Here is a 125,662-nt window from a genome sequence, read left to right on the forward strand (position 1 = left end):
TGCTAAGACCGACAAGGCACGCGAAGGGGAGATAGTGCGACGGCGCCACATTTCTCTTCCTCGTGGCGATATTTACACACACCACCAGCTGCTCATTTGAAGGCTGAGTCGATATGGGAGGCTCAGCACCGGTTCAGGTATTCGTCACTGGTGTAGGTCGCGAGAGGGCAATCGAACTCTGGTGGCCAGGTTCGTAGCGCAAGGCGCTAACCACTGCGCCACCGCTTCCCATGAACACAGAGGACCCCGTGGTGCCAAACCCCGCGCACGCACGAACGCACACGCGGAGTGCGGTGAATCCATTCAATTTGGCTGAATTGACAAGGACGGGAGAGATAACATCGTGCCACGAGGATTTCCTCTCGACATATTCGCACGCAAACACACGCACGCAAACACACGCACACACGCGCGCGCGCGCGTCCGCTCATGATGCCAACTCCAAGGAGCAACATTTATCCCGATCTTGTCATCTTTATTTCCTGAGCTTAAACAAGACCGCACAGCGCGCGTGCAATGCATTCATTGGCATCGGCGGGCCTTGCTATTGCCCATTTGCTCTTCTACCGCTCTGATTATTTTTGTGCGTGTAATTTGTTCCCCGTTTTTAATCCCGATCGTGCTATCAGCGCCGTGCCATCTCTCGTAGAGTAATGATGGCAACCTCCCGCCCTCACTCCCCCCCCTGCCCCCCACACCCCGTCGCGGTGACGTGGCCCATGCAGGGGTAGCGCGTTCGCCTCTTGTTGCCGAGGCTCACGGTCTGCACCCAGCGGCCCGCCCTGGTTAATACGGTGGGTGTATTCAACTGTAAAAAAAATAAAACAATGCTACGCGCCATCTGCTTCAGGAGGGGCCGTAAAAGTAGAATCCCGTGTTGTCATTTGCAAGGGTAGTCCACTGTGTGCACGGCGTCATTGTCCAAATTTGCCGTAAAAAAATGTAACCGCAAATAGGTCAAATGGGAGTATAAGTAAGAATCATCAACGCCCTGCTGCGAAATCATGAGCAGAACCCTCCACAAAAAGGAACGTGAAACTCGGCGAGGTCTTCCTGGGTAAACAAGCACAATACTAATCAGAATGTCCCACGGAAGTGGATATCATAGAGCTACCTTTAAGTTCCCTTCACGTGACTTCTGGCTCACATCGTAGTGAGTTAGAACTTTCCGATTTGAGTATTATCTGAGAAATACGACTCTCGCATGCTCTTCATCACTCTACTTGCGAGAGCCACAATCAATGAATGACAATCAAACTGACATTTTAATCCTCAGAGCTGAAATTGTATCCAAATGAAGCGCACAAACCAAATGTAACGTGATGCGTGGGGGGAGGGGGGGTTCTGATTGATGTCATTGGTGACCAGACTGATTCCACCGTTGTCATTGCATGTAAATGTTTATCGAATTGAACTAAGGAAGGAGGGGTGACGCAGCGATTAGCGGATTGCATTACGAACCCGGTTACCCGAGTGAAAGTCATTCCGTGCCACAGTTAACACCCGTATTGGGGTCATAGCTGGCGCGTTGATAACGATCGTAATTTATATTCAATCAAGTCACGACAACCCGCCTCTCGTGAAAGTCATTAGCCTACTTAGACATGGTGCGGTGAATCCCGACATTATTAGGCATCGCGTTCGGTAGCGGAGAAGCGAACGTACACACTGAACAAAATGCATCACTCAATTCTGGTCAAACATCCTCACCGTGTGATAACGCAAAGAGAAACCAATCAATCAATGATGTTTTCTCTACAAAATATATATTTTTAAATTCGTGTTTAGTCCACCGGCTTTCCAGATCAATTTAACCCAGCAGCATTTGTTCTAAGCGGTTTCGATCTTCTGGGTCTCATCAGCAGAGCAAGGTTTCATAAACAAATGTTCCAGGATTACCAAACGGGTTTGGCAAGGCCACTCCGTTTCAATTACAGGGCCAATGTTAAAAGCACAATGCCCCCATAGTTTTATATGGAGCGCTCTTGCCAATAACATCTGGTTACCCAGAAGCATTCGTTTAAGACTGCGAACAAAATAATGCCGAGGCTAACGCGGATTCAAGGAGAAAGCGTTACGTAATCCACCAGTGTGCATGATCTGTATTCCTTATTCAACGTGCCGCTGTGTTCGTTCACGGGGCGCTTCGGACAAATGTGCCCGCAGTAGTAGTCAATGTTCTGCATCGGCTGTGCGGAACAAAGGAGCCCGCATCAAAGAGAGAGGGAGAGACAGACGGACGCAGATGTGGACGTGTAAGCACTGACACGCGGAGCGGTAGTGTAGTGGTCAGCGCACTGCACTGTACTGCGAATCCCGGCGTCTCGAGTTTGATTCTCGCTCACGGCCAACACAAGATGATGATTATAGCTGAGTCGACCTGGGCATCTCCTAGGTCGACTCAGCCTTAAATGAGTACACGGTGTAATGTGTAAAACGTCGGCTCTGGGGAGACAAAGACGGCCGGGCGTGGTGTTGGCCACCAACCCTTTCGTGTGCCGTTCGGGGGATCTTTGTCTTTGCTACGTACATGCACTGCGAGGAGTGACGACGAGTTTCTTTACGCACTGCGCTTTGATTCGGGACCACATCTAAGGAGCCGTCCATAAATGACGTCACGCACCTGGGGGGGGGGGTCAGACATTTGTGACGATGTGTGACGAGGAGGGGGGGGTTGAGAAATGTGACGTCACACAAAAAATGCGCAACTTTATATAAATATGGACGACACGTTCTACTTAATTAAATAGACTTTTAAATAAAATTTTCTACAACATTAGAGTGCAGCGCCACATTAAATACGCACTACAATGACAATAGTTTAAAGCGATTTGAAGCATGTTTTATTTTTTCGGGGAGGGGGGGCAGAGCTTTGTGACGTCATATTTGAGGGGGGGTCTGACTATTTGTGACGCCGTGTGACGAGGAGGAGGGGGGGGGGGTCAAAAATCGTCCAAAATATCGTGACGTCATTTATGGACGGCCCCCTAACGTCAGTGGCCAAGGATGTCCGTCCGAAGCGGTCACGGACAACCCTGGCCCCTACCCACGTCACCATCCCGCAGTGATCGACGTTGGGAGGCGTCGTCACGAATGCAAATTGCCAATCCACTGCTCTTCGATCGTTGGCTTTTTTCTCCCCACGCCGTGCGGTGAGTGCGAGGTTTATTTCACCATTATTTTAAACACGCAGGTCAGTGCGGGTTGGTGAAGTCATGAGAGCAGAGATGTTGGGCGCACAGAAGTAGAGTACAACGATGGCAACCGAAGCCTGCCGCGGCCAACGCAGGACAAGAGGTAAACAGTCTAAAGGCGCAGCCCTGCAACGTCTTAGTCGCGTCACTCTCGCGGGTACTTGGCCTACTCTTCCACGCTGGACAGGCGTTTCACACTTTACCCCACTACCCGGCAAGTGACTTCCCGATCGACTACTTGCGGGGAACCCACGGCTCAATGTCTTACTCGATATATTTCAAGAATGCTGCTAGACTAATATTGTACAATATACGGTACACCTATCCATAATACAATTTTTATTTTTAAGTCAGAGTGATTTCCTTCTCAAATGAGCGTTGAGCTGTTTACAGCCCGGAGCTTGTGGTGGAAATTCCACATTCATATCGTGCGGGCGACAACCACTGTTGACCTCACTTCAACCCGGTACTTAATTTATCGATTCCTGGATGGACGATGGGCTGAGTCAACCCCACCAAGAAGGTTCTGAACTTGCAGCCTTCAGATTGCGAGCCCCTATAATATGTTATACAGCACGACATTCCTTTAACCGTATGAATCCATATATGTTTGTGCAGCCGTACCCCGATTTACGCCGTGGGCGGGGGCAGGGGTGCGTTCCTGAAATGTGCGACGACGAATATCGAAACGATGTTGATCAAAGCAATTTATTGGGTAGTAGGTGGAGGCCACGGCTGGATACGGGGCGGTTTATTCTGTCAGGACGGTTGATTCTGTCAGCGATGTAAGTGCGGGGGTCGAGGCGACGCAAATCGGCTCGCGGTGGCTAATAATAAAGTGACAAACGTAATTGCGAAACTACGTAAAACGGGTGAGACGTGAATCGGGGTATCGCCGTACTCAGGAGGGATGGATACATACTGTACAGGGCGAGCTGGATGTGACGTTCCGCAATCATACCCGGCACAGCGTGCTGGACTGTTCAGACTCAAATTAAGCACGGATGTAACCATTATTTATACCGCTGCGTAGAGAGAGAGACGGGGGAGGTGACAGGGGGAGAGGGGTTGGGGCGGGGGTTAAGAAACTTGCCCTTTGCTTATGAAAATATTTCAACCGGAAAAAAAAAATCTACTTGAGATGCAGCATCTCGTTTGCAAGAGTGTTCTGGGTGTCGATGGTCTCACAATCAGAATATGTATTAATGCTGGAGGAATCCGGCGAGCTGTTAAGATAGCTCTTGTTTACAGACGTCCGTGCATAGCAAACACGTAATGACACGCGCATACAAACATTTGAAATCTGTAACTCGTACAAGAAGAAAGAAAAAACAGCTAATCGCATTCGTAAATAACCGCTGCCTTCGAAGGACACGTTTATAATAGGCGAAGTTTCGGGCGAGGTGCCTTCTTCATAGCCATCGGGCCACTTCCCAAAACGTCGCCTATCGCATGCGTCTTTCTTTTAAGGCCACAGTTATTGACGGATATGTTGCTTTCTTTGTGTTAATTGTGCTTGCGAACCACTGGAAACGAATCAGCAGCAGCAGCCTCATCGCCAGAGAATGTGCCCAAGTAAGCATCGATATCGTGAATATCAAACACTAGCGCGCCGGGTGACAGAATTGCCCCAGCGACCTCTGAATTCATTGCGCTCACCATTACCCATTACACCACGAAAGCATCGGAGATAAAAAAGAGAACCCTTTAACCCCCCCCCTCCCCATCGAACCCCCACCTTGCACTCCTCCACCCAGCCCCGCGCTCCCGTGTAGCCACCCTCCCACGGATTCCCTGTCTCTTCATGCGCAGCAGCAGCAGTGGCAGCAGCAGCAGCAATCGCTGACCATATCGCGTGCGCATAGCCCCCTGTACAGACACCAGCACACGCACACAGACACACACACACACTGGGAGTTGCGCGATTAAACTGTGAATCAACATGATCCTTTAAACAGCTTCGAGTCCTCGTTAGGACAGCGGGTGTTTGGTTCGAGGTAAGAGCGTATCTGCGTACACACACACATACACTCGCGCGTGTATTGCCCGTGTGACATTTCTATAATTGCATTTCACTCAATGTATGTGCATTCGTAAAAGTGTAAGCCCAGTCCTGTCCAGCACGTGTGATGATTTGCTTTGTTAAATGGTATCGAATGGGTCGGAATATTGCGTGCGACGTCTACGGGCAAACAGTAGGTATCCTCATACAGGGATGGGCGGGAAGTCCCTATACCGGTCTATCTTAGAAGTGTTCGCCGTGCGCAATGTTAAAGGGGTATAGGTATTTCTCGCCCATTCACTCCGTACACCATCGAGCGTTTTGGTTTCGAGTGTAAATCTAAGTGGTATAGATTGCGGCGTGTAGTTTGATGTTGTACATTGTGATGTTGTGTACGTGCTGATGATGATGATTCACATTCATTATACAAGCAGTGTTCAGAGCAGATGAGTATAGGGAGTGGTGGTGCATTGGTTAGCGCGCTGCACTCCAAATCCAGCCGTCTCAGCTCCATCTCGGCAACAGCGATTACTATCGGTAGGCGAGCAATAACATGGACCGGTTCTGGACCTCCTCTAGCGCCACTCAGCCCTAACGCATTATTCCGATGTGGTGTGCGAACATCAGCACCAGGAACAAAAGGTGCGCCGTGTCGATCGTCATTAAAAGATGCTCGCTAACATCACTTTTACTCCAAATAGTATGTGCGATTACACGTCGGGAATATTTACGCGTGCGTGAGCGTTGACTCATCTCGGCCTTTCAAAGAGTACCCGATGCTGCGTATAAAAAAAAATTGTTGGGGAAACAAAGGTGGCCGGACGTGGTGCTCTCTCCACCACCTCTCTCGTGCCCCGTGCCGACTTTCAATGGTGCTTTGCTAATAGTATCTGCCCCAACAGCCCTGTGTAGGCTATGCAGGAGTGTGTGTGTGTGTGGGGGGATTGTTTGTCTTGTGTATGGTAGGGAGAAAGTGCGTGTGTGTACATTAGCGCTGGGTAGGCAAAGCCGGGGTTGCTCCTTCTTCTTTGTGTGTCTGCCGTGTTATTGAATCCGCCGTGACGTGAAGGGCGGCCCGTGTGACTTAACCAGCGATGAATGGGTCTGGTCCGTAACGCTGATACAGATTGGCTTTCAATTAACAGTTCATCTATAGAGGTCGAATGCAACTTCACGCGCGAAGGTCACTGCTGCTCAGGCGATCGAGCAAATACAATTGATTCGTTACTGAGAGCAGGCGACGGTTGAGCCGAGGCAATACAATGGTGGGCATTCCAATACTCTTCGCCCTGGTTACCATTTCATAATCGCGATGCCGTATGGCGGGTGACGAGCCAATGTTGCCGAAGAACAATTTGTGCTCATTACCGCGTGCGACCGACCTGCTGCCGTGCCACGTGGTTGAGCATCATCACAGGGCCGGCCGTGAACGAAAAATACGGAACAACATCTGGGAAATGCGAGCGTTACCCGTTGTTCAAACGCACAATCCCCAATGACAATGCCTTAAAAATAAAAATATATTTAATAGGTGACGTTTCGGTGCTATGGCCCAACCCAACACGAATATTTAGAGTTTATTATGCTTTGTTATTTGTGTGCTGTGCACCATTGCCAACGCACAAGTATCAACGCGTGCATTGTTTTAAAATGTCGCGCCGGGTAATCGAATCTAAGCGGCGACCTCTGGGTTGTAAGTCCAGTGAGGTGACCGCTACACCGCGACAACCACCCATCCCTCGCTGCATAAGTCACTCGCGTTGTTGAACTACTTACTGGATTAATACATCGTTGTACTGAACAAAGATTTTCCCTCCCACCTCGCCTTGCGTATAACCTACGCGGCATATTGCAAATCTCATTTTCGGAAAGCGGTAATGAATCGCAATGGGTCTCTCTCGCCTGCCAGAACACGGCAATGATTGATCAATTATTCCAAGGCAGTTCCTTAACAATGCTATGCGGATATTGAATGCAATGCCAGTGTACCCACGCTCGCAGTCGCCCTCGGCCAAAAACATATCATTTACTTTATGTACCCCGCCCCGCCCACACCAACCCATACCCGTAATTTAAATGAAACCATTTGCGTAGTTATGGCTATCGAGTGTGCAGGTGGTGCAACTGCACCAGGGCCCATAGCCGTCGGTCCACAAAGAGAAGGGGGCGAGTGGGGGATATAAATTGGACGGGTGACCCCATATGTAAATACTTGTACCAGGGCCCATGTCAAGCACGCGACGCTATTGAACTTACACAGAGACCCATGGACTTACACAGAGACCCATGGCCTTACACAGGGACCCATGGACGTACACAAGAGACCCATGGAAAAACAGAGACCCATGTATTTACACGAAGACCCATGAACTTACATAGGGACCCATGGATTTGGACAGAGACCCATTGACTTACACAGGGACCCATGGAATTACACAGAGACCTATGGACTTACACAGAGACGCATGGACTTAAATAAAAACCCATATATTTGAACAGAGACCCATGGACTTACACAGACACCCATGAACTTACACAGAGATCCCTGGACTTACACAGAGACCCATGGACTTACACCGAGACCCATAGACTTACACAGAGACCGATAGATTTGCACAGATACCCATGGACTTACGTAGATACACGTATGATGTGTGTGCGTGATGAGTGGTGAGCGTTTCCATGGTCAATTACGCACACACTCGCCTTCACCACCACCCTCCTTCACAGCCGTACACACACTGCTCACCCTTTGATACGACTCTATCCAGATAAATCTCGAAAGACAAATATCCAGCCGTATAGCCTTTACAGACTGTTGGGGCAAGTGATGTTAGCGAGCACCACCTATGAAGGCCCGCACGGTACACGAGGGAGGTGGGGTGCTAGCAACACACCCGGCCACCTTTGTTTCTCCAATGCTGCTTATTACACGCTGCACCGGATACTCGTTTAAGGCTGTGGCTGAGTCAACACTCACGCACACGTACGCACACAAAATGCAAAGATTCGTCCGCGTAATCTTGTCGACTGTTTGGAAGCAAGTGATGTTAGCGAGTGTCTATGTTTGATGATCGAAACAGCGTTTGAAAGGGATATTTCGTCAGCACCGCATTACGCCCGGCCACCTTTGTCTCCCCAAGTGCTGATGCTCACGCACCGCATCAGGTATTGTCAAGGCTGAGCCTACTCAGCGAAGTCCAACGATCGGGTCCAGGATATCACTCGCCGTTGCTGATAGTCGTGGCCGCAAATGAAAACTCGACTCGTTTGATTCCGAGCGCAGTGCGTGGATAATTGCGTCACCACTCATCACGCTCGCTCGTGTTCCGAACTCCGCTCATCTTCAGCTCCGCACTGCATTGCCGTCTCCCAGTGTACACTCGCCCTCGCATTTCCCTTCCCGTGCACTCTCCGCCCCCTTATGTCCCCTCGCACGCACCCGTCCACATCTCCCTCCCCACGAACTCTGCTCCCCAAGCTCCCCTCCCACGTCAATCCCCCTCCATCACAACTCACCTATTCCAGATTATCTTTCGCAACATCACTCACAGTTCAGCTGCTCCTCCCTTACACCTCACCCATCTATATCCCCGTTCGCTGCTCTCTCCTCGCTCTTCTTCCAACCTGCTCACTCCACACCGTCTCTCCCTCTCTCTCTCTCTTCCTCTCCCCGCAACACACCTCACGTACCGCTCTCACCCGCCACCTTCGTTGGGACATTTTACATTGAACGCGTGGGGTCGAGGGAGTCGCAGTAATGAGAAGGAGCACGTGGCCCCCCTCCCTCACTCCCTCGCACACGGGGATGTCTTAACGTGTGACCCGTCAGGACTTCGTGGTGCGGCACACAGACCTGGTAGATTTACACAAACGAGAGTACAGGCGAAATAAATACAATGAGTAAAGATGAATTGCAAGCAGCCCAGCAATGCGATTTCTTACAAAATGGGGAGGTCTCTCATCCAGCAGTGGATCAACCACTAGGGCTGTACAGTATGTGTGCATGTATGTTGAACTTCTTTGGTGCCGTACGTAGCCAACCGTGCTAACCGAAGGTGCACGCATATAGGGCATGGTTACTGTTCTCGCGAACTTTCACTCGCGAATGCCTCCACCCGTGGTGAGGATTCGGTCTACCAACGGTAGCTCACGACAATTCACCCACCCACTCACGCACTCACCCCACTCACTCACCCCACTGCAGGTCACGACAATTCACCCACCCACTCACGCACTCACCCACTCACTCACCCCACTGCTTCTGACAGCATTTACCCACTCACTCACGCACTCACCCCACTCACTCATCCCACTGCAGGTCACAACATTTACCCACCCACTCAAGCACTCAGCCCTCTCACTCATCCCACTGCAGGTCACGACAATTCACCCACCCACTCACGCACTCACCCACTCACTCACCCCACTAAAGCTCACAACATTCACCCACCCACTCACGCACTCACCCCACTCACTCACCCCACTGCAGCTCACAGCATTTACCCACCCACTCACGCACTCACCCCACTCACTCATCCCACTGCAGGTCACAACATTCACCCACCCACTCACGCACTCACCCCACTCACTCATCCCAGTGCAGGTCACAACATTCACCCACCCACTCACACACTCACCCCACTCACTCATCCCACTGCAGGTCACAACATTCACCCACCCACTCACGCACTCACCCACTCACTCACCCCACTGCAGCTCACAACATTCACCCACCCACTCACGCACTCACCCCACTCACTCATCCCACTGCAGGTCATAACAATTCACCCACTCACTCACCACACTCACTCACCACACTGCAGCTCACAACAATTCACCCACTCACTCACCACACTCACTCATCCCACTGCAGCTCACAACAATTCACCCACTCACTCACCACACTCACTCACCACACTGCAGCTCACAACAATTCACCCACTCACTCACCACACTCACTCACCACACTGCAGCTCACAACAATTCACCCACTCACTCACCACACTCACTCACCACACTCACTCACCACACTCACTCACCACACTGCGAGTCACCTCGCATCTCATTCTGCGTCTCTTCTCGCATCGCTCTCACGTTGGAACGCCGTCCCCCCCCCCCAAGCTCGAACAACAACCTTGCGCAATTCAACAGCCCCATTAACCCTTATAGATGGTGGCATGTAAGCGCCCTGTTTCTTGCTCGTCGCTTGGCATATCGGGCCTTTGGACATGCGCTTCACAGCAACCGCAATTTAAGATACAAACACCCTTCCAGCGCCGGGGCTCGTGTTGGGCCGTATAATTCCCTACTCGGGCAGAAGACTCCCCAAGGTTCCGTTCCGTTCCCTGGTCTTGTTTACCCAACGGTTAGGAGCAGCAGGACTCTGCAGCCTATGTTGACCGTGGACGTCCTCGCATCTGGACTATGAACGCAGAGGGTTTTAGAAGGAATCTACGACGTAAAAATAGGAATCATACCCGCCCCACGCCCCCACCCCCCAACCGGCACACACTGCTTCGCCAACTCCCACTGACCGGCGTGGTGAAGTATGGTCTCAAACAAACTCTCTTTGTCGGGCTGTACGCTGTTATATGCCTTACGCACCGAACTGGAGCCTGATGCTTCATGATAACGTGAATAATAATTATATCTTGACTTAAAGCTTTCGTGACTGCAGGAATTCATAGTCTTCGGCCTTTACGTAAAGTCAAATGAGATAGGTTCAAAGAAAATAATCAAAATTATTTTTTATAAAAAACCCAAGAATATAATAATAATGATATCTTTTGATTTAGAGCTTGCGTGACTACAGGGATTCATATTATTGGTTCTTTCGGTAAAGTCACGTAGAAGGGAAACAATAATAAAAATATGAAACAATAAAATTCTCACGATGTTTCCACTGTAACACAAGCAATCATCATCAGGTGTGAAAACCACAGCAAGAAAATTTTCAGGTTTTCACACCTGATGATGATTGCTTGTGTTGCAGTCGAAACGTCGTGAGAATTTTATTGTTTTATATTTTTATTATTTTATTGTTTCCCTTCTACGTGACTTTACCGAAAGAACCAAGAATAATAATAATGATATCGTTTCGTAACGCGCCTCCACACTGTGTTCGCTTCTCGCTCTCGTAGAGAGAGACAGAGAGAGGACGACTCAGAGGCGCGAGGGGGAGGAACCGCAGACGAGTGGCAGCGGGGAGTCAGCAGCAGCCACGCGGTAAGCCGGCACTACCAACAATTTCCCGATCTCTGCGGTCCTCTATGTATTCGGGTGTCATCGGCCAAAAATTGGAGCGCGCAGAGAAAACCCACGCGTGCGAGGGGGAAACACTCTATCCCATACGGACCGAACAGGTGGAGTCCACATTTTTTGCTGTACCGCCGTCACCGGACTAGCCAGGGTACGGCTCCTCCTCGATCCCCGCGGGAATGGAGATTCACACCATCTGTGTGCGATCCACCAATCCTCGCTGCCTCCACAGTGCTGGATTACAGACCACCTGCAGAGCCGCCACCGTCAGGGTCGTTAAACTGATGGTCAATATTGCATCAAAGGAACACCGTGGAAGAGGTTGAGACCAAAGAGTTCGGAGGTCACTACCGACCGAGAGCCATGACAGGAAGGGGTTGAAAGTTATTGGGGAGGCATTCTGTTCCGCGGTGGCGAGCTACAGTACATGCTCACAACTGCCGAATAGAATCAATGTCGATTGCGTTTCAGGTAGCTGCACTGCCAAACTGTGACCGAGGAAATATCTGGCGAGCATCTCGACCCGTGAATCGTTCCTGCATCGCGAGCCTCACGGCGACTTCGAATCGAGGAGGAAAATTGCAACTCTAAGAGCGGAGCGTGGAGGGTAACGCGTCCCCTTGTCAACAACGGCATCGAGTAGCAGTGGTCAGGAAGCGATGATCGTGTATGTGGCATTGATTGTGCTCACCTCTTGACCTTGACCCTGATATATCAGAAGATGTGAATATCACCGTGTGTCTACGTGTGTATATATATATTACGAGCCAATGAGCGTTGTTACAGTTTTTTCACCGTTTCCCACAAAGGAAGGCTGATGTGGTGTGCAATCCCCACTCTCTCTCTCTCTTCCCCTTGTCCAGACACGACCTGTTTCCCAATCTGTGGTATTCGCTCATATTCCATCACTCTAGGATGTGCAGATGGCTGAGAGGCAGGACGCAGTTTCGTCGGTGTTTCAGGTCAAGTGACAACCTCTCAAAACGGGATGCATTCGAACGCATTTGGAGTGGGGAGCGTCTCTTTGTTGCGGACTGATGTTGCGTCACTCATTCATGTTTCCACGTTCGGTTCTGGAGTTCTAGGCGGAATGACGGAGGTCCACTGTTCAATAATTCGATAGGGAGGTGGCCCGGTGGCACAGAGGTCACAGAAACTAGCCTGTACCTTTTGGAGACATAGGTTCGAATCCAGGCAACCGCCTGTGACTAAACCCTAGTCTAATTTCTCGTGAGTTTATGGTCTCAACCCTGATTAACAATGACTGAACACACAACACACAATACACACACAACACACACAACACACACAACGCACACAACACACACAACACACACAACACACATGCACACACAAAACAAGCAGACAATTAGGTGGTGATATTTATTTGGCTAAATTCCGCTTAGGAGAATAAACATTACTCTTGGTGGCCGATCAGATGGAAACGTGGTGCCAACGCCACTGCCGTGCGGACCAGAGGTCAGTTAAATGAACGTTAGATGACGTTCATCAACTTTTGCATGTTCACTGAATCAGTGGTAGCGCTGTGATATCCACTTCATTTGGGCCGTTCTCTAACAAGCAGTGTGTTGTTATTCTTGGTTCTTTCGGTAAAGTCATCACGTAGAAGGGAAACAATAAAATAATAAAAATATAAAACAATACAATTCTAACGACGTATCGACTGCAACACAAGCAATCATCATCAGGTGTGAAAAGCACGGCAAGAAAATTTCAAATTTTCTTGCTGTGGTTTTCACACCTGGTGATGATTGCTAGTGTCGCAGTCGAAACATCGTGAGAATTGTATTGTTTTATATTTTTATTGTTTCCCTTCTACGTGGTGACTTTACCGAAAGAACCAAGAATATGAATCACAGCAGTCACGAAAGCTTTAAATAAAAATTCAGTGTGTTGTTGTTGTTGTTGCTCCGCGCTTGCGAGAGATCTGACCGGATTCCTCATCTCATGATGGGACGCGCATAGCGTCACGACGAAATATCGAGGGAGCTGGAACACAAACAAAGGGGGAGGGGGTGAGGGAGGGCATCAGCGCCGATAAATAAACAGCGGCGCGCTGTACAGTATTGTTTCCGCTCGGTAAATACAGATCACAGGCGGGAGACAAATGTTGATCTTACGGCTTCGGTATCGTGCGCGTGTCCGTGCGCGCGCGCGTGCGTGCGTTGCTTGTTTGGCATGCCGGGGTTCGGTGCTGGTCAACCCACCCGCTCGTGTGCCGCGTCCACTCAACATCAGTGCTACGGGGCCGTCCATAAATGACGTCACGCACCTAGGGGGGGGTCAGACATTTGTGACGATGTGTGACGAGAGAGGGGGGGTTGAGAAATGTGACGTCACATAAAAATGCGCAACTTTCAATAAATATAGACAGCACGTTATACTTAATTTAATATACTTTTTAATAAATGTTTTCTCCTACAACATCAGAGTGCAGCGGCACATTAAATACGCACTGCAATGACAATAGTTTAAAGCGATTTGAAGCGTGTTTTATTTTGGGGGGGGGAGCAGAGCTTTGTGACGTCATATTTGAGGGAGGGGTATCTGACTTTTTATGACGCCGTATGACGAGGTGGGGGGGGGGGATCAAAAATCGTCCAAAATCGCGTGGCGTCATTTATGGACGGCCCCTACTAGCCAACATCACTTGCCCCGTAAGTCTGTTGGGGGCTATACGCGGGACCCGTGTCTGTGTGCGTGTCCGTGCGTGGTGTGTCAATATGCCGAGAGGGGAAGCCTGTTGGCACGACCTTATCTTCCGCGTCCTTGTGGATTTAGCCCAACTGACCCCCCGATTGGACGCGTCCGCGGTTGCTGTGCTTCGTGCCGTGCGTGTGTGATGGGTTCGTTGGTGCAGGGAATCGCGGCGCCTAACGCGAACCCTGCCGTGTTCCGTGTTGACCCTCGCAGGTGCTCGCTGACAGCACTTTGCCGCAGCAGTCTCCTAAGGCTGCTATGGGCGGATCTTTGTCGATACAAGAACGCGTGCGGGTTTTGCGTATGTGTACATAACTGGGTGAAACTGACACAAAGCAATATTACGGTGATATGCATGGTAATGATGATGATGATTATTATTATTATTATTATCATCATCATCATCAGCAGTATCTTTATCGTCCGACTCCTTCAACCCCTTCCCAATCCCGGCAGGCAGCAGCCGCGATGGCCTCGGCGCTCGTCGAGACGGGCCCCGTGGACGCGGCGCTCCTCTCGTTCGCCTTCAACCTCACGCCCTGCAACTCGAGCGGCCGCGACCTCGGCTCGGCCGCGGCCGGCTTCGGCGTCGCGACGGCCGCCGGCGGTGCCCGCGGCGGCTCGGGCGAGCGCTGCGTCGCCGGGCGGGGTGACCGCCCGGCCTCGTGCGGGAACTCAGCCGCGGGCGTCGTCGGCGTCGGTGACGACGACTCGGCCGCCGCCGCCGCCGCTGCAGGCGGCAGCCGCCACGACCCCCTCCACGCCGCCAGCCTGGCCCTCTCGTGCCTCTACGCGGTGTTTCTATTCCCGGTGGGCGTCGTGGGCAACTCGCTCATCATGGCCGTGAACGTGCGCGCACGTGAGCGCGGCCGCCTGCGACGCAAGCTCAGCGTGCCCGATCTCTACTTCGTGAACCTGGCCGCCGCCGACCTCATCCTGGTGCTCGGCTCGCCCATCGAGGTGTTCAACGTGCACACGGGCTACTACGACGCGCCGCTGCTGTGCGCCGGCGTCGCGCTGTGCCTGCAGGTGAGCCTCTACAGCAGCGTCTTCTTCCTCACCTGGATGAGCGTCGACAGGTGCGTGGCGCTCTCGGCGTGCGGGGGCCGCGCGGGACGCGCCCCGATCCGCCGCTCGCAGACGGCGCGGGTGGCGTGCGCGCTGATTTGGGTCGCGTCGGCGCTCGCCACCTTCCTGCCGCTCGCCGCGTCGCAGCTGCGATGGCGTCAGGACCTGGACGCCAACGACGGCGGCGGCGGCGGCGGCGGCGGCGGCGGCAACGAGAGCGCCAGCAGCGAGCCGAGGTTCTGCTTCGCCGAGAGTTCCGCGTCGCGCTGGCTCGAGGTGACCCTCGGCTTCGCGGTGCCCTTCGCAATCATGGCCGCGTGCTACGCGCTCATTGCTCGCGCCCTGCGCGGTGCCCGCGACCCAATCCTGCAGGGCGGGCGCCCCTCGCTGCCGCGCAGGAGGCACCGAAAGGCGCTGCGCATGATCGTCGCCGTCGTGGTCGTCTTCTTCGTGTGCTGGCTGCCCGAGAACGCCGTCGTGTTCGTGTCGCTCCTGGACGAGACGGGAGTGACGGCCACGGGTCGCGACCCGCGTTACGCGCGCTACTACCCGCTGCTGCGGCACGCCGTCAACCTCATGGCCTTCTCCAACAGCTGTCTCAACCCCGTGGTGTACGGCTTCCTCGGGGAGACCTTCCGGCACAAGCTGCGCGAGAGGAAGAAGCTGCTCGTGGACACGTGCTCGTCCAAGAGGAGGAGGATGGGCGCAGGAGGAGGAAGAAGAAGAGGTGGTGGGGGACACCCCGTCGGACACATCTCGCGCTCGGAGCGGCAACTGTACACTGTGCAGGCGCGTCAAGACCATCTTGGTCACCAGCAGCAGCATCATCAGCAGCTGAAACTCCAGCAGCAGCAATGTCTCGTAGCTCCATCGGAGACCCTGGGAGCACCCGCCGTCATCGCGATCCCGTTGCGAATCGGTGTCATGGATGTTGATAAAGGATAAGCGTCCCTCGAGAGGAGATGGCCAATGTCAGCTGCGCTCGGATGCGCCGCTTGCAATCGGAGCGTCACCATCGTCTGCGGCAATGACAGCGATGACCGTCGTCTATCCGGGCTTGACAGATGCTGCTGCTGCTACAAGCTGCTGCTGTTGGGCTCTTCTCTAGAGACGAAAGTGAACTGGTCGCTTCAAAATAAAGAGGGCTTCTAATGCTGCCATTTCTTTCCAGAAGGAGGCCAGTCGGCCGAAACGTCGAGATCTTCATTGATGCCGAGTGACAGTATTAGACGCCAGCTATTATTTTTTTTATTTCGGCTGTTACCTAATTTACGAGTTCATTAGAGTGGCAATTTGATAATGTACTCAAAAGACACGCCGACACAATCGTTTGAAGCGTATGAAAAAAACTATTATCTCGCGGATTGAATTTGTTAATTTATTCATTAATTCATTGATTCGCACGCGCGTAATGTCATGCATTATCTTGCCATGTGGGATGTTGTGCTCGCCCTATATGGGGATTCAGAAATCCCTATACACAGTCATCACCGATTACCTACCACCACCCCCCTCGTCAATGCATCGTTCCTATATTACGATCTTTATACAGCATGAGCACAACTCCTGTTAGTGTCCGCACACATGAATAACGTCAACGTTTAGTATATCGCTCTCGTGGATTTCCAGACCAGTGTTTATATATATATGGCAGCATTTGCATAAGCAAACGAACGGTTTCGACATGTTGGGTTTCATCAGCAGTCAGTCGTGTTCATCAAGCACTGCTGTAACCAGGGCTGTAACAATTCAATGAATTGTCATGATTCGGGTGTTGATTCGACTTGAGAATCAATAATTGTGTTTTTTTAACAACACAGCATTGTGGTGGATTGTAGTAACGCCTCTAGTGGTCGCGGACTAACTGCATACAACATATACGAATATAAAATACTCTACTGTAATCAATTTGCACGTGTGGAATTTGATGGATTTATATTCAGCCTAAGAATATGGTTTCATCAATGCATGCTTACATCCTTATTCTTTCCCGCAAACAATAACAATGGCAATATTCTACGCAGAAGAGCATCCATCAGGCTAAACACCCTTTTTCTTTTTGCAAGGGTGTCGCTGCTACATTGGGCTGTTTGGCCCATTCCATTAGTAACGAGAGCGTGGCATCGTGTGGGAGGAAACTGGAGCACCGGGAGAAACCCCACTGCGCATATAGACCACGGGGTGACACGAAGCACAAACTATCGCCTGTCCACCTCCCCAGGCTAACGCCTACAACAGCTGGAAGGCGCTGGTGGTTCAACTCATGCGAGAACTATTACCAGGCTCACTAACCCCTGCTTAACCTGGTCGACAGCCGACGAGATCGTGTTGATTGTGGCTGAATTGATCACAGTCAATATCAATAAAACCATTGCTGGTCACTTAAATCCGACGTGTTATCTAAGTGAACCCGACGTCTCAAGCGACGAACACGTGCAAAGCTGATTTGAGTTTAAAATCCCAAAATAATTAAAACTTCCGTAGCTGTCAATAATGGTCGTTTTGGAGGGGTTACGCCATCGCATCGAATGCGGTGATGACGATGGTTGGTGTGAGTGTGTGCCTGTGTGTGTGGGCCTGTGTGTGTGTGTTCGTGTGTGTGTGTCGGTGTGTGTGTGGACCTGTGTGTGTTCGTGTGTGTGTGTCGGTGTGTGTGTGCCTGTGTGTGTGTTTGTGGGGAGCGGGAGTGTAGCGGTTAGCGCCCTGCGCTATGAACCCGTCAACACCAGTGACGATTATCTGAACCGGTCCTGGGCCTCCCCTAGGTCGACTCAACCTCAAACGGGTACCTGGTGCGGTGTGTAAACATCGCCACTGGGGAGACAAAGGCGGTCGGGCGTGGTGCTAGCCGCCCACCCCCTCTTGTACCGTTCCGGCCTTCATAGGTGCTCGCGAACAGCACTTGCCCTTACAGTCTGTTAAGGCTATACGGGGGATCTTTGTCTTTGTGGCGGCGCACGCCTGTTATCCAGTGGCCAGGCATTGGCAGTACGGAAAGTGCGTTCGTGAACCCGTTTGACCCTCAGCCATGAGTCAGTCACGGTGGCGAGATGTTAACTCCCTTGCCTGGTGTGCAGGAGGTCGTAGGTTCGACCCTGACGCCTGTATATTTGGATTTTGGATGTTTTCCCCGTGGTCGTGTGGATTTTTCACCGGGGTCCTCTGGGTTTCCCTCCACATTTAGAAACACGCGTTCGGAGTATTTGGCTGCCGCTATAAATGTCCACGTGACAAGCCACTTGGCTGAGCTATCATTTGTGGCCAGGTCGCTTCTGCAAACTATCTATAAAGCTCGGTGGGCCTGACCTGGTAAAATATTTTTTTAAAAATAGTTTGAAATAGTTTAGTTTGTGCGTGGTACCCTCGTATGTGTTATGGAATAATCTCCAGGTGCCCTGATTTCCCCAAAACGCGTGTATTAAACGCTCCGAGTTTAAAACAAACAAGTAAATAATGAATTGCCCATACTTCCCAATGCAGCAAAAGGTAAAGGTGCAGCCACTGCAATTGCTTCGTCACGCCACTGCTGGCGAAGTGGCCTCGACTGGAGGTAATTCTATGGAGGGTGTTTGGCCCACTCTTCCACACTGCAAGGACATCTCGGAATGAGGTAGGTGTACCCACACTCTACCCCACCGCACGCGACCTGCCAATTGACTAACCGCGTTGTACCCATTTGTACTGCGAATCAGACAGAGACGGTGGGGGGGGGGGGGGTTCAAGAAACTCGCTCCGTTGTTTCAACTGCCGTGCAGCGAGAGAGAATCAAAGTCCAGTTCGCTCACCATTGCAACCACGCCGGCATCCCCATACTGTACGCAGTACCCTCCGGCAGCAAATGAGCATCGATATTCAACGACACTCCTCTGCATAAAAAATGCATTGCACGATTTATATTATAATTGTTGTTATTATTATTATTAACTGTGAGTCGTCACCAAGACCGGAGGAATGGAAGCACTGCCCTTGATGTTGTAATTGCTGTTGTATTATGTAAAATAAATATAATGGACTGGCTTGGCAGTGATGCACAGGCGGAGATGATTTAAAAAAAAAACCTGCACATTTGTCATCAGCACTGCCTAATAACAGAGAGATGCATAACGATGGGGTGATGTTGTTGGCAGTGACCGTTATTCAGAGCGGAGAGATTGTGCAGACATTGGCTCACTCATGCCAATCAATCGCCCTGCTCTCTCTCTCTCTGCTCGACAGAAGGGAAATTGCTCAAACTCTAACCCAGGGTTTTCCAAACACAATTTCTCACGATTCTCCAACGTCCGCCTTTCAACGCTATACCAATCGTCTCTCTTCAAATCATAAATAAATAATTGTTTACATGCTATATGCACCCGATGATTGGTGAACAATAACTCCAAGTAATACACAGGGCTCTAATTAACATTAGGATAGAGATCGTGCGTGTGTGTGTGGACGATAGTGTAGCAGGTAGCGTGCTGCGCTACCAACCCGCCAACCCGAGTTCGATTCCCGCTTACGGCCACCAACACCGGTGATGATTATCTGAAATGATTCTGGGCCTCCCCTAGGTCGACTCAACCGTAAATTAGTAACTGGTGCGGTGTGAAAACATCAGCATTGGGGATACAAAGGTGTCCACGCATAGTTCTGGCTACAACACCCCTTCGTGCGCTGTTCCGATCTTAATAGGTGCTCGCTAACAGCACTTGCCCCAACAGCCTGTTCAAGGTGATAAGGGGGATCTCTGTCTGTCTACGCGTGCCAGCGGTCTGGGGGTTGAATCATTGCTCCCTACGTCACGCAGGGTGGACAGCAAACACCAAGCGTGTGTAGGGACCTCATTTGAATTTCATCATCAGCCAAATTTAATCCACTGCTGGATGAATGCCGCCCCCCCCATGCTGTTACGATTCTCTCACACACACGATTCTCTCAATCCACAATACGCGAGCTGATTTCATCGCTCCATCTTCCTCGGTGGCCGTCATCTCGGACGCGTTTCATTCCTTGCCCGCCGCTCCGTCATTATCCTTGACCATCAGCCATCGTCCCTTCTCGCCTTGAGCCTAGCCCTGCCCACAAGTCTGAATCGTCATTCTCCTGCGTGCGTTCTCTGATCTGCACGTGTTCACTTTGAAGCCACACTTCTCTGCGCAATTCTTCAGGTTTTTGTTCCATTTTTATTGTTTGTTTAGAGAGCATGCTCCTTCTGAACCATGTCTCAGCAGGCAGCATGACATGCCTTATAGTTTTATTGGACACTTTTGTCAAGGCGCATGGGAATTGTTACTTTTGTCGACGATCAAGTTCAGCTTTCAGAAAAGCACCCGCTGTGAGTTTGAAAGGAGGCATCTTTTTAGTGATGCCTCCTTTCATTCGCTGGAAGATGATTTATTTATTTTATTTAACAAAAAAGAAAATCTCCAAATTCGACTTCGTAAATCGCGGCTCCACTGACACGCGAGTGAATTAGTCATCGAGTGCGAGAAGGCACGAATCGGGCACAGGAGAAGCGGGAGGTCGGAAGGAAGGAAAGTTTGACAGATGAGTTAACATCACGCAACGTTCTACACAAATAGCGCAGCTACCCCCCCCCCTCCACACGCCGAATGTCTCACTCGCCAGTACCAACTCCAACATCAAGGCTCGTTATTTTTGTTTGTTTGTTTAAACCTCAACGCAAAAAACAACGCAACGTGAGATGCGTTCGCATTTAGCTTCAGATTATATATACACACAGCGTTGTGTTTATACGCGTGTGCAGGGCGTGCAACTGCACCAGGGCATGGGCCACATGGACCCATGCACCGCGCTGTGAAGAGGAGGGAATTTGACGGGGGGAGGGGGGGGTGGGTGGACCCCCAATTAATTCCTTGGACCAGGGCCCCCGTGCCAACCCTGCTAGACCACTGGCTGCGTAATTCCAAATTCCAATGTATTACTAGTCTTCTTTAGAAAAACAAAAAGGTGGTTTAAATAACGTATATTTTTATTGGAAATCTCAATCATTAGAAACAACTGAAATGTTTACATATCAGGTGGTAGCACATCATGGCACCTTTATGCCAGTATCAAAGTATGAAAAATGAAAATAGTTGATACCCTTTCTGGCAATAAAACAGGTGTTAAGATGTTCAAACGCCAAAGAGATACATTTTTCAAGGAATTCAGTATGCATTAAACACACGTATTTGTACAGTTTCAAAGACAATGCATATATTATCAGTGTGTTTGTTTGCATGTTCGCCACAAATACGTGTGATTAATGGAGACGTATGGTGTTTGAACACCTTAACACCTGCTTTATTGCCAGAAAGGATACAACCTATTCATATTTTTCAGGAGATCGCAATTTGTCCTCCAGCCTACAAAATAAAATGCACAATGGTCGCTGCTGCATTGGTGATGTCACCAGGTAAACTTGGTGTTACGTGTTGTTGTCATGTCATGATTTTTATTCAATCTCTGCTCTCCGTGTCGTGTCAATAACCATTCTGAATTCTCGCAGGTCATGGCCCAGTATGTGCGGGGATGGCTAGCGGAAGGAAACATCACAGAGCTACTTCTGAGATCATTTAAAAGTGGAGAAAATTGTTCGTCGCATGGCAGTCGACCCAATACTCTATTGTGTAATTCTCATAGCATGAATTTAGCCAATATCAGTCACACGCCAAATAATATGCTGGTGTTTTTTTTGTTCAGTCACCAAAGACCGAACTGTGCCCGTCAGCTCACTGCAACTTGAGAACCCGGTTTAATTGCTGGCAGCTGAAACCTAGACACAAACCAGACAATCTCAGCGGTGCAGTCTCAATACCCTAACCTACGGGTCACCTGAACGAACTCCTAATAAGAGCGCCTAAAAAAAAACATTCTGCGCGAGGTCACAGACCGTCGGGCACATGGCGTGACGATGATGATGTAGATTATGACGATGACGATGATGATGATGGAATGTTTCCTTACCTCTGTGTGCCCCTGCCTAATTATGGGCAGCGTGTGCTGTGTGTGCTGTGTGCGTGAGATGGGATCGAGTGTGGCCGTAGGCCGTCTCTCGCACTAAACTCGCAGGCGTATTTAATTAACGAAGCGTGGCCATCACTTGAATGAAACTGCCTGCCATTCGCAGCGCCGCGTAAATGCGCGCACACTGGGAAGCGGGCAGTGTATACCCGCGTGTGTGTGTGTGTGCATACATATATAAACATTATAATGTGCGAAACCTGTGCCCGATTTCCCGATGGTCCAATTAAACGGGTGTTGCCGCTTGATGCCCGGTCTGCACGTGAGTGATGGACGGTTGATGTTTAACGAGACTTGGATCTCAAAGAGAGTGTCGTGCAGTGACTAGTGTGAGGAGAGGCGTGGGGAACTGCCCCCCTTGAGACCCCTGAAATGGATGCTTAAATGTACGTTCGCCAGAGAAAATAAATACGTTGCATATATTTTTTTATTAACGTAAGATGCCACCTTCTCCTCACTTGGAGTTTTGTTTTTTAGCTCGAGCCCTGGGGAGTGGTGGGGCTGCAGGGTCAGTTACATTTGAGGGGCGTTGATTTGAAGTGGGGGTGGATAGTAAAGCGGTGGTGTAGTGGTTAGCGCAACTGTGTAACGAACGAACCTGGCGTCCCGAGATTGATTCCCACTGCGTGGCCAACATCGGTAGCGAATATCTGAAACCGCTCCGGGAATTAATTCATTTGGCTGCGTCGTCAGGTGGAGGAGGGTGTACGACACAACATTGGCGTTGCACTCGCGTAGCGATCTGACCTAAAAGTCAATTGTGAATCCATAATAATAACAATAAAACATTACACGTACCCCCTCCTCCTCTTCACCCACCTCGCCGGATCCACCACTGTTTCAGAACAAGTGTAGTGACATTGAATGAGTCACTGGAGCGCTTGGCGCTGAGAGATTGGTAGGCAATGGGGTTAGGGGTAGCAGCCCGCTCTACCAGTTGGACCCGTGGGCCAAGACCGGAGCCTTCTGGGGAATCCAGAAGGGGGCGTGGCCGAGGGCGGAGCCTGGCCACGCTGGGGAGAATAAAAGGCGAGCTCCGACTCACCGTCGGGGCTGCTGCCATCGGGAATGGATCTCGTCATGCTGCTGTAGTCGTGGTCTTCGCCTCTTCAAGCTGTGGGTCTGGAAGCATGTTGGCTGTCCCGACCCAGTAGGGAGCTATCCCCTCTGGCTGTGAGAGCCGAAATAACCCAGAGGGATACCGCCTCCTACTATTGTCTCTGAATTAGTACACTGCACATGCACTGGGTTTAACAATTTAAATTGTTGTTTGCTTCTATTTTCTCCAGATATCCTAGCTGCATTGGAATATGAAATGCTGGAAGAAATCCTTATTCAGATTTGCATGTCAAAATATGCGTATCAGTATTGCACAGCTAGAAATATCATACTCAAACGATTGTATATATACTTATGAAAATGTTTTGCTGGCTTGGAGGGAAGGCGGGTTAACTAGCTTAAATGTTTGCTATTTATAAAATATCGTCATTACTATCACATTGTAATAATACTTTATATATGCAAGGCGCACTTTCATCTGCAGTATAGCGTTACACATGCACCACACTGAATTACTATAATCTATTACATTACACACGTTATCAATACATGACAATGTTTTGAATGTTAAAAGGCATGGCTGTCAACATATATATAAATATAAGATTCCTCCCACACAAAGGAACACAGCAAAACAATTGACGAGATTCGCCGGATAACAATTGGACTCGATAATCGATTATATAATTTTTATCATCATGATTAATGTAGCGGCCTCTAGTGGCTGCAGGGCTCACGACGCGTTGGGATTAAAAAAAAACATCGATATTAAGGCACCCCCATAAAAAACATCGATTAATACGCGCCCTATTTGAGTATAATTACATGCACAATTAATAAGTATAAATTACACATAAGGTAAAGGTGCAATTCTGCAATAATGTGTTCAAGCCACACAGTATAATTAAACCGTTCGTGAAATTGCACATCTATTCACCATCGGTGGGAATCGTTGCACTATGAAACGCACAGCGTGTTTTGGGATGATGCGAATGTGTGAATTGATGAAGCTATCGTGTGTGGTGGAGTATTTATTAGCCCTCGATGCCATTGGCCCAGATATGGCTTAATTGGTGAGCACTCAGTAGGGATGTGCTTCGGAGATCTCCTAAAAACAACGAAAACATCTGACCTGGTTATGACGTTTTAGACGATCTGAATGTTTTTGTCCACGTTTTGAATAGACGTCACTGATTAAGACTCAATGTTTCGAGGTAAGCTTGCGCTAGTAAAGTGTCGTATATACCATGCTCCACCCGACGCAGCCACCTATTTAAAGCCAAAGACTGGAGGACATTTTCATATTCTTTGGCAACTGCCCGATTGATGCTGGTTGCAACTATCAGCGAACGTCTGCACCCGTTGAATGTGCGTGGATTACTCTCAGACACACCTGTGTGCTGAGGCACGCTTGTTCACGGGACAGCTTTATTAGTTGGCTGCGTCGGGTGTAGGAGGGTTTTTTGACACGCATTTTACTCGTGCGATCTGACCCAAAGGTCAATCGTTAATCATAATATTTGGTCGCGAAAGATCGCTATGATGTCTCATGCGTGCCTTTTCCCGCCAAAAGTGGCGCCACGTGGCATGATCGGTTGACGTCACGATTGTTAGCACGGACTCATATTGGCATGAGTACGTCGTGGAAAACGATCCGGAAACCTGAAAAAAGATTCCAAATTGTCCTTTAAAAAAAAAAATCTGAAATCCCCCTTAAACGACCTCTTCGAAACTGATCTCTTTTATTCCAGGGCGCAAAATGCTAAATATATATTTGGAGCGTTTTTTTCTCTCGATCAAAAATACGTTTCGTAACAACCATCTCTGTGATGGCTACTTTCTGTGAGAAAAAGGTAACTCAAGAAGAGCACTCTAGTACGATTCACAGAATACCATTTGAGGAAAAAAAAAACCTGTGAAATTAAACAGCTACGGAATGTGAAAATGCATATTGAGTGTTTATGCAACATGCGGTACAAATACCAAGTGTTTTCTCCCCATGGTGGATAATGGTAGCATTTGCCATTCCGAGTGGAACTGACCAACCCCCTTGGCACCAGGCCTAATTGTGTGTAGCCATGCAATGGATCGTCGTCTCAGGCCGTCAGTATTTGCCCGTGGAGTTTAACTGCTCGTTCGTTCTTTGCGCTGGAGAGGTGGGACGGTGATTAACGCAACTGCGCCACGAACCTTGGCGACCTCGGTTTGAATCTCAATCAAAGCGTACGTCAGTGGCAGTGCGCTAAGCCACTTTCCCGCAGCTCCACCCCATGAAATGTACTTTAACAAAAAAATACCTTCAAATGACAAGGTCTATGATGAAGTACCCTTAAAGTAATGCTTGCCCCGAACAATCAAATGAATAAAGTAAATACGGAACGATCTGAAAGTGTGTGCCACTTCATTTCCGGTGCAGACCGGCTGTATTACCGTCCTTGACACGAGAAATGAGCCGCAGTGATTCACGACCGGTGCGCTCTTGGTGCGCGCAAGCCCCGAGTCGGAACAGCGCGAACAGCCTCAACCATCGGCGAAATGTCCTCGAGGGTTCGCATACACCGGGACCATTGCTTAGGGTTCCGCTGGAAGCACGAATGCCTGCGGGAGGCGATGAGGGATCGGTGCACACACGGCCTCAATGAGATATGACCTCTGCCCTCCTTATCCCGCCCTCCCCACCACCGAGCCTCCAGCGGGGGTTCTAAGACACAGTTCAAAAACAGGTGATCTGTACGTACGCATGGTGAACTACGGTACGCAGTCAACCGTGCTCATTGGAAGTGCGGGGTAATCTGAGAAGCTAAGCATGCTTTGAGCATGGCTCGTGTGCTTGGATAGATGACCATCTTGAACGCCAAGTTGTCGTGGGCAGCTATGGTGATCAGCAGAACATGGCACAGGAAACAATAAGTTACAACACGATACTTTTTTTCAAACAATCAGTTGTACTGGACGTCCATGCACCCACGGATACGCTCCCCACCTTCACCAGCGTGCACTGACAGTGCGATTGTCTGGTGAAATGAACCCACAACCTGCATAGCGTGGCGAGGCCTTCATTCAGCAGTGGACTCGCACGGACTGATACAAGGGCTATGAATGTTAGGGACCTAGCATTCATATGGAATTGGGAAGACTGCTGTGAATTATGGGGGGGGGGGACATGCCTGCTTGGCCCCCCCATAGAACCATCACACCCAACTCCCTGCCAACTCTGTCCCAACATAGACAAGATCCCCCTAGCAAGCTTACAGCGTTATCAGGTTAGCACCAACGGAGAACCGCAAATGAGAATAGGAGGCGCGTGTGACCACCACAACGCCTGACCACCTTTGTTTCCCCATAGGTATTCAGGACAGCAGAGAGAAGCGGGGGGGGGGGGGTTAAGGGTGGGTGGGGTGGGAGGCCTTTGGCTCCAAGGTCTCATCAGAGGAGGCCTCGAAGAGCCTCGTCTAGCATTTTGCCCCGGGTCTCCAAAACTACGTTTGAGAATCAAACTCAGGTCACTGGGTTCATATCGCAATGCGGAAACCACTGCACCACTTCTCTCCCCCATCCTCAAAAACCCACACACGCACACAAAGACAAAGCTTCCCCGGACAGGAATAACAGACTTTTGTGGTAAGTGCTGTAAAACGAGGCACGGCACACGAGAGAATGGGTGGCCAGCACCACGCCGGGCCACCTTTATCTTTCTCTAGTAGCGATATTTTCACACCACACCAGGGTACTCAATTGAGGCCGAGGCGAACCAAGGGTAGGCCAGGACCGGGTTCAGATAATCCTCACTGGTGTTGGTCGTGGACGGGAATCGAACTCGGGTGGTCCGGTTTCGTCGCACAATGCGCTAACCGCTGGGCCACCGCTCCCCCATGCACACACGCAAAAGGGTTGCCACCTGCCCTTGTTTTACCAGGACAGTCCGGGAATTGGCATCTGTTCTTTGGAGTGGCAGGAATTGATTTGTACCGAGGTCTGGTACCGGCGATGCGTTGAATTTCATTACACGATGCTGCCCCGTTTGGATAGATTTAAGCCGACTGAAAAATATGCCAGGGTTTAGTCTGCGCAAAATATGGAGACCCTCCACACTCAGGCGGGCATACGTGTGTGGGACAACCGCACAGGGAAGTACAGCCCTTATCTGACCCGGTCTTATCACGGGTAGCCAGTAGGCTGCAACGGCTCTGGCCAATTAAATTGTCCGCACAACCTACGGGAGCTGCCAATTGCGAATTCCTTCCACGAAACGACTCAGTTGATAGAGCACGGCGCCCACCCCTCCTCCTCCTCCTCCTCCCCGCCCTCCCAGACATGGGGAACTCCATGCACTGTGGCTCATGTGAAGCGCGCCTTCAATTCTCAGACAACAGCTCGTCTGACTCAGCAGCCGTGTTCACAGGGTGTGAAGTCAGGGGCCGTGTGAGCGGCCAGAATTATTACTCGAGGGATGGCAGCGAGGAAGACGGTTCAATACAGTACACAACATCCGTGACCTGATCCCTTCCGTGAAGGATGTCATTCCTGACTTACGGTACCCCCGGAGTTTACAGATTGATCTGCACCTGTGGTGACTGCTATGTCGGGGAGACGAAACGACATGTCTCTGACCGAATTCGCGAGCACAAATCAGATTTGAAACACGGCAGAACGAATTCTTCTGCCGTATCTTATCACTGTGACAACGCTGTGGGTGATCACGATATAATTTTCTCCGATACCAAGGTTCTTTGCAAACCCACGGGTTTTTATCAGAGATTTGCTCACGAGGCAATTCCGATTTACAAACACAGACACAATTTCAACCGAGAAGATGGTTTCAAATTAAGCACCCATTGGAAAGATGTTCTAAATCGAACCAAACATTAAACTAATTTTCAATGGTACAGTATATTTTTTCAACTAGTGGTACCCCAAACTTTCGCAGCTGCTTAAATTCCCTTTTCACACCATCAATATGTAAACTCCCCCTCCCCCCCTCGCCGGTCTGCACATGTTCACCCCCTCTACACCGTTCATCATGCTAAGTCCGCCAATTAAATGCTAATTTTTATGCTAATTCCTTTGTCAAGGCGCCTTGTTTCCTCTCACACAGCTTAAAGGTCACGGTCTGAGCTTGGCTGTGTTCACTCCAGCGCTGTCCTCGAGACAGTCTGGTCCCTTCACCTGATGAAGGCCACTTGTGTTGTGGCCGAAACGTCGTGAATTTTTTATTTTTATTTTTTGTTGTTTTATACTTTTACGTGACTTTACCGAATAGAACCAAAGAGTAAGACGGGATGAGTTATGTATTTTGTGGGGCGCGTGTGTTTGTTCTAGCTCTCTGGCACTCTGTGCGTCTCTCAGCTCGGCTTTCCGATTGTCTTTGTGTGTGTCTCTCTCTCTGTGTAGGTCTATGTGTATTTACACGTGTTTCTCGGTCTCTCTATCATTATCTCTCTACTTAGGTCAACATTTTTTCCGTATCTCTTTCTCTGGGTCTGTCTGTCTCTATATTTATGGATAGCTCTGAAAATCCTGAATTACAATCTCCTTGCATGTCTCTCTCTCTCCGTGTCTCTCTATCTGTGTGTCTCTGTCTTTAACAATCGCCCTGGATGTGTGCATATGCTTCTGCGGCTCTCCCTTTCTCTTTTTCTCTCTTTTTGGTGTCTGCCTCTCTCCATGATGTATCTATCTGTCTTTAGGACCTCACCGTGGAGATCTTTGCCCAGAATTTTAGAGGCATTTCAGGAGTTAAAGTTCACAATGTTCTGTGAATAGAACAATTTCCTGGTAAATGGAGTTGCTTAACATTGCACGTACAACGACACTGGGCATTTTGAGAAACAATTCGGATCCTAAATCATATAATCTCAGTGTGAATGCAATCAACAGCATTATTGATATTTTGTGTTTTTTCAAATCTGTAATTGTGAAATGCGTTGATGTTGTTTGCCGGCCAAGTCGCCCTTAACAAAGGGCTTTGTAGCTCAATGGGCTCTTACTTGTGAAATCAACTTCTGATTCTGCACGTGGAGCAAAACGTCGAACATTATTATTACTACTACTACGCTGTTTGTTTACCCAGGAAAGCCTCACTCAGTCTCACGACTCTATTTATACAGGAGGGTCCTGCCCAGCTATTGCAGGAGGCTACAACGATTGCCCAATCTATATTTGCAACGGAGTAACTTGCGGGTGAATTTTCAAAGTGCGGAAAATTCTGACCGTGACGTCGGCGCACAATGGATTTACTCTTTGCGAACGACGCCACGTGCTCTTTCGCGTCCACCGTGAAGCAGACAGCGCGTTGTACTGTTTGCGGTTAATTGATCAGGGCGGCCGCTTGGATTCAAACCGTGATCTTCTGCGACAAGCGGCAAACGGCGACCCACCAGGCCGCGTGTCGTCGTGCCGAACCGTGCGTGGTTCAACCGCAAAAGCTCATCGGAGAGTTGAACAGCAGCGTGCTTCAATCTTCTGAGCACCGCTGCTTGTAATTTCTCCCTGCCTACCTACCTACCTGCTTATAATTTCTCCCTTCCTCCCTGCCTACCTACTTGCTTATAATTTCTCCCTGCCTACCTACCTACCTACCTGCTTGTAATTTCTCCCTCCCTGCCTCCCTACCTACCTGCTTGTAATTTCTCCCTTCCTCCCTGCCTACCTACCTGCTTGTAATTTCTCCCTCCCTGCCTACCTACCTACCTACCTGCTTGTAATTTCTCCCTGCCTACCTACCTACCTACCTGCTTGAAATTTCTCCCTCCCTCCCTGCCTACCTACCTGCTTGTAATTTCTCCCTCCCTCCCTGCCTACCTACCTGCTTGTAATTTCTCCCTCCCTGCCTACCTACCTACCTGCTTGTAATTTCTCCCTCCCTCCCTGCCTACCTACCTACCTGTTTGTAATTTCTCCCTCCCTGCCTACCTACATAGCTGCTTGTAATTTCCCCCTCCCATCCCTCCCTCGTGTACGTGTGTACTCAACCGCGGATAAATGTCCTCGTAAATACCGTGAGAGTTTCGATTATGCGCGAGCGAGGCTATGAATGGGCGGCGCGCTCCAGCGATTTTGGCGCAGGGAGTTCACGGAGGAGGCGCGCGAGCCGTCACGTATCCATCACGCGGCATCGACTGTGGGCATGCCGCGCGGTCTCTCTGGCGCGGCTCGAAAAAAAAGCCTCGCGCCACCGAATCAATAGAACGCGCGTCGCGTGCGCTGGCGGAATCGAGTTCATTTTTGTTGTTAAGCCGGGATGAGTCTCATTGGCGAGAGTCTTCTCCTCCGCGCGGGCTGATGTTGATGGAGAGCAACGGCTGTAATGTGACATCGAGGTGGTTTGACCAGCCAGACGATTGCGTTAGGAGCGTTAGGGGGTGGTGCATCATCGCTACGATGACACCTCCTCCTCCTCCTTCGTGTGTGTGACTCGACCTCCCATAGTTTTGTTCTGGGTGGTGACCACAGTCGCCACACACTGCAGGAGAGTTCCATTTGTGCATCATATTCACCATAATCACGTATCCCCATCTGCTGCTGCCTTCTTTTTTGCGGACGTGGTTTATGGCTGTAGCCCATAAGCATCGCGAAAGATCTCTCTCTCTCTCTGCCTCTCTCTCTCTCTCTGCCTCTCTCTATCTCTCTCTGCCTCTCTCTCTCTGCCTCTCTCTATCTCTCTCTGCCCCTCTCTCTCTGCCTCTCTCTATCTCTCTCTCTCTGCCTCTCCCTCTCTCCAGTTCCCGATCTGCTTCTCTCTTTTCGTTGACTTCTCTCATTCATCGCTTCCCCCTTTACACGCATGGCGCTCTGAGATCCACGAATTAATTGCACCGCATAACATCTACATTATAATGTTTTGCATCAAAATGACAAAAGTTAAATAAATACAATAAAGTGCAGCATTGAAGTAAGGCAATCGGAACGAGAAGACGAGAAACAGGAGTATTACAAGAGGAATCTAAAATATTTGAAAAACATTTGATCAATGTTGCATTAAAGCTAAGTAGTACAATTAATTGCAGCTGCGTCCGATCTCGTCTCATCTCAGAAGCTACCCCTAGTAGAATTAAAATGATGTATTATTCGTGATAGGTTTTTTTTTTTTGGGGGGGGGGGGTCAGGGTCACGTAACGACGTGGCCAAATGTCCACTGTGAATATTTCCACCACCTGACAGAGGGAAACAAACTTGATTGTCACATCGCACCAAGCACTTAACGTGCTGTTATTTCAGATCGCCGGTAAATCTAATCATAATTCCCACGACCACATTGAGTAAACAGATACGACGTTGCACTTGAAACTGCAAAAAAGTTTCTGCGGATCGGAAGCCAGGGCAATGTAATATTTGGCTATCCAGAGTCGTGGTTGGTTTCGCTACAATCATTCGGCCAGTTTAGTACGTGATCGCATTACAAAAAAAATGAATCCATATGTACCAATTTCGCTATGCTCTTAATTAGAACCAAAATCTTTTTTTTATATATATACCAGATGAATCCGATGAGCTATAAAGCTCTGTCACAAATGTCCGGTAGATTGACATCCATATGGGTATCCAGTAGATGTAATTTGGCTTCTCGCCCACATCACATTTCATTTGATCCGGTGTGGTGGCAAGCATTGGAAGTTCATGTTGAGATTTGTAAAAAAATCCCACAAAGTCTCTGACTTGGCTAGGATACGCTTGGTGAACCCATCTGTGCGGCCCTTAGAGTGTCATCCCTACGTATGCCTGGCGAGTTTTCTCTCGGTGTTCGCGTTTTCATCCGCATGAGTAAACGTCTGCTTAAACACGAATTCAAATCAAGATTAAACACGATTTGCTGAAACATCCCACTGGAAAACTCAGCCTGACATAGGGCATTGAGACTCGGTGAGGTTTTCCCCGAACAAATACATTCAAGGCTGACTATAGACACCGTTTAATGAGCCATTTTATACAAACGGCACTGAGAACGTAATGACCGCCGCTTTAAAATATGACACTGATGTGTGTTCGTCAACGCGCGACGTGACTAGAATTTAAATCGTGGGGCCCAATTTCCACGTCTCGCTCAATGTTCACGTTTTCGCGCAATTTTGTTGAAAACTGCCGATGCCGTCATCGCCAACAATCAGGTGAAACGCTGCGGATCGCCAAGGCAATGTGTGTGTGTGATTTACGTCGCTTGTTTGCCCAGGAAAGCCTCGCCACACGTCTCTCGACATTCTCACGATTGTCCTGCTAAACTTTCGCAGCAGGGGAGGGGGACAAGGCGATGAATGCTGTGCGATTTGCCGATTGAGTAATTTGTGGAGGCGTTCGTCTAATTTCACACAAATGTGGACACTGACGGCGACACGCAATGGACTATTCTTCTTTGAACACTGTTTATTTTCCATCACACCCACTCCTTCACTCCAACTACTCACAACAACAACATCATCATCATCAGCCATGGTCAATCCACTGCTGGACGAAGGCCTCCCCTAGCCGCTGCCATCAATCACGGTCCAGCGACCTAACAATTGCATACAGGGTCAGATATAACCGGGACGTCGCGCGATGATCTTCTTTTACAGCTGGCCAACAGAGGAGTGTGTGTTGTTGTTAACAGCCCGCAAATAAGAATAGCTCCATCGATCGTCCTAACAATAGCCGAGCCACTTACAGCCATTACGACAGGTGGCTTTTAATCGTTAGTTCCCTTTTTCGGACATGCGGTTTTGGAAAAATGATTAAGGCGAACGCATCACGTTGCCATAAGCGAGACGGGCCTCTGGGCTCCCAAAACGGTAACGGTATAAGAGTCGACGAAACGAGGAAGCAGACCGGGGTGGTATCACCTACCCAACCTGCCGTGGGACCTCGTCTCACGGGGAGGGCTTTCAAAGACTTGGCACAGCCCACGACTTTATAATAATTTAGAAAGGGGCTTAGCCTTCAGCATGGGAATGGATGGGGGGGGGGGGGCTACAGCCGCCCCTCCCCCCACGCCATGCTTCGGGGCTATACCCCTTCACAGACAAGCGGAAAGAAAATCGGCGCAGGTGGGCGTGGAGGAGGAATCGGAAGAAGAGAGGGACCCCACATCGGAAGAAGAAGGTGATGAACATGAAAGCGCCATTGGTGAAGACCAAGAGGCAGAGCCTATGGAGCGGTGGTTCCACGTGGTGAACCAGGATGTGAAGGAATGTGGAGTGGCCGTGGAGGTGATGGCCCCAGACGGGAACGAGTGCAGAAAGATGAGAGCAGGAGGCCAGACCCCCACGCGGGTGGAGTAAATGCGTCGCTATAGGGTGCGGTCGTTGTCTCGAGCGCGACGCGGACCGGTGCCTCTGCAACTCGCGTGGAGCAGAGGCGTCGTGAGCCGGAGACGGAGAGGCGGAGACGGAGAGGCGGACACGGAGAGGCGGACACGCAAAGCGTGCCGACCTCATGCCCGGCTCTCGCACTCGGCAGCCACTTTACCAGCGAACGCGAAAACAAAAATACTTGGCGGTTACGATTGTTTGTGTGAATGCACGTGCTACTTACCAGCGTGTACACGCACGTGTACTATCTACTGCTGGATGGGGAACCTCGCCGCGCCATGCGAGTCGTGCGGGGGTGGGGGGGGGGGGGCTATTTAACCATACTTCACCACGCTGGTCAGTACGAGTTGGAGAAAGTGAGTGGCATAGACATTTGGCAATCGTACAGTACAGATGTTGGCAACCAACCCTCTCGTATGCCGTGCCGGCATTCATAGGTTGCTACTCGCTCAGAGCACTTGCCCCGACAGTCCGTTAAAGGCTTTACGGAGGATCTTTGTCTTTGTGCATCACGTTGAATGTGCGTGCATGTCTGCGAGATCGCATTATGGCCGCTGCTTGCCATAGCTTCTCCAAGGTGCCCGGTGACGGAGCGGCATTACAATTTATGTCAGCCCGTGTCGCTTTATTAACCACTTATCTGCCCGGCCCAGGAGGGCGATGGAAGAAAGTGGTCTCTGCGTGGATATCGAATCTTTGATTTGACGCTCTGCAGTGGCTTCAGGGTAAGATCCATAGAGATGACCCGAGGTTGTCAAGATACAGACGAAAGCATCGACGGATTTGGCGAACTGACGTCACAGGAGCGACTTGTGTTTCACGCTCGTGTTCTCGGTGTTTCCGATGCGGGTTTTTGGTGGACCGCGCATACACGTGCACATGCGTTGACGCGACAGAAGGGGTCGTGCCCGATTACTTGGGCAATCGATCACTCTACCGATTATAAACTTGTTCGATTGCTCGGCTAAACGGATAACACGAACGGAAGTGGTTGGGAATAAACCTCTCACCGATGTTCCCACGTGTGCCGCCGGACGGGAGGTGATGTGAGCCGAGGGTTTTGAAGGTGTTCATTTATTTAGCATTGCTACATTATTACCATGATCTTTTTTTTACGGAAGGTTTGAAAGGTTCGTTAGGGATTCCCATAACTCTCTCACCAGGATCTGACCTCGGCGTTCACGTAACTGCTCATTTGCTCGGTCAATTAGCCGGTCGTCTGGCCAGCCATCTGCATGGTCATTTGCGCGGTCATTTGCCCAGTACAATGGCGCTCGAGCTGCATGGCCAACTGAAGTCATCGCCCGGCTGAATGAAGTCGAATGGAATTGAGATGTCATTTGGGCTGAGTGTGCGGTGGCTGAGCTCCAGGATGGATTTCTGAGCAGGTGTGTTGTCGGCGTGCATTTACAAAGTAACCGTGACCTTCATCCACTGCCTCCCTTATGCAACCGAGTGCCTCATTGTCATTGCTGGGTCTGTCCCTTCTACGCCATTGGCTCTTTGCCACTGGATCCAACGGATGCATTTTAAGTTTCAGATGTTCAAGCATGATGCCGTGTCATCACCACCACCTTCAGAATATATCCACTGCTGGATGAAGGCCTCCGCAAGCTGTTACCGTCTCGTGATGCAAAACATCCCTCTAGCTACACCAGAGCAGATTGCACTGCTCCATCTCTGCAGTGGACATCCTCTAGGGCATGCCACCTCTCCTGGTTGCCATTCCATCGTTAATATCGACCACTGGCTATTGCGATAGAGTATCCTAAATGCATTGGTGTGTGTCTTTCCCTTTTTGGGTGGCCATCTACATGTGTTTGTATTTATTTAAAATTTTTTTTAACAAAAGCTGAAAAGTGGCCAAAGGGGGGTAGAGAGATGCCCGCTCAAAATTGCACCGAGAGACGGGAAGAGGAGGAAGTGAATCGGCGACAGTGCAAAAATTGGAGACATCACATTCATTGTTAAAACAAAGTAAGTGGGCTTGGGAAGAACACCTCATCGCGATAGTGGATGGCGGACAATGGGCAACACTAGTGAATGGAAGCCGTAAGAGGGAACACATCCTGGTGACGGAGCGATTAAATCAATTCATGCAACAGAAGCGAGATGGAGTGCAGTGGCGTTCCATGACCGTGACATGTGGTAATGGCGTGGGGAGGCCTTCATCAGTAGACAGATGACGACTGACGACGACGATGACGACGATGTTGTTGTTGGGAGTAGTAGGAGTGAAGGAGTGCGTGTGATGGAAAATAAACACGATGTTTTAAATAAAGACTGGCACCGTCACGGGTACAAATGGATATCGCATCTCGTGTTTTGTCGTCCTTCCCACGATGAGCACGGTTGGGTACGTGCGGTGTGAAAGAAGTCCAGCATACATGCATACGATGCACTGCGTATAAAGCGAGGCTCTCCATCGCATCACTGTCTCGACGTGGCCAAGGCATGCGAGAAGCCTGCAGGCAACGTGAATAAGCATGCTCGCTAGGATAGCAGCACCTACGCCAGTCTACTCAGTGTTTTCCCTTCTGTTTGCACTAAATCATAATTTCTGCATAGGGGCCTTGGTTTTATAAAGGTGCCCTTACATTAATCAAGTTTTGATGGATTGATTGACTCGTGATGGATTATTTGTGTCGTGTTCTTCACAGAGGCACACACTTGACTTGGAGGAAATACGTTTATTACACAGCCCTAACATGGCTAACCAAATCAAAGTACACACGCTAACTAGACCCCAACAGGGTAAGTACATAACCGGGTCAGTCACTAACTTCCTGACTGACCCACGATGCCGAGCGGAGACCGAAGATGGGAGAGATGTAGTGCCGAGGGTTAGTTCCAGAGAACATCCCCAATCGGGGCTCGGGACTCGGCCTGTATCGACCGCAGCGTAGCCGGGCTCCGACCTTGGCACCGCAACCTTCCACATCCTTCCCGAAGACTCTGGCTCCTACATCACGTGTCCCTCTCTCCATTTTTGGCCCCCATTGCCACCTCGTCCGGTCACGTGCCCTCTCGGGGTCACCCGGACTGTCATGTCCTCAACTCGACCTCTCTCTCACTGTCACCAGGACTATGCTCCCTAGGGCCCGCTTCCATGGCATGGCCACTCTGGTGCCCGAGAGAGGCCCAAGACGCACAGCTCCACTCTTGTGGCGGTAGCTGACGCTAAACGCCATCGTGACCCCATTGATGTCACTACATTTGTATCGTGAAAAGCTGCTGTTGATAGTGGTGGTTTGTCCCAGTGGTAATCATGATGCTGATGGTAGAAGTGGTTATAATTTAGTGGTATGATAACAATGATAGTGATGGTGATTGTGATGGAGAAAATCATGATGACGATAATTATGATGGTGGTGATGCGGTGGTGATGATGATGCTATAATTAAGATGATTATTATGGTGATCGTAATGATAATGATGATGGTGGCAGAAATGATCCCAGTTTGTAAAGTCATGATAATTGATGGTGGTGGTTAGGAAGTGGTAGCAAAGATGATGGTGGCATGTGTTGGCGGAAATTACGATGATATGGAGTGGTGGGGTCGTAATATTTATATTTTGATAATGGTGGTGGCGATGATGACGATCACAATTAATTATGGTGATATTAATAAGGACCATCACCACTGCAGAGAGACGAGGGGTAGGGAATGATAAGAGGGATGGAGTGGAGGCAAAAGAGAAGCAGGGATGGGATCTAAGGGAGAGGTGGGGTGGAGAGTTCGGATCGTGATGTGGGAGAGAAAGCAGTGAAGAGAGCCATTATCACGTGGAAGGGTAATTGCCCAATTACATTCATCATCTCAACAGCCACTACTACTACAACAGTACATGGTAAAGGATGCCAACGTGAATTTTATTCCACATGCACTCCATACGCTGCAGGGTCATTTGCCGCATTAACCATTTGCTCCCGTCGCACAAATCGCCAGCAGCGAGCTTGCAGATATGTGACGCAGTGGATGGCACACAATCCGCAAGCAGACTGATGGCCCGATTGAGCGACGATTGCCCGCTCTATGACCTTTCACCGACGTCAAAGGAAAGGCCGCCACTGCCATTTGCCGCGGATTAATCGTGTTAATCTTTGCCGGGTTTGTGGGATGACGAAAGGGCTGTGCATGCACAGGTGTACGTGTGCGAGTGTACCTGCACAGTCTACACATTGGGTCTTGTTCTAGAGACACAACTATTGATGGACAAAGCAAACAAACAAATAGTGGGTGTGTTAGCTGCTCCAAAATGGCTGTGGTTGACAGTCCAAAGTTTATTAAAACTTCTCCCATCACAGCACCGCCTCTTCAACGTATGCACTTATACACTTATAGCCCCTATTGTCATTCCACTCCTGGATGACAAAGACCTCCCCCCCCTGTGTACAGCCTTTAAAAGACTGTTGGGGCAAATGCTGTTAGCGAGCACCTATGAAGGCCGGCACGAGACACTCGGGTGGGTGGCCAACACCACGCCCGGCCTTAATTTTTCTCCCAAGTACTCATTTAAGGCGCAGCCGACCTAGGAGAGGCCCAGGAGCGATTTAAATATTTGCCCCCCCTGTTATTGGTCGTGAGCGGGAATCGAACTCGAGATGCCGGGTGCGTAGCGCAGTGCACTAACCACGGCACCACTACTGCCCACACTTCTGTATGAGGGCCTCGCAACACAGTGCAGGTCACGGGGCTTATTTCACTAAACTCCACCATGCTGATCACCGCGTGGTCGTTAAGGGGTGAGAGCATAGACGTGGACACATTGAAATACACACCAACATTGGATTTTGCTGCACTGTCCCTATACGGTTGACAACGTAGCACCACTACAACCAATGCCAATCCGTGTTATGCTTGAGCGTGGTGTTCGCCCATCAGAGGACTATCCCGGCTCCAACCTGCTTAGCATTCTGAGAGTTGACGAGATCGGGCGCATTCCAAGTGATTTGGTCACGTGCCCTCTTCAATGTGTACCAACATGAATAAAGGTTTAACACGTAGGCTTTCGCGACCAATATTATTCATAATAAAGGTTTGTTTTAGGTTAGATCGCGTAATTTATAAATGTGTCGCAACCCTCCACCACCCAACACGGCCAATGTTGTGGATTCACTCTTCAACACACCGGTGAGCTAAAGTGAATTATTTGTCTTTTGTCAACGTGACACATTTTTTACTGATTGGCCGTGTCGGGTGGTGGAGGGTTGCGACACATTTATAAATAACGCGATCAAACCCAAAAACATTTATTATGAATGAAGAAAGTTGCCGACCGCACGCCCTGTGGTTTTTTTATTGATTTATTTCCACAGGTTTCATAAGCTTGATCTCCCAGGATCGGCGCAAAGCTATCAATGTCACATATATAATGTATCAATGAAAACACTGTCATGTGAGCAAAGCAGGAAAACCGATTGATCAGCCCCACATAGGGTGGATTTTTTTTTTTTTTACCAGAATGTACCATTAGCAGAAACCTTAGCGTACATAACGTCTGCTTTATAGACACACTTCATATTTATAGACTGTAGTTGTCTCGTAATTATACAATTATATCCTCTGCTAAACATAGTATACAGTAAATATCTACCACCCTGAAATCGCTATCATACATATTTGAAGTGGAGAATTAAATGCTCCAAGAAACATAATCTTAATATTATTCACCATGGGTGGTACCAATATTGTTTTTTTAGGTCATTGGTTCAAGGATGGGAAGAAATACGGCCAAGCCTCAACCCTCATCTGGAAAAATTCACTCGTGTCAGCGCGAATTTCCTCTGCACTCAAACAAAAACACATCTTAAACTAAAATTATTCCAGCGGCAACAAAAAAAAATCGACAAAAGAAAGAAACGTGACTTGCCATGTGGAAATATATAGCAGCCGAAGCATCTAAATAATATAAATGCGAGTTTCTAAATGGTTACATTTGCGATTAAACGAAAAAAGAGAGAGAGAAAAAAACCCGCTTCACCGCAAAACATCCATGGCAACCGAAACTTTAGGCTTTTACGGCAAAGCAAGGCCACCCTTTGAATCAAAAATAGACCTCCTTGCTTAGGGTTCTTCACGTGTTCTGAATACACACTCCGGTTGAAGAGTTCCGAGGATGACAGCAAGCAGCCACATCAGCGCACTGGAGGCGATGGTCGATCAGAAGCCGCGACTGCAACCAAATGTGCCCGATCACGGAGCGATTTCACCGGTTTGTTGATACAATTATTCGTGATAACAGTATACGTTCTGTAGGATGTTCTTTCTCTCTCTCTCTCTCTCTTCAGGATGTTACTTGTCAGTGTTACATTCCTGCAGGCTACCTGGATGGGTACACGGCACGGCACGTTTTAGATGCGGAGGCATCTGCCAGCTGTTCTTCGAATCTAGAACACGGCTTGGCAGGGTCGCGCCGAAATTTGTTTTTGTCTGCAGCGTCTCAAGAAGCTTTCGCATTTGCACAACCCGTAAATCAAGATTGTATTTGAATGGTACTCGGGTGGGTGACCAACGCCGAGGCTTGCCAGATGTTGCCAGGAGTGCCTGGTGAGAGGTGTGGCGAGGAGATCGTGGTGCTGAGTGGTAACCACCTCCTGCTCGCGCTGTGCTGGATCTGTGGTTTTTATTTTCCCTCTGGTTCTGGGTTTTTTGTCCCAAACTAAGCCAACCTCTCATTTATTTGACAGTTACAGGCCAAACATCTGCATGAAGCAGGAACCCTCCTGAAACGACTTTCCCGAGTCATTTATTCGCGTTGACATTGATTACAAAATGCAGTTTTAGCAACGGCAAGACAAGTTGCTTCAAAATTAATGTTTTGTTGTGATCAGCCACACAAAAGGCTGTTGAAAACTCATGTCTTTTACAACAGTGTTTTTGTGTTTAGTTTGTTGTCCTTCCACAGCACCTCCGATTACGTTGAACTTTTTTTCTCTCCGTACGTAGCAAACCGCGCGAATCGCAGGTGGCGTTGGCTACGCACGGTGCGAACTAAGTTTAAAATACACACAAAGAGTCGCCGTGGTGTCATGATCAGCACTAAGGACATCACACTGCGCGGCAGCTGAATCAGTGGGCAGGTTTTGTTTTTGATTAAATTCCTCTGCCTATGTCCACCCATCGCAGAATAAATGGGTACATGTCAGTTAGCCGATCGGTCGGTCACGTGTGGTGCGGTCAAGTTGTGTTACAACCACCTCTTTCAAGACGCGTGGCTAGTGTGGAAGAGTAGGCCAAATAAATACCCCGCCTCTTGAGGGGCTCTAGAACTCCTTGTAGAGGAGGCCCTTTTCGCCAGCAGTGGCACGAGGCAGCAATTGGAGGGCTGTAACTTGCATGTCAAAGTCAAACTCTCTTCCTGCGCGAACGAGCGTTAAAACGATGTCCCACCTCCGATGGCGGCTTTGTTCCAGTGGTGGAAATTCCACATTCACGTGGCAAGAAGCAGTGAGTCAATTCGACAGGAAGATCATAATACATTTCCCACAGAACAGTCATTTTAAACTTACAAAAAAATACGCGTGCTTACAGTTGCTAAAGCAACATGGCGTCGTGTTGTTCTTTTCATTTCAAGTGTATTTGCGTTGGGTAGAATTACACATATGTATTTTTGTGTGCAGTGGGGGTCTGGGATAAGGGAACTGAGAGGAGGTTGCGGGGTCGTTGCATCCTTGTCTTGTACAAGCTTAATTCCCATCGCTTCCCATGGGGCTTGAGAGCAAACAAAATATTTACTTAAAGCTTCCGTGACTGCAGGAATTCATATTTGACTGGGTATCAAATGTTCAAAAAATGACACGCATGTCCCAGCGAATGCTGTTCTTGGCATGCAATCTCATCGGACCTCCTCTAGTCGTTCAGTGACGTGTGTTTGATTGTGCGTCACTCCACCGCGTATCGCCCGATAACTCAAAGCAGCACAAGGGTGAGCCATGCGCCAAACACAAGCCACAAAAACAACTTCTCCCCTCCAACTCCATCCGAAGGCAAGTTTGTTTTGACGAGAGGGCACAACATATTTTACTGAGACAACAAGCTTGTGACCACCGCCTCACTGCCGTCTGCGAATCGCGAAGCGAATGGACGTTTGGGAGAATTTCCATAGAGCACGCCACATCACGTGGTTGGACTAGGCGAAGACGGGGATAGTGAGGATGCCACGCATGATGCCACGCATTTCCAGTTTTTCAGTTTCATTTATTTGGTAAAGCCCTGTGAGCCATTCGGCTCTTGAATTGAGTGCAACCGCAACAAACAAAAAACAAAAACATGAACAAGTAAACATCTTAAAGTGACTTTGTGACTGTACAAACAGAAAATCCAGGAAAAAACAGCAAAATATTCCTGAAAAAGCACCGTACACCAACGCTGTGTGCAAAAATCTCAGCGGGATGAAAGTGCCACGCATCGTGCCACGCATCGTTCCACTCATCGTGCCACGCCAGGGCTTTAGGCTTTATGGGCTTCAGATTTTGAGGGGCTGCAATCCCCCCCTCCGCCCACCCCCAAAAAAGTTACTGTTTCATATCAGTTTAAAATATGCAACAGTAGCACTATGACACATCCTCTAGGTAATTTGGTAATTAAATCCATGCCTCCACTATGTGCAACACTATCAGTTGGGTGCCGACAACATTCGTTTTGTTTATTTCATCTTTGAATCGGATTTCCAAGTCGGATATCACGTTAAAAACAACAGAACTGCAATCTCGAAGGCAAATAGCAATGAAGTGTTTGGCATCGGGCGTGGATGTTCGTAATCCAGTCAATGGAAGGGGTCCAAAGAAGCCTCCCCCCCTCACCCAAAACTCTATAATAGCCTCGGGCCCCCCATTAAACCTAATCCGGCCTAGATGTTAATTGTGAGCTGCAGCTGCATACACGCAATGAAAGACAATCCATCAATTTGCTCAATGGAGCGCCCCTCAACCCGTGCGGGATTTGCAAGGCAATTACGCGCGCACACGCCCATTTGAAACCTGCAGCTGTGCAGGAAATTCCATGCGGTGAGAAATTAAGCACAATAGTTCATCAGGCTCATGTGCGATTGCAATTGCCGCCTGGTGCGTCAATTACAGATTGGTTTCTTATTCCACGTAGCGTCTAATTCGGCAGGGAAGCGACATCGGGGAAAGTGATTAATCTAAATAATTATAATACTATAATCTTCTTCGTGTGTCTGATGTTGCTTGTATAGCAACAACTATCGGTTTACATTAAGGGGGTTGAGCTAGATGGTTGCGTCAGGAGTGTCAAGATGTGGCGCCACGGTGGCTTGGAGATGTTAACTACCTCGCGTGGTATACAGGAGGTCGTGGGTTCGATCCCGACCCTGACGCCTGCTGCTGCTATATATTTGGAGTTTGAGGTGTCTCTCTCTCATCATCACCACCACGGTGGCTAGGAGATGTTAACTACCTCGCCTGGTATACAGGAGGTCGTGGGTTCGATCCCGACCCTGACGCCTGCTGCTGCTATATATTTGGGGTTTGAGGTGTCTCTCTCTCATCATCACCATCACGGTGGCTAGGAGATGTAAACTACCTCGCCTGGTATACAGGAGGTCGTGGGTTCGATCCCGACCCTGACGCCTGCTGCTGCTAAATATTTGGAGTTTGAGGTGTCTCTCTCTCATCATCACCATCACGGTGGCTAGGAGATGTTAACTACCTCGCCTAGTTACAGGAGGTCGTGGGTTCGATCCCGACCCTGGCGCCTGCTGCGGCTATATATTTGGAGTTTGAGGTGTCTCTCTCTCATCATCACCATCACGGTGGCTAGGAGATGTTAACTACCTCGCCTGGTATACAGGAGGTCGTGGGTTCGATTCTGACCCCGACACCTGCTGTATATTTGGAGTTTGCGTGTATGTCTCCCCGTGGTCGCGTGGAATTTTTCTCCGGGTCCTCTGAGTTTACCCTCCACATTTATAAACATGTCTTAAGAGTATTTAGCTCCTATAAATGTCCACGTGATAAGGAACTTCATTGTGCTATCATTTGTGGCCAGGTCGCTTCTGGAAAAAAGAGCTATATAGCTCAGTGGGCCTTACCTTGTGAAATAAAAATGGTTTAGTCCGTTATTGATCATGAGTGTTTTGTTTAGATCCATTGCCGGGTGAAGATCTTTCCCCATCTCTGTAAGTCATTGCGGTTGTTTGACCAGAGTGCATCGTGGCGATTAGGGCGGGTTTGTGACACGGCTCGCTGCTGCTGTTAGCTGTGGCTGGGCGTTAAATTTCAGGTCGCCGAGTTAGATAATAATAGTAATAATAATGAATCCGGTTTTATATCACGAAATTCGCCCAAGAATATCTCAGGGTTTTTACCAAAATCCTAAGTTATGGAGAACGCATGTTGTAAAAGCAGGTGAGTTGTAAGACGAGATTAAAAAAAAGTGTTACAGACTCAGACTCCACAATGGACCGAGAACGAGAAATTCCGTAAACGCGGAGCCAGGCTGCAAAAAAAGCTCCGCCTCCCATAGAACACAGGCTGGCCTTTGGAATAATGCACAGGCATATCATAATGCATCGGTATTATTCCAAAGAACAGCTCCCATACTGTGAGCTGCAACACCTTGCAAGCCCTCGTGGTCACCCACCCAAATGATATCGAGAACAAACTCAAAACATTCGTCAAGAACACTGCTTTAATATAAAATGTCATATACAATGCGCATGTCCTATGAAGGAGGGTCATTGCCAGAAACGTCGCCTATTATATTTGTTTCTTTTAAGGCCACAGTGTTATTCATGTATGTGTTGAGTTTTGATTTTTGTTAGTTCTGCTTGTACACCACTGTCAACGCAACAGCAGCATCAAATAAAAGTGATAACCAGGCTCGATTTTCTTTACTTGCCCAGCTCCAACGAGGTGGGGCCGATTGGTGGAGATTTAATCGGAGCTGACCCAAGTGGACATCCCTGGGGGTACGTAGAGGCTGCAATCGAGACAATGTACAGGGACGCAATCCACAGATTCCATCGTACAGGTCTGTGCACGTTTTGTGTTGGGGTGGAGTTGACGCACAGACAGACAGACTCTCTCCTCTCGCCTATCCCACACTCTCCTCCCCACACACTCTCCTCCCCACACACCCCTCTCCACACACACCCAGGAGAGCCACAAGGAGAGTCATCGCTCCCACCGCCACACGGCCAAGAAAGTCTGGGAAAAAGAACGCTGTCGCAAGGAGGAACAAACTGCGCTCCGAACATCTGCGTGAGCGCGCGTGATATCCACCAAGTCTGTTTGTTTTCTCTTTCTAGCCTCCTCCCCTGGTGTTTGCGTTGGACGCACTTGCGAGCGGGCCTCACGATATCCGTTCAACACGCGCGCCGAGAGTGGAAACGTTGCGGATGGGGGGGGGGGGTGAACATATTTCGTGTGCGAGTTGTGCTCGTTGGGTCGCGTCGCTTGTTGTTTTATTTTGCCTTCGGGGGCGAGCAGTTTCCTGAGGAGGAATGTCGCTCTGCAGCCTGCAACTGGAGCCCATCACGTGCTATGCATGGAACGGAGACCGCTCACGTACGTACACACACACACAAAGACAAAGGTCCCCCGTGTAGAATCATAATATTTATTCATACTGGAAGAATCCGATGAGCTATGAGGCTCTTTTTCACAGACGTCTAGTAGGGGGCGGATCAGAACGATGCAACAACAAACAATACAAACACACGATTTGAGTGGAAAGTATATGAAAGGTAAACAAATAACTTTTAAAAAATATATACAAATCAAACTAAACAATGTTGTTTTATCTTACCAGGTACAGTCCACTGAGCTATTAGCTTCTTTTTCAGAAGCGACCTGGCCACGAATGATAGCCCAGCGAAGTGGCTTATCACGTGCAAATATAAAGCAGTAAAATAATATAAACGCACGTTTCTAAATGTGGATGGAAAACCCTGAGGACCAGGACCACAGAGACACACATCCCAAATATACAGCAGGCGTCAGGGTTGGGTGGGCTAAAGTAGTGAACTATTTGTCTTTTGTCAACGTGACACTTTTTTGCTGATTGGCCGTGTCGGGTGGTGGAGGGTTACGACACATATATAAATAACGCGATCTAACCCAAAAGCCTTTATTATGAATAAAATTGGTCGCGAAAGCCTACGTGTTAAAATAACATCGCAATGTTGTGGCAAGTGCTGTCAGCGAGCATCTATGAAGGCCAACACGGCACACGAGGAAGTGGGGATGGTCAGAACCACGCCCGAACGCCTGTGTCTCTCTCGTATGTTTCACCCATCGCACCAGATATGCGTGTTCAGGTTGAATCGATCTAGGGGAGGCCGAGGAGCGGTTCAAATTTTCGCCACTTTAACTGTGAGCGGAGTGGTCGAACTCGGTTCGCCAGATGCGCAGCGCAGTGCACTAAGCACTGCGCCACTGCCCCACAAACGTACACACACACACGCGCGCGAGCACGTGAGCAGGCGTGTAACATCGAGCCATGCAGAGTGTCGAGACGTAAGGTGGTGATTGTTTGCTTGCGAGCAGCCTTACGGGAGGCGCAGGACCTGTTCAAATGTCCGTCGCTGTTATTGACCGTGAACGGCACTCAAACTCCCGTCACCGCGTTCGAAACGCAGTGCGCCAACGTCGACACGAACTACTCTCGCAAGTCAAATATCCCCCGTATAGTATGACCAGACTGTTGGGGCAAGTGCTTTTGGCGAGCACCGAAGGAAGGACAACCACCACTACCACCTCCATCATCATCATCATAATCATCGTTTCTTCTCACATCATCATCGTGCATCTTGATACTGGCGAAAGGGTTCCACATCCATCATCATTGCACTGCTGCTGTTGTCATCATTGCTGCCGTCCCCGATTAACCCCCCCCCCCACCCAACTGCCCCCCACCCCGCCACCACTCACACAGAGGTGGCGTTGAGTCCCAACAACGAGAGTGTGCACATCTACCAGCGCAGCAGCGGCTCGGGCTGGATCAAGGTGGACGAGCTCGCAGAGCACAGCGGCCGCGTCACGGGTACCGCTCGCATGATGCACCCCGCGGCGGGGGGGGGGGGGGGAGGACAGCTTCGCTGAGCCTCAACAAAGTCGGCTCTGACCAATCTTCGTCTTAGAATAAATGAGTTAAAGTTTTATATTTCTCTCTCTAAAAACCTCTTGCCACGGCAGCTCTCCCGCCGACATCAGCATTTTCTTGCTGTGGTTGTCCCACCCGATGAAGATCGCTTGTGTTGCGATCGAAACAGTCGTGATCTGTTTCATTTTATTTCTACCTACGTGACTTTATCGAGAGAACCAAAGAGTAAAGTGATAACGTCCAGCAATAGATGGCGCTAGCACTTCATGGTCACAGGATATTAGCGGGTTAAATCCGGCTAATTGCTGCGGTGGATCGCGGAAACCCCTTTGAGGCTTTCGGAATGCGTCGCGGTTCTCGGCGTAATTGGCCAGACGCTGCTTCGGGAAGACAACAACACGACACGGCACAACCGCCAATAGCACTGGCCGCAAAGGAAACGTGTCGCTTTGACTCTGCGACTGCAGAAATTCATATGCTTTGGTTCTTTCGGTAAAGTCGCGTAGATTAAAATAAAATAATAATAATAAAAATTCACGACGTTTCGATCGCAACCCAAGCGGTCACCTGATAACGACTGCTTGTGTTGCGATCGAAACGTCGTGAGTTTTTTAAATATATTTTTTATTTGTTTTTTTTTCATTTTCTATCTACGTGACTTTACCCAAAGAACCAAAGAATTTTTTTAAAAACGTGTAGTAGTAGCTGAGCGACTGCGTCGAGCAAGCGGACCCTTCTGCATTCCACATCGTTCAGATGAGGCCAATTCCGTTGGTAACGCTTCGGGAACGGAGCTTAAAAACACGAATTGCAATCAACTCGGCCTCGTCCGTCCCTTCGTCGGTCTCAAACAAGGGGGGGGGGGCGGGCCCAAAGGCGACCGCCCATAAAGGTGATCAAACGTGAACGAAAGATTGCCATGAATTTAAAGACTTGCCACATACAACACCAGCAGGAGAGTCACGCAAAAGCTTGGACGCACCAACCAGTGCTAAAAGAACGACACGCCAATCATCGCTAAAAGGGGGTCAACCGAGGCGTCCTGACCCTGCCGGACGAGGCGCGCCCTCCCAGGCAGAGCCGCTCTCCAATGCCCCCACGGTCGTTACGCTTCCTGCGATTATTACCGATTGCGCACTTTTCAAGATGCTGCTGCTGCTGTTGTGATGTAAAATGGTCAGCACACTTGACTTGCAATCCCAGAAGTCACCTGGTTCAATCTCCGGTCGCAGCAGTTGAAACAAGGGCGCAAGTTTCTCAAGTGTCTCTGTGCATCTGTCCACGCAGCAGTATAAGTGGGTGCAACCACAGTGGACGGGGCAGGTTGCATGCGGTGAGATAAAGTGTGTGGGGTTACCCATAATTCTTCCCAAAACGTCGGGCCAGCGTGAATTAGTTGGCAATTTTATTTTAATAATAGGGTTTTTCCTCTTTTTTTTCTGGCAACAAAACTGAAACCTTTTTACGAGGATTCATGTCTGAATTAACCACAATACCTGCAGTCAAAATGCAAACAAAAAACATACTATGATTAAAAAAAGGGGAAAAACCCTATTATTACAATTTGGTACTGGCAAAGGAGGTCTAATGATGATGAATTTTATTTTATTTTAATAGGAGGGGCTCTCCCTAGAGGAGGAGAACTCCCTTTTGTGGAGCCCGCGTCCCTAACAAGAGTTCCCACGACGGAATCCTCCGCAGGAATCGACTGGGCACCGGGCACGGACCGCATTGTGACCTGCGGCTCCGACCGCAACGCGTACGTGTGGACGCGGCGCGGGGCACAGCAGCAGCAGCAGCAACAGGGCTCTGCACCCGCAGCAGGGGTCACCAGTGGCTGGGGACCGACGCTCGTGCTGCTGCGTTTTAACCGCGCCGCTACGTGCGTGCGCTGGTCGCCCCGAGAGGACAAGTTTGCCGTGGGAAGCGGAGCTCGGCTCGTGTCCGTGTGCTACTTCGAGAAGGACAACAATTGGTGCGGATTAAATCTCCTTCCCCCCGTATTCTCTTGTCCCCCCCCGCCACACCTGCCAACATCATCGGACATCAACTTCTGTGTTCAATTCCAGTCTCGGGTGCCTGTGTGGAGTCTGCACTGTTTGTTCTCACCCTGTTCTTAATTGGTTTTATCGGTTCCCTCCTATCGATAACAGAAAAAAAAGATGATTTAACTGGTATTGGCCAAACATCACATTGCTGAAAAATTTTCTGAAAATTGCTCATTTAAGATTACACATGGCAGCATCGCCCCACTATTGGGAAAGAGTTGAGACTCACTGAGGCTTTCCTGAGTAAACAAGCATCATTATTAATAAACAGCAGCCATGGTCAATCCACTGTTGGATGAAGGCCTCCCTAAGTCACCGCCACCGGTTATGATCCTGCAATGCTATAATCCACCCAAGCACCCGCACACGATCTGATTTAATCGCTCCATCTCCTCAGTAGACGTCCCTCTCGGACACGTTCAATTCCTTGGCCTACACTCCATCATCCCTTACATGTACAGATGTGTCCTACGCAAACACACTTACTGACGATCGCAATAACGTACGTGTGTTCTCTAATCCGTGTTTTCCTCTCTGTCTCTCATTGAAATGCCATGCAATGCAGTGAGGCACTTCCCTAGGTTTAAACATGCCGTTTAATTGAAGAGACCTCTATGTAGCTATCACAAAGTAAGCCTTGGACTAAACCACCTGGGATGTACCCGATTTCATCAGATCTCGGAAGTTAAGCAGGCAGAGCCTGGATAGTGTTTGGAAAGACGACCACAATGAACAATCCACAGACATTGCAGACCACGGTGAGGTTACATTGTCTGCATTTAGTATGTTGAACTTCTTTCGCACCGTACATAGTGCACGACTCGCATGGCGCGCGGCGAGGTTCCCCATCCAGCAGTAGATAGTACACGTGCGTGTACACGCTGTTAAGTAGCACGTGCATTCACACGAACAATCGTAGCCGCCAAGTATTGTTTTTTTTTCGCGTCCGCTGGTAAAGTGGCTGCCGAGTGCGAGAGCCGGGCATGAGGTCGGCACGCTTTGCGTGTCCGCCTCTCCGTCTCCGCCTCTCCGTCTCCGGCTCACGACGCCTCTGCTCCACGCGAGCTGCAGAGGCACCGATCCGCGTCGCGCTCGAGACAACGACCGCACCCTATAGCGACGCACATGTAACGTGATCTTTTTCTTCTTATTATTATTATTATCCTTCCTGGCATTTGCCCCACGCGCGCGGGGTCTGGCACCCTGCTCTCATGCTTCTCCGCTCGTTCCTATCCGGAGCCACCCATCTCCACGTCCACGCCAGAGTGTTTCGCATCCCGCTTCACCACGTGGAACCACCAAACTCTCGATTTCCACCCCTGGTGTTTTCCATGTTCGTTCCATTTCTAGTCCATCACTTTGCTCGCATTCATAAGTGCTCGTTAGCACCACTTTCCCCAACAGTCTATGGAGGCTATGCGGGCGATTTATGTCTGTGCGCGCGTGTGTGTGTGTCCCACTCACACACAACGAGCGGAGCACCGGGTGGCGATAGCAACAAGTTGGCACAGTAGAGGGCACAGGTGGTGCATCGGCCAGTCATTTCAGTAATTCGACCTTGCCAGCGGGCATTCGACACTGCGCGTGGCCTCAACGTGCACCTAGCCTGGCACTAGCGCCGCGGTGACGTCACCGCCACTTAGTAGCGAATGGCGGTTGTTGTTGTCCCAGGTGGGTAAGCAAGCACATCAAGAAGCCCATCAGCTCCACCGTGCTGAGCCTGGACTGGCATCCCAACAACGTCCTCCTTGCCGCCGGATCCTGCGACTTCAAGTGCAGGTGGGCCGAGTGTGACAGCAGCCCATCAGCGGCGATTTTCTCTCCCTCCCTCTCTCGACTCTCTCTCTCATATGGCACACCACGTCCAGTATACTTCTCGTGTTTTGGGGTTGTGGCTATTAGTCACGTGCCACGTCCCAGCCTGCTAGTATATTATTAATCACAGTTGCTGGAGCGCAGACCCAAAAAACATGCTAAGCGCCCATCAACTTACAGCACTATTTAAATGTAAACAGGCAGAGAGTTAATATGGGTTATGACAGCTTGGGAAATTGAAACGATGGGAGGGAATTCGAAAGTTGAGCAGTGCGAGGGAAGAACAGATGGTGAGTCTGTTGTTGTTGTTGTGACCTTGAGTGTGGTTAGTTGAACACAGTGTGGAATTGTAGATTAGATAAAACGGTCAGTCTGGTAGATCATTGCCTTTCTAGGACACATTACTCAAGGTGTCATCATTGTTCGGCACAGCCATTGGCTTAGCTATCAAGTGGTGTGTGTGGGTGGTTGGTTTGCGCGCTGTGCTCCGAACCTCTCGACCTGGGTTCGATTCCCGCTCACAGCCATCACCAGTGACGATTATCTGAACCGGTCCTGGGCCTCCTCTAGGTCGACTCAGCCTCTAATGAGTACCTGGTGCGATGTGGAAACATCGCCACTAGGGAGACAAAGGCGGCCGGGCGTGGTGTTGGCCACCCACCCCCTCGTGTGCCGTGCCGTTCGTTATAGGTGATCGCTAACAGCACTTGCCCCTACAGTCTGTTAAGGCTATACGGTGGATCTTGTTTTAACTGCACCGAGGTCAACGGACCAGGCGGGCCCAGCAGCGATATTGGAGATGCCACTTCTTGTACGGGGCCCATGCCAACTACATTAAGCCACTGGGCTATGCTCTTTGCACTCTGACATTAGAACATGCTCTCTCCTTCATTAGCCAAAAGCCGAGAAACCAGATGACCTGGATATCACCCGATCTCATGAGATTTTGGAAGCTAAGCAGGTTTTATCCTGCATCGTGCTGGGATGGGCCTCCACCGTATGTGTAACAGGTTAGTGTGGTCTATTGCTGGGCCACGTGGTGGGCAGCAGAGGGCAATGCAGCTAAAGACCACGGTTGCTCTGCGCTTCTATGCTCCTCGTTTGACCAACCCGCACTGACCAGCGCGGTGAAGCATGGTCAAATAACCCACCCACGACTCACAATGCACACTGCTAATTACATACTCTCCGAAGACAAAGGAATATTGGAACACATTACGCAACCAATAAAGAAGTTGACTATGCGTTTGCCGTGAAGCAATATGGGTTAAAGCAAATATAACCCAAAGTTCAGTGTCTCTACATATAAAAAAATACATTGTTTGTACCGTAGTCCATGGGCCACTTGGAATTCCAGACCAGCATTAGCAGAATTTGCCTAAGAAAACAAACTCTGGACAGGCTTCGACTCTCCGGTTCTCAACAGAAGTCAGGCGTAATTAAATAAAAAGCAAATGCTGCTGGTTTGCCATATGATATTGGCAAAAAAGCACTCCATTTAAACACTAAATGACAAGAGCAGATTTTTTTTTCTTTCCGAATCACGTAATAAACTCAGTATTTCAAGAGCCCGCAATGCACGTGCTGAACACGAGACGGTCGTGCTTTGTAAACGACGTCACGAAGCGGGGCCTTCGAGAGCGGTGCACGCGGCTCCAGAGCTGCAGGTTTCTGACGCCCCCCCCCCACCTGATCTTAACGATGTGGAATGTAGAAGGACCCCACTCGCTCGACGCGGTCGCTCAGCTACAACTACGCGGTTTTTTTATATTCTTAGGTTACTTTCGGTAAAGTCACGTAGATAGAAAAAAAGAAATTTAAAAACCTCACGACGTTTCTGGTTAAAAAATCATGATTTTTGTTATTTGTATTTTATTTTCTGTCTACGTGACTTTACCGAAAGAACCAAAGCATATGAATTCCTGCAGTCGCGAAAGTTTTAAGTCAAAACGACACGTTTCCTTTGCGGCCAGTGCTACTGGCGGTTGTGCCGTGTCGTGTTGTTGTCAAACTGAAGCAGCGTCTGGCCAATTACGCCGAGCACCGCGACGCATTCCGAAAGCCTCAAAGGGGTTTCCGCGATCCACCGCCACGATTAGCCGGATTTAACCCGCTAATATTCTGTGACCATGAAGTGCTAGCGCCATCTATTGCTCGAAATTATTACTTTAATTAATACATTCTTAGACGAGGATTGTAAGCTCATGGTCCATCCAAAATCGCATCCGCACAAACCACGACATGCACGGATACACAAATGGAAAGTTTAAAAACTCTCCAGTGTGCGACTGTGGTTATCCAGAACAGACCGTACAACGTGGAACGACGCCGTGCCGGACCCGCAAATATGAAGGAGACATCACGGCGATACTCTGCGCTGCTTCCTGCACGATTGTCTGGCTCGACCACTTCATTGTGAATTTCTACTTGCTAATTTCTTTACCCCCCCCCCTCTCTCTGCCCCCCTCTCTCTCTATTTAAGGCCTCGACACAGAGGCGCTGTTTCTCTGTGTGCCTATGTGTGTGTGTGTCTCTCTCTCTGTGTGTCTCTGTGTTATCTCTCTCTGCTTGTGTGTCTGTCTGTGTGACTCCGTGTCTGTGTTTTGTCTCTCTCTCAAATTTAGCAATCTTTGGAAGAACGTTAATCAACCAGGTAGGGTGTTGACTGTTGTGTTAGCCGACTCTCTGTGTTGTATTGCATTATATTGCTAAGTTTACTAGGTTTGTTTTCTCATTCATTAGAGCCTGATGATGATTGCTTGTGTTGAAATCGAAACGTCGTATGCTATTATTTAATTTATTTTTCTTTCTACGTGACTTTACCGAAAGAACCAAAGAGAAATTACACTTGTTGATCTGCGTCTACATCGGCCATACGAGAGAACAATATTTACCATCGGCCATACGAGAGAACACTATTTACCATCGGCCATACGAGAGAACAATATTTACCATCGGCCGTAACGAAAATGCTTTTACGTGCCAATGTCGCCGGCGTGTCTTCTGCTTTGTCCTGAGATGCACGACCAACATCTTTTGCTACCCACCCGTGGGTTGCGATTCACGTATTGGGCACCGCTGGTCTAAAAACAACGGTGTCTCTCTCTCTCTGTGTTTGTGTGGTCGTCCTTCAACTGAGCTCCCACTCGACGCTGTGCCGTGCGTGCGCGCGCCCACAGGGTGTTCTCGGCGTACGTGAAGGAGGTGGACGAGAAGCCCGCTCCCACTCCGTGGGGGTCCCGAATGCCGTTCGGGGAGCTCATGGCAGAGCTCACGGGCTCGCACTCGGCGGGGGGCTGGGTCCACGGCCTGTGCTTCTCCCAGGACGGCAACCGTCTCGCCTGGGTGGCTCACGACAGCACCGTGTGCCTGGCGGACCCGCGCCTCGACAAGGACGCGCCGTGAGGACACGGGGGGGGGGGGGGACTCATAGAAAAATTGGTGCTACTTGACTGGCCTCTGCTGACCACCACGTTAGCGCGCAGCCTACAACGCCTGCTGTATATCCAAGCAACATCCAGGCTCAACCCAGCTTTTCTTCCGAGAATCTGACGCATACCTGGTGCGATACGATCAATGGCAATTGATATATGAACCTATCCTGGACCTCACCAAGGTCAATTTATCCTGAACTTTGTATCCAGTGAAATACGTCTTCAGCACAAGGCGCACAGAGGAAATCGGACATGGTGTTGTCCATACCACTCTGTGGTGTGCCATGGTGACTGGAATAGGTGCTCGCTAACATAAGAGCCTTCGTGGCTAAACGGGGGTTCTTTTGTCTTGGCAGGGTGGGCGTGCTGAAGACGGACTTCCTTCCACTCCTCACCATCACTTTTATCTCGGACAACAGTCTGGTGGCTGCGGTGAGTCACATGCCAACACCGGACACATTTATCAGATATTACTCGGTCTAATATCAAAACTGTGCAGTAATTGCTGCCATAGAGTTCAACACAATATCAGCAGATGTCGGCACAAATTAATTCCTGCCATCCGAACACAGATGCCAATTCCCAGACTGCTGGAGTCAGACATTTTTGATTTTTACCCCCAACTAAGATTGACAGCGTCTATGCATCACCTCCGTTCATCGGTCTGTAAACGAGGTCACGATAACCCGAGTAAAGATGATCCAATATGAACGAAACTTCAGTATAACGTCGTGATGCTATTCGCGACTTACCACGAAGAAAACGGACCACATTGAATTATATCTCGATTTTATTGTAAAGAGTTTTTTTTCTACAACACGTAGTACTGTAAATGTCAATATCGTAGCGGAATATTAATTGGCATCTGCGCTCCATCAACGCCGGAGGAATAGCTGAAATACGCGAGCCCTCTTGAAGCCCTCTCGCCGTGGCTGGCAGACCTCGGCGTTGAGCTCCTGACCATAATTTTGCCACAGCTCAAGGATAGAGTAGACTCAGGCACAGACTGTTCGCAGTGGTGCACCACTCGAAGCGTTACGCGATCCACGCGTGTGCGCGACTTTTCTCCCTTTTCGGCGCGATTTGACCCCTGCCTCCCGAAGGGTCACGACTGCTACCCGGTGCTGCTCACGAGCGAGGCGAGCGGCGCTCTGCGCGTGGCTGGCAAGCTGGACCGCGGCCGCCAGGGGGCGACGAAGAATCTCTCAGCCAGGGACATGTTCCGTAACATGGACAAGAAGGCGAGCGCAGAGGAGGGCGACAGCGCTTTGGACTCCCTGCACCAGAACAGCATCACGTACGTGTGTGTGTGGCGTGTGTGTGTGTGGCGTATGCGTGTGTGCGCCTCAGTGTGCACCTAGTCTGGTACACACTCGGGAGCGGTGGTGCAGCGGTTGGCGCGCTGCGCTACGAACCCGGCGAACCGAGTTCGATTCTCGCTCGCGGCAAACACCCGTGACGATTATCTGAACCGGTCCGGGGCCTCCCCTAGGTTGACTTAGCCTCAAATGAGTACCTAGTTGCGGTGTGCAAACTTCGCCGCTAGGGAAACAAAGGGGGCCAGGGGTGGTATTGGCCACTTGACCAATCCGTGTGCCGCCGGTATAAAGTTATTATTTTTGTTGCGTGTGTGTCAATGCCTAGGTCAGGGCGTGTTTGTGTCTGTATGCATGTGTCATTTGCGGGAGGGGGGGGGGAGTGGTGGCGCAGTGGTTAGCGTAGTGTGTTACGAGCCCAGCATCTCCAGTCTGATTCCCAGTCATGGTCAACATCAGTAACGACTCAGCCTTAAATGAGTACTGTATCTGGGTTCAGTGTGTAGCATCAGTACTGAGGAAACAAAGGCGGCCGAGGATTCGTGCGCCGTGCCTGTTATTAATAGGTGTGTGCGCTAACACCACTTGGGGAGATACGTGTTTTCGTCAATGTGTCTGACTTTGCATTCGTTTGCTTTCAAATAATCAAGTACAACCTTGAGACTCGGAAAATATTTCCTCGATAAATAAATACATTATTATTCATATGGCATTGGGCATAATGTCCCTATGTAGGAACCATCCTGTTGTTCAAAATTTCTGACGCGCCCCTGCTCGGCATCTGTGAACAAAAAGAGCTTCACAGCTCGTGGGATTACTCCAGGATGAAGAGATTCCGATTCAGAGGAATTTTGTAGATAAATGTAATTATGAATGAAAACCATAAGTGATGGAAAACACGTGTTTATTTCACATATAATAAGTGTCAGGGGAGGGTACGTATGACCTCCTTGCTTGCATTTTACAATATGCGCCACCGCCGCCCAAACTATTCACATGTCACAATTAATTTACTCTGTGACATTTCGATAGCTCAGGAACATGACGCACATCATTGGCGATAATTTAGTTTCACATTTGACTCATCGTGCACGCGCCCATTCTTTGCCCTCTCGCGTCATGGGTCAGGGTTGGTTCTTTGAGCTTTTGGGATTTTATGGTTCAGATAATTTGCATCACTTCTCTTGCCATTTATATTTCACCATGACTTACCGCGGGCGGATAGGTTACGTGTCTTGTTTGATCAATCAATTATGAGGTTCCTCCTGTCTGAACCCTACATCGGATCGTCTCTGTAAGGACACTGAACGTGTTTACTGAAGTTGCAGTTGAAGAGCACCGTTGTTTAGCTCGGGTTACATCTACATGCTCATGCTGCTGAGCGTCACAACCGTGATTGGCTATAGTCTGTCGTGTAAGATGATAACACCGCAAACACGTCATGATTGCCATCATCACCATCATCCATGACCCAAATAATCATCCGAGATCATGTCATCAAAACACAACATTAATACGTTTGGTATTCATGCCATTCTTATATTGCAATGCCATCCTTTTTTATTTGTTATTCTTAAAATGTGGACCATGGTGCCAGCGCACAATGGCCTACTCTGCTCCGAATAACATCACGGGATCATTCACGTCCACCGTGAAGCAAACTGCACTTTTATTTACGGTTAATAAACCCGCACTATTAATCAGTGCAGCCACTAGGCCTCAAACCACGAACTTTGTAGCAATCAAGCACAATCATACCATTGGGTCGTCCAGGTCACTGACAAATTGAAGTAATCATTTGTCATAATCTTAATCATCATCTTGGATAATAATCGTCCTTTTTAAAAAGTATCATCATTTAGAAACATACATTAAGAGTATTGGGCTGATATAAATTTCCACGTGATTTTCCACTTTGTTGAGCTATCATTTATTGCCAGATCGCTTCTGAAAAAGACCTATTCATAGGTCAATATCACTTTTCGCGAAATTTTCCATTCGTATATGTATGTTGGACTTCTTTCGCACCGTACATAGCCAACCGTGCTAATCGGAGGTGCGAGGGAATGATAACAAACTGAACACAAAAAGCAGTTCTAAAGAAATGAGTTTTCAATCTAGACAATTCACGAGCATCTCCGGAAAGTCTCCTTCGCAAATAAGGAGGAAATACTCTAGTTTTATGTTCATGTACAGCGCTTTGAAATATTTCAATATGAAAGACGCTTGAAAAAGAGAGGTTATTATGAATCTCCGTGCCCTCCTCCACCCTGTTCTACCATCTCGTTCCCCCGTCTTCTCCCTCGCTCCTGCTGTCTCCTCTGCTCGCAGCTTCGGGGTCATCTTCAACTCCTCCCTCTTCAACCACTTCTCTGCCACGACCCACACTCGCCGCTTTCACCGATTCAACATTCGCAAAATTCGTCCCCCTCATCTCACTCTTTGCCGCTCAACTCCCGGTTCACCTCCCTCGTGTTTCAGCTCAGCTCGACGACTGGCAATTCTCTTCTCCGAGACCTTCCTGCCCACGCCCTCTCTGCAACGTCAGATGCAAGATGCCTCGGTCCCAGATGAATTTAACCTGCGCCACAATTCGCACACTTCTTCTCCACTTCCCCAACTCCGTTTAACACGTCGTCGGCTTTCGCGATCTATATCATTCATAATAACGACATATCTACGCGACCAAACCCAAAAGAACCTGTATAACTAGTTGTGTATTTATGCACACTGAACCCGTAACAAATGCTCCACAGCTCATAGTAAATAAACCTTTTTTTATTTACATTTCGGGGGATAGCGCGAACGCAGTCCCCAGTACCACAAATTATACAGTCGAGTTTCCCGCATTTGGGGAAATCGCGTTGTACGCCTGTTGGCGTCTTCTGGTCCAACACCAATGGAGACTAGGCTCTAAGAAAAGCCGTCTCTGGTGTGGACCAATCAAATTCAAGGATAGTGCATATTATTATCAGAGTTGTCTTTTTTGTTTGCATTTTGACTGCTTGTGTTGTGGTTATTGCAAACATGATGCTTTGAATAAAAGTGTCAGTTTTTGTGCCAGTTAAAAGGGTAAAACCTATTCCTATATGATCTGATCATTATAGATGCATTGTCTTTGAAACTGATTGGCGTACACCAGAGACTGCCAAAACGCATTTTGGCCCGAAAGAAGGCTGTCTCTGGTGTAAACCAATCAGTTTGTTTGGATGTTCACCACAAGTACCGTGTGTGGTTAATGCACACTTGATTCCTTGCGAAATGTTTATATTGAATGTTCGATCATCTTAACACCTGTTTTATTGCCAGAAAGATTAAAACCTATTCTTATTTTTTCATACTTTTATACTGGCAAAAAAAGTCCCATTTTGTGGGAGGTAAACTAAAAACTATTTCACCAGGTAAGGCCCACTCAATTATATCGCACTTTTTTAAGACGCTACCTGTCCACAAATGCTAACCCAACGAAGTGGCTTATCATGTGGAAATTGATAGCAGCCAAAGTACTCTAAACGAACGTTTCTAAATGTGTCGAGAAAAACCGGAGGACCCGGAGAAAAATCCAAAGCGACCACAGGGAGAGAGACACACAAACTGCAAATATACAGCAGCAGGCGTCAGGGTCGGGATCGAAGCCACGGCCCTCCTGTACACCAGGCGAGGTAGTTAACATATCGCCACCGCGGAACCCAGCCTCACGCTGTCACGTGTATTCTGGCTTGGTCGGGGGGGGTTTTCTCCACCTTCAACGAGGCACAATGTGGGTTCGGCCGTAAAAAAAAATTAAAAGGGGGGGGGAGCAAAGTAAATGGCAACATTACAAAAAAACAATTTTTTTCATCAATTAATCCACTCAAAACGACTATATTCTTCCTAGTTCCGCGAATTCATCATCCTCATCACCTGCGGTCATAATCATCGGGCCGAGATCAAAATCGGCGTCGCATCCATCCAGCAACGGTGCGCTGTCAATCCACCCGTGGGCACGGCCCTGTGGCGAGTCCGTGTGGCGCGTCGCGTGCTTCGCAGCAGCAGCACATGACCAAAAGAATGGAAGAGGCAATGACGCGTGCCTGGGGTCAGTTCTCTCAACCAGATTCCTGAGATTAAAACGACAATAAACAACCCCAACGATATAATTAAAGAAATAAGCCAAACCAAGACCCAAAGCTCCCCTGTTCACTGAAATCAGTTTTTATCGCCGGTGTTACACTCGGCAGGGGTTTTTCTTTGTTTACGCAAAGATTTGTTTTGGAATTTTTTTTTATGCTGTAAAGAATGCACCCTATCTCTGGAGTTGGCGTGACACGTTGGGGGAGGGGTTGGTGGCATGCGTGGCTTTGTTTGCCCTTCTTCCAATGCAAACTTTATTGACCAATATCATCCATAAGAGGGTTTTTTGGGTTAGATCGCGTAAATATATAAATGTGTCGTAAAAACCCGCCACCACCCGACACAGCCAACTAGTAGGGGTTGTCACGTAAACAGAACGTGGCCAATTCGTCACCAGTACAGCACACCGGTGTGTTGGAGAGCCGAGCGACAACATTTACAATCTGAGTACGACGTTTCGCCAGTAATTACAACTAGCTTCATCAGGCGACAGCCAGATTTGTAGAAGAAGTCCACCTGTTTCTTGAAGAGAGCTTAAAGTAGGAAAGTGGGAAAGACAAAAACGGGAAGAAATACCAGGGGCGTAGAGGGTGTGGTTAACGTGGCAGGCAGTGGAGGTTGCTCCACCCGCACCCTTCCATGACACAGGAGGCAAGACCTAGGGGTGGGCTGAACCGCAGCCACCCTCTCCACGTTTCTAAACAAAAGCCCCAACGTAACTTAATTTTCATCGTCATTATAATTTGATTCCCAGCACTTTCGCGACTTGCTCTCTCCAATGTTGGTTCGGGTCTTTACGCGCGCAATGCATTACCAGCGGTGTGCTGAACTACGCTTGGTATTTTTTTTTGTACACTGGTATATGCGTGTCTACCGATTGCATAGATTCATCTATTTACATCGGTACGAGTGTCGAATAAACTGCGTGACATCACTGCTGCCACGTAGAGGCACTGCTTAAACAAGACATTTGTTAAATTTTTACTGTATGTGATATCTTGAATTGCCCTTCCTAAACCATGATGGCTTTGGTTGTCCTTGGGGGGGGGGAGGCAAGTCTTTACAGGTCTAACGCACGGTCACTTGTATACTTGACACCACATACCTATATATAGCTGCTGTTCGCCAAAAAAATATACTTACCAAATATGCTCTACATAAATGACATGTTCTTTGATGTCACTGCTGGAAATGCCATTCGTCACAATGAATTTGCTTTGAGGTGCAAGACTGGGCAGTTGCTACGGAACAAACATTAACACCCCTTCGCGAGTGCCACAATTGTAAATCTGCTTGTCGTGTTGGTAACCCACGTCCGTGTGTGAGTGGTGCTGGCCACCCACTCCCTCGTGCGGTGTGTAAACGTCGCTACTATGGGGAGACGAAGGCGGCCGGGCGTGATGCCGGCCACCCACCCCCTCGTTCCTCGTGTGGAACTTCATAGATGCGACTCGCTAACAGCACTTGCCCCAACAGTCTGGTAAAGCCTATACGGGGGACATTTGTCTTTGTGTACCCAGGACTTAGTTCCAGCAGGTTCTTTTCAGGCTCGCGAGACAGAAATGATTCCCATGCCAGACACACCGCCACATCCAGTATGCTTGTAACTATTGCTGTGGCTACCAGTAAGGTGTCACGTTTGCACAGCACAGGCCCAAAAAGCCCCAAAATCGCCAAGTGCCCAACAGCACTCGGAACGGTTGAAGGTGCAGTGGAGCAGATTTAAAGGGTTTCTGGAATTAAATAACAAAGACGAAATGTAAGTTGGGTAAAATATATGATGGGGAGGGAAATTCAATGGTTGAGCAAGTGCAAGAGAATATGGTCGTTGATCGAGTATGGAACCAGAATTATGCCGGCTATGACCGTGCGTTGCTAGTCACGTAGCAGATCCCAGCCGACTAGCCCGGTCTCTTTTATTTACGATGAGTTTCCGCGCACAGGCCCCTAAACGCTAAGCAAAGAGCAACAAGTAGCGCTAGATATGGGTTACTAAGAGTTACTACGGTTCTTTAATTAAGCAAGGTTCAAAGAACGTGGGGGGGGGGTGGAGAATTGGACGATGAGAGGGAATTCCAAACGTGAGCAGTGTGCTGGAAGACACAGCAAGAGTCGTGTTTTTGAACTGCAGCGTGGTGGTCAAACCCCGTACGGATGACACGACAGTCAGTCTAGTAGACGGGAATGTCATTTCCAGACCTGCGAGTGAATAACGCATCCTTGTGTGTGTGTGTGTGTCACCCCTGCGTCTTCTGTGGGGAGTGGCAGCGTTGTGGGTAGGGCACTGCTCAACAAACCCCGCGATTTACTCTCGCAGCCAACATTGGTGACAAATATCGACAATCAAAGGCATTTCCCTGTCCCCAGACGACCTGCTTGTCAGTTTTGATGTGGTGTCCTTGTTCACCAAAGTCCCGGTACGTGACACCATCGCTATCATTGAAGACCTGGTTCATCAAGGAGTGCATACTGATGTACCCCCCCTGGTGAGACATTGCTTAACCAACACATACTTCACCTGGAATGGAACTTTCTACAAACAAACTGAGGGCACCCCAATGGGCTCCCCCCTATCTCCGGTTGTAGCCAACGTATTCATGGAAAATTTGAAACTGACGCCATCCAGACTGCCACTCTACGCCCGACCTTATGGAAGAGGTACGTGGATGACACCTTTGTCATCTGGCCACATGGCCAGCCTGCTCTAGACCAATTCCGCGACCACATCAATTCCATACACCCAGCCATCAGATTTACCATGGAGGTCGAAAAAGATGGCAAACTACCCTTTTTGGATGTCTTAATTAAAAGGAGACATGATGGTTCAATGAGCCACTCTGTCTACAGGAAAGCTACCCATACAGATGCTTACTTGAAACCGGATTCCCACCACCATCCATCCCAGAAGAACTCCCTCATCAAGACTCTATACCATAGAGCCCAATGCATTTCCGACCAGGAACACATTACCAGTGAACTCAAGCACGTACACCAGGCTCTCAGGACTAATGGTTACTCCGACTACACAATCCGCAAAGCCATCACTCCAGTCATGAAGAAGGATCCTCTTATTCTTAGTTTTTTCGGTAAAGTCACGTTGAAGAAAAACAACAGAATAACAAAATATATATAAAACAATAAAAAATTCTCACGACGTTTCGACCATAACTCAAACGGTCATCATCAGGTGTGTCGGTTTGCATAAATTTATTTTTAAAACGGCATATTTATTTATTTATAAAAAAAAACGTTTGCGTCACGCGCAGCGATTGGCAGTTTGCCCAGGACTAGTCCATCTATTTTTTGAAAAGAGGAGGGGGGAGACGAAATTTTGTTTTATGTATGCTGTCTGAAAGCCACTGTAAGCGTGAACAATCAATCAAGAACTGAAATGATTTATCAAATCTTTCCAATGATTGCTAAGATAAAATCCATCTTCTCGGTTGAAATTGTCTCTGTGCTTGTATATGTGGATAGCCTCATGAACGAATCTCTCATGGAAGCCAGATGGCTTACAAAGAACCTCCGTCTTGGAAAAGTCAATGGCATGTGAGCCTACTGAATTAGAACAATGATCTGCTACGGCCGAGGTGTTGGTCCTACCGTGTTTAAGGTATGCTTTATGTTCACGAATGCGGTCCGAGATATGGCGTTTGGTTTCTCCAATGTAACTACTACCACAGAGGCAACTTAGTTTGTAGACACCAGGGTATTGTATGTCCGGAATCACATCTTTTACAGACGGAACCAGATCACGGATTTTATGTAATGTGTTGAAACGGACCTGGATGTTGTGTTTATTCAAGATTTTGGAGATCTTTTTTGTGATCCCAGCAATGTAGGGTAAAGTGATGGTTTTGAAAGGCTCCTCAAGAGGGTTCTTCTTCATGGTTTGAGTTATAGCTTTGCGGATTGTATAGTCGGAGTAACCATTAGCCCTAAGAGCTTGGTGTACGTGCTTGAGTTCACTGCTTATGTGTTCCTGGTCGGATATGCATTGGGCTCTATGATACAGAGTCTTGATGAGAGAATTCTTCTGTGATGGATGGTGGTGGGAATCCGGTTTCAGATAAGCATCCGTATGGGTAGCTTTCCTGTAGACAGAGTGGCTCATTGAACCATCAGGTCTCTTTTTAATTAGGACATCCAAAAAAAGGTATCTTGCCATCTATTTCGACTTCCATGGTAAATCTGATGGCTGGGTGTATGGAATTGATGTGGTCGAAGAATTGGTCTAGAGCAGGCCGGCCATGTGGCCAGATGACAAAAGTGTCATCCACGTACCTCTTCCATAAGGTTGGGCGCAGAGTGGCAGTCTGGATGGCGTCAGTCTCAAATTTCTCCATGAAAATGTTAGCTATAACTGGAGAAAGGGGGGAGCCCATTGGGGTGCCCTCAGTTTGTTTGTAGAAAGTTCCATTCCAAGTGAAGTATGTATTGGTTAAACAGTGTCTCACCAGGGGGGGTACCTCAGTGTTTAGTCCTTGATGAACCAAGTCTTCAATGATTGCAATGGTGTCAGGTACAGGAACCTTGGTGAATAAGGAAACTACATCAAAACTGACAAGCAGGTCGTCTGGGGACAGGGAAATACCCTTGATTGTTGATACCAGGTGAGTAGAATTTTGTACCGCAGAGGTGGTCTTTCCAGTGAAAGGACGCAGGATTTCAGACAAAAAACGAGCTAGTTTGTAGGTGGGGGAGCTGATAGTAGAGACTATGGGACGAAGAGGTGTATCAACTTTATGTATTTTTGATAAGCCGTATAATCTTGGTGGCCTGGCAGCAGAAGGTTTCAACGAAAACTGTTTAGATTGATCAATTAATGCGGTTGAATCAGAAATTATTTTGTTGGTTTGTGTGACGAGGCTGTTGGTGGGATCTCTTTTTATTTTTGTATAACTACCATCGTCGAGTAATTCTTTAATTTTGTTGTTGTATTCTATTTTATCCATGATGACAGTAGCATTGCCTTTGTCAGCTGAGAGAACTACAATATCATTCCTCTTTTTTAATTTATATAATTCAAAACGCTCATCTTTGCTGAGGTTGCTAGCTGGCATCTTAGCGTTTTTGAGGGTTGCAGCGATTTCAGATCTTGCTACGTCTGCAGCGATGTGACCCAGGCCCCTGAGAGCAACGTCTACTTGGGCAATTATATCATTAACTGGTATGTGTTTAGGTGTGACTGCAAAGTTTAGACCTTTAGCTAAAACGGATTTCAGACCATCGGAAAGAGAACTGTTACTGCGATTAATTACGACTTTATTAACGTCTAACTTTTTGGTGTGTGGGTCCGGTCTTTTGTTGAAGAGGAGGTTAAATTTGGAAATCAGGTTTTCCTTACATTTGGTCGACATAGTAGCAGCTGAAGAGGCAGTCATATTGTCTACATGTTCCCAATCCGATGTGGACATTATTGCCGTCAATGATAAGTGTGATTTGTAGAGTGTCTTGTCTAACTGATCTAGTTGTGTGCGTATAAGTCTGATATATATTTTGTTGTTCTGTTGTTTCTCTTCAACGTGACTTTACCGAAAAAACTAAGAACATGAATTACTGCAGTCACGAAAGCTTTAAATCAAAATTTAAGGATCCTCTTGTGGAGCCACTCAAAACCATCACCTTACCCTACATTGCAGGGGTCACTAAAAAGATCTCCAAAATCCTGAATAAACACAAGATCCAGGTCCAATTCAACACAGTACATAAAATCCGTGATTTAGTTCCATCTGTAAAAGATGCTGTTCCAGACATACAGTACCCGGGCGTTTACAAACTAAAGTGCCTCTGTGGTAGTAGCTACATTGGAGAAACCAAACGACATATCTCGGACCGCATCCGCAAACATAAAGCAGACTTGAAACACGGTAGAACGAACTCCTCTGCCGTGGCAGATCACTGTTATAATTCAGTGGGCTCACATGACATTGACTTCTCCAAGACGGAGGTTCTTTGCAAACCAACCGGCTACCATGAGAGATTCGTTCATGAGGCCATTCACATATACAAGCACAGAGACAATTTCAACCGAGAAGATGGATTCTGGCTTAGTAACCATTGGAAAGATGTTTTAAACCATTTATGTTCTTAATTTATTGTATTTTACGATGACCTTCAGACCGCAGCTTTTTCGCCAGCATTGACTCTTAATACCTCTCACATCACGGTTAATGGTATGGTTTACAACATGGAGTATAACAGCGCCTCGCAGCTGTCTCTCTCCCCCTCCTCTGTTCCGACCATGGATTAATTCGTCCGTCTGAAAGCGGCCCGTAGCTATCCGTGTTGCTAAAGTTGAGGGTAAGAATCCACCCATTTTTTCGCCATATAGCATTGTGATATATAACGACTTATTGTTGGTAGCTTAGCTGATTGGAGAATATAGAGTTTATTGATAACATTAAGGTAATTTATATTTTAGTTTTTTATTGGTTCACTATATAGTATTCATTATATATTGTATTGTATACCCAGTTACTGTGAATAGCTCAGATGTGTAGGCCTTGACTTCAACATAGCCATTTCTGTGACCAGTCACTAGCTAATCACTCAGTTATTTCAATGCTAAATTCGCCTAGTTATTTCAATGCTACATTCTCCTGTTTGATTTGTACTACGTGCCTCGGTGAATGTGTATGCTCTGACTTTAACATAGCTATTTCTGTGACCAGTTACAAGCTAATCACTCAGCTATTTCAATGCTAAATTCTATGCTAATTCCTTTGTCAAGGGGTGCCTCTGCGGATGTGTATGCTTTAACTTAGCTATTTCAATGCTAAATTCTATGCTAATTCTTTTGTCAAGGGGTGCCTCTGCGGATGTGTATGCTTTAACTTTAACATAGCCATTTCTGTGACCAGTCACAAGCTAATCACTCAGCCATTTCAATGCTAAAATTATATGCTAATTCCTTTGTCAAGGCGCTTTGTTTCTTCTCACACAGCTTAAAGGTTGTGATCTGAGCGTGGCTTTTTCACTCCAGCGCTGTCCTACCAGACAGTCTCGTCCCTTCACCTGATGAAGGCCGCTTGTGTTGTGGCCGAAACGTCGTGAGAATATTATTGTGTTATTTTATTTTATCAATGTATTATTTTATTCTCATTCTACGTGACTTTACCGAAAGAACCAAAGAAGATGAATCTGTGTGTGTCTCGGTGTCCTCTCGCTACAGGCAGCTGTCCGTGTTGGAGGGAGACAAGGCAAAATGCAGGGTCCTGTGCAGCTCAGGCATGGACGGCTCCTTTGTCATCTGGAACCTGGAGGTGATGACCTTGTGCCAAAAATCACGGGCAGCATCAACTGCCAAAGTGCCCTCTCCTCCCACGCTGCTCGCATTAGAGAGAGGTTTCTTTCTTTACTTTTGAATATGGTGCTTGTGTCACGACGTAAAGGAATTTGCATTGCAAACCTCTTGCAGTTAGAGGATGTTACATACCTACTTTTGAAGCCACATTTTAGCGTTAGATATGCGGAAAGAGGGTATTTTTTTAAGCATTACAAGAAAATGTCAAGAAAAAATAGCAGGCTATCACTTACATTGGTAGAACAACCTCACATTTTCATTTGTTTTCTTTGTGCTGTGAATAAGAGCCACAGTGTTGTTGGCAAGTGTGTTAAAAATGTGCTAATTGTGCATTCACCGCCAAAGTAGCAGCTTCACCACATCATTTGTTGTTTTCACGTACAGTTGACAAGAAACAAGCTATAAACGTGCAAGTAACACGCCGCTTTGTTGAGCTATTATTTGTCTCCAGGTCGCTTTTGAAAAAGAACTGCAGTGCCGGGAAAAAAGTTTGTGAACCCTTTTAGGATTTTAACATGATATACATATTTCAAACCTACAATGTTATTAGATCTTAAGCTGAGTCATAATAATAGATAAAGATAACCGGATTTAAAAAAATACACCAAAAACATGATACTCTTTCAACATTTATTCATCCTCAAATGATTCTACATTCAATAACCACGTGTGACGAAGTATATGAACCTTGAGATTCAGTAACTAGTAACCATTGGTCAGTCTCTCATCGGATTTGTGTATTCTTGACCCATTCCTCATTGCAGAACTCCTTCAACTGGGTGACATTTGAGGGTTGCCTTGCATGGATAGCTCGCTTCAGGTCCTGCGACAACATTTTGATGGGTTTTAGTTCCAGACTTTGACTCGGCCATTGTAAGACGTCGAATTTCTTCTTCTGCAGGCATTCTTTTGTAGGTCTACTTGTATGTTTAGCATCATTGTCTTGCTGCAAGACCCACCTTCGGTTCAACATCAGCTCAGCTCACAAACGGATGGCCTGACATTCTCCTCAAGCATCTTCTGACACAATGCAGAATTCATGGTTGTGTCAGTGATGCCAATCCGTCTAGGTCCTGAGACAGCAAAGCAGCCCCAAACTATCACATTCACACCACCACGCTTGACTGTAGGGATGAGGTTCTTCTGTTCGAAAGCCGTGTTTGGTTTCGCCAAACATAACGTTTATCGACGAGGCCAATAACTTCTACCTTTGACTTGTCTGTCCATAGATCATTGTCCCAGAATTCATGTGGATCATCTATGTGCTCTTTGGCGAATTTCAGACAGGCAGCGATGTTTTTTTTGGAAAGCAGTTGTTTTCACCTTGATATCCTTCCATGAACACCATTCTTGTTCAGTTCTTCTCTGATAGTTGGGTCATGAATACTCACATAAGTCAAGGTGAGTGGCCTGCAGATCTTTCTACGTTTCTCTGGGGTTCTTTGTAGCTTCATTGATAATTTTCCAGTTTGTTCTTGGAGAGATTTTGGTAAGACGACTGCTCCTGGGTAGAGTGACTGTGGTTTTTAACTTTCTGCACTTGTAGACTATCTGTCTGACAGTGGATTGGTGGAGCTCCAGATCCTTATAAGTGGTTTTGTAATCCTTTCCATGCTGATGAGCATCAATAACTCTTGTTCCGAGGTCCTCAGAGATTTATTTTGATCGGGGCATGACTTGTTTCCACACAGATTTATGGTGAAGACGAAACTCACAAAGTGTCTTATCTTCATATAGGGTGGCGCCTCTCAAACTCACCCATGAAGAGCTATCTAATTATTTAATTATTCCCTTAATGAGCTCATTAAACCAGGGATTCACTGACTTGTTCACATACCCTGACCCTTAATTCCTAATTCTTTGTTTAATCCATGCTTCATGTTGTTCAAAAACACATGGAATTGGTTAGTATGAATCCTATTGGATATTTAAGAAAATACCGGCTTTGATTCCAGAAGGCTATCATGGTTAAACTATGGAATATCCATCATTATCATTGGGGTTCACACACTTTTTTCTCGGCACTGTATAGAGCTCAGTGTGCCTTATCTGGTAAAATAAAATAAAAATTCAATACGATCCCGATTTCGCTTGGAAAGTATACCCCCCCCCTCAGCGGGCCCTCAATCCAACATAAAGTAATAAAAAAAATGTGCGGCTTTTGCCAAAAATAAAAGCGCGGTTAACGCACCACGCCACGTACTCGGCAATTTGAACGAAATTCGTGGCGGCGATAGCAAAAAAAAAATCCACCATGGGGCGGCAGACGACACCTCTGAACCAGCCTCGGGCACCGTCACCGATCCCGCATTGACCAGCGTGGACAACGACAGTCAACTCCCACAAGGGCTTCTACAGCGTGGCCCAGATAATCTTGTGACCCCCCCCCCTTCAATTAATTGACCCCTAACATTGTTTTCCTTTGCGTATTCATTTCTCTTTTAAATAAACCTCACTGAAACACATGTTAAGTTTTAGAGAATTAAATCGGGCCCACAAAGCCCACTGGACCGTACACTGTTAACAGTATGCCACAATGTTGGTGTGTATTACACAGGAACACGCACACCTCATACCAGAGGGTATTTCGCGCGCACACACAATCGGGCCTTTATTAGCACACTCGTGTGAGACGGAACCCAATATGTGTCCGTGTGAAATGCCAGCAGACAGGTTTGGAGCCAAGCCCTCTTTACGCTTTCATAACAAAGCTATGCAAAGCTGTGCAGGGCGAGAATAGCTCGGATTCTTGGCCCAAGTAGTCACTCAACAAGGACCAAAAACAAAAATCTTTAGCCTCACCTGTGTCTTGAAACTTCCGTGCCTCAACACCTGGACTCACAAAGCTGCCTTTCTCGCTGCTTGTGAGGACACCACTCGCTCGCTCTCTCTCTGTCGTTTCTCTTCATTTTCCAGCCTGCATGCATTGGCCTGTTGCGTCTGGTGTTTGGCTTTCACATAAATTGGCAGAAAGTGTTGGATTTGAACTTGTTCTCTCCGGTCTCTGCTGCTGTTTGCAGCTGCCTCTCTTGCTGCTTATATAACATCACCAAAGACAAAAACAGATATTGCACGTATAGCCTTCACATGCTGTTGGGGCAAGTGCTGTTACCGAGCACCGATGAAGGCCGGCACGGCACGCGACAGGGTGGGTGGCCAACATCACGCCCGACCGCCTTTGTCTCCCCAGTGGCGATGTTTACACATCGCACCAGGTACACATTTTAAGCTGAGTAGACCTAGGGGAGGCCCAGGTCCGGTTCAGATAATCGTCACTGGTGTTGGCCGTGAGCGTAAATCGAACGGCTACGCCACCGCTCCCCACATAACATCAACACACACGCGTACAGACCTAGACCTTGGATGTGCCCTTAATCAGACGTATTTATGGTATTACTTGCGTCTTTTGTCACAAGGCATGCATACTCAAGCCAATAAAAAAAATCCATGCTCACACCGTTCCTTCTTTGTGGAAAAGCATGCTTATTCACCTTCAATTTCCCTTTGTTTACAGAACACTCCCAAAGTTTTCCGCAACTTTAAGCAGCACGAGGAAAGCAATCAATGCCCCTTCTCCATCCCATTCTGGTTGAACCAGTTTGTCCTTATTTCAGTGTTGAAAGGGATTGCGTTTTAAGTCTGGCATAAAATATCAGCGACAATTTACTTTATTCAGCGCATTCCCCGTAACTACATTTTCCCAGTTTATGTTTAAAATAGATTATGGTCACACCACCCCTGCTTTGGGGTCAAGATAAAGGAATAATAATGTTTAAAAATAACAAATTATCCCCAAGTTGGTGATTAAAAGATTATCCCCAACCCGCGAGGATTCGGCTCAGCTTTGAAGCCCATTTCCTGGTCTGGGCTCGCGTCGCCTCGCGGCAATGTACCACCGTGCATAGGACGCCACGGTGGCGAAATGTTAACTACCTCGCTTGGTATGCAGGAGGTCGTGGGATCTATCTCGACCCTGACGCCTGCTGCTGTGTATTTGGAGTTTGCGTGTTCTTCTCGTGATCGCGTGTATTTGTCTCCGGGTCCTCCGGTTTTTATCTCCACATTTAGAATCCTGCGTTTGGAGTATTTGACTGCTGTGCATGTCCACATCATAAGCCACTTTGTTGAGCTATTATTTGTGGCCAGGTCAGTGAGCCTTACCTGGTAAAATACCAAATAGTTTAGTTGAAAGTAAAGGCGTTCAAATGAGATAGAAATGCTGTGGCCTTTACATTCAGTAAATGTAGGGTGGCCACTTGTCTTGATTCTCTCGTGAAGAGAACTGCTATTCTGAGAAACCTGGAGTTCCCAGAACATTAAAAGTCAATTTTTTGCCAGCTGTGTAAGAATAAAACAAACATAATAGCAGGCCACTCATGGCAACGTGTTTCCATGTAGTTCTGCCCTCTTTCAGTAATGTGAGATACCATTCCTCTTATCGTGACGTCCCAGTTTACTGGTGGTAACCACGAGGTGCGACCATGTGTTCTTTTAAAATAAATGTAATAATCTTCGTGCCAGATTTTCTACTGATAACTTTCACCTCTTATTTCTTTTCAGACGATGGAGAACATGATGGAAGGCCTCGTCATAGCCTGAAGATGATATGCTCTCCGATTTTAAAATTCCACGCAACACCTTTAAAACAATTTTGTTTGCGTTCCCTTTTCCTGGGTCTTTTCCTTCTTTGCAATAAAGCTGCTCTTATCAGAGGTATTTTACGCTTAATAAAATGACATTGCGATGGGCATTCAGCAAGGGCGCGGTGTGTGCGTGTTAATGAACGCCTTGCGGGCGACACTGGATCAACGTGAGCCAAAGTCCATCCTATTCTCGCGAAAACCAAATTCCTGATCTGTTGCGTGAGGCTCTTTGAGGCACGGGTGGAGATACGATTACCTTTTCCGAGGGTCAGAGGACCTTTAAATACCTTTGGTGGCCCACACAAAGGCAAAGATCACCTGTATATCCTCAACGACTGTTGGGGAGAAGTACGGTTTGCGAGCACCTATGAAGGCCGGCAAGGCACACGAAGGGGTGTGTAATCAGCACCACTTCCAGCCGCCTCTGTCTCCCAAGTGGCGATGTTTATACATCGCGCCAGGTCTTCGTCTGAGGCACAGTCGACCTAGGGGAGGCCCAGGACCGCTTCACATAATCATCACTGGCGTTGGCCGTGAGCGCGAAATCGAACTTGGGTGGACTGGTTTTATTGCGCAGTGCGCTAACCGCTGCGCCACCGCTCCCCATAACACTGATGGGCTGAGTTCTCGCTGGGCACGCCTCTAGTTGGGTGACACCCGAAGGCGCGAACACACACACACACACCTTTGCGTTTCTCGATACCTCAGCAAATTATAAAGCATACATGCGGACCGAGTGTAAAGAGGCCCCTTGCAGCTGTGCTGGAAATGGGAGGTGCGACTTGAATATGATACAATTAGCAACGCAGGCTGCTTGCTCGGTTTACAATAGTACAGAACTATGAACTTGGTCGTTTAAGTTCGATTCCCGGCCATGGCTAACATCAGTGGCCGGTGTTATCCGAATCGGCACTGGACACACGCCGTTTTCCTTCAGGCAACTGCACTGATCAGTGTGGCGAAGTATGGCCAAATAACCTCCTCTAATTACTTCATGTAATGTGGAGGCCTTAATTCACGGGTGGATTGATAATAACCTGACAGTTCAGGGAAGTAGTCGTAGCAGCTGTTCGCACACTGCACTCGGAAACCGGCCACCCGAGTTCGACTCCCAACATCAGTGGCGGGCGATAGCAGAACAAGCCATTGGCCATCACAACCCGCACTGACAATAATGGTGAAGTATGGTCACGTTTACCTCAATGACTTACGTGGTGTTAAATGCCTTCATCCAAGCAGTCGATTAACAAAAGTCAGTTGTTAAATGATAATGTATTCATTCAAATTAGCATACTACACAGATTCACTCCACAGCGGGAGAAAAAAATGACTAAACAAACGCATATATTGATCGTGTAGAAATGTTTATTGCTTTTGTAAGGGTACCACAAGGGAAGAACTACTTAATTTATACTTCATCAATCATTTTAAATACTTATGTGAGAGAGAACAAGATGTGGTATATTAATTTAATAAGCAAAGAGACACCGAATAATTTCGCCATTTTTTGGACCTCCACGAAACACTCCAATTGCTCAAACGCCACCCACAAAGCCTTACACCAAGACTAGTTCACAGCGAACGAATCAAGACCTCAACATTCAACGTTGCTGGGATCTAAATCGTCCACCGTGCTTGTAATTCACAACACTGAATTCGCAACATGTGCAATCCATGTCGTTGACCGTGTTCTCCAGGTTATAAGATCATCCGGAAAGTAATACGCGCCCCACACATACTGCGCCCCAGTTGAAAGAGGAAGGGAGGGGGGGGGAACGAGATGAAACGTATAATCTGGAGAATGCGCAAAATGTTGCACACAAAGTGCTTAAGATTAAAAAAACGATTTGCTCACAACCAAAATAAACTATTATTCGTAGTCGCTCTTGTCGAGAGCATTAACGCACCGCATCGCGCGCTTTCAGATGCGCGCTTCTGCGGCCGTCTGGAACGCTCTTCCTTCCGATATTAGGAAGCCACTGGAGCTATACACTCTTTAATCTAGATTGAAAACTCGCTTCTTTAGAACTGCTGATTGCTTTTAGTTTGTTGTCCTTCCGCCGCACCTCCGGTGAGCACGGGTGGCTACGGACGGTACGAAAGAAGTTCAAACATTCATACATATAATCGGGGATTTGGCCACAAAACCTGATCACACATTATTGCAGTGTTTATTATTGCGGGTGTACCGATGCATCAATCGCTATGCTGCCGGATACAGGCAAAGTGTTTCATGAAGCGCAGCCGTCATAATTCTCGGTAAGGTCATTAACATAACACCCGGAGATGGGAGAACGTCTCACTCACCACACGATTTCATTTCCTAAGACGTAACTGCGAATTTACTCGGCTGCTCAAACCACCGCGCCTATCAAAGATCCAATTTGGTATAAACGGTTTAACGCATAATTTAGACACAAAACGCACGCATGTACATACATCCCCTCCCCCAATGGGAATTTGTCCATGGGCAAGTGCTGTTAGTAAGCACCAAGTAAGGATGGAGCACACTAAATGTTTTTTTTTTCTGGCCAGCGTGCTGCCAATCTCCCTTTGTCCCCCCAGTGTTTGCATCAACAAACTCACCTTGAGCCAATGACACAGATTAGCAAGAATTTTTTTTTTCACAGACTGAAAACAATAAGGTGTTTACACAGCACCAAAAACGTAACCAACGCATGCTTTGCTTTTCAACTTGAGATCGTGGCCTTTCGCGCGTATATTCTACACTCAGCCCATGATAACGTCCAACTCCTATTGGCTGAAATTGGGGGAGTGTCTTGGGCAAAGATAACCGAAGGGAGGTTCAGGCCAGGTTCACATACCAGTTGCTACTGGTAAAAAAAAAAGATGTGAACTGGGAGTTGAACCCCTGCATCGCTGGAATCGTAGTGCAGTTCCAGTAATAATGTATGCCCAGCAACAATAACAACCCCCATTCACTACCAAGTAAACAGAAAAAAAGGTTTTATTTTACAAGGTTATGTCACCACGGCTCTTGTGCCAGGCTAGGTGCATTTTGTGGCTACGTGAAGTGTCTAAGGCTCACTACTCAGCAGGAGGTTACGGGATAGACCCAGGTGTTATGAGTTAACTGCCTGAGATGATGGGCAGATGCACACTGACACACACGTGTGTTTACATGATCACACGCACTTAAGTTCACATCAAAATAAAAAAAAAATTAGGTGGAATAGTGATTCGTGATAATGATTTATTTGCAAACACGTGAATTTAATGTCATAAGTTTAAAATTACGAAAAAATATATGTACCATACCTCTATTTACATTTGATAAATTGCATGAGTTCCCAAAATACAATCAAAGTGGGTTTTTTAACAGCTATGATTTAATATTTTGAAGATGCAAATTTCCATTACTACTTTATAACCATTAGGGCGCTTATGTATGCAAGTTGTACTCTCGAAGCACAAATAATGACCGGACAGGGAGTACATCTCTCCAAGCAAAATTAAATAATATGTCCACCTGACTATTGGTCCTGGGCACCGAGTTTCTTTCTTTTGTTTGTTGAGAATTTGTTTTTTTTATTGAAGGCAGACTCTGGCCTGGCTTCCACGTCGAGGGTGCACATCTGCAGGCCTGTTGAACTGCTCCCGTTTTGCTCGATGTCACACGCGAGACGATGCGCGTAACATTCGAGCTCTTCCGTGCATTTTCGGGGTTGTGCACAAAACAACCTGTTGTGCTTTGAGAGCGAAACGTCGGTACAGCGCGGTGCAACCCAGAAACACGTTGGTGAGCTGTGGAGCAGCACAACCGTGAACAACCCATGGACTTGAAATTACTTAATTTACCTCTGTGGAAACACTTCCCGGCACACTTCATGCCCTTTCATTATTCATGAGCTATGATCCCCCACCGCAGTGCAAGGAGAGTTTTTTTTTTATACAAGGCACACGTATTAATGCGATACAGTGGGATACAATATTTTGCGAATGTTTAGGCCATGCACTGGCTCATGCGTACTCATGGGTATGTGTATCACAACAGAAACAGGCACAGAGTAAGACAACAAAAACATGGATGGATATTGCTGAGGGTTTTGGTGCTTTGAGAATATTGGGGTTGGTGTGCATGGGGGGGGAGGGGGGCACGGAATAGTGACCCAGTAAAAGTGGAACTATTGGGCCAACATTAACCCACGGTTGGCCCAACGTTGGACCCAAGGTTCCAACCACGAGCCAACGTTGGGCCAACGTTGCACGTTTACTGGCGAGGTTTTTTTAAGCCAACAGCAGACCGAGGGACGGCAACAGCAGCACAGCCACCAACGTCATCGCAGTCGCAGACAAACTCTGGGCTCCACCTGCACACGACAGCAAAGACAAAGATCCCCCGTATAGTCTTAACAGCCTGTTGGGGCAAGTGCTGTTGGCGAGCACTTAATAAGGCCGGCAAGACACACAAGGGGGTTGGTGGCCAGCAACATGGCAGGCCACCTTTGTCTCCCTCGTGGTGATGTTTACACACCGCACCAGGTACTCATTTGAGGCGGAGTCGACCTAGGGGGAGGCCCAGGACTGGTTCAGATAATCGTCACCGGTACAATCCCAATTGAGTTATCCGCAAGTAATGTTTCAACATCGGGATGTTAGGGCAAAACAAGTTAAATATATATATGTTTTTGCTGTGGTAGGGAACCGGGAGAACTCGGAGAAAAACCTTGCAGAAGGGCGGTACACATAGTAACTGCGCACAGAAAAGGCGTCCCGGGTCAGGAATTTTTGTTGTTGTTGCGAGGAATGAGCATTACCACTGCACCGCCACCCTACCAGCCTTCACCCTCCAAACACACGGCATCATTACGGATGGTGGTGATGCACTCCGTTTTGTGAACGCGGTGGGAAAAAAATACACTGGATTATCCCATTAAGCATCCAAATTTGCTCAGACTATTGAGATCGTTACATTCAGAATTCCACTGGAATGTCCAACAGTGTAGGGGCAATTTTGAACTACCAGTTTGCATAGTTTGCTGAACAGTCTTACACACAAGCACACCAAAAAAAAAACAATTCTTGAATTGTTAGCCCGAATTCTTTACGATGTTTTTCAAATCTCAGAGGTGAGCGGAGCAGTGGTGAACCGTCATGTGCCCACGAAGAGCCAAGTTTGCTTTTGTTGGACTACACCTTGAAGGTTTCTCACCTGCCGGGGGGGAAGGTACCTCCACGTACCCAGACCCAGGTGCGTTTGGCGCCGTGTATGCAACAAAGGACGCGAGCCTCTGCGCTAGAGCTGCCTGTGCAGCGATGGAGAGCTGGTTGTACTGACTGTTGCTTATGCTCAATGCGGAATCTCGCGAAAGCGAATTCACCGTCATCACATTCAAACCCTGAGTCGTCGCAGGAGAGATGCGAGGGAGAGAGAGAGAGAGAGAGGATACAATATTATATATATACGCAAATACAATATACAGGATGATACACTTATAGATACAAGTTAAACGTGCAGCCTTGCGATTAATCGGTCGAGCCACTGCTGACGGAAGGAAATTGACTAAAGATAGTTCTGGAGAATGTCCAGAGGGTATTTTGGTCTACTCGCCCACAAAACCACGCAAATATATCGACATGCAATGCTTCAGTCTTGGAAGAGGTTCGGCGTACCCACGTTTTACTCCACCACACACGACCTGTCGATCGACTAACTGTGGTGTAGCTGGGTGGACAGAGGTAGAGTGATTGGAGAAACTTCCCCATTGGTTCAACTGAAGATGGAATCGAACCAGCAATCTCTGGATTGCAAGTCCAGTGTGCTAACCATTACACTGCAGCAGCTTGAGTACTGTTTAGACGTCCATATTGAATACACTAACAATTTTCTGTAAAATGTATTGGCTAAGTGAATGACCTAACAACGTTCATCGTGCAATTAATTTAGGGAAATCATGGGTTGTTTGTAGAATATCCGCACGAAATGCGACAATTAAAAAAAATACACGTGAAACATAAACATTATTAATGTGATCATCGCACTGGCAAGTAAAGTCAGCGGTGAGCACTTAAATTCACTCACCGCCTTGCCAGCACGAAAGAATGTGTGAGAAATGGACTCACCTTGAACACGCTAAGGGGGATGAGAGGAATAGCCAATGGCTTAATCTCACCAATCTGTGATTCACCCAAATTATTAATATCAGCGGCTGAGGCTCCAGCTGTAAAATGTGAGAACAATTTCCGACAAAACCAGCGTTAGGTTGACGTGTTTTGCCACTTCCTTACCACAACTGCCACCAAGACCCTCATCCATGCCATCCTCACAACGAGTTGTCCACTGTATTTCTCTACGCTATGGCCTCCCAATAGAACTCGTCACCAATATCTCAAATGATTCAAAATTTCACTGCCAAATTGCTAACCCAAACTAGCAATCAAGACATCCCATCCCCCTATACACCGTGCCCTTCACTGGCTTCCAATCCAATCACCAGTCAATTCAACATCACGCTCGCCATCTTCAAGATCATCCACAAACTCACGCCTGTCATATGCTTGGTTCTTTCGGTAAAGTCACGTAAAAGGAAACAATAAAATAATAAAAATATAAAACAATAAAATTCTCACGACGTTTCGACTGCAACACAAGCAATCATCATCAGGTGTGAAAACCACACCTGTGAAAACCACACCTGATGATGATTGCTTGTGTTGCAGTCGAAACGTCGTGATAATTGTATTGTTTAATATTTTTATTATTTCCCTTCTACGTGACTTTACCGAAAGAACCAAGAATATTAATCCCTGCAGTCACGAAAGCTTTAAATCAAAATTCACTCCTGTCAGTTTAACACGTAGGCTTTCGCGACCAACATCATCCATAATAGAGGGTTTTTTTGGGGTTAAATCACTCCTGTATACCTCTCAGCCCTCTCATTTCACTCCGCTCCACTCCACGTGCTTGCCTACCTCTCATCTGGCTCTACTCTCATTTCACACCCTCCACACTCCAGCAACCAAGGCCTTCTTCCAAACCCCCCTCGTCAATCCTCACTCATTTGGTGGTCGCTTTTTCTCCTCTGCTGTCCCCTTTGTCTAGAACTCCCGTCGCCCGGCCACCAGAGTCCCTGGGCTCAAGATCTCTCTCTTATCCTCTGCCTGTGACGGACTAAATATTTCCACCCCTAACCCAAACCCCAACAACTCCATATAAACATTTGAACAGTCGCACACTGACATGCAAACTCGATAATCAACAATCACCAAGGTGTACATAACACAATTATAAAGTGACATTCGCGATACCAAAGTTTGGTAGTAGTAATAATAGTAAAACGGCATTCTTCAGGGTTACAAGCCAGCCACGTTCACATTACACTGGCATCAGTGATGCTTATGAACAAGCTGTGGAATCCGTGCTGCCCGCAATGTCCCCATAACTTACCAACAACCGATCCGATCTGTGTGATGCTACCGGCTGGAAATCCACTAAAAGATGAATTCGCTTTGCTCCAGAGCTTTGTGAGCTGGTCTGGACTGTATGTTGCCACGTTTCCGATAGACTCTGCCGCAGCCCTGTGTTACACGCACAGAAAATTAAAACTACAAATGGATCTCAGCTTCTCATCAGGCACGGTATACCTCAAGAAAGCAGTTTAATTGACCATTTGCATCTGCTGTGTCGTTATGTGTACTGTATATATATATAGCATAGTGTTAAGGATGTGTGTGTGTGTGTATGGGGAGCGGTAGTGTAGCGGTTAGCACTGTGCACTACGAACCCGGCGACCAGAGTTCGATTCCCGCTCAAGGGCAACACCAGTGACGATTATCTGAACCGGTCCTGCCCCCCCCCCCTAGGTAGACTCAGCCTCAAATGACTACCTGGTGTGGTGTGTAAAGATCGCTACTGGGGAGACAAAGCGGCCGGGCGTGGTGTTGGCCACCCATCCCCTCCCACCTCCTGTCTATGTATTTGTATATGCAGACAGTTACAAATGTGGACTCTGAGCTATAGTTATCATTCCTATTTAATGTGCGGTTATTAAAAGTGGCGGTGTAGTTATGGTGACAGGAGGACAGGTGGAAGTAGTTAACGAGGGGTAGTGATAGGAGTGGGAGTAGAACTGTTCATAACCAGGTGGCAGGGACAGGCAGTAGTAGTAGGGAGAAGGGATGGTGGTTGTTTAACATTGAGGAACAGAAGCAGGTTAGTGAAGGTAATTGCTTTATGGTCAAGACACTCGCAGTATTAACCAGGGCAGTCGCAGGGTTCGATACGCAACGAGGTTTCTCCTCTAGAGCCGCTCGCTTGTAAAGATCGTGTCGATCCCTCGTGTATCATGGTTCTGTATTCTTATGCCTGCGTTGTTGAAATTATATATATATATTTTAAATTACTGCTGGCTGCAGAGCATGGCTGGCATCTTACTTGTATGCATCGTTGTTAATCTGCCCCACATCTGAGAGCCCAGACACAAACACTCCCAGGGACTTGAGGTCAGAAGATGTGAGTTGGGGCACATTATTCGTGGTTTCGTAGTTTGATGCCACTGCCTTGATCTGCAAAACGGAAGTCAGGACGCCATTACGATTTTCAACAAAAGACAATAAAGATAACGGAAGATGAAACGGGTTTTTTTTTACCCAGCTCTACATTGACGTCAACTCTCAAAAAACCTGGATAATTAAGCTTTAACTTCATGCAGAAGTAGCAGTGCCAGGAGCCGCAGCAACAGCAGCAGGAGGGGCGGCAGCAGCAGCAGGGGCAGCACTAGCGGCAGCAGCAGCAGGGGCAGCACTAGCGGCAGCAGCAGCAGGGGCAGCACTAGCGGCAGCAGCAGCAGCAACAGCAGCACTAGCGGCAGCGGCAGCAGCAGGGGCAGCACTAGCGGCAGCAGCAATAGCAGGGGCAGCACTAGCGGCAGCAGCAGCAGGGGCAGCACTAGCGGCAGCAGCAGCAGCACTAGTGGCAGCAGCAGCAGCAGGGGCAGCACTAGCGGCAGCAGCAGCAGGGGCAGCACTAGCGGCAGCAGCAGCAGCACTAGCGGCAGCAGCAGCAGGGGCAGCACTAGCGGCAGCGGCAGCAGCAGGGGCAGCACTAGCGGCAGCAGCAGCAGGGGCAGCACTAGCGGCAGCAGCAGCAATAGCAGGGGCAGCACTAGCGGCAGCAGCAGCAACAGCAGCACTAGCGGCAGCGGCAGCAGCAGGGGCAGCACTAGCGGCAGCAGCAATAGCAGGGGCAGCACTAGCGGCAGCAGCAATAGCAGGGGCAGCACTAGCGGCAGCAGCAGCAGGGGCAGCACTAGCGGCAGCAGCAGCAGCGCTAGTGGCAGCAGCAGCAGCAGGGGCAGCACTAGCGGCAGCAGCAGCAGCACTAGCGGCAGCAGCAGCAGGGGCAGCACTAGCGGCAGCAGCAGCAGGGGCAACACTAGCGGCAGCAGCAGCAGGGGCAGCACTAACGGCAGCAGCAGCAGGGGCAGCACTAGTGGCAGCAGCAGCAGCAGGGGCAGCACTAGCGGCAGCAGCAGCAGCACTAGCGGCAGCAGCAGCAGGGGCAGCACTAGCGGCAGCAGCAATAGCAGGGGCAGCACTAGCGGCAGCAGCAGCAGGGGCAGCACTAGCGGCAGCGGCAGCAGCGGCAGCACTAGCGGCAGCAGCAATAGCAGGGGCAGCACTAGCGGCAGCAGCAGCAATAGCAGGGGCAGCACTAGCGGCAGCAGCAGCAGGGGCAGCACTAGCGGCAGCAGCAGTAGGGACAGCACTAGCGGCAGCAGCAGTAGGGACAGCACTAGCGGCAGCAGCAGCAATAGCAGGGGCAGCACTAGCGGCAGCAGCAGTAGGGACAGCACTAGCGGCAGCAGCAGTAGGGACAGCACTAGCGGCAGCAGCAGCAATAGCAGGGGCAGCACTAGCGGCAGCAACAGCAATAGCAGGGGCAGCACTAGCGGCAGCAGCAGCAGGGGCAGCACTAGCGGCAGCAGCAGCAGGGGCAGCACTAGCAGCAATAATAACAGGGGCAGCACTAGCGGCAGCGGCAGCAGCAGGGGCAGCACTAGCGGCAGCAGCAGCAGCAGGGGCAGCACTAGCAGCAATAATAACAGGGGCAGCACTAGCGGCAGCAGCAGCAGGGGCAGCACTAGCGGCAGCAGCAGGGGCAGAACTAGCAGCAATAATAACAGGGGCAGCACTAGCGGCAGCAGCAGCAATAGCAGGGACAGCAGCAGCACTGACACTGTCGCCAGCAGCACTGTGGTCGCTGTACCTGGTCTGTGCTCCATCCTGGCGTCTGGGCCAGCTTGGCAACTGTATCGATGCTGGATAGGTTGAGCTGCCTGAGTTCATCAGGAGTGAACCCCAGGGCCAAGGTGCCCAAAATTAATAGCACGTCCTGGGGAACTAGCGTCGGAAACTCCTGGAAACAGAGAAACGGAGACGTTCAATCAACAAGGGCTGTTTAAATAGTTTTGAGGCTGGGGATGATCTAGCCATAGCTAAGAAAACGTGATATTTTCAAGGATGTATGCTGTTGTTTAAATATACTCAGTTTAACACGTAGGTTTTCGCGACCAATATTATTCTTATTATTCTCATTATTATTCTCATAATAATTCTCATTATTATTATTTTGGGTTAGATCACGTAAGTATAAATGTGTCGAAACCCTCCACCACCCGACACGGCCAATCAGTAAGGGATTTGTCTATTCTGGCAAATCGCCCGATGATGCTGGATGTAATTACCAGCGGGACGTCGTACTCAGATTGTAAATGTTGTGGATTCACTCTTCAACACATCGGTGGGCGGAAGTAGTAACTATTTGGCGTTTTGTTTACGTGACAAATCCTTTACTGATTGGCCGTGTCTGGTGGTGGAGGTCTTCGACACATTTATACTTACACGATCTAACCCGAAAACCTTTATTATGTGTATATATATACTATTGTGTATATATTCGTATAACCACACTGTGTACCATGACATTAACAAAGGCCAAATTCTTACCGTATTGAGCTTTCCCTTCAAGACAGCCAGCTGATCGGGAAGGAACTTGACCTTTCCCAGATCCTCGATGCTCTGACTGAACACGTCGAGTGGCAGGCAGGCATTCAGATTGGCCGCCGACATCAGAACGAGCAATGGTCCCTGATCGACGATGCTGGTTCGTGTGAGCGGAGTACCTAAGGGGCATGCTACACAGGTAGAATGTGAGGTGTATTGTTGTTAGGAAAGCTGCGAAGGTTGTATAATGTCCATACTGTAAAGCCGAGCCATCCACGTGGAATGACACACGAGATGAACTGTACAAATGAATAAATGTGTTTTCCATCGCGTACACGTACACCGTGCTTTACATGCTGTAGATTTTAAAATTGTCTGTACGTGTGCCATTACCCCTTTAGCGATGTCTTTGTATTTTCATTGCATACAAAAACAACCTGTTTGTCACTACACAGCTGGGCATGGGCAGAGTCTGCGGGGGTTGGGAGGGGGGGCAGTGCCCCCCACCAAACTTGACACCTTTATTAAAGATGTCCCAGGACACCTGGCACTCACTTACCCATTATATTTTCCGCCTCAAGCGATTTGCGATTGACACATTTCGCGAGATTTGTTCATTTTGTTAACTCAACCCAAAAGATTTCTATCAACATCCCGAGCTAAATGATTCGTCCAAGTCCAACGCGAGATGACCCGCCCACAGTCGGAAGGTCCCAACCCCACCCACCCACATGGGATGACCTTTCCGTTCCGCAGCGCGAGATCGTCGGTGCAAGCGGGCGGCCGGTGTGACGTGACACGAGGTGGGGCGACTTACTGTCGGGGGCGCCGCGCTTCCTCCGTCCACCGCCACCGCCGCCGCCGCCGCCGCCGTTGATCAGTGCTGCCAATCTGAGGTTGATCAACGTCACGTTGGGAGAGAAATTAAGTCGAGCAGGACCCGTGTACGTGGCCTGTGACAGGGCAGCCACGTAATCCTTGAGAGGCGTCAGCTGGGACTGCGCGAGAAGTCAAAGTGGGGGGGGGGGGGGGGGGGGGTGGAGAAATGGGGAGGCAGTTGTGCTCAAAAGCTCACCGACGGAAGTCATCATTGTCTCATGGCACCGTACATGAATCAACGGTGAGGCACACGTCAGTATTTCGTGAGCCAAGGAACCCGTTATATTGAATTAATCGTCACGTGAATACAGCCCCCCCCCCCACCACACACTGCCATGAGGATGTGAAAATTCGATCACTCGTTCAGGTTTGTCAATGGCACACCACCTCACGGTTGCCTGAACGGGGAGACCTTTTAGTTTTAATCCTCCTTGACACCCTCCTAGCTCCCGGAGCCATTTCTCCACAACACTAAATGAACCCCCCCATTTCTCGATTAAATAAAGATAATTTCCATCCGGCCTGTAAATTGAAACACGTGTATCTTTATGAGCCATAATCTGTTGAAGCAAGTGAATAGTTATTCCGGGGTGGTACATTTTTTTTCACCATTTTTATTTTCGGAGCTCCTGAAATAGAACCGGGCAAACTCGGCAGGGTACAAAGTTACGGTGATCGTGGCTGCTGTGTGTCGATTCCATGGTGAACGCCGGACTGAGGGCAGAGCGAAGCCCGCAGCCAGCAAGAAGATTTAACAGGCAAGCGACAGACTCCTGAGGTTCAAATCTAACCCACCTGCCCGGCAAATATGGCAAACGATCATAGATGCCTCGGCGTTGTTTTTTTTTGTGGTTGTGCTCTATAGGTCTCCGATGCATTTCCGGGTTGTGCCGCGTGTTTTTTTTTTAGCTTCCTGAAAAAGCTCCCAGCAAGAGTGGAGAGAAATGTCGGACATGGTGCCAAACAACAAATGTGTGTGGCACAACCAGAAAATGCGCCGGGAAGTGGTGTGGTTGTAGATGACATTTACTTGATTGATGGCATAGAGCGTGGTGTTGTTGAGGGTGGTGACCATGTCGCCCATTTCTGTGAGAGTCTGAGATGTCCACGTGGAAGAATTCCTGCAAGGGAGGCAGACAAAACGCAATTGAAATGCTTCATGTGCAGATTTAAATATTTTGCCCTGATCTATTCCACGGCTGAGTGATTTGTAGTTTTTGTTCCATGCTCCATTTCCTTTGTAGGTGTCAATGTCATGTTTGGAAATACGCACTGATTGAAAACTTCCTTCCTGAGGCAGATTGGTACGTTGCTTTTCATTATTGAATTCAATGTTCTGAAAGCACTTCATCATTCTCTCGCTCACCTTAATTCCAACATTTTTTTGTTAACCAGTGGGTTAAATTGTATTAGGGTTGGTTAATGAATGAATGAATGGATAAATGGGTTAATGAAGAAATGGCTAGATAGATGGATGACGGAGTAGATAATGGGGTATTTGGATCGGTGGATGGATGAATGGATCATTGGATGGATGGATTGATGGATGGGTTGAATGATGTATGGATGAATGCATGGTTTGGTATATACTGTATACAAACACATGCAAATGAATGCGTGAATTAATGGATGGGTGTATATATACAGTAGGTGGGTGGGTGGATGGATGGATCAATGGATGTGTAGCGAGGTGCATAGACAGATAGATAGGTGGGTGGATGGATATATTGATAGATAGATCGGTGGACAGACAGAAAAATGGACAGATATATCTATAGATAGGTAGATGGCTAGATACATGGGTAGGAGGCTATATAGATGGTAGATGGGCGAGTAGATAGGTGGATGTGTGGGTGGATCGCTGTACACACTTATAAAACACGATGAGCTTTTCCTGGATGCTGGTGGCCTGAGCATCTGTGTAGACCCTGCACTGACTGAGATGCATCAAGATGCTGCTGTCAGCGTTCTTGATCTGGTTGTCGCTCAGCATGCATGACAGATTCCCGAGGACAGCGATTGAATCTGCAGTCAGATTCTCCTTTGAAATGTGCTGTGAAGGCGACAGCATAGCAGAGAATGAGCTTTGAAAAACCACAGTGACATACACATATCCTTGAAAATTGTGGGGGTTACGTCCTTGGAAAGTCCCGCAAAAGCCAAAACATTAAATACTTAAGCCTTGCCTAAATAATGGGGTGAGGTACATGGCAACCAAAAAGACACGGCATAATATAAAAAAGTGCTGTACAGTACGCCAAATAACCTCAAAAATACATAATTGAAATAAACGTGTTAACATCATATAAAAAAAATAATTCCTAGACAATAAATAGAGTACAATTACTGACTAAATACTGTACTTACCAATGATGATGATCCAAAGTGGGTGTGTGTTTTTGTCCACGAGTGGGTAGCGGTTTTAGCACGCCCAACATCAGTGACGATTATTTGAATCGGTCCTGGGCCTCGTGTTCGTTATCGAAATCGACGGGCCACGCACCGTGCAGTAGCACCTTACTGTTCCTGTTGTTAGTGACTTACGTTTGTGTCTGTGTAAGAGCAGTCAAGGGAACCTAGCGACCCGAGTTTGATTCCCGCTCATGGCAAACACCAGTGAGGAGTATCTGAACCGTTCCTGGGCCTCCCCTAGGTCGACGCAGCTTCAAATGATTACCTGGTGCTGTGTGTAAATATATCACTTGGGACACAAAGGGGGCCGGGCGTGATGCTGGTCACCCACCCTCTTGCGTGCCGTGGCCACCCACCCCCTCAGTGAGTGTCTGTGAGTCTCCGTTACTTTAGGGGTCCTATCTGAGACTCAAATGAAAACATCAGTAAAGTTGAATCCTTGATTCCTTCCGGAACGCGGTCAGTTTCCAATTTCTACTCCCGTCACAGCGTTGCGGCCCATTTCCACTACTGCGCACGCCAAGCCAAAACGTGATCGTGTATTAAACCATTCCACGATGGCAGCTCCCTGTTGACGGGTGCGCAGCGGTAATCGTGGGCATGATCGTTCGGCCATGTGTTCACCTGGGCACAGTGCACCTCTCCTCCGACCGTCATTGCAGCTGCGCTTGCGTTCACTCGTTTGCTTTGGTGTGCGGTCGCGGCAGTTGACGTAATGGTGCAAGTCTCTTGAACCACCCCCTACAGGCCCTGCCTACCCAGCACTATAATTGGGTACGGCACAATCGGTCAATCGACAGGTGGCATATTATGGGGGGGGGGGGGGGGGGGGGGGTGGGGGGGGGAGAGTAAAGTGCGGGGACTCCCAGCTCCCCCAAGACGGTACGGCTTACGTGGAAGAGTTGACATCCCGCCTGCTGTGGTGTGAGCAAGCAATTGCATGGTTGCAGCTTTCTTTATTGTTTTTGTTTGCCACAGAACTAGAGCCCGGTAGCAGGGATAAACCACAACAAAGGTGGGGGGGGGGGACCTGCTGGGTACATAAACTCCGTGGACTGAAGACCCGACTCGGCACTCCCGGGTCCGGAGATGGGAGAGAATCTGGGCTCACTGCCCCCCACGTGTGGGGGACCACAGGCAGCGGTATCGGCTTCATACGGGGAGGGGGGAAACCAAGGGAAGGCGGGACAAAGGCGGAGGTGGGCGGGAGCCTGCTCGCGAACACCGCAATGAACACCGCAATGAACACCGCAATGAACACCGCAATGAACACCGCAATGAACACCGCAATGAACACCGCAATGAACACCGCAATGAACACCGCAATGAACACCGCAATTATTATCAGCAAATGTCCCGCGTGGCAGTGACCAACTCCCGTGTATCCCCTAAAAGGGGGAGAAGTAATAACCCCAAGCACTCGTCTCCTCCCCCCTGAACCCACCACACACGCACCTTATGGCAAGCCCCGAGGAAACGGGGGACCATCTGTCTGCAAACGTCCGCTCTCCGCCTTAACACTCGAGGCATTAAAATGTTCCGTTTCCCCATTAGGCCTAAAACGGGTGGCACGCGTTCTGCGCCTTCACCTTTTACTCGCCGAGCACCACAACGCGACGCGCCCTTCCCCCCGCCACGCGGCCACCCACCAGGCACGACAGGGCGTTGGTCAGAAGATTCGTCCTGGTCTTGTCCATGGGCACCTTGTTGATGTTGCCCTTGCCCATTTTGGTGAACACCTTTTGGCAATTGACACCAAAGTTCTGACGCGACGCTCTGTAAAAGCAAGGGATCATCACACGTCTCTCTGTTAATAACGCTAATGTTTGGATGCAAATCACGGACTCTTGACTCCAAACAATCCATAAATGTACCATCCTATTATGGCCACTGGTGGTGTCTATGCACGCATGTAATCCAGCACTTGAGGGGCGAAGGTGGGTGGATCACACACAAACTCGTGAAACTCCCTCGCTACCCGTGGGCGTCGAGGTCACCGTTCCCTGGCTTACAACCAGGATATTATAGCAGCACAGCAAGTGGGTTAATCTCCATCTGTACGGGGATGGAGTGTTACCTACCCCCTCAGATGCAGGGGTTTTCTCAATGTGCTCCAATTTCCTCCAACATATATAAACATGGGAGTTGTCCAAAACATCCCAACATAGGATTACAGAGCTTGGACAATTGTTTGCATTGGTTATGGCTGCCTTCCCCCTTGTATGTGGTTTCACACATATCTGAATCACTATCTTACTCTCTCTCTCCCAAAGTGAACGGAAATTGTGTGTATTACAAATTCCCAATCATTATTATTACGATAGATGTTAAGCCTCCCTCACTTACGGCAGCAACATGAGGACAGTCGAAGGTACAGATTCATCCGCAGCATTTAACAGTTTTTCGGCCAAGCAACTCTCCTGCAAGCACAAAGAAAAGTTTATCAGGCAAAGCATTTGAGGTGATACATCAGAGCCCAATGCAACATAGCCCGGTGCATCACAGCCTGATCACCAGAGACTCAGAGGACAGCATTGTATTGAATAGAGAAGTATATTTAGCTGCCTACTCCATATCTGTACTTTAGGAGGCAGAAAGCAGCTTAATATTAAGAGAGGACGGCAGAGATTGGGCAATTGTTGGCGCCGGTTCACCGGCTGGCTGCCTCCCCACTTGGCTGTGGCTCCTTGCGCCTCCGAATCTTTCTCTCTCTCTCTGCGAGTGAGAGAGAGATTACTGCGCGGTGCACGTTACAAGTTCAAATGGTCACCCCGCTCCCTTTAGATATGTTCTGTGCCTACTTGAATCGATTGTAACGTTGGAGGGAAATTCCACACGACGACTGGAATCTCCTCGCCGCCGTTGACATTCATTGCTTATTAAAGTTAAAATATGTAGGGTTACCACCTGCACTGGGAAATCTGTCAATCTTCCCAGGACATTAAAAGTCCCATTTTTTTTTTATCAGACAAGCAGTAATAATCCGCAACTCAACACAAGTGTAGTTCTCCCCTCTTCCGATATTTGCGAAACATTCTTCTGCTTCTTCCCATAATATTGTTCTAGTTTTATTATGTCTCAGCGAGGTGGCAATTCTACCGATGAGCCACAACACGTCATGGAAATAATTATTCTGTAAACATGATATCGAATCCAACACCGGGCAACGTCCACGTTTCCCTTCTGCGTCTCCGCCAGCGTGATCGGAAGTCCTGCGACATTATTCGATCATAATTACAGACGAGGTCCACGTGGGATGAAAGGTCGGTGACTGTGCCCATGTGTTTTTCTCATGAATTATCATAAACACCTGGGATCCGGTCAGTTGGCCTTTGACAGTGGTAACTGTATTCAGGAAGTCCTTCACGTTATCAGATGCTTTGAGTTGTCCACACGAAAACCCTGGCAGCAGGTTGGGTGCTGTCCTGTCAGTTCAACAAACAGGGCGTAACACCACAATTATGACAAACCACAATGACAAACCATAAATAATGGCCAAACACAAACAACTGCTGCATGGCCTATACACAAGGTCTTTAACGATAATACCTACTATAATCACCCAGGAATGTCTGTCCTTAACGCTCGTGACGTCACTCCACATCGACCAGCCCCCCACCATTAATATTCATGAGCAGGTGACGTCCTCCAAATGGATACCCCCCCCACCCCTCCTCATTCATAATCATGAGCGGGTGACGTCACTCAATATGGAGTACTCCCCCCCCCCCCCACTAATAATCATGAACAAGTGACGTCACTCCACATCGAACAGCCCCCCTCATTAATAATCATTATAAGGTGACGTCCTCCAAATGGACACCATCCCTATTCATAATAATTAGTGGCTGACGTCACTCCACATGGGGGGGGCAAGGCGCCTCCTCCCCCCTCCTCGGCGTCAGCTGACAACCCTCACTACAAAGGCAGAACCCTCTCGTCACGTGATCTCCGTGACGCTGTTGTTGAGACAGAGAAGTAAAAAAGACGTCGTGATGAACAAGGGATTATAACCTTAAAATTAAATAGGTCTGTGTCACCGCGCCCTTACAAACTGCACACGAATTGATGCAATGAATATATCACGTCGCGGTCCGATTTTCGCTAGCAAGTTTCAGATCCACTGCAATACACCCGTCCTTGGACGGGCAAAAGGTCAGTAATACTAAGATTAACGATGATGCAATCTGTAATGCGCACAATATTTAACAGACGCAAATGACCGTAACTCTGTACAGGGCAAGTGCCGTTAGCGAGTGCCAATGGCCTAGCGTGCGAGGGGTGGTGTGGCCGACACCATGCCAAGCTGTCTTCATCTCCCTATTGCGGATGTGCACATACGGCACCTGGCACTCCATTAAGGCTGAGAGGACCTGGGAAAGGCGCTGGGGAGTTGAATTAGAAATTCGCCACTGATATGGGTGATATTGGACAAAGTCTCTTTCTTCACGACAGAGGGGGTTGGTCGAGGGGGGGGGAGGGGGACAAAATCACGTAAAAATTTTTTATATATATCGTTATTATAATATAAACCATTTGTGAATCCACTGCTGGATAAATAACGCCTCTTGCCATGTCAATCATGGGGTTTGTATGACCATACATACCCCTGTTGGTTAGTGCAGATTTGCCGAAGGGGGTGGGGCATTGGATGGGCATTCAAATCAAACTCGCGTCGCCAGGTTCACGGTGCAGTTCTCTCACCACTGGGCCACTACTTCCTCTTCATTCAATAGCATTGCAATGTAAGTTCGTCTAATTTGGCGATGCTCCGAGCAAAAATTGTTACGTCAAAGGACCGTGGGTGATTGGCAGTGGCTTAGGGAGCCCCTTCATCCAGGAGTGGATTTGCCATGGCCATTGATGATGATGATGGGTCTAAATATGTGTTGGATCTGCCCAATTAAACCCATGTGACGTCAACAGACATGGGACAAACACACTTACGTAATGATAGATGCAATATTATTATCTTTCAATTCGTCCAACAGAATCACAGCCTGAAAGAGAAAAATGAAGCAAACAAATATGACATTTGTGCACGTGTCCATATTATTTAAATCAATGTTTAAATGTTACTTTGCAGAGAGTTCATTCATGCTGTTATGTGACTTTCAACTTGTGAAAGGAGTACCAGAGAATACCCACAGATGAGGAGATAATATTAAAATCGTTGCACAGATAGATGAAAGCATGTACTGCTGCACTACCATATCCTATGCCACCGGATATTATCCAACATTCTCCCATGCTATTTCAGAACCACGCTCAACCCTGCCTAGCTTTTGGAATACAATGAAATCAGGTGCATGCTGGGTGAATTTGTCCTTGGGGAAATTTCAGATCTCTCTGAGGTCAATGCAATATGTACCACCTTTGCGGGGAGTTAGCAGTTGGGTTTTTATGCTAATACACTCACTCTCACCACGGAAATGTGGAATTTCCACCACTGGCTAAGGGCTGCTGATAAACGTGACTGGACTCAAGAGCTAATATGATCCAGGGGGACACTTGCACGGGCCCAATTGCTGAAGTGGTAAGGTGAAGGTTGCAACGCAGGTTGTGTGCGATTTATCTCACCTGGCTGTCAGTCCACTGTCCTTTTGAGAAGATACTGAGACTTTTATTGGTCAAAGATCTCAGGCTTTCGGGTGGAATTTGTGTCACAGTAGACGGAGGCAGTCGATTGATATATTCGATGGTCATATTTTTGTCAACAAGCAACTGCAACAACAACAACAAAAAATAAAACAAGTGCCACCAGTCTCAACCGATTAAACCTTTCATAAAAACACACATGCACACCATGTGCGACTGTTTCAGCTGAAGAAAAATGTCTCTACGAGCCGGCGGTGTTGCACCACTTATTCATGTGTGTGACTGCGGTGTGATGCTCATGTGGGGGTGCCTTGGTGGTCTTGTTTCTCTGCTCCTGATTGTAATTGTATCCGACATTGTACAAACGTCGACTCTACACGTTATAGATTTCAAAATGTCTGTGTACACTTCGTTGCATTGTGGTTTTTTGTGCATGTGGCGCTAGACGCCCTGCATGGACAACCTCCCAAACAAGACGTTCCATCCCAAGGTGATTTTTACAGGTTAAATATCTGAATTAACATTAACCCCAATAAAAATGCACCCGTTATTAATTTATGATAGACGCATCCTAATTGGGTTATAGTCATTCATTACGAGCTTTTGTTACAAAGGAAAGGCACGTGTGATACACAGTGATTGATTTGAGGACACAAAGTCCCCAAGGAACAAGGTAGCAAGAGGCAATGATGGCTACAACTCCACCGATGACTCCGAACAAGGGTGAAACTGGAGTACGATTGTGCTGCTGCTGTTTAAAATAAGTTTGACTCTTTTGAGTTGTCAGTCCAAAGCAAGACTGTGTGCATTCCATTTCGAGGTGCGGCGTGAATTTGCTTAAACCCTCCATCTCACCCTTAGCACTATTGAACCGTTGTTGCTGTTCATGGTATTTTCTGTTCGTGATATTTAACCCTGTGCTGTCACGGTTTGCTCAGGTATGTATGGGACATCTCAATGCCTGATTTGTTTCCAGAAAAGGAAAAAAACCCATTCTTATTGTTGATATTGGCAAAAAAGTATCATAGATATAACTGCCCTATCCGAGCTATAAATGCGCTAATAATTGCATTGCCTTTGTACGGTTCGCCTTTTAGGGTTGTCTGGTCTACATGGTCAGACTAGGCCATGAAGAAAGCCGTCTCTGGTGTAGGCCAATCCGTTTCAAAGACAATGTGTACATTCTCTGAGCATGCTTGTTGTGTGCATGCTTTGTCACAAGCATGTGTTCATTATGCAGACTTGATGCCTTGCAAAAGGAATCTATTTGGTGTTTGAACATAGGCAAAACTTTTCTTATTAGATTTGCTCAGGACCTGTTTTTGTCGTGTGGTGGTGGTGAAACTACGGGTGAGATTTGCCGCACTGACCTTGCTGACAATGACCGACTGAATGCCGGGTGGCAAGGTCTGGATGTTGACACTCATGTTGGAATTGATCATGTAGTTTTTCAGCTGGTCAGCGTCCATTCTTTTGAAGGTGTCGCTGGAAACTCCAGACACCAGGGTCCCCAGGCCTTCCAAGCTTTTGGAACTGTTCACCTGCACGGGACACACGGTCACAAAGGTAAAGGCGCCTCACCTTATGCACGACAGAAAGTGATGGGGAGAGTGCTGCCACCAAGCGGCTAACAAGGCCAGCACAGCACACGAAAAGCTTGTGGCGTGACCATGCCCAGCTACCTTTGTTTCCCCAGTGCTGCAAATTAAACACAGCACTAGGTATTGCTTTCAAGGTTGAATCGACCTTGGACAGGTCTAGAACTGATATCTCTAGTTACGGATATTAGGGGTGGCTTGGAATTCAATTCAGGTTCCTTGCTTTGTATTGTAGGGCATTCACCCTTTCACCACTGCTCCCCACATGTGTGGATGCACACACGAAGAAAAATATCCCCTCGTGTAGTCTTGAACTGAGCACCTACGATGGCCGGCACAGCAAACGAGAGCATCGGTGGCCAACACCACATCCGGTGGCCTTTATTTCCTTGTGCCGATGTTTTTACACACCACACCAGATACTAATTTAAAGCGAAATCAACCAAGGCGAGGCCCAGGACCGGTTCAGATAATCATTGCTGGGGTTGGCCATGAGCAGGAATTGAACTTGGGTAGCTGGGTTCGTAGCGCAGTGCGCTAACCGCGATACTATCGCTTGATTGTCTACACTTCTGGATAAAGCCCACCAACTCCCCCCCCAACCCACAAGCCATCACCACCCCTCATGATCTTGCAATGGAACAATTCATCCAGCACACGAACCGAGTTCATCACTCCATCTCCTTGGTGGATGTACTTACGGGTGTGTACCATTCCTCGTTTGCCACTCCGCTATAATTCTTGACCATCGGCCAGCCCTCCTTCCAGCCATGACATGCCCTACCCAAACCCAATTATTTTCCTTAACAGGTTGGATGATAAGGTTGCACTCATTACACACAAAACGCTTACCACAAATTAACCACAATGCCTTGCAGGTTTCGTCAAGGAACATAAACCACGAACTCCGGTCATCCTCGTAGCGGCTTTTGGATAATCAGCAAACAAAGATGGTTATCGCGTCACGCTGCTTTCAAACGCGCTTCTGCGGCCGTCTGGAATGCTCTTCCTTCCGATATTAGGAAGCCACTGGAGCTATGCACTTTTAAATCTAGTTTGAAAGCTCAGCGCGAAAGACGTTCAACATACATACATGCCATTAACCTCTGTATGTTGTTTCATCCACATATTCCTCTTTCTGACTCTCATTGTAGTAATGCATTGTTTTATCTCCTGGTTCACGAAAGGATACGGTTGACATGCCGTGGGTGTAAAAGCTTTGGTCTAATCCCTTTTGGGTACTCACTGCATATTGGTCGCCCAGCTTCATGAGGAGTTTGCGTGTCTGTCCCAGACTCCAGCCCGACTGACTTCCGAGTTGCGGCAAAGTGTCCAGGACCATGCCGGATGTAAATTTCTTGTCGATGTCAGAGAATGGAACTGCAACGACGGCGCCCCCCAGGCTCTTGATCACATCCGACGTATAGTTCGTTAATTTGCTCACAATTATCACGTGCAGCTGCACACGCGCGCACGGCAGCCAGGGAGACACAGACAGGACATGACCCGGGGAGTGACGTTTTGGTTTTTGGAAAACAAAAAAGAAAGAGTATATTAAAAAAAATGTAACTTCATTAAATCATAAATTTATCCCACATTATGAAATGCATCGCTTTGTGTTCGAGAATGCCTCAAGGAAGCAGATGTCACAGAGCTACCCCTGAGATCCCTTCAACTAACCTCTTGTTCACACAGTCGAGGGATCAACACACTCTCACCCTCTTTGCATGCGCGAGTAATGTCCATCACGTGACACTAAAACTGGCGATCGATTATGAGAACTGGAATTTAGCCAAATTATGCATACAAAAATAGGGAAAAAAGAGTGAACAGTGGCCGGCTGAGACCATAAACTCACTACACGTGACCACGCCGGTTTATCACGACTACCAAGATCCTGGATTTGAACTCCATGATATCAGCAATGCCAGCCGGAGTGCTCTGACCTCTGAGCCTCATGGCCAAAATGTTAGTGGTGTGTGATATGCACTTCGCCGACATATATATATAACCTCTTGTTGTAACAGCTCTCTCGCTGTGTTCTTCCTGGTTCAGCAGTACCACTGCTAGGTTATTTTTTTCCGCTTGAGGACGACCGCTTGCGTTGCGATCGAAACGTCGTGATATAAAAAATGTCTGCCTACGTGACTTTACCGAAAGAACCAAAGAGCACGTGTTAGATTTGTTTTACCTTGTCCTTGTCCTTTGTGTTTGGCAAGGATACTTCGCATGCCGTGAGATTTCCCAGCAACACATTCGAATTGTCCGCGGTGAGTTCAGAGCTGTATGCTACCACGTACGAGCACAGGAGCGGATTTGGCACACTGGAAATGCACACGAGCACACAAACATCCCACGTTAACAGTGACTGCTGGCAAGAAAGTGCTGTTAGCTAGGGTAGCATCAACTCAACCCGATGGCAATTTGATGTTTTCCTAGGATTCAGATTCGTGATTTGTCTCAAATATCAATTATTTTTTATCTAAGGTTGAAAGCATTCGTGCTTTAGCTCTGTCCGTCTGTTAGGTAGTGTGATCGGGGGGCTAGGGGGCAGGTGACGGTAATTACTCTCATAGACATGATGCAATATGACTTGAGCATGAGGAAAATGTTGTGTTGCTGCTAGGAACTCATTCTACAGAAAACTGGATTCATTTTTCCGAGGGTTTTGCCAAAGACATGGAGTAAAAAAAAGAAAACAGCACTATATCGATTATTATTTTTCGGCCAATGCGATGTCATGCATTTTCGGCGAGCTCCACCCTTCGATGACAACGTCACACCTACTGCTCATGACGGCCGTGCATCACGAGCCGTGTGAACTCCTCCCGTTCGGCTCAGGAGGTTGCGTTTTTATTGCCAAATAAATAATTTTCGGGGGACAAACACGTGTTGTAATCGTTACAGAATCCATGCATAAGCATGATTTTTATTCCGGTTTAAACCCCGCCCCCCCCCCCCCCGCCTCCCCCACACACTGAAATTTCATGAAGTCACAATTTAGGGTCACAATTTTGATACGTTTGCTTCGAAGGCATTGGGCTGTGGTCAACCTTTACATGTTAATGGATTTTATTTAATTGCAGGAGAACTCCACTGAGTCTTAAGACGGAGGTGACATGAGGTTCCTGCATTGGGAAATTTGGCCAATTTCATAAATGAGTGTGTTTTGCATTCGGGAGCAAACCAGAGTAGCTGGAGAAAACCGACACATATCAGGGGATGAAACTGGAAATCAAAATATAGGTTAACTCAAGAATCAAATGCTGTCCTGCCAACAGTTTCTGAAAATCTTGTAGGCTTGATCTGCTACACACACTAGTCCCAAGCAGTCTCCTATCCAAGTGCTAACCAAGCACCAACCTGCTTAGCTACTGAGACCTGGGGGAGATTTATTATATTCAGGTTGACTTGATCACAGGAGGACATGACGGTAGCATGGCTTATAGACAAAACTCACCTTGTCAAATTTATCTTTCCCGCATGCATTTGCTGCACCAGGTAATTCATCATGTCAGTGGTCAGGTTGTTTGCATTTGCGAGTTGGTCCAGGGTGCTCTGATGGATTAAGAACTCCACCAGCTGCACAGAAACAAGGAAGACAAATCAGGAATGTGCACGGATTCTGTAATGCATTAAATACAAAAACAACAACCATGCTTCGATTTAAAGCTTTCGTAACTGCAATGATTCATCTTCTTTGGTTCTTTCGGTAAAGTCACGTAGAATGAGAATAAAATAATAAATTGATAAAATAAAATAACACAATAATATTCTCACGACGTTTCGGCCACAACACAAGCGGCCTTCATCAGGTGAAGGGACGAGACTGTCTGGTAGGACAGCGCTGGAGTGAAAGAACCACGTTCAGATCACGACCTTTAAGCATCTCTCTCACACAGCTTAAAAGTCGTGATCTGAATGTGGTTCTTTCACTCCAGCACTGTCCTACCAGACAGTCTCGTCCCTTCACCTGATGAAGGCCGCTTGTGTTGTGGCCGAAACGTCGTGAGAATATTATTGTGTTATTTTATTTTATCAATTTATTATTTTATTCTCAATCTACGTGACTTTACCGAAAGAACCAAAGAAGAACAACCATGCTATCGACAATAACGACCCTTTGATCAATTTGGCCGATCTGTGATGAAGTCTGTCATAGCAGCACCATGCTGTACTTACGTTTCATCTACATTGGGTCATCTTTAGAAGCATTATCGTGACCTTCCAACATCGACAAACAGATTGAACGAGAATAGGTTTTCCCCTTTCTTTTCTGGCAACAAAACAGGCGTTACTCTAATAGTGCATTGTATTTGTGCTGTACGCCTTTTGGCGTCCTCTGGTCTAACACCGTTTTGAGACGAGGCTCAAAAGAAAGCTGTCTGTGGTGTGGACCAATCAGTTTCAAAGACAATGCATCATATCATCAGAGTACGTTTTTTGTTTGCATTCTGACCACAAGTATTGTGCTTAATGCAGACATGATTCCTTGTAAAATGTCTCAGTTTGGTGTTTTAACATCTTAACACAGCTGTTTAATTGCCAGAAAAAGAAGGGGAAAACCTATTCTCAGATGGAACGAGTCACGTTTCCATTTTCAGGTATGTATTGGAAGGGTGGCGGGAACACACAGCCCACGGCGACAAGAGGACTACAGCTTTGAAACTGCTCGCAAATAATATTTGTACGTCACTGCAAGTGTCTGGCAACACCGTGTTTCTAATTTTACCACGCTCAGTAACTTCTTTTACTGCAACTGCAAGGAGCATCTTTATACTCAGTCGACACGCATGCTCTTTGTTTGCCTTATAGGTGTGTCTTTGTTATTGTATGACCCGCCGAGAATATTTGAAAGTCCTACTAAATGTATGCATCACATGAAAAGCAACACACATGATGCATTTTTTTGGGTCAAATAACCTTTGTACCATTTCAGATTCACGTAACAAGATGATAAGGGGTATTCTCCCGTGGAGTAATAAGGTAGCACCCTGGACATGCAATGCAGACATCGCCAGTTCATTATCTTGGCACGCTTATCAGACAGTGGTGCAAGTGTATTAACCCCCCCCCCCGCCTCTATCCACCCAGCAGAAAAAAAATGGGTAAATTGCAGTCAAGTAATGGAAGAGTAAAGTGTTGGTTTCAAACACGGAGGCTTTCGCGACCAATATTATCCGTAATTAAGGGGGGGGGATGAGATGGTGTAAACATAAAGTGTGTGTACTCCCACAAACAGGTCCCTGCAGGGTGGGCTGGTAGGACAAGTCTCTGCGCTGTCTATTGCTGATTTTACACCCAACAGCACGAGATTTCACTTCGTTCAAGTATTGAAAGGGGACGGACGGACACATTAATCTATTGCAGGCTGGTACACTCAGTTTACAACTTCGTTCCTACCAGTAAAACCAACACACCGTGGAGCGCAGCTCTCTAGAGCTCCCTCCGTGAGAACCCCTCCTGCTTGCAGTGGCGTGACCAAACTATTCCAGGGTTGCACCTTCACCGTTTCACGTTTCTCGTTTCAGGAGGAAACACGTCATGATGAGACCTACTTTACCTTCTTCAAGCCCTAACGTGTAGCTTGAAGGCACTCCGTCCGCGTCAATGTCTCCTCCCGCGCTACATTATGAACACGCAGACGTCCGCGCCCACTGGATGTCGTGTTCATCGGACGGAGTGTTACCTGACTGTTATTGGTGACCAGCATCTCCAGCTCAGCTTTGTTCGTCAGCAGGAAGTACTGCTGCAGGTTGTCCGTGAGCCAGCTGTTCTTTCCCACGAAGCACGGCGGTCTGGATGCTATTCGACAAAGGTGAAAGAAGACGAAACAAAGATCAATTGAAGCAACGTCATCATTGGCATTGACAACAGTACTTTGTTGTGGGAGGAAAATACACCTCAACATCCTCAAACGTGGTATGAAGAAGCCTTTATGCATTCGTGGATTTGTAAATGGCTGTCAAAAAAGTATGTGTTTTGTTGACACGTGTTTTTTCATGCATTTGTAACACAATTTAATTGACATGATTAATAAAATAATAATAATGATAGGGTTTTTCCCACTTTTTCTGGCAACAAAACTGAAACCTTTTACAACGGAATCATGTGTGCCTTAACCACAATACTTGTGGTCAAAATGCAAACAAAAAACACTGATAATATATGCATTGTCCTTGAAACTGATTGGTCCACACCAGGACCAATCACGGACAATGCATATATTATCATAGTATGTTTTTTGTTTGCATTTTGACCACAAGTATCGTGGTTAATGCAGACATGATTCCTTGTAAAAAGATTTCAGTTTTGTTGCCAGAAAAAAAGTGGAAAAACCCTATTATTATATTTTGGTACTGGCAAAGGAGGTCTAATGATGGCACTATTAAGGCCGAGAAATCTCACTCACCGTTCGTACTGTTGAGATTGGCAACCAGCCAATCATGCACAGCTATCCTATTGTCCAACGTCAATTTGGGGTAGATGTTTTTAAATGGATCCACACTGAAAGGTAAAAAAAACCACATGGGAGCATTGCTTCATCGGTGCAAATCTACCAGACAATTAATGAGAAAACTACATTGCACATTATAAAATAATTAATTGGGTTGGGTAGCAACAATATCCGAAACACAACAGTGAATTATATAAAACAAACACCCTCCAGCCTCTCACTGTCAGTATATTGTCCATCCATTTTGTCAATCCACTGCTGGATGAGGGGCTCCCCATTCCATTGTTGACCAAGAGCGATATTTAACCATACTTCACTATGCTGGTCAGTGCGGCTTTTGCAAAGGTGGGGGAAAGTGTGCAGAATGGAAAAATGTTTTGCTACACTGCACTCTCCTGCCTACAAAGCCTGCTACACCTGTTTCATGCACACTGTGTAGAAGTCACACACGAGGTCAGGTGCATTCTGGGTAATTTGGTCATATGCCTCCACTGCATAGAGATTTGTGAGCTAAAGCGACATCCATTCACTCTCACAGAGAGCTGTGAACTAAAGCAACCTCATTCACTCTCACAGAGATCTGTGAACTAAAGCAACCTCATTCACTCTCACAGAGATCTGTGAACTAAAGCAACCTCATTCACTCTCATAGAGATCTGTGAACTAAAGCAACCTCATTCACTCTCATAGAGATCTGTGAACTAAAGCAACCTCATTCACTCTCATAGAGATCTGTGAACTAAAGCAACCTCATTCACTCTCATAGAGATCTGTGAAATAAAGCAACCTCATTCACTCTCATAGAGATCTGTGAACTAAAACAACCTCATTCACTCTCACAGAGATCTGTGAACTAAAGCAACCTCATTCACTCTCATAGAGATCTGCGAACTAAAGCAACCTCATTCACTCTCATAGAGATCCGTTAGCTAAAATGACCTCATTAAATATCAAAGAGAATGGTTAGCTACAGCGACCTCATTCACTCTCGTATAATCTGCTTAGGATTAGCACGAGATGCATCACGGACTGGGAATCTATTACATAACCAACTACTGTAACACAATGGGAACCGTTCGCGAGAAGGACACCCCAAACTTCCACTGTGCCTCTGTGCCCCTGGTGCAAATCCACTCACGCAGAGGCGTAGATGCTGCAGTCGCTTAGGGAGACCAAAGCCAGCGCGTCTTTGTTCACATCCGGCAGGAACATGGGCATGTACGTCGAGAACCACCTTGTGGACGTCACGTTGTTGGGGCTGAGTTTGAGCTCTTTCCCAAACCTGCCGAACGCCGAGGTCACCACCGCGCTCTTCACCGCGCCATTGAGTGAGTTGTACGACTGTTGACAACCAAGAGGAGGACAGGACGAGCACGTGAAACATGGTTATTATCATCCTCGGCCATGATCAATCCACTGTTGGATGAAAGCCTCCGCAAGGAGAACCACCCAGAGGTTCCTGGAGGCCCAGGGCAGAATGCTATGTTGGGATCTCATTATTGATTAGCGACAAAAAGAAGTCTGGTTGTGGGGCTCTCTTTTGTGTGTTGCCCCCCCCCCCCCATCCCTCACCATTGCTGAGTGACCCCTGTACCCAAGTCGTTATCAATTTCAGTGTATTTTAAAGGTCACCATTTTCAGAATATTTATTTAAGACTGGAAGAATTTGATGAGCATTCGATGTCAGAAATTTATTTCATATGCTTTCAACGCTGCTGTGATATTTTGAACATCATCATTGGTTGATGCAGCACTGGTCAATGATTGAACATTGTTCGCAAAAAAATTGCATTTCTTTTCAGAAATTCTAGTCAACCATTGACCTGAGTCACCTTAACAAAATATACTTTGTCCCAATGGGTTATATTAAAGTTTTACAACTTGTGGCATTCATTCCAGGGCAACCCCGGTTAATCTTCCGAGATAATAACACGTGATCGGGGTGCATTCTGGTTCATTTTCCGTTCCATCCGTGAGCCTGCCCTCTGTCAGACAGTGGCCATCGTGAGCTCCCACTCACGGTCGAGAAGTTCTTGTTGTAAGCCTCGAGCAGCACGTCGATTGGAGAGTAGTTGTCAAACAGCTGCGTCATCGCGCCCGAGTAGTTGGAAAACGTCGTCACGTTGAGCAGGGCAAGCAGCTCATTAGCAGGCACCTGAGATGCGGAGCAAAGCAAAATCATCATTATTTACTGCACGGCAGAGTTCCGCTGTCGTGCCGCTGGTAGTTCTCCCCGATGCGTTTTCATCGCCCTTGAAAGAGGAATCTTGCCTTTTCCGAGTGGAGTTAAATTATGCTTGCTAACGCCATCCGAGTACTAACCGGTGCCGGGAGCAAAGCTGAATCCATGCAGTTACTGAATAAACTCCGGTAACATGGGGGTGAAACGTCAAAACACACCCGAACAACATTTGGTACTAATCGAAAATACATCGGACAGAGTAATGATATTAATCACCATGTACGTGTTTGGGTGCGTATGTACAGCATGTTTACTTGTGTGCGAGTGCACACACGTCTATGGCAATGTACCATTCTTAATAAATAGGTGATTTAAAGTGGCACCTCCCCTAGCACCTCCCCTAACATAATCAATGAATTGCGAATTAATTGTGCATTGATTGCATGGATTGTGCAGGAATTGCACATGAATTGCACGTGGATTGTGCAGGGATTTCACATGGATTGCGAGTTGATTGTGCATGAATTGCAAGGCTCATGCCAAACGGCAGGAATTATCACGCACGATGCTTGCGTTGTTGTTCAGGATGGACAGGAAGTCGGGTAGAATGAGGTTGCTCTTGAAGCCACGCAGGGAGGAATCCAGCCACTGGGTGGTCGTGTTCCCAGGGGTGAAACACCTGTGGCTGGAGCCTGCAAAAACATTAGGTACACAATAACAGTAATAATAGGAATTAATAAGAAAAGTTATAAAGTGTATCAAATACAAGCACATCCAGAAGACATTTCGTTTATATACCGTCCAAATGCGATGTCATCTAAAGATGCTGTATAGAAGCAGTGTACATATATTTTATAAAGAAAGGCAGGCAGTTATAGGTGGAATATAACCCTCTAATGGCAGCAGGGGTCAAAGTAACCCATTACCTACAAGGTATATGTACGGACAACCATCGGTTATTAAATGTACAATTCAATTCAAACCCACATGTTCCATCTCAAGGGATATATTGTAAGTAAATAACAAAAGAATAGAAAACTTTGTAAGACGCTCAAACCACGTTTGCTTGGTCAACATGGTTTGCTACTTGTCAGTCTTCTGATATGATCAATGACAGCTGCTAAACAGGGCGAGGTGGTTTATATTCCAAAGTTCTCGGAGGTTTCTCTGACACACACTGCTTGCTTCCCGGTGGTGTAAGTGGAATTAATGTCTTTGCGCTGCGGATTTACCATTCGATGACAAATATTTGATTATCCATTTGTACGTTGAGACCTTTGACTCGTTGGAGATCGAGACACTATCCAGACTTCCAACACTGATTCGGAAAAGAGAACACACGCGCACAGATGTGTTGCTTAAATGGACACTCTCTCGCAAGAGTTTATCACACGACAAATTATGAACAGTTTTTTAATTCACTTTCGGCCACAGTATTATTATTATTAACAATATCATATCATTATTATATAATGATAATGTATAGCCCTTTTGACAACCTACCGCTTTATGAAGGCCTTCCCAAGCAGTGTCAATCACAAAGGTTATTAGACACAAATGTCTTAAGTTTGCGGGAAATTTAATGCCGTTCGTCGGATGTATACAGCAGTGTGCTAACCGCTGCACCAATACCCAACCCTCCAATATTTTACGCTGATCAAGAGTACTGATGCATTGATACACACTTATATATACTAAAAGTACTGATGCATTAATATATTATAATATACAGTACTTTCACAGCATATGTGCGACCGAGTAAAAAGGAGGAAATTAACAATTACATTTTTTGTAACATTTCATGAAGCCCTAAAATTGCTTGTTCAGACCCCTATTAAAAGTATTTTGACCTACTCTTCGATGCTGATACGATGTCTTAGAATACTTAGGAGTACACACACTTTACATCACCACACCTAATACAACCTGCCGATTGGCTAACTGTGGTTTGCCGATTATTGTGTCGGGTGACTGTAGGAAAACGGATTTAAGAACTTTGCACGATTACTTCAACTGCCGTGGCAGGAAATCGAACCCTTAGAACTCTGGATTGCAAGTCCAGAGTGCTAACCACAACAGCACGGGAGCATCAGTACATTAAAAGCATGCAAATCACCTTCTGGTGAAAGCTTGTGAAAATCTTGGCGTAACATCTGGTAATAAAATCCTAGTCTAACATGTTGATCAAAATAACTTTTCAGGTTTCATGTTATTTTTATCTACTCCAAATTAATTCAAACCAATAGTCCACGAGTATAACAACTGCTTGTACTTGTGAACCGGTGCACAGGACTAGGAAGAGAAGTCACTCTAACTCGTTGGAAACTCACATGCTCGCGAACACGGTGCAGTTGAACTGCGTGGGAAAGGTGGCCAAAATGTCAGGAGTGATGCCCGGCAGGATGAGAGGAGACAGCCTTTGATTGAACCACGTGGACACATCCGCGTCGGGCATAGCGGCCAGTGAAGGCCCCAGCTTTGTCCACACGCCGGCCATCACCGCGGCCTGGGCAGGGGCCTCAAACGACTTGTTTGCCTGTGGTTGACAAGAACAACGCCTCGCTTGAATTCACGTAAAAACAACTCGCCACATTCCTCATCATCGCTGCCTTATAAAGAGTTCGGAAGCCACTACAGGACAGGAACAACTATGGAAAGGCAGGAAAGGAAGACAATCCAGGAGTCATTTTGCACATCAGTGGGGAGTCAATGACGAGGACATGAAATGCTTCAGCCTAATGTACAGGATAAATCTATCAGAGTACTATAATTTAGATTAATATTTAATCAAGGCAAGCTAGTGAATAACCAATGGATTAAATGTGTTTCAAGAGGGGGTCAAACTGGTGACCTCTGGTCAACAATGCCAGTGTGTCCAGCTTCTACAGTACCACACTATAATTCTAATGCGCGTCCTGACGCACTTACCACAACGTTAAAGCGATCCACGAATGTTGCCATGTTGTCGATGCCGTTGATGTTGGGGAAGATCGCCGACAGCAGGGTAGCGTTATTCTGCACGTTGGGCTTGGCAGCGTAGTCCGCCAGTTGTGCAGGGGAAAGAAGGTTCAGGACTTCAGCCTAGAGCCATTGGGAGAAACAGTCATGAGATCAGTTGCACACTCGCACTACGTGCTTAAGTCACACGTCCAAGAATTCACACTTTACGAGTTTCAACAATTGTATGCGCCAATGTTGCTTTTATGCAAATGAAGCAATTGAGGAAAATTAGACTTTAAATTAAAACAATGAAAATGATTGACGGAACGAAATGCCACGAGAAAACAAAACAATTATTAAAGAATTGTAACTTGTTCCCAAAATGATGAAAATTCATCAAATCCCAGGATTGAGGAGGTTTTGGTGGAGGAGGGATCATTCCATATGGAGTGATTAACTTGCGATCAATTAACAAAAACAAATAACGTGTAAAGGTGTATCCACCGAGTGGAAGTCATGTGATCACCAGTTTTAATGTAAAATACTCTCAGCCTTGTCTAGACCACCAACTAAAACTAGAGGTGTTTGTGAGAATACCTTTGCATGATGTGTTTTTTCTTTGTTACAAGTCTGCAGGTATTTTCCTATTTTGATAGTTGTTATCACATTGTACACAAAAGATCTGTGTTTGAAAAATTAAACGCATCGCATTCCTAAATTCAAAAACCACAATGCAAATAGTTGCTTTCCTTAACGCTAACATTGAATGAAATCAGTTTTGTTTAAATACGTGGACGGTTTACGCATGCGGTGTGTGACATTACTTACGCCTTTAAAAGCTGGGAAAACTTCAAAGTCAGAATAATTGGCAAGGGCACTGAATTTTCCAAAATATGTGTTGAGCAGCGTGGAGCTGTTGATGTTCTGTGTGCAGTTCTTGTTCATCATTGTCACATCTGTGGGAATTGTCAAGATGGCATCAGGTTCAGTACTGTCATTTCAGGAAAATGCGGTACAAAAAGTCATGGATGTATCAGCTCATTTTTAAAGGATGTAAATTAAGCATTTGACCCACCTGCGACAAGGAAATTGTTGATTTTATTCAGTGCAGCAAGTTGGATATCTTTACTTATAGTTCCATAAACTCCACTCAGACTCTGAGAGCTGTACAACAAGAACAACAAGCAAGAGTATTTTGACTTAGATTATCAAATAGTCAAGTAATTGAATCAAATATGAAGTAAAATGTTACGTTGTGTATTTATGTAGACGTTACACAGATATTGATTTCTTATATCTTATAGGAAATATAATGACGTACTGTATGTTCTTTTTAGGTAAGAAATCTATATTTATTTTATTCATCTCAGCAGGAAGTGCCCAATAAGCTGTTAGGCTCTGTTGAATGGGCACCCTGTGATGGTTCAGATGCCACTTTGTTCTGTGAATGCTATTTCATAGAGTACTGATGCATTAATGTACGCTATAATACAGTTTCACAGCTAATGTGCACACTGATACAAAAGATTCTAAAGTTATGCAAAATATAATGAACATTGCATGAAAATGCGTGAGCCATTAGAACTGCCAAACATCTTGGAATACCACCCTCAATCTGTTATGAAGGATCTTTTAATTTCTGCGATAAAAAAATTTAAAGACAATATGAGATGTTCCGTTAAGTTCCTGAAAAAGCAGCCAGCACGTGGTGTTGAAACGTCGGACATCATTCCGAACAACATGCGGTCCAACCCAAATTCACATGACAGAGCTAACACAATGATCCATGAATATGCCACCTTGCGAAACAAGTGACTGCGTAACGCATAGAACGCTCACATGCTCGCAAACGCAGTGCAGTTGAGTCCCGTGGTAATATTGGCCACCATCTCAGCAGTGATGCCCGGAAGGATGAGGGGGGACAGCCTTTGATTGAACCACGTGGACACATCCGCGTCGGGCATAGCGGCCAGCGAAGGCCCCAGCTTTGTCCACACACTGGCCATCACCACGGCCCTGGCAGGGGCCTCAAACGACTTGTTTGCCTGTGGATGACAAGAACAACGCCTCGCTTGAATTCACGTAAAAATAACTCGCCACATTCCTCATCATTGCTGCCTTATAAAGAGTTCAGAGGCCACTACTGGACAGGTACAGCTGTGGAAAAGCAGGAATGAAAAAAAATCTGGGAGTCATTTTGCTCATCAGTGGGGAGTCTTTGACGATGACATGAAATGCTTCGGCCTAATATACAGGAGAAATCCATCAGAGGACTACAAGATAAGCAAATAAATTACCAACCTTTAATTGTGTTTCAACCGGGGGTCAAACTGGTGACCTCTGGTCAACAATGCCAGTGTGTCCAACAGTATCACACTATAATTCGAACGCGCGTCCTGACGCACTTACCACAACGTCAAAGCGATCCACGAATGTTGCCATGTTATCGATACTGTTGATGTTGGGGAAGATCGCTGACAGCAGAGTAACGTTATTCTGCACGTTGGGCTTGGCAGCGTAGTCCGCCAGTTGTGCAGGGGAAAGAAGGTTCAGGACTTCAGCCTAGAGCCATTGGGAGAAACCGTAAGGAGATCAGTTGCACACTCGCACTACGTACTTAAGTCACACTATACGAGTTTCACCAATTGTATTAAATGTATGCGGCAATGTTGCTTTAATGCAAATAAAGCACTTGAGGAAAATTAGACTTTAAATTAAAACAATCACCATTACTGATGGAGCGAAATGCCATGAGAAAACAAAACAAATATTAAAGAATTGTTACTTGTTCCCAAAATGATGAAAATTCATCAAATCCCAGGATTGAGGAGGTTGCATTGGAGGAGAGATCATTCCATACGGAGTGATTAAATTGCAATCAATTAACAAAAACAAATAACGTGTAAAGGTGTATCCACCTTGAGTGCAAGTCATGTGATCACTAGATTTAATGTGAAATGCTCTCAGCCTTGTCTAGACCACCAACTAAAAAAAGAGGTGTTTGTGAAAATACATTTGCATTATGTTATTTTTCTTTGTTACAAGTCTGCAGGTATTTTCCTATTTTGATAGGCGTTCTTACGATGTACAGAATGGGCTGTGTTTGAAAAATTAAATCCACCACATTTCCAAAGTCAAAAACCACAATGCAAATAGTTACTTTCCTTAACGCTGACATTGAATGAAATCGCTTTTGTTTGAACACGTGGACGGTTTACACATGCGGTGTGTGACATTACTTACGCCTTTAAAAGCTGGGAAAACTTCAAAGTCAGAATAATTGGCAAGGGCACTGAATTTTCCAAAATATGTGTTGAGCAGCGTGGAGCTGTTGATGTTCTGTGTGCAGTTCTTGTTCATCATTGTCACATCTGTGGGAATTGTCAAGATGGCATCGGGTTCAGTATTGTCATTTCAGGATAATGCGGTACAAAAAGTCATGGTCGTTTCAGCTCATTTTTAAAAGATGTAAATGAAGCATTTGACCCACCTGCGACAAGGAAATTGTTGATTTTATTCAGTGCAGCAAGTTGGGTATCTTTACTTATAGTTCCATAAACTCCACTCAGACTCTGCGAGCTGTGCAACAAGAACAACAAGCAAGAATATTTTGACTTAGACGATAAAACACGGGCAAATTAAACAAAATTTTACATCGTATATTTATTTAAAGGTGTGACACAGATGGAGATGAGCGAAATGTAATCTACATTTATATTGATTTCTTATATTTTAATGTCAATATGAAAACGTACTGTATGTTCTTTATGGGTGAGCAATCAATATGCATTTATTCATCTCAGCAGGAAGTGCCCAAAAAGCTGTTAGACTCTGTTTAATGGGCACCCTGTGATGGTACAGATGCTACCTTGTGCTGCGAATGCTATTTCAGAGAGTACTGATGCATTAACATATGCAATAATACAGTTTCACAGAAAATTTTCACATTGATACAAAATATTTTAAAGTTATGCAAAATGCAGAGAACATGATATGAAAACATGCGAGCCATTGACACTCACTACCATCTTGGAACATCATCCTTGGTCTGTCAATAATAATTGTTTTTAATTACTGTGTTAATTTTTATGAGAATTTGAGATGCTCCATGCAGTTCCTGAAGAAGCTGCCAGCACGTGGTGTTGAAACGTCGGACATCCTTGCAAACAACAAGAGGTCCAACCCAGATTCACATGACAGAGCTAACACAATGATCCATTAATATTCCACCTTGCCACACAAGTGACTGCATAGCACATAAGACACTCACATGCTTGTAAACGCAGTGCAGTTGAGTCCCGTGGAAATGTTGCCCACCATGCCAGCGGTGATGCCCGGCAGGATGAGAGGGGACAGCCTTTGATTGAACCACGTGGACACATCGGCGTCAGGCATAGCGGACAGCGAAGGCCCCAGCTTTGTCCACACACCGGCCATCACCACGGCCCTGGCAGGGGCCTCAAACGACTTGTTTGCCTGTGGGTGACAAGAACAACGCCACGCTTGAATTCACGTAAAAACAACTCGCCACATTCCTCATCATCGCTGCCTTATAAAGAGTTTGGAGGCCACTACTGGACAGGTACAGCTGTGGAAAAGCAGAAACGAAAAAAAATCTGGGAGTCATTTTGCTCATTAGTGGGGAGTCTTTGACGATGACATGAAATACTTCAGCTTAATATACGGAATAAATCCATCAGAGGACTACAAGATAAGCAAATAAATTACCAACCTTTAATCGTGTTTCAACAGGGGGTCAAACTGGTGACCTCTGGGCAACAATGCCAGTGTGTCCAGCTTCTACAGTACCACACTATAATTCGAACGCGCGTCCTGACGCACTTACCACAACGTCAAAGCGATCCACGAATGTTGCCATGTTGTCGATGCCGTTAATGTTGGGGAAGATCGCTGACAGCAGGGTAGCGTTATTCTGCACGTTGGGCTTGGCAGCGTAGTCCGCCAGTTGTGCAGGGGAAAGAAGGTTCAGGACTTCAGCCTAGAGCCATTGGGAGAGACCGTAAGGAGATCAGTTGCACACTCGCACTACGTGCTTAAGTCACACGTCCAAGAATTCACACTTTACGAGTTTCAAAAATTGTATGAAATGTATACACCAATGTTGATTTTATGCAAGTGAAACAATTTAGGAAAATTAGACATTAAATTAAAACAATCAAAATGACTGACTGAGCGAAATGCCGCGAGAAAAAAGATGATTAAAGAAGTGTGACTTGTTCCAAAATGATGAAAATTAATCAAATCCCAGAATTGAGGAGGTTTTGGTGGAGGAGGGATCATTCCATGTGGAGTGATTAACTTGCTATCAATTAACAAACAAAAGAAACGTGTAAAGGTGTATCCACCGAGTGCAAGTCATGTGATCACTAGTTTTAATGTAAAATGCTCTCAGCCTTGTCTAGACCACCAACTAAAACTAGAGGTGTTTGTGAGAACACCTTTGCATTATGTGTTTTTTCTTTGTTACAAGTCTGCAGGTATTTTCCTATTTTGATAGTTGTTATCACGATGTACACAAAAGATCTGCGTTTGAAAAATGTAACTCATCACATTCCCAAAGTCAAGAACAATCATGCAAATAGTTCCTTTGCTTAACGCTAACATTGAATGAAATCGGTTTTGTTTCAACACGTGGATGGTTTACGCATGTTGTGTGTGACATTACTTACGCCTTTAAAAGCTGGGAAAACTTCAAAGTCAGAATAATTGGCAAGGGCACTGAATTTTCCAAAATATGTGTTGAGCAGCGTGGAGCTGTTGATGTTCTGTGTGCAGTTCTTGTTCATCATTGTCACATCTGTGGGAATTCACAAGATGGCATCGGGTTCATTGTTGTAATTTCATTGAAATGAGGTACAGTATAAATAAGTAATATTTCTAAAAAAACTTTTTTTAAACACGCTGTTATGAAATGTACCGTACTAGTAATGGCAGAACTCCACGACTCCAGGAAGTGTCACCGAAGCTTGCCACAACGTAAGGGGACCGTGGGCAATTACAGCCAACGTGAGTTGATCGTGGACAATTAGACCCAAGCCGAAACATAACATATACAAAAGATTGTTGAAAAATATCTATTTTTTTATGATGGAATATAGAATTGTCATCAGTATGACATAAGTATACCAAGTTTGCAGTCGATACCACATTGGAAAGTGGTTTAAAATTGAGTTACAAGATTTGAGGATACAACAACAACAGACAGTGAGTGAAAAGAAAGCGTGTAATAGTCATGGATGTATCAGCTCATTTTTAAAAGATGTAAATTAAGCATTTGACCCACCTGCGACAAGGAAATTGTTGATTTTATTCAGTGCAGCAAGTTGGATATCTTTACTTATAGTTCCATAAACTCCACTCAGACTCTGCGAGCTGTGCAACAAGAACAACACGCAAGAATATTTTGTTTAAGATTATAAAATAGTCAAGTAATTGAATCAAATATGAAGGAAAATGTTATGTTGTGTATTTATGTAGACGTTACACAGATGGAGATGAGCGAAATGTAATCTACATTTATATTGATTTCTCATATTTTAATGGAAATCTAATGACGTACTGTATGTTCTTTTTAGGTAAGAAATCTGAATTTTTTTTATTCATCTCAGCAGGAAGTGCCCAATAAGCTGTTAGGCTCTGTTTAATGGGCATCCTGTGATGGTTCAGATGCCACTTTGTTCTGTCAATGCTATTTCATAGAGTACTGATGCATTAATGTATGCTATTAAACAATTTCACAGCGAATGTGCACACTGATACAAAATATATTCCAGTTATGCAAAATGTAAAGAACATTGTATGAAAACGCGTGAGCCATTAGAACTGCCAAACATCTTGGAAAACCACCCTCAATCTGTTATGAAGGATCTTTTAATTTCTGCGATAAAAATTTTCAAGACAATATGAGATGTTCCGTTAAGTTCCTGAAAAAGCGGCCAGCACATGGTGTTGAAACGTCGGACATCATTCCGAACCACATACGGTCCAACCCAAATTCACAGCTAACACAATGATCCATGAATATGCCACCTTGCGAAACAAGTGACTGCGTGACACATAGGACACTCACATGCTCGCAAACGCAGTGCAGTTGAGTCCCGTGGTAATATTGGCCACCATCTCAGCAGTGATGCCCGGCAGGATGAGAGGGGACAGCCTTTGATTGAACCACGTGGACACATCCGCGTCGGGCATAGCGGCCAGCGAAGGCCCCAGCTTTGTCCACACGCCGGCCATCACCGCGGCCTGGGCAGGGGCCTCAAACGACTTGTTTGCCTGTGGTTGACAAGAACAACGCCTCGCTTGAATTCACGTAAAAACAACTCGCCACATTCCTCATCATCGCTGCCTTATAAAGAGTTTGGAGGCCACTACTGGACAGGTACAGCTGTGGAAAAGCAGAAACGAAAAAAATCTGGGAGTCATTTTGCTCATCAGTGGGGAGTCTTTGACGATGACATGAAGTACTTCAGCTTAATATACGGAAGAAATCCATGAGAGGACTACAAGATAAGCAAATAAATTACCAACCTTTAATTGTGTTTCAACCGGGGGTCAAACTGGTGACCTCTGGTCAACAATGCCAGTGTGTCCAGCTTCTACAGTACCACACTATAATTCTAACGCGCGTCCTGACGCACTTACCACAACGTCAAAGCGATCCACGAATGTTGCCATGTTGTCGATGCTGTTGATGTTGGGGAAGATCGCTGACAGCAGGGTAACGTTATTCTGCACGTTGGGCTTGGCAGCGTATTCCGCCAGTTGTGCAGGGGAAAGAAGGTTCAGGACTTCAGCCTAGAGCCATTGGGAGAAACCGTAAGGAGATCAGTTTCACACTCGCACTACGTGCTTAAGTCACACGTCCAAGAATTCACACTTTACGAGTTTCAACAATTGTATGAAATGTATACACCAATGTTGATTTTATGCAAATGAAACCATTTAGGAAAATTAGACTTGAAATTAAAAAATCAAAATGACTGACTGAGCGAAATGCCGCGAGAAAAAAGATGATTAAAGAAGTGTAACTTGTTCCAAAAATGATGAAAATTAATCAAATCCCAGAATTGAGGAGGTTTTGGTGGAGGAGGGATCATTCCATGTGGAGTGATTAACTTGCTATCAATTAACAAACAAAAGAAACGTGTAAAGGTGTATCCACCGAGTGCAAGTCACGTGATCACTAGTTTTAATGTAAAATGCTCTCAGCCTTGTCTAGACCACCAACTAAAACTAGAGGTGTTTGTGAGAACACCTTTGCATTATGTTTTTTTCTTTGTTACAAGTCTGCAGGTATTTTCCTATTTTGATAGTTGTTATCACGATGTACACAAAAGATCTGCGTTTGAAAAATGTAACTCATCACATTCCCAAAGTCAAGAACAATCATGCAAATAGTTCCTTTGCTTAACGCTAACATTGAATGAAATCGGTTTTGTTTCAACACGTGGACGGTTTACGCATGTTGTGTGTGACATTACTTACGCCTTTAAAAGCTGGGAAAACTTCAAAGTCAGAATAATTGGCAAGGGCACTGAATTTTCCAAAATATGTGTTGAGCAGCGTGGAGCTGTTGATGTTCTGTGTGCAGTTCTTGTTCATCATTGTCACATCTGTGGGAATTCACAAGATGGCATCGGGTTCATTGTTGTAATTTCATTGAAATGAGGTACAGTATAAATAAGTAATATTTCTAAAAAAACTTTTTTTAAAAACGCTGTTATGAAATGTACCGTACTAGTAATGGCAGAACTCCACGACTCCAGGAAGTGTCACCGAAGCTTGCCACAACGTAAGGGGACCGTGGGCAATTACAGCCAACGTGAGTTGATCGTGGACAATTAGACCCAAGCCGAAACATAACATATACAAAAGATTGTTGAAAAATATCTATTTTTTTATGATGGAATATAGAATTGTCATCAGTATGACATAAGTATACCAAGTTTGCAGTCGATACCACATTGGAAAGTGGTTTAAAATTGAGTTACAAGATTTGAGGATACAACAACAACAGACAGTGAGTGAAAAGAAAGCGTGTAATAGTCATGGATGTATCAGCTCATTTTTAAAAGATGTAAATTAAGCATTTGACCCACCTGCGACAAGGAAATTGTTGATTTTATTCAGTGCAGCAAGTTGGATATCTTTACTTATAGTTCCATAAACTCCACTCAGACTCTGCGAGCTGTGCAACAAGAACAACACGCAAGAATATTTTGTTTAAGATTATAAAATAGTCAAGTAATTGAATCAAATATGAAGGAAAATGTTATGTTGTGTATTTATGTAGACGTTACACAGATGGAGATGAGCGAAATGTAATCTACATTTATATTGATTTCTTATATTTTAACGGAAATATAATGACGTACTGTATGTTATTTTTAGGTAAGAAATCAAAATTTATTTCATTCATCTCAGCAGGAAGTGCCCAATAAGCTGTTAGGCTCTGTTGAATGGGCATCCTGTGATGGTTCAGATGCCACTTTGTTCTGTCAATGCTATTTCATAGAGTACTGATGCATTAATGTACGCTGTTAAACAGTTTCACAGCGAATGTGCACACTGATACAAAATATATTCTAGTTATGCAAAATGTAAAGAACATTGTATGAAAACGCTTGAGCCATTAGAACTGCCAAACATCTTGGAATACCACCCTCAATCTGTTATGAAGGATCTTTTAATTTCTACGATAAAAATTATCAAGACAATATGACATGTTCCGTTAAGTTCCTGAAAAAGTGGCCAGCACATGGTGTTGAAAAGTCGGATAACATGCGGTCCAACCCAAATTCACAGCTAACACAATGATCCATGAATATGCCACCTTGCGAAAATAGTGACTGCGTGACGCATAGAACACTCACATGCTCACAAACGCAGTGCAGTTGAGTCCCGTGGTAATATTGGCCACCATCTCAGCAGTGATGCCCGGCAGTATGAGGGGGGACAGCCTTTGATTGAACCACGTGGACACATCCGCGTCGGGCATAGCGGCCAGCGAAGGCCCCAGCTTTGTCCACACGCCGGCCATCACCACGGCCCTGGCAGGGGCCTCAAACGACTTGTTTGCCTGTGGATGACAAGAACAACGCCTCGCTTGAATTCACGTAAAAGCAACTCGCCACATTCCTCATCATCGCTGCCTTATAAAGAGTTCGGAGGCCACTACTGGACAGGTACAACTGTGGAAAAGCAGAAACGAAAAAAAATCTGGGAGTCATTTTGCTCATCAGTGGGGAGTCTTTGACGATGACATGAAGTACTTCAGCTTAATATACGGAAGAAATCCATCATAGGACTACAAGATAAGCAAATAAATTACCAACCTTTAACAGGGGGTCAAACTGGTGACCTCTGGTCAACAATGCCAGTGTGTCCAGCTTCTACAGTACCACACTATAATTCGAACGCGCGTCCTGACGCACTTACCACAACGTCAAAGCGATCCACGAATGTTGCCATGTTGTCGATGCCGTTGATGTTGAGGAAGATCGCTGACAGCAGGGTAGCGTTATTCTGCACGTTGGGCTTGGCAGCGTAGTCCGCCAGTTGTGCAGGGGTAAGAAGGTTCAGGACTTCAGCCTAGAGCCATTGGGAGAAACCGTAAGGAGATCAGTTGCACACTCGCAATACGTGCTTAAGTCACACGTCCAAGAATTCACACTTTACGAGTTTCAACAATTGTATGAAATGTATACACCAATGTTGATTTTATGCATGTGAAACAGTTGAGGAAAATAAGACTTCAAATTAAAATAATCCAAATGACTAACGGAGCAAAATGCCACAAGAAAAAAAAGTATTAAAGAATTGATTTGAAACTTTCGTGACTGCAGTAATCCATACTCTTTGGTTCTTTCGGTAAAGTAACGTAGGTAGAAAATAAAATAAATCACGACGTTTCGGGCGCAACACCTGATGACCAACGCTTGTGTTGCGCCCGAAACGTCGTGATTTATTTTATTTTATACCTATGTTACTTTACCGAAAGAACCAAAGAGTATTAAATAATTGTAATTGTTCCCAAAATGATGAAAATTCATCAAATCCCAGGATTGAGGAGGTTTTGGTGGAGGAGGGATCATTCCATGTGGAGTGATTAACTTGTGATCAATTAACAAAAACAAATAACGTGTAAAGGTGTATCCACCTTGAGTGCAAATCATGTGATCACTAGTCTTGATGTAAAATGCTCTCAGCCTTGTCTAGACCACCAACTAAAACTAGAGGTGTTTGTGAGAACACCTTTGCATTATGTTATTTTTCTTTGTTACAAGTCTGCAGGTATTTTCCTATTTTGGTAGGCGTTATTACGATGTACAGAATGGGCCGTGTTTGAAAAATTAAATCCATCACATTTCCAAAGTCAAAAACCACAATGCAAATAGTTACTTTCCTTAACGCTAACATTGAATTAAATCAGTTTTGTTTGAATGTGGACGGTTTACGCATGTGGTGTGTTACATTACTTACGCCTTTAAAAGCTGGGGAAACTTCAAAGTCAGAATAATTGGCAAGGGCACTGAATTTTCCAAAATATGTGTTGAGCAGCGTGGAGCTGTTGATGTTCTGTGTGCAGTTCTTGTTCATCATTGTCACATCTGTGGGAATTGTCAAGATGGCATCAGGTTCAGCATTGTCATTTCAGGAAAATGTGGTACAAAAAGTTATGGATGTATCAGCTCATTTTTAAAAGATGTAAATTAAGCATTTGACCCACCTGCGACAAGGAAATTGTTGATTTTATTCAGTGCAGCAAGTTGGATATCTTTACTTATAGTTCCATAAACTCCACTCAGACTCTGTGACCTGTGCAACAAGAACAACGATACACCGATACTTTGTTGCATACGTTTACACTGTGTTTGTGTTTTGACAAAAAAAATATTACACTCTTTTGAAAAATATATAGTGAATATGAAACGAAGTTAATTTTCATGAGGTGACCGCATAGCTCAGATGTGATAGGATTTAGTCGACATCGCTGACATCCTGGGAATCAAATCCAGCCAGTCGCTCGTAATTAAACTTGATTATCAAGTGCAATGAGATGATGGTCTCGGCCCAGTCACTGTACAAAAACAACTGATAACAATATATTTGTTTCTGAACGAATGTTGTCTAATTCCAATTCGTGAGAATTAAATATCAGCTTGACAGTCGTTTGAATATCATTATCATTGGCAGAGCAGGTGGGAAATGGTGCCCTCTACTGTGTGAACTAGAAGTCATTTGAAGGCATCTCAGAGGTAGCTCTGTGATATGTGCTTTCGTGGGTTGTTCTGCAACACAAAACGTTGCATTGCAACCGTGAGAGATCTGAATGGATTCTTCGTCTGATGACAACACAATCGTTCTAAAGAAAGTAGTTTTCAATCTAGATTTAAAAGTGCATAGCTCCAGTAGCTTCCTCATATCAGAAGGAAGAGTGTTCCAGACGGCCACAGAAGCGTATCTGAAAGCACGCAATGCAGTGACCGGGGAAATTTACAGCATTAATTGTATACAATTCTAGCAGATATTAAATGAGCATTAATGTAATGCGTAGGGGTGCACGGATTGGGTTTAGTGGGAGCCCATCACCACAAGCTGACCGTGATCCAGATCACATTGCAAAAGTATCCAATCCAAGATTCTCCAGCTCCAATATTTTCATCGCGTCGATATGATTTTAATTATAATGTTTATGCCTTGTGGGGGGGGGGGGGGGTTGGTAAGCGGTGGGGTGGCTGTGGCACACTGGTTAGTGTACCACACTATGAACTTGGTAACCTGAGTTAAATGCTCTCAGCCATGGCTAGCATCAGTGGCCAGTGATATCTTATCCATTGCTGGGCAACCCCCCCACACACACACACACGCCACCAATCTGTTCTGTCCACTAAACAACCCCATGGCTGACACAGCGCGAAGAAGTCTTCATCCAGCAGTGGATTGCCAACTAAATGTCACGAATGTTAATTTCTCCACTCTTTTCCTGCCTTTAAACAGCACCGAGCGACACGTTTCGCGGTGCCAGTAACGACAGGCATGTTTGCTGTGAATCTGGTGCGTGAGGATGTTGCCGTTAACGGACGCGGGGCTGTTATTTGCGCGCACGCACATTGTGATGAAGTTGACGCAGGACACGTTGATGGGGATGTCTGCTATCTCCACCGCGGTGATGGACGGGAGAAAAGGGACGAGTCGCGTTTGAAACCACTTTGTTCCCTCGGCATCCGACAAAGTCGCAAGAGACGGCTTCAGGGTGTCCCAGATGGTGGTCATCATGACCGTCCTCACGTCGGCTGAAATTGTCTGTGCGCAAACACACGCAAACACACCGGACAAAGCTCCCCCGTGTAACCTACACAGGCTGCTGGGGCAAGTGCTGTTCGCGAGCAATGCATACGAAGGCCAGTACAGCGTACGAGTCGGTTGTGTTGCTGATGGTTGCGCACTGCACCAGGTACTCGTTTAGGGCTGAGGCAACTCAGGGGGAACCAGGACAAGCTTAGATGTTAGCTGTGGCGGGGCATTGAACTCAAGGTGCCAGGTTCAGAGCATAGTGCACCAACCACTATACTACCCACTCTCCACGTGCATATGCATGCACATGCACACATATGCACAAATACAAAGGCAAGCGATGTAGAGCAAGCACTTTTTCAGACCGGCAGAGCACATTAACAGGTGGTATTGTCTGGACCGCTGCATCGCTGATTCTCGCTCCTCAAAACCCATACACACATACAGATATACATTTTCTAAAAAAAATGCATTCACAGTGGAATATCCATTTCCTACAGAAGTATTTACATTTTTACATTAAAATTTTCTCACAATTTAATCTCAATTGTCCGCTCGGTATCATGTAATGAGATAAAGTATGCATTCAGATTCCTCACAGAGAAAGGTGCACACTGCCTGTTAGAGAATGTCCCACAAAAGTGGACATCACAGACCTAACTCTTATACGTATAACTCTTATACGTATAACTCGTATACGCCTTAAGTGATCTCTGGTCCACATGATCGTAGGGTGCAGCACTTTCCCACCCGTTTTAGGTTGAGATGAGAGGGGAGAGGCAGGAGAGTGTGTGAAGGGGAGTGGAATGAGATGAGAGTGGAGCGTTAGGTAGGGGAGTGTGTGGAAGGGAGTAGAGTGTGATGCGAGAGGAGAGGTAGACACCATCATGGATGAAACCTTTTCCACCAGGCGGACGCAGTTATGGGACCGATGAAGCGAAGTAACAGTGTGTGCACATCAAGCAGGGGAACATGGGGAGATTGGGTGCAGAGTGGAGGCCACACACCTTGTTGATCCCATCCAGAACGTTGCCCAGCAGGGTGAGATTTCTCAAGTTGAGCGTCACCGATCGACTGACAATAGTGCTGTTTAGAAACTTTGACATGTAGAGCTGAGCGAGCTGGTCGGCCGGGATAAGGGACAGTGTAGAATCCTGCACACCGAACACGAGCGACGTGCGATCAAACATCTCTTTACCGCCAGCCCCACCCACAACCGAACCCTGCCAAGCCGTACCAGGCCAGCCTAGCAGGTTGTATTATTTTCCACTGCAGTAGCCGCTCCGTGACACGAGTGTCACACGCAATAGACAAGTCGAGACGAGCGGAGATAACACCGTGACCTCACACTGTACTGAAGTCGCGCGCATTGACTACACAATTAGTCCCGCCCCTTGGCCCTGCTTGGCCCCAAGCCAGATTTAATGTCTTGTGAGGCCACGTGTGTAAGTGAGCACTCATTTGTATTTGTTTCGCTATGAAATTGGTTAACATTTGGATGACAAACTGAGAATGAACACTTTGAAAGTGTTCAGTAACTGCGATCTACCAGATAATGCAAAATAAATACAGATGCAAGGCTGGTATATATATTTATTTAATACCTTGTGGCATCTTGGTGGATTGTGGGTTATATATTGGCTAACAATTTAATGTAGAACTGTTAAAGTACAGCCCTTCTGTCAATCCACTTCTGGAAGAGGGATTCCCCATGCCATGCAGGCCACGGGGATTACTTGACCACATCCTGTGTGTGCAATTAGCACGGTTCGCTACGAATAACGAAAACTTATTTTCATCAATTCACTCTTCTCTCGAAAGTGAAAATCATATAGAGTACAATGAAAACATTTTTTTACGTGTTATTTTGTTCTTCTTTAGGGCAATGCTATTGAAGAATGTGATGACATTGTTTTGCGTGTGTTTTGTACATCACTGCAATTGGAGTTTAAAAACAACATCAACTTTTTGTTTGCATACATCGTAGATGGACGTACAAGTAAAATATCATTACATTGTGTACAAGCAGCAGTATATATGGGTACGCCGCAACCTGGTCCATCGACAGTTTGCGTCTGGTGGGGGTTAGGTAGGGTAAGGTGCAGTTTACTCCCACCTCTCACGAGGCGTCTGGCCATCGTGGAAGAGTAGGCCTAAAGCCCTCTCATTAAGAGGGGCTACTCTCGAGCTCCCTCTCATGGAGGCCCTTCTGCCAGCAGGGGCCGCCGAGTATAAGCAATTACAGTGGCTGCACCTTTTACCTTCTCCGAATACAACACCTGGGACTTACGTTCAAGCAGGCGAACTCTTCTGCTGTGAAATTTTCCAGCTGTGCAGCGGTGATATTTACGCCCAACAGCGCATTGCCCAGCTCAGTCCTTTATACATACATATAGACACACACACACACGGCGACAACAACAATTGTTAACGTTGAAACCGATTTCCATCGTTGATATCGGCATCGCAATTAGCACGTTGTATTGTAAATATAACACGAAACAATTGTGTTCATGCATGTCTTGAATGCTAAAAGAAAAAATAAACCACTTACACATTTACACCTGTACAGTTGACAACTGTTTGCGAGAATAGGAAAGGGAAAAGGCAACACGTCACTTTAACACGCTTTCGCGAGCAATGTTATCCATAAGAGGTTTTTGGGTTTGATTGCATGAATATCAATGTGTCGTTAAACCCGCCACCATCGGACCCAGCTGTGGCCTGATGATGCTCGCTGTAATTACTGGCAAAACGTCGTACTCGAATTGTAAATGTCGTGGGTTTATTTTCCAACACACCAGTGTGCCGAACTTGTAACAAATTGCCATGTTTTGTTTACGTGACAAACCTTACTAAATGGCTGTGTGGGGTGGTGGCGGGTTAACGACGCATTTATATTTACAACACATCACGTGAAGGACTTTGTAGGGTGACTATTAAAATTAACGCAACAAAACTAAAAACACCACGACAAAGACACTTCAACAACATTTGCCAGCCAACATCAGAGGTTCTCAGTGCCTGCGATTAAAATCAGTTTCGCTCCACATTCTGGGAGATGTTTTGTTGTTGTTGAACTTGACTATTTGAATCAAGCTCCCAGCTGGTGGAGCAGAACATCGCACATGTTTGTGTCACTGATAGACTTAACTATCGAGCGTCCGTGCACCTGTACCTAACTTCACGTCGCCTCTTGCTTGCGTAATAATTGCACTCTTATTTGTGACTCGCAACGCAGATCTCTCCCGTGTCAAATAGCCGGGGAAACTGGCTGAACGAGATCATCCGTGTAATAAGTAAAAAAAAAACATCGACATCGTGCCAAACAGGAGGTGGCACAAGCAGAAAGCCCATTGGAGGGGGGGGGGGCTGAACGACACAACCACAACATCCCACGCAGGAGGATTACACAACGCTGTACCAAGGAGGCCACAACCAGCCCTCCCAGTCAACATGCAAAGTTGGGCAAACATTAGCACGTGATTGAAGCCATTGGACCAACGTTGTTGGCCCAACATGATAGATTAGTAGGCAAATGTGTGTGGAGTACAAATAATTGGTGGATGGAAGAAGAGGCAACCACAGAGAAACGTAGAACGGCACCGAGAGATGCGTCAATAGAAATTGGCTGAGATTTAAAATGTCCAGATGCTGACCCGAAGGACTAGCCATTTCGTTTAAACATGTTTAGGACATGCACATCGATATGTGTAGACTGCGTTTTAATACATAACAAAAGCAGATCACATACCTGCCAAACTCTGCAATATGAACAAAGACAACACAAAATTAGACGGCAATAATAACAACAATGTAAAAGAAACATTTTAAAGTTTAACACGTAGGCTTTCGCGACCTATATGATTCATAATAAAGGTTTTTGGGTTAGATCGCGTTATTTATAAATGTGTCGTAACCCTCCACCACCCGACACGGCCAAACAGTAAAAAATGTGTCACGTTTACAAAGGACAAATAGTTCACTACTTTAGCCCACCGGTGTGTTGAAGAGTGAATCAACATCATTTAAAATTTGAGTACGACGTTTCGCTGGTAATTACATCCAGCATTTCGCCAGAATGGTAAAGAATGAATGAGTTAAATGATGACGTCACCCTGCTGCTCTATTTAAGACCGGGAGCAAGTGAGGGCTTTACCATTTTGGCGAATTTGTGACACAGGGGTTCGTAGTGAGTGCAGCGTGCTGACCGCTACACTACCACTCCCCATGTACATGCAAGTGCAGCACACGCACTTAATCTTAACAGCGGTGACGATCGCATAAGCCTCGTTCCTCTACGCCGCCGTGTGACCGCCTGCACGTCGCGTCGAGATTCGCGACTCCCCGCTGATCACCGGTGGTCAGGTGCAAGCCATAAGGCGTACATCACCGACGGGCTGCCCAAAACAACACGCGTGTCCTGGCGGAGCAAGTCGATTCAACTCAGCTACTACCCCGGATGCCGTGGAATGGCTCACGTTAGCAATATCTATTGGGCATTTTTGGCAGTATTAAAGTGTTGAGAAAATAATAGGCTTTACGTTAAATGATGAGAAAAAAGGTCCCATAGATATAACTGCTAAATCCGAGCTATTAATACTTTTTTGATACTTGCATTGCCTTTGCACTGTTCGCCTTTCGGCGTTCTCTGGTCTAACACTGGTGAGACAATGCCATGAAAAATGCTGCCTCTGGTGTAAGCTAATCAGTTTCAAATACAATGCGTATATTATCAGAGCATGTTCTTTTGTATGTTTTGCCACAAGTATGTGTGGTTCATGCAGACTTGATGCCTTGCAATGGGTATATATTTGGTGTTTGAACATAGGCGAAAGCTATTCTTATTTCCAGAAAGGCGAAAGCCTATTGTTATTTTCTCAACATTAGCAATGCAATTGTAGCGCTTCCGCTTTTTCCTAACGCCATTTGAAAGACGTAGTTGACTGGCATGTCGGCTGCGATAGTTTCGACTGCTTCGGCTGTGCGATGTCAAAGATCGCTAACGCCCATCAGTAAAAACAAACACCTCGAGTGTATAAGTAACATGCTGCGTACTTTTCAACCACGCAGTGAAAACCGGTAATCTATGAATAAGGCGTAATGTGTGTTTGGATAGCCTGTACATTACAGGAATAGGTACCGCGTTCAAACTATTTTCAAGATTATTGATTAGATTGTCTTCGGCATGCCAGTAATTTTTTTTGGCAATGTTTTTAAATAAAAACGTGAATGTAAAAATACGAGTGTCCATGAATTTGAACCATGCATAAAATAAAACAAATATTTACCTGACCAGCCACATGCGGCGAACCTACAAATGCAAAGGAGAAAAAAAGGTGAATGCTTTACTTCATCATCTGGAGCAGCCAAGCGTGTTTGTGGTGACGTATTCTGAAGATGCAGTCACAGTGATGGTATGGTTAGAACGTTGGAATTGAGGTCGCAAGTTCTATTCGATATCGCGGAGTGGCAGTTGAAACAATGGCGCAAGATTATTAAACTCCCCTCCGCCTCTGTCTGCCCAGCAGTTAGTCCATTGGCATCTAGTTAACAGTTAGTCCATTGGCATCTAGCCAGAATGGAAGAGTAGGGCAAAGCTCCCACTAGATGGGGCTTTTTAGAGCTCTTACGCCAGCAGTGGTGTGAGCCAGCAGTTTCAGGTCTGCACCTTTAGCTTTACCTCGTTCTGACGACAGACAAAAGCCATGCCTGAGTTACTGGCATCTGGGGTCTCACCCCTTGAAGAAATGAAAAAAGTTGTTTTTTAAGCTCCAATGGAAAACTACGCTCCTTTAATCCACTTATTGACTTTAATATTTCAGGTCTAACGAGGACGACTTGTGACACTTCATGACTTCAAACACACAGTGCGTTGTAAAACCACATGACCATCGATGCAGTCAAGCGGCTGGGTGGTAGATAGAGCGAGTAGAAGGTTGCGAGTTCAAATTTTGGTTGGTAGGGGGTAACTCTGCCAGCCCAGCATATATCCGGGGTCGATAAATCAAGTACCACTTTGTGGACAAGTCAACAGTAGTTGTCTGTGTAGACCCCCCCCCCCCCCGCCCCGACCATAAAACTGTGGAATTCCCACTACTGGTTTGGGGGCTGTAGACAGGGGATGAGCACCAATGGCTCAACGCCAGATCTCAGAAGCCATGTCAGGTTGAGCACGAGTATTTGTGCCACCACCCACCAATTTTAAATACAGTGCTTTTCAAAGAAGACAACAAACAGATTGCTATGTCCCGAGGTATCAACAACGAGGGTATTATAAACGTCTTTAAGCAGCCAGTGCGATTGCCTTGGGCCCATGATGCTGTTGGGGCTTCATTGGAGCCAAAGGCGAAGCATTTAGTGACGGTTGACAGGGTTGCGTGGTGACTTCACCCACCTTGAATGAATGCCAGAGCAAATCCCAGCGCCGTCAGCAGCGCCAGTCGACAAGTTCCACCCATCGCTACAGCTGCACGGGTTTACTATGCAAAAGAAGAAGAAGAAGAGTTCACACCATCAGCTATTCAAAAACTCACCACATTCGTTTATAGCACTGGCCTAAAACGGGAATATATGTTTATAACAGGCGACGATTTGGGCATTGGTCCTTCATCATTGCACATTTGCACTTCACACCATCAGCTATTCATTGCAGGGTCTCTTTATTTAACCCCATGCACGCAGTGCCGGATTAAGCTAGTGTGGGGCCTGTAGCATATGTTATAAAGGGGCCCTAAATAAAATAAAAAACACTTAAACATTAAAACACATACAGTTTTAACTTGCAAAGTAAAGTGTCTGTATTTTTTTTATTTTCTATACAGCCAAATAATACGACAAATCAATAACCTAAAACACCCAGTCGTTCATAAAAGTTAAGGGCAGTATGGTACTATAGTAATAGAGTTAGTGCAGAATCACTGAACCGGAATTGATAGCTTGAAAGCATTTAGCGTGGGGCCCTTGAAAGTGCGGGGCCCGTAGCCTGTGCAGATACTTTTGCTACGAGGATAATCTGGCACTGCATGCACGGGTGGGTTTAAATTCAATATGGTTGATCTCTTCCAAGACGGCAAGACGACATGGATGAGTAGGCCAAACAGCCACTTGTGAGGGGTGGGGGCTTCTCTAGACCTCCCGTTAGCGGAGGCCTTTCTGCCAGCAGTGATGCGAGCGAGAAATTCTAAACTTTGTATTTTATCAGGTGAGGCCCACCGAGCTCTATAGCTTTTTCAAAAGCAGCCTGTGTCACTCACACGATGGCCGCAGCTTTTTCTCACATTCACAGGGGCTGAACCCTGGGGTAGATGTCACAAAGTCACAAAAGGCACATGCGTTGACAACTCCCCTCCCTGCCTTTATATTAACCGTGTAGTGTGCCCCGCCCTGATGTGTTCTGAACGAGGTCACGCTGCAGGTGCGTGTACAGGTGTGAGTTCAATACCATCAAACACAATTTACTCCATTATCGATGGGGAAAACGACTCAATACATCGGTCTATACCACTGTGGCCTCACAAAGGAAAATGGCCCATGAAGAAAGCCTCTTCGCCCGAAATGTTACCATACATATGTTATATATGCTTTCTGTTAAGGCAACAGTGTTATTGGCAAATGTGTTGAGTTTTTTTTCGTTGATTGTACTTGTGCATCACTGCGGATGCAGCAGCAGCAGCAGCTGCACCAAGTATGTGTTTCATTATCGAATCAGCTCCAGCGTCCCCCTTATCCCTTTGCAAAAGTGGCGCAGTGCCTTGGAGAGCCCAGATTGCCTGAGCCCAGCTACGACTTGGCTTCTGTTCGTTATGGTAAGTACAACTGAAATTGACAGCCCTAAGTCAATCCACTGCTGGACGAAGCCCCCACCCCCCCCCCCCCCACGGCACGTCGGTCATGTCAGTTGTCTGACCATACTTCACCGCGCTGGTCAATGCAGGTTGGTGAATGGGGGGGGGGGGGGGGGCAGAAGGAACATG

General features: G+C 47.0%; 3 protein-coding genes and 1 long non-coding RNA gene across 5 annotated transcripts; 2 read left to right on the plus strand and 2 right to left on the minus strand.

The window, feature by feature from the left end:
• Positions 1-4,938: 4,938 nt before the first annotated feature.
• On the plus strand, positions 4,939-25,692 carry GPER1 (G protein-coupled estrogen receptor 1). Of its 2 annotated transcripts, XM_032961244.2 has the most exons (3): positions 4,939-5,191; positions 11,340-11,424; positions 14,635-25,692. In XM_032961244.2, exon 3 carries the CDS (start codon positions 14,647-14,649, stop codon positions 16,189-16,191), a length of 1,545 nt encoding a protein of 514 aa, XP_032817135.2. In that variant the 5' UTR covers positions 4,939-5,191; positions 11,340-11,424; positions 14,635-14,646; the 3' UTR covers positions 16,192-25,692. The 2 variants fall into 2 exon arrangements, with proteins under 2 accessions (XP_032817135.2, XP_075926024.1); XM_076069909.1 differs by lacking the exon at positions 11,340-11,424.
• LOC142929191 (uncharacterized) lies at positions 12,827-14,143 on the minus strand. The gene is made up of 2 exons (XR_012945408.1): positions 13,686-14,143; positions 12,827-13,467 (listed from the first exon to the last, which is right to left on the minus strand). It is a non-coding gene; the product is annotated as an uncharacterized LOC142929191 (long non-coding RNA).
• Positions 25,693-44,583: 18,891 nt separating the features above from the next.
• On the plus strand, positions 44,584-71,446 carry LOC116946055 (actin-related protein 2/3 complex subunit 1A-like). The gene is made up of 10 exons (XM_032960890.2): positions 44,584-44,817; positions 45,046-45,123; positions 46,493-46,600; positions 48,362-48,635; positions 50,380-50,487; positions 53,703-53,924; positions 54,314-54,389; positions 55,061-55,254; positions 66,561-66,651; positions 71,253-71,446. The coding sequence occupies exons 2-10, from the start codon at positions 45,060-45,062 to the stop codon at positions 71,289-71,291; spliced, it is 1,176 nt and encodes a 391-aa protein (XP_032816781.2). The 5' UTR covers positions 44,584-44,817; positions 45,046-45,059; the 3' UTR covers positions 71,292-71,446.
• Positions 71,447-72,680: 1,234 nt separating this feature from the next.
• LOC116946041 (uncharacterized) lies at positions 72,681-120,381 on the minus strand. Its single transcript, XM_032960862.2, has 49 exons — positions 120,241-120,381; positions 119,977-120,064; positions 118,694-118,840; positions 117,502-117,695; positions 116,119-116,207; positions 115,872-115,999; positions 114,828-114,980; positions 114,263-114,468; positions 113,489-113,577; positions 112,875-113,002; positions 112,032-112,184; positions 111,457-111,662; positions 110,671-110,759; positions 110,057-110,184; positions 109,213-109,365; positions 108,637-108,842; positions 107,857-107,945; positions 107,610-107,737; positions 106,776-106,928; positions 106,206-106,411; positions 105,442-105,530; positions 105,195-105,322; positions 104,355-104,507; positions 103,757-103,962; positions 102,659-102,744; positions 101,991-102,118; positions 101,265-101,399; positions 100,383-100,585; positions 99,200-99,294; positions 98,477-98,592; positions 96,248-96,369; positions 94,979-95,111; positions 94,034-94,246; positions 92,560-92,730; positions 91,172-91,315; positions 90,539-90,591; positions 88,902-89,016; positions 87,938-88,011; positions 87,241-87,367; positions 85,051-85,232; positions 84,210-84,300; positions 83,118-83,298; positions 82,304-82,491; positions 81,564-81,713; positions 79,731-79,861; positions 78,744-78,874; positions 77,420-77,517; positions 76,509-76,695; positions 72,681-75,666 (listed from the first exon to the last, which is right to left on the minus strand). Exons 3-49 carry the CDS (start codon positions 118,790-118,792, stop codon positions 75,584-75,586), a joined length of 6,510 nt encoding a protein of 2,169 aa, XP_032816753.2. The 5' UTR covers positions 118,793-118,840; positions 119,977-120,064; positions 120,241-120,381; the 3' UTR covers positions 72,681-75,583.
• Between the last annotated feature and the right edge of the window lie 5,281 nt (positions 120,382-125,662).

The sequence above is a fragment of the Petromyzon marinus genome, chromosome 26 (assembly GCF_048934315.1).
Source record: "Petromyzon marinus isolate PM22_M1 ecotype Great Lakes invasive population chromosome 26, UKy_Petmar_22M1.pri1.0, whole genome shotgun sequence".
Taxonomy (NCBI): domain Eukaryota; kingdom Metazoa; phylum Chordata; class Hyperoartia; order Petromyzontiformes; family Petromyzontidae; genus Petromyzon; species Petromyzon marinus.

Coding starts and splice junctions, on each gene's coding strand:
- GPER1 (XM_032961244.2), top strand. CDS start 14,647: ATGGCCTCGGCGCTCGTCGAGACGGGCCCCGTGGACGCGGCGCTCCTC.
- LOC116946055 (XM_032960890.2), top strand. CDS start 45,060: ATGTCGCTCTGCAGCCTGCAACTGGAGCCCATCACGTGCTATGCATGG. Junction 48,636..50,379: donor TTCGAGAAGGACAACAATTG/GTGCGGATTAAA, acceptor TTGTTGTCCCAG/GTGGGTAAGCAAGCACATCA. Junction 55,255..66,560: donor CTGCACCAGAACAGCATCAC/GTACGTGTGTGT, acceptor CTCTCGCTACAG/GCAGCTGTCCGTGTTGGAGG.
- LOC116946041 (XM_032960862.2), bottom strand. CDS start 118,792: ATGTCAAAGTTTCTAAACAGCACTATTGTCAGTCGATCGGTGACGCTC. Junction 110,760..111,456: donor TGCACTGCGTTTGCGAGCAT/GTGAGTGTCCTA, acceptor CTTGTTGCACAG/CTCGCAGAGTCTGAGTGGAG. Junction 77,518..78,743: donor ACAGATCGGATCGGTTGTTG/GTAAGTTATGGG, acceptor CACATTTTACAG/CTGGAGCCTCAGCCGCTGAT.